General features: G+C 44.8%; 1 protein-coding gene across 3 annotated transcripts; it reads left to right on the top strand.

Moving 5' to 3' along the window:
* The first annotated feature begins 81,441 nt into the window (after positions 1–81,441).
* Positions 81,442–143,080, top strand: SLC7A7 (solute carrier family 7 member 7). 3 transcript variants are annotated; one of them, XM_040416856.1, is made up of 11 exons: positions 81,442–81,477; positions 81,721–81,803; positions 95,302–95,845; positions 118,948–119,073; positions 124,600–124,744; positions 130,323–130,446; positions 130,628–130,731; positions 133,080–133,176; positions 133,789–133,938; positions 137,626–137,809; positions 142,524–143,080. In XM_040416856.1, the coding sequence occupies exons 3-11, from the start codon at positions 95,341–95,343 to the stop codon at positions 142,616–142,618; spliced, it is 1,530 nt and encodes a 509-aa protein (XP_040272790.1). In that variant the 5' UTR covers positions 81,442–81,477; positions 81,721–81,803; positions 95,302–95,340; the 3' UTR covers positions 142,619–143,080. The 3 variants fall into 3 exon arrangements, with proteins under 3 accessions (XP_040272790.1, XP_040272789.1, XP_040272788.1); XM_040416855.1 differs by lacking the exons at positions 81,442–81,477; positions 81,721–81,803 and adding an exon at positions 88,919–89,160; XM_040416854.1 differs by lacking the exons at positions 81,442–81,477; positions 81,721–81,803 and adding an exon at positions 89,652–89,775.
* Positions 143,081–144,179: the final 1,099 nt, after the last annotated feature.

Here is a 144,179-nt window from a genome sequence, read left to right as displayed (position 1 = left end):
GTCATTCCCGTACGGGTGGCAACTCTACTGTATCACCACCACCAAAGGCTCGTCTGGTGACAACAGTGGCTGATGCATAGTGCTCTCCTTTACGTCTCTAACATCATTGGCAGTCATCATTTCTGCTCAGCATGAATTGACTTTCATCAGTTAACAGCACTGAGGCCCACTGGTCCCTCGTCCAGCGTAGATGCTCTCTAGCCCATGCAAGACGATGACGCCTGTGGTCAGGTACCCTTGCAGGTCGTCTAGCACATAGACCACGCTGATGTAAACAGTTTCGATTGGTCTGACGTGACACTTGGGTGCCTCTCACCTCCCTTAAATATGCCTGGAGTTGTGTGGCATTCATCATCCGATTCCACAGGGTATTGTTCACAATGAAGCGGTCATCAGTGTGGGATGTGGCCAAAGGATGTCCACTTCTATCCCTTTGTATGACTCTTCCAGTCTCTCTGTATCTCTGTTGCAACCTGCTGGTGACACTCTGTGACACACTAAGCTAAGTGGCCACTTCCATCTGAGAACAGCCTCATAATGTTGATCAATTGTTAGGCCTCTTTCACACGGGCGTCATGGATTTGGGAAAAATCGGCATGTTTGGTACCCAAACCCGAACCCGGACTTCTTCACGGAAGTGCGGGTTTGGGTTAGGTGTTGTGTAGATTTTATTATTTTCCCTTATAACATGGTTATAAGGGAAAATAATAGCATTCTTAATACAGAATGCTAAGTAAATTAGGGCTGGAGGGGTTATAATAAATAAATAAAATAATTTAACTCACCTCATCCACTTGTTCGCGCAGCCCGGCTTCTCTTTTTTCTTCTTCTTTGAGGAAAAGGACCTGTGGTGACGTCACTGCACTCATCACATGGTCCGTCACATGATCCATCACCAAATTTAACTGTATCGCCATCCTCAGGACGATGATACAATTTGATACTAAGGCAGTATTTTGTGCTGCATTATGGTATTTGGTTCTGCTTCGGCAGTATTTTGTTCTGCACTGTGGTATTTCTGGTCCTGTGTTTCTGTGTTGACCAAGCTTCTCTCAATTTGGACCCACCTACAACATGGGGTCACTTTTAGGTTTGTCCAGGGCCACTTTAAGCTCCCAGTCCATCCCTGACCATTCCCCACAGTATTCTAAGACCAACATTACCAATAACACTATATAAAGGCCAAATAATACAGCTCCACCATGACCATACCCATTTAGGTACCAGTCATTAATAAACCCATTTAGGCTCCCACCCAGTAACTTACAGGTGATGTCTCCTCTGACTGGAGTCATTCTCTTCATATTTTTCTCAGTCCTGCACAGATCACTCTGATGACATTTCCTGACCAAAACTTGTTTATGCATAATTTGACACACAGAACACACCTACTTAGTATTAAAGCCTTCTTTTATGCCCCCATTTGACCCTGTAGTCATAATGCCCACTGTAGTGCCCCCAGTAGATATAATGCCCCTTTGTCGTGCCCTCAGTATATATAATGCCCCAACCATATTGTCCTCTGTACATATAATGCTGCCTAGTAGTGGCCCCTGTACAAATTATGCCTCCCAGTAGTGCCCTCTGTACAAATAATGCACCCTAATAGTGCCACACTTAATACCCCCAGTAGAGTCATCTGTACATATAATGGCCTCCAGTAGTGTCCTCTATACATATAATGTCCCCTAGTAGTGACCTCTGTCATATAATGCCCCTGTAGTGCCCTCTGTTCATATAATGTCCCCATAATACTATCTGTACATATAACGCCCCACTGTAGTGCCCCCATTAGTGACAACAAAGAAAAAAAAAATCTGCGGTTGGGAGATATGCTATGAGGCTGAACAGCGGCGACGGGGACCATCAGCTCCTTTACCCCTCTTTCAACTCCAGCGCTCCCTTGCAAGTGTTTATAAATGAATAGATAGGATTTAGAGATTAGTCTTAGGACAGTCTAGAATGAATCTCTTGGCCATGTGGCTCAGTCTAGTGCTATTCTGTGACAGATGTCAATGCTTAGGTTTGGTAATATAGCTATCAAATTCTGAATGTACATAACAGAACATAACAAAATGTACTAAAAAACATAAGGTTTTACCATGGTGTAGAGTACATACTATTTGGGGTGAAAACTTTCCCATGAATGTGAAGGGTTATGTTAAGCAGCCATTGGCTATTGCCAGGCATAAGACTTTGCACTGTACCTGTATACAAGGGGTAACTCAAGTTACAATATTAACCTTATAATGACCAGGCCTGAATAGGCCTTAATGACCAGTAGTGATGGACGAACATTGGCCGGGGTGGTTTGTGAACGCGATCGCGATCAAATGTTCATGAACCGTAAGTTTGCGGCGGGCCCCATTCACTTTAATGGCAGGCGAACCTGAAAAAACTTCAGCTCATATTTGCAGCCACCAAATAATTACAAGAAGTGCACAGATCGTCCCACAACATGGACAGTGACATACCAGAGGGGGGTCAATGGCAAAAATTCCCACAAAAAATATGTATTTTAATCAGGGTCCATTTTTATGCGTCTTAAATTGAAACTCTCAAAAATGTGCCCTGCTGGAGCCTAGAAAAATTGTATTTTAGGCCATGGGAGTACAGGCCCCAAACATTAGGCATTTACCGGACAGAAAACATCAAGTGATTATGTGGCTGGAGGTATATTAGACGGTCATAAGATATCAATTTTACTGCAAGCCAGTGGAGTACAGGCCCCCAAAATTATTCATTCAATGTACAGAAAAGAACAAGCTTTGTCTTCTTCTCATTGTCTGTCGCTAGTAGAGGCCTAAGCCTGGCAGGCAGGTTCCCCCAGAAGTATCTTACTGGAAGAAGACAAGCCGGGCTGCGCGAACAAGTGGATGAGGTGAGTAAATTTTTTTTTTTTTTATGCGGGGTTTATGCGGGGTTCCCATCCCAATCGGCTCCCCACCCCGATTGTCACCTAGCAACCATGCGTGAAAATCGCTCCGCATCCGCACTTGCTTGTGGATGCTTGCGATTTTCACACAGCCCCATTCACTTCTATGGGGCCTGCGTTGCGTGAAAAACACAATATAGAGCATTTTCCGACAATATAGAGCATGCTGTGATTTTCATGCAACGCACAAGTGATGCGTGAAAATCACCGCTCATGTGCACAGCCCCATAGAAATGAATGGGTTCAGATTCAGTGCGGGTTCAATGCGTTCACCTCACGCATTGCACCCACACGGAAAACTCGCCTGTGTGAAAGGGGCCTTAGAGTTCTGAAATCTATTGTATTACACTAACATAATGACAAGTCAAATGATCCTTCAGACAGTGGCGTAACTAGAGTTCTATGGGTCCCAGGGCAAACTTTGGATTGTGGCCCCCCCACCCCCATTAACCCGCAACCCCATTACCCCACCCCCTTCCCCCGACACTCGCTCTGTATATATTTCACTTGGCCCCCACCCAGACTGTATACAGTATATCTCATTTGGCCCCCACCCAGACTGTATATATTTTATTTGTCCCCCACCCAGACTGTATATATATCATTTGGCCCCCACCCAGACTGTATATATTTTATTTGGCCCCCACTCACTCAAACTGTATATATTTCATTTTGACCCTTGTACATAATTGAATGATTGGCTGCCCCTGCCCCTTCTCACTCTGTATAGATTTTATTTTTTGTGGCCCCCTCTTACAGTACAGACCAAAAGTTTGGACACACCTTCTCATTCAAAGAGTTTTCTTTATTTTCATGACTATGAAAATTGTAGATTCACACTGAAGGCATCAAAACTATGAATTAACACATGTGGAATTATATACATAACAAACAAGTGTGAAACAACTGAAAATATGTCATATTCTAGGTTCTTCAAAGTAGCCACCTTTTGCTTTGATTACTGCTTTGCACACTCTTGGCATTCTCTTGATGAGCTTCAAGAGGTAGTCCCCTGAAATGGTTTTCACTTCACAGGTATGCCCTGTCAGGTTTAATAAGTGGGATTTCTTGCCTTATAAATGGGGTTGGGACCATCAGTGGCGTTGAGGAGAAGTCAGGTGGATACACAGCTGATAGTCCTACTGAATAGACTGTTAGAATTTGTATTATGGCAAGAAAAAAGCAGCTAAGTAAAGAAAAACGAGTGGCCATCATTACTTTAAGAAATGAAGGTCAGTCAGTCAGCCGAAAAATTGGGAAAACCTTGAAAGTAAGGGCTATTTGACCATGAAGGAGAGTGATGGGGTGCTGCGCCAGATGACCTGGCCTCCACAGTCACCGGACCAGAACCCAATTGAGATGGTTTGGGGTGAGCTGGACCGCAGAGTGAAGGCAAAAGGGCCAACAAGTGCTAAGCATCTCTGGGAACTCCTTCAAGACTGTTGGAAAACCATTTGAGGGGATTACCTCTTGAAGCTCATCAAGAGAATGCCAAGAGTGTGCAAAGCAGTAATCAAAGCAAAAGGTGGCTACTTTGAAGAACCTAGAATATGACATATTTTCAGTTGTTTCACACTTGTTTGTTATGTATATAATTCAACATGTGTTAATTCATAGTTTTGATGCCTTCATCATGAAAATAAAGAAAACTCTTTGAATGAGAAGGTGTGTCCAAACTTTTGGTCTGTACTGTATATGGCTGGTGTGTGCCCCCCTTTCTAAATTCAGTTCATAGGGCCACTACCACTGCTTTTTGTGGCCCTTTCTAAATTCAATTAATAGTGCCAGGTCGGTGCCGGATGCCCCCAGTATGACGTGCAGCATGTGCACACCTAAAAAATAAAATAAAGCTCTGCTCGGTTCCGAGTTCAGTCGTCCCGTCTCAATGGCAGCTTTATCATGTCTTCCCGCGAGACCCGTGACCTCCAGCTCTGGGTTTTGCCGACATTGAGCAGAAAGTATGTATGTGGGATGTGCGCAGTGCAGCCACACTAGTCACTTACTTTTTAAATAAGCAAAGCAAAGCGGAGATGGACGGGGCTGGCTAAAAGCACTTGCGGGCTTTCCCTGCCGGGCCTGGTCACGGTCGCACCCTCTGCCTGCAGAGTTGTTTCTGGGTCGTTCATTGCTTCTTTTATAGATCTACGCAAACCAGATTTAAAGAAAGCTGTACAACGAAAACAACTGAAACAAATGGACAGATCTGCCCGTAAGACAGTGGGGGACATTTACTAAGCATGTTGCACCAGAATTATGGTATAAAATGTGCCAATAAGAATTGCATTTTGATGTGCATCACATATATCAACTGTTTTCTCCAGAATTTTCACCATAAAGAATGTATCACGCCAGAAATGATTTATTAATGTCAAAATGGGCTGGGCTATCAAATTGCCGCATATTGCGCCTCATTTATCATCCTCTTATCGGCAAAAATGGCTCAAATTGTTGCTGACAATTAAGCTAGCTTATGTAGTGGTGTTTTGTGTAAAAAATCACATTTATGGAATAAAGATGCAAATTTTTGTCAAAAAGTTGCATTTATGAAAAGAAAATCATCTCGTTGTGGGAACAAGTGACAGGTACGGTAAATATTAAAGGTAGGGTTTGGTCAGAAAATTTACATTCAACAAAACAATAACAAAAACAGCCAAATCTGAGACAAATGTCGCAATTTACCAGTGAAATGTTGCAAATATGCTTCAAAACTTGCAAATATGCTTCAAAAGCTCTAAGTGCGGTCTAGCAGGATTGACTGAAATGGCGCATTTTGGTTTTAAAAAGTCTCATTTTCGTGCTATTGGCATTAAAATGTCACAAATAAAGAGAAATGGTAATCAGGTTTATATTTTAAAAAGTCACATTTCAACAGTGGTGTTCGCCTTTTGATACGAGGTGAAATAAATCACCGCCGTTGATTTGTAATGTTAGTATTTTTGGGCTCAAATTACGCCATTATTGATAAATGTCCCCCAATGTGTCAATTTGATGCGGGATCAAAAACTCTTCTAGAAAGAAATTAAAAAGGAGAACAAAAATCTGGTATCCTGGAAAGATCACAGCACAAACTGGTCCACTTTCTTAGGGATCATGCACACGACCGTGTCCGTTTTACAGTTCGCAAATTTCAGATACGGAAAACACGGTTAGCGGCCATGTGCGTTCCGCATTTTGAGAAGCGGAACATCCGGCCCTCAATAGAGCAGTCCTATCCTTGTCCGTGACACAAACAAGAATAGGATGCTCTATTTTTTTTTGCGGGGCCACGGATGCGGACATAAACACAGTGCACCGTACACATCTTTTGTGGCCCCATTAAAATCAATAGGTCCACATCCAACCTGTAAGAAATACGGCTCGTGTGCATGAGGCCTTACACAGGGGAGGTCTCTCCAGGAATTACAAAGAGATATATTGATCAGCTCAAGGAATTGAACCTAGCCGCTGTGTAAAACATGCCAGGTCCAGTGCCTGCATCACCTAATGTAATGCCCCAGAGGTGCATTACCACCTTCCATACCTCCCCAATGTCTTCTATGGTTAATAAAATGTCATCATATGTATTATTTTCCAGGTCCTGTATAATGTGCATATTCTTTTCCATGTAAATGTTATGTTCAAGTGTAATATACCTGGTTCACCAGCAGATGGCAGCAGTAAAGGCAGAACTACCTTGCCTAGAATGGAACCTTATTTCCATTCTAGCTTGCTCCCTCAAGGGAGGAGTTTAGTTAGTGAAGGGCAGTCTACCATACCCTGTCTTGGGGAGAGGTTGTGTCCAGCTTACCCCCTGTAAGGGGATGGCTGTTTGCTAGCCAGCAGAGCACTGTCTGCTCTGCTAGGCCAAAGAAAGAGAAATAAAGAGCTTCAGAGCCAGGAGGAAAGATTCCCTGGGTAAAGAGAAAGAGAAAGATACAGATCAAGATAAAGATAAAGTCAGACTAAAGGAAGCTAAGTTGCAGCCTCCAGCAGAAGAGAAAAAGTTCTTATTTAATTTTGCTAGCATAGCAGAGCTGAGGAGTTCAGATGTAGCAGACCTGATTGTGTTTGCCAGCCAAAGCCTATATCAAAATCTGCTGATGACCAAGATAAAGTTTGGAAGATTGTTCCTTGATAAAAGTTTATTCAAGTAAAGTTGTGTTCAATGATAATATAAGTCTGGACTCAAGTCATTTCACCCTCACCACCTAACAATTTCAGTTGCACCGCTGTGTTACAGGATATCCAGCTAGGAGCACCGTGACAAGTGATAAAGCCACAACACCTGAGGGAAACTATAGGCAACCCTCTTATCACTCTGGTATTCCTACACTGGGTTCCACCACCACCACCTACTTAGGGTACCTAGTCCCTCATTGCTGAAATGCAACTGGCATCACGACAAAAACTTTTAAACCTTATAACATCTTAAAGGGACCCTTTGGTTGATGTCACGCCCAGTAGTGCTCTGCACTTCCTTTTCTCCTGCCTTGCCTGATACTGTACCTGCCGTGTCAAGTACTAAATTGTCTTCTGATTCTGTTACTGAGACTCTCGCTCCACCAATGGAAGTTTCTGAGTCAATACCCTCAACCTCCGACCAGTGTCCAACTACCTGCATTAAAAGACCTTACCCCACAAGAGAGCGGCATCCACCAGATCACTTGACTTTGTTCCTGAATTTCTCTGGACTTTTATTGTAGTGGTGATGATTGGTTTGTATTAGATATGTATCAGAAAAATGTATTGACATTGCATACCTCCCAACTTTTTGGACAATCAAAGAGGGTCGCTTATGGTTTATTTAGCGAAATTTTTCCTTATACACATAATTTTCTTAGCACACAAAAGTTCAAAAATTATCTGAATATAGAAATTTCTAAAATCCAAATTGCATCAAATAATGATATAATATACAAGGCAGGCTCTAATATACAGATAGGAACCAGACACTTTCTGGATCAATATTGTAAATGTGATAATGCAAATCTCGACTTTGGATCAAAAAAGAGGGACATTTAAGGAGAAAAGAGGGACAGAGGGACTTGGGTCAAAAAGAGGAACTTTCCCTCTAAAATAGAGACTTGGGAGGTCTGACATTGTAATATTAGTGCAGGGATTGGTTTAGTATTGCAGATACACTCACTCTGCTGTTCTTGATTACTTTTGCCGTGGGGTGCTGTTTCAATTTTTGCCTCAGGCAGCAGAAGGATTAGCTGCACCCCTGCCCCTTGCTACATAGCACTGAGGGAAGGGGTCACAAGCTGAACTCCTGCACCAGGGCCCATGAGCCTTCAGCTACTCCCCTGATGGTGGCTCTAGTGTTCCCTTACTCTCTCTCGCTAAGGCTGCATTCACACGACAGTGGCGTAGCCGTACCCGTGTTGTAGATCGTGTGTTTCTAATCCATGCCTATGCACCACAAAAGATAGAACATGTCCTATCTTTTGCAGTATCTTGCAGATTGTGGACTCATTCAAGTCAATTTGTCTGCACCGCAGCACGGATTTCACATGGCTGGTGCCCGTGTTTTGTGTAACCGCGGTTTGTGGTCCTCAACAGAGGCGCGGCTACACCACGGTCATGTGAATGTAGCCTTAACAACCTGTTACAGTCTCTCAGCAGGGGTTATCCAAGAAAAGATATTCATGACTTATCCTCAGGATAGGTAATCAGTAGGGTTAAGCGAATTGGGTTGGGATTGCAATATCCGAACCCTATTTGTTTGTTTAAAAACTTTGTTAATATTATGAGCTCCGTCCTACTGTAAAATGTATGTCTTCCGTGAAGGTCCTTCCGAAGTTTGCGCAAATATCGCAAGACTTTCATGGTCACGCTTCTATAACGTGTCAGTTTGTTTATTCGCATAAATTATTGTATTAAAATACTAAGCGGAACTCGGCTTTGTGCTTCATTAACGAAGCAGAGTTCATCTTCCCGGACTGAGAGGTACAGAAATTTAGATATGAGTGGCTAATCCGTGTCCAAGTATGGGGGATGTTTGAGCAGTATTCCCTCTCCACAGTAGCAAAGTCTTTCTGCCATAGACATGCACTATTCCTTGCTGTTTGAGTCTAATGCACGGCCTTGTGGGTTTGAGATCTTCTAAGATGTCTAGTCTCTTTCCTATAGGGGTTTTCTTGTAGTAGAGTTGCTTCTCTGGCAGATGTAGACTCAGAAACAGAGGCACATGACACTTACTTATGTGGGAACACTAACTTTAGTGAACTCTACAGATGTTGAAGGCAACAAAAATTTCAATAAACTGAACTTGGAACAGGGCTATAACCAGGGGCTGATTGGGAACCTAAAGTGACCCTGGAAAAAAAAAACTAAAAGTGGCCCCATATGAAAGGAGGGTCCAAATTGAAAGGAGGCAGGGCAACAAAAGCAATACCATAGCGCAAAATACCACAAACCACAGTACTGTACAATATATGTGTCCCTCTGAGTTGGCCATCAATAGAGGCCATTTCTCTCATCTTCCTCCAGTTGTCTCTGATTAAGAGATGAAGCAGGGGGATTATATGGAGGTGAGATGGGGGACATAGTTGAGGAGGGCATGTCGCTGGCCGAGTACATGAGTACCTGATTCTTACAGAGTTAATTACCACTGATAGCTCATTATGTATCTGGCCAGCGGCAGAGCGGAGCGCTTGGGCGGCCCCCTGGACATCGGGCCACCGGGACACTGTAAGGTCTATGGCCAATCTACCCCTGGCTATAACACATATCTCTGAATTAGGTCACACAGTCAGTGTTTGATCATTGATTTCCACCTGTGACTGTGAGGTAAAACCAGGTGTGGGTCTCTGTGTAGGCTCCACTTCTGGATTTGGCTCACAATCACTGATAGAAATCACTGATCAAACACTGACCAAACATTGACTTAGGTTGGCCATAGCACCCAATCAGATCCCATCTTTCTTTTTCCAAAAGTAAAAGATGGAATCTGATTGTTTGCTGTGGGCATCTAAGACAGTTTTCCTTTCCACCAGTTCTGATAAAGCTCCCTCATTCTCTTTTGTCTCATGTTTATTTGTGGCGTCCGTACACCAGGTGCCTCCTGCTACTGCATCAAATAGTTTTCCAGCACTGGTCTTATGACCCATGTCACATGAGTTACTTGTTCAACTTCATCTCAGTCTCCTGCCTATCAATTTGCACACTAACATTAAGGTAACCCCACCTTCCACCAGCCTCTATACAGTATGTACAATGCAGGAACAAATAAATATATCACTAAGTAGTCTCTCAGGTAACCGTCCGTTATGCCTCATAGGCTTCAGGCCACTAGGCCTGAAGCCTATGAGGCAGTAGAGCGACGCAGGACTCGGTCACGAATCGATTACCTCACTGTGACCTCCTGCGTCGGATCTCGCGAGCTGACGCGATGGCCCGGCGCGGGAAGGCACAGTGAGGCATTCGTGACCGCCTGCGCCGGGACGCCACAAGCTGTGATGGAGAGAGGTAAGTATTAATTTATTTAGTTTTAATGTACCCTACCCTAATTGCAGAGGCACTAGGGGCACTATGGGGGTGGGGGAGGAGCAGAAAGAGGAGGACCACTGACAGTACTAACTGGACATCATAGTAATAAGAGTGGGGAGGCGGCCATTATATTAATAATATAGAGGGGGACATTATATTAATAATAAAGAGGGGGACATTATATTAACAAAGAGGGGGCCATTATATTAATAATAAAGAGGGGGACATTATATTAATAATAAAGAGGGGGCCATTATATTAATAATAAAGAGGGGGACATTATATTAATAATAAAGAGCGGGCCAATACATTATTATTAATATAATGTCCTCCTCTTTATTATTAATATAATGTCCCCCTCTATATTATTAATATAATGGCCCCCTCTTTATTATTAATATAATGTCCCCCTCTTTATTATTAATATAATGTCCCCCTCTGTATTATTAATATAATGTCCCCCTCTGTATTATTAATATAATGTCCCTCTCTTTATTATTAATATAGAAACATAGAAACATAGAATGTGTCGGCAGATAAGAACCATTTGGCCCATCTAGTCTGCCCAATATATCTGAATCCTATTAATAGTCCCTGGCCCTATCTTATATGAAGGATAGCCTTATGCCTATCCCATGCATGCTTAAACTCCTTCACTGTATTTGCAGCTACCACTTCTGCAGGAAGGCTATTCCATGCATCCACTACTCTCTCAGTAAAGTAATACTTCCTTATATTACTTTTAAACCTTTGCCCCTCTAATTTAAAACTGTGTCCTCTTGTGGTAGTTTTTCTTCTTTTAAATATGCTCTCCTCCTTTACCGAGTTGATTCCCTTTATGTATTGAAAAGTTTCTATCATATCCCCTCTGTCTCTTCTTTCTTCCAAGCTATACATATTAGGGTCCTTTAACCTTTCCTGGTAAGTTTTATCCTGCAATCCATGTACTAGTTTAGTAGCTCTTCTCTGAACTCTCTCTAGAGTATCTATATCCTTCTGGAGATATGGCCTCCAGTACTGCGCACAATACTCCAAGTGAGGTCTCACCAGTGTTCTGTACAGCGGCATAAGCACTTCACTCTTTCTACTGCTTATACCTCTCCCTATACATCCAAGCATTCTGCTGGCATTTCGTGCTGCCCTATTACATTGTCTTCTCACCTTTAAGTCTTCTGAAATAATTACTCCTAAATCCCTTTCCTCAGATACTGAGGTCAGGACTGTGTCAAATATTCTATATTCTGCCCTTGGGTTTTTACGCCCCAGGTGCATTATCTTGCACTTATCCACATTAAATTTCAGTTGCCAGAGTTCTGACCATTCTTCTAGTTTTCCTAAATCCTTTTCCATTTGGCGTTTCCCTCCAGGAACATCAACCCTGTTACATATCTTTGTGTCATCAGCAAAAAGACAACCCTTACCATCGAGGCCTTTTGCAATATCACTTATGAAGATATTAAACAAAATTGGTCCCAGTACAGATCCCTGTGGAACCCCACTGGTAACATGACCTTGTTTTGAATGTTCTCCATTGACTACAACCTTCTGCTGTCTGCCACTGCCTAATCCACTCAACAATATGGGAGTCCATGCTCAATGACTGCAGTTTATTGATAAGTCTTCTATGTGGGACAGTGTCAAAAGCCTTACTAAAATCTATATATACGATGTCTACTGCACCTCCACCGTCTATTATTTTAGTCACCCAGTCAAAAAAATCTATAAGATTTCTTTGACATGATCTCCCTGAAGTAAACCCATGTTGTTTTTCATCTTGCAATCCATGGGATTTTAGATGTTCCACAATCCTATCCTTTAATAGGGTTTCCATTAATTTGCCTACTATTGATGTCAGACTCACTGGTCTATAGTTGCTCGATTCCTCCCTACTACCTTTCTTGTGAATGGGCCAATTTCCAATCTTCCGGGACTCCTGTTACTAATGATTGGTTAAATAAATCTGTTAACGGTTTTGCCAGCTCACCACTAAGCTCTTTTAATAATTTTGTGTGTATCTCATCAGGCCCCTGTGACTTATTTGTCTTCACTTTAGACAGCAAATTTAGAACATCTTCCTCTGTAAAGACACATGCATCAAACGATTTATTAGTCATCCTTTCTAGTGGAGGTCCTTCTCCTTCTTTTTCTTTTGTAAAAACTGAACAGAAGTATTTATTAAGGCAGTCGGCTAGCCCTTTATTCTCTTCTACATACCTTCCGTCCTTTGTTTTTAATTTAGTTATTCCTTGTTTTAATTTCCTTTTTTCATTTATATATCTGAAGAATGTCTTATCCCCTTTTTTCATAGACTGAGCTAGTTTTTCTTCTGCCTGCGCTTTAGAAGTTCTTATAACTTGCTTGGCCTCTTTCTGCCTAATCTTGTAGATTTCCGTATCTTCATTGCTCTGGGTTTTTTTATAATTACAAAATGCTAGCTTTTTATTTTTAATGATTTGGGCCACTTCTGCTGAGTACCACAGTGGTCTCTTCCTTTTTTTTGCTTTTACTGACAAGTCTAATGCAATTTTCTGTTGCCTTCAATAATGCACCTTTTAAGTAGTCCCATTTCTCCTGGACTCCATGTAATCCGTTCCAGTCTGATAAGGACTCATTTATGACTAATTTCATTTTTGAAAAGGCTGTTTTTCTAAAATCTAAAACTTTTGTTTTTGTGTGGTGGGACTCTTTCACAGTTCTTATATTAAACCACACTGACTGGTGATCACTAGATCCCAAGGTTTCGCCTACAATGACATCATATACCGAATCCCCATTTGTGAATACCAAATCCAAAATGGCCTCCCTCCGGGTTGGCTCCTCAACCACTTGTTGTAGAGATAACCCCAGTAGGGAATTTAGAATATCTGTACTCCTGGTAGAACTTGCTATTTTTGTTTTCCAGTTTATATCTGGAAGATTGAAATCTCCCATAATGATAACTTCTCCTTTCATTGTCATTTTAGCTATTTCTTCAACTAGTAGATCATCTAGTTCTTTAACTTGACCAGGTGGTCTATATATCACACCTACACGAGTTACTGCATGGTTAGCAAACTGCAATGTAACCCAAACTGACTCTATGTTGGCCTCACCAACTTGTATTAGGTTAGATTTAATGCTATCTTTCACATACAGGGCGACTCCTCCTCCTTTCTTGCCTTCTCTGTCTCTTCTGTATAAAGAGTACCCTGGTATGGTTATATAATGGCCCCCTCTTTGTTAATATAATGGCCCCCTCTTTGTTATTAATATAATGGCCCTCTCTGTATTATTAATATAATGTCCCCCTCTGTATTATTAATATAATGGCCCTCTCTTTATTATTAATATAATGGCCCCCTCTTTGTTAATATAATGGCCCCCTCTTTGTTATTAAAGAGGGGCCATCACATTAATAATACAGAGGGGGACATTATATTAATAATAAAGAGGGGGCCATTATATTAATAATAAAGAGGGGGACATTATATTAATAATACAGAGAGGGACATTATATTAATAATAAAGAGGGGGCTATTATAATATACAGGGGAATAATATTATGGTGAATGGGGGACTGTCTGGCTCTAACAAATTTGGGGGGGGGGGGGGCAGCAGGATGAGTTGTTGAGACACCAGGAAGGAGGGGATAAGAGTAAAGTGAGGAACCAAATATTTTTTCTGTGAAACTCTGCAGAGACAAGAAGCGGCTGAAAGAAGGTGTCATGGCTGTCTAATCTCTGAATGAAGATGTTGAGGAAAGTCTACATCACAGGAGACGTCACTGGATGTAACAGGTATGGTGGGGTATTCTACTGTAGTAATAATAATGTCCATGCACATATCTGTTTCACGGTAGGGTTGGGGGAGGAGATTGAGAATATGGCCCACCCTGGCCCCAGACTTCAGGTCACACTGTGTGTGTTCTGAATTCTGGGGGCTCACACCCATCTACTACATTATCTGTACTCAGAGTTATCACTGTGTTATCTGTGGTGTTACATAGGACTGCAGGAGATATCTACTACATTATCTGTACTCCGAGAGTTATCACTGTGTTATCTGTGGTGTTACATAGGACTGCAAGTGACATCTGCTACATTATCTGTACTCAGTGAGTTATCACTGTTATCTGTGGTGTTACATTGGACTGCAGGTGACATCTACTACATTATCTGTACTCAGAGAGTTATCACTGTGTTATCTGAGGTGTTACATAGGACTGCAGGGAACATCTATTACATTATCTGTACTCAGAGTTATCACTGTGTTATCTGTGGTGTTACATAGGATGGCTAGTGATCTACTACAGTATCTGTTAAAAGGGGTGTGCCCGGGGTAGGAGGGGTTGGGTGCAATTTTTGGCTTGCCTCGGGTGCTGGCAACCCACGCTATGCCACTGCATGTACCAGTATGTAACTATATGTCATGGGTGCAGTGTAAGCATGTGAAGCGGGCTTACGCGTGAGCCAGGCTGCATATGGAGCCAATGCCAACTGTGTAAAACAACCAGCACCCAGTTGCAATCACCGGGGTCAGAGATAACGGATATCCTAAGCATTTAACTCCTCAGATGCTGCGGACAATAGCGACCGGGGCATCTGAGGCTCTAGAAAGAGATCGGAGCACCTGTGGTGAAGTAGCAGAGATCTGAATGGTTGCTATGACAGCCTGGGGCCTTGTGAGCTGCCTAAAAAGCCACGCCTGAGGCATGGCCTGATAGACAGCCTATGAAAATCACATAGACAGCAATAGTGCACTATTGCAGTCTATGGTACAAGCAATCAGAAGATTACATGTTTAAGTCCCCTAGGATGACCAAAAATTACTGTAAAAATGTTTTTAAAACACACAATTTTACATATAAAAATAAAAAATACAAAATAGATATAACTGGTTTTGCCATGCCCAAAAATGTCTGAGCTATTAAAATATAAAAAATATTTTCCTGTGTGGTGAATACCATAATGGAAAAGTGGCTTAGTTGCCCACAGCAACCAATCAGATGCCACCTTTTGTTTTGCAAAGGAGCTCTGAAAAATGAAAGGTGGAATCTGATTGGTTGCTTTGGGCATCTAAGCCATTTTATTATTATTTTTTTTATAAATCTCCCCATTCTCTTTCATCTCACGTTTATTTGTGGTGTCCGTATACCAGGTGCCTCCTGCTCCTGCATCAATTGAGGAAATAGTTCTCCAGAATTGGTCCTATAAAAAAATCCATATTCATTGAAAACTCATTTAACTTCCAGGAATCTACATCCTAGTAAAAGGAACAACATTTATGCATTTCTGACCCATGTCGGACCAAGACCATTACCCAATGTCTATTTCCTCAATTCATGTAGATACCTATCTGAGAACCAGCCCAGCGTCTCTTCCTCCATGCATTGGAGCAATGCCCTGTGTGTAAAAACTCTGATCACTCCTGGAAATAGATGGTGAGCTGGTTTTTGCTTTGTTTTCTATTACATGCTTCCTGATACTGACCTGATTTCTATGTACCCATGTGTCTCTGACACCCACATTGCTTTATCTCTGCAGTCTCAATATGGGACTGATGGACCTTCAGGTGATATGACCAGCACATGGACTCTGCTATCTCATCCATTCTAATCACTTCAGCCTCTATCTCCACTCCTTTCCTGGTGTCTCCTTGCAGCTCTCCTCAGAATATACACCTAGCTCCAGCTTGCACCTTCTAATCTACACAGTACTCTTCCTGTCCTCCACTCTATTATTCCCCTAGGAATCAGCTCTGTTTGTTCTCTGGCCTCCACTGTAGCTTACAAATACCCACATAGTATAATTAGGTGCATTTGGAGGAAGTAAAAATACTTATCAGAGTATGAATCTCAGGGTAGTCAGTGTCAACCAGTAGTACAGGGATCAGCAACCTTCGCCACTCCAGCTGCTGTGAAACTACAACTCCCAGCGTGCAAACTTTACTCAGTTGTTCTTGTAACTCCAACAGAAGTAAAAGGAGGATTCTGGGAGTTATGTGCAAGTCCATCTCCTGAAGTGCTAAATAATTATGTCACACTGGCGCTTTTATCCTCTATACCTATCGCTGACGCTGCGGTACCGTAGCAGTATCGCAGCTGCTACAAAGAAACAAAAAGGCTAATATCAAAGAATAGGTTCCGCGCGACGCTATCCCACACTCTCTACAACACCTTCAACAGAGGCAAAGACGTGCATATATAGCATCAATACGGTTATACATAAATGTACCTGTTTGAATGTTGCTGTTGTTTATCTGCGCGTACCGTTCCTCCTTTATGTATCGTATTCGTATACTTGAGTGGGGTAAGGAGCCCTATATATTTTTATATTCTATACACACATGAGCTTGCCGCGGCAGGTGGCACTGCTCGATATTAAACTCACTAGTTCGTGCTCGACTTCGAGCGCTGTGTGACGTCACAGAACCAGAGTACGAGTATCTAGGAAGGTCAAAAAGCTCCAACGCGTTTCAGATAACCGTTATCCTTCATCGGGGACATCAACTCCTCCTCCTAGTGTTTCTTATATAGGGTACTGCTCCCCTCCCATTTTTTAACCCTTAGTTCTCAACCATGTTGCTCTCCTTCATTCAAACGCAAACAATTCAATCTCTGAATTCAGTCCCATTGGCACCAATGTATTCATGTTAAAAATCCAACATGTCTCCACTCTAGACATTTCCTGATAAAATCCCCCCTCTTTTATCCTCCTTAACTATTTTCATTCCGCTGAATCGAGTTCCCTCACTTAAACCTCCATGTTTTTGCTTGTAATGTCGGGATAAGGGGTGACCGTCATATTTCCTATGAATATTAATGTGTTCCCCCATTCTCTTATATAATGACCTTTTTTTTACGTCCTATGTAGATCTTATCACATAGACATGTTAGTGAATAGATGACACCTCGGCTATTACATGTAATGTAATCTTTTATGTCATATATAAATGAACCATCTGTATTTTTATCTGTATATTTTTTTCCAGATTTTTTGGTAATTCTTAGTTTTTTACACACCATACAGATTCTACATGGAAATAAAAACCTTTTGGTGGTTGCTTTATTTTTGAATTATTGGCATGCGTACTTATACATTTATTTGTCGGTGCCACCATATTCCCCACATTGCTCGCCTTCCTATATATAAATCTAGGGCATTTTGGGATATAGTCATCTACTACTTTGTCCTCTTTCAGGATATCCCAGTGTTTTTTTTTTGTTTTTGTTTTTTTATTATTTTATTTTCATAATCAATAAAGCAAAGCAATGGGTTACAGAGTATAGTGTAACATGGTATAAGGTACAAAATACCAGCAAGAACAGAATATCTTGTGTTTTTTAATGATATTTCTAAATATCTTCAATTGGCAATTATATTGCATAATAATGGGTGGCATTTCAAATTGTTCCTCTCCATTCTTCTCTCCATTTTCATTCTTAAACCTATTATTCTTAATTAATTCCTGTCTTTCTAATGTAGCTATTATTGTTTTTTGTTCTACCAGCCTGTCCCTATTATAACCTTTTGACTCAAATTTACATTGTAGTTCCTCCACCTCTTTTTGATAATCCTCCCTTTTAGTACAATTTCTTTTTATTTGCATAAATTGGCTCTTGGGTATATTCTCCAACCACTGGGGGAAGGGACAACTGTCCCGTGAAATGAAACTGTTTGCATCAGTGGGTTTATTATATGTCCTTGTGCATATTCTGTCCTTCTCTATATAAATAATTAAATCTAAAAAAAATGACGGTCACCCCTTATCCTGACATTACAAGGAATAACATGGAGGTTTAAGTGAGGGAACTCGATTCAGCGGAATGGAAATAGTTAAGGAGGATAAAAGGGGGGGGGGGGATTTTATCAGAAAAATGTCTAGAGTGGAGACACGTTGGATTGTTAACATGAATCCATTGGTGCCAATGGGACTGTATTCAGAGATTGAATTGTTTGCGTTTGAATGAAGGAGAGCAACATGGTTGAGAACTAAGGGTTAAAAAATGGGAGGGGAGGAGTTCCCTATATAAGAAACATTAGGAGGAGTAGTTGATGTCCCTGATGAAGGATAACGATTATCTGAAACGCGTTGGTGCTTTTTGACACTCCTAGATACTCGTACTCTGGTTCTGTGATGTCACACAGCGCTCGAAGTCGAGCACAAACTAGTGAGTTTAATATCAAGCAGTGCCACGGGCCGGGGCAAGCTCATGTGTGTATAGAATATAAAAATATATAGGGCTCCTTATCCCACTCAAGTATACAAATACAATACATAAAGGAGGAAAGGTACGCGCAGATAAACAATGGCAACTTTCAAACAGGTACATTTATGTATAACTGTATTGATGCTATATATGCACGTCTTTGCCTCTGTTGAAGGTGTTGTAGAGAGTGTGGGATAGCGTCACGCGGAACCTATTCTTTTACAACTACTGACGTGGTCTCACATGCTCTGCCAACTGCCACCAGCTATATCTACAGCTAGAAGCTTTGCCAGTTATCGGGGAGAGCTGCAGCAGAAAGGACATGCTCCCTGAGCTGTTATTATAGAACTAGAGCTGAAGCAGAAAGGACACTGCTTGAGAAAGGACACGCGCCATGAGCTGCCATTGATGAGGATCTAGCATGTGAGGTGCAGGGCTGGTTCTAGGTTTGTTAGAAAGAGATTGTCATGTACCATATGAGGTCTGATTTTCATTTTTTTACATTAATCATTGCGCAGCACTTTTTTCCACATTAGGCCACGCCTCAAACTCCACCTAAAACATAACTATACACCTAATCCCAGCCAGTCCCCTAAATGCCCCACATAGTAAGTATTTCCCCTTTATGCCACCACACAGTATTTATGCCTACATTGTGCCCCTTTAACAAATTATGTCCAGACATGTGCCTCCTTTACAGTAGTTATGACAGACATGTGCCCCCTCACAGTAGTTATGACAGACATGTGCCCCCTCACAGTACTTATGACAGACATGTGCCCCCTCACAGTACTTATGACAGATATGTGCCCCCTCACAGTAGTTATGCCCAGATATATTGCCCCCTCACAGTAGTTATGACAGACATGTGCCCCCTCACAGTAGATATGACAGACATGTGCCCCCTCACAGTACTTATGACAGATATGTGCCCCCTCACAGTAGTTATGCCCAGATATGTGCCTCCTCACAGTAGTTATGCCCAGATATATGCCCCCTCACAGTAGTTATGTCCAGATATGTGCCCCCTCACAGTAATTATGCCCAGATATGTGCCCTCTCACAGTAGTTATAACCTAATATGTGCCCCCTCACAGTAGTTATTCCCATATATGTGCCCCCTCACAGTAGTTATGCCCAGATATGTGCCCCCTCACAGTAGTTATGCCTAGATATGTGCCCCCTCACAGTAGTTATATCCAGATATGTGCCCCTTCACAGTAATTATGTCCAGATTCATGCCCCCTCACGGTAGTTATGCCCAGATATGTGTCCCTTCACAGTAGTTATACGATGATATGTGTCCCCTCACAGTAGTTATGCAAATATATATGCCCCATAACAATAATATGCCCAGGTATGTGCCCCTCCCAGTAATATGCCCAGTTATGTGACCCCTCACAGTAATATGCCCAGATATGTGCCCTCTCACAGTAGTTATAACCTAATATGTGCCCCCTCACAGTAGTTATTCCCATATATGTGCCTCCTTCACAGTAGTTATGACAGACATGTGCCCCCTCACAGTAGTTATGACAGACATGTGCCCCCTCACAGTACTTATGACAGACATGTGCCCCCTCACAGTACTTATGACAGATATGTGCCCCCTCACAGTAGTTATGCCCAGATATATTGCCCCCTCACAGTAGTTATGACAGACATGTGCCCCCTCACAGTAGATATGACAGACATGTGCCCCCTCACAGTACTTATGACAGATATGTGCCCCCTCACAGTAGTTATGCCCAGATATGTGCCTCCTCACAGTAGTTATGCCCAGATATATGCCCCCTCACAGTAGTTATGTCCAGATATGTGCCCCCTCACAGTAATTATGCCCAGATATGTGCCCTCTCACAGTAGTTATAACCTAATATGTGCCCCCTCACAGTAGTTATTCCCATATATGTGCCCCCTCACAGTAGTTATGCCCAGATATGTGCCCCCTCACAGTAGTTATGCCTAGATATGTGCCCCCTCACAGTAGTTATATCCAGATATGTGCCCCTTCACAGTAATTATGTCCAGATTCATGCCCCCTCACGGTAGTTATGCCCAGATATGTGTCCCTTCACAGTAGTTATACGATGATATGTGTCCCCTCACAGTAGTTATGCAAATATATATGCCCCATAACAATAATATGCCCAGGTATGTGCCCCTCCCAGTAATATGCCCAGTTATGTGACCCCTCACAGTAATATGCCCAGATATGTGCCCCCTCACAGTAATATACCATTATATGTGCCCCCTCACAGTATTAATGCCCAGATATACAGTACAGACCAAAAGTTTGGACACACCTTCTCATTCAAAGAGTTTTCTTTATTTTCATGACTATGAAGGCATCAAAACTATGAATTAACACATGTGGAATTATATACATAACAAACAAGTGTGAAACAACTGAAAATATGTCATATTCTAGGTTCTTCAAAGTAGCCACCTTTTGCTTTGATTACTGCTTTGCACACTCTTGGCATTCTCTTGATGAGCTTCAAGAGGTAGTTGTAATGACCGGCGTCACGCAAAGGGAGGGAAATGGGAAGGCCCTGTCCAAGGGAGAGGGAAAGATGGTGACCCCTGACTCACCTTGCGGCTGGCACCTGACTGCCCTGACGTCCCTAGACGGGTTCCTCACCCGTACGCCGATCACGTGCCTAAACCCTGGTTTTCCCTAAGATGAGCCCTATGTAGTGAACGGGGCGGTGGGATCACTAGTCCGCACCACTAACACTAAAGGAAAACACCAAGGAAAGGACAGACAATACAGACAAACATATAATCCCAGGTGGGTGACAACTGCAGACAACAAAAGCCCAACAGGGATCCGGAGGGTAACGCTCTGGAACAACAACCAGGGAACACAGCCACACAGCTCCAGTGGGTCAGTATAGAAGTCCAGGCAGGAAGCTCTATATCTGGCAACCAGAGAAGTGAGAGATGGGAATATAAGGAGGTTGGGATTGCTGGACAAGAAACAGCTGGGGAGGAGAAGCTACGGATCCCTGAGTGAGCCAAAAAGGATTGCAAGGCAAACCCAGAAAGCTACCATTAATAAACAGCACTGTCATTAGACATAGAGCGCGCAGCTACCTGCTGCGACTTCCTGACCCCGGGTATAACGGAGTCAGGCGTGGCTCTTGTCACCCTCGTGACAGTACCCCCCTCTCAACGAGGGGCCTCCGGACACTCAGGACTAGGTCTCTCAGGATGAGAGGCATGAAAAGCCCGAACTAACCTGTCGGCGTTTACCTCAGACGCTGGAACCCACATTCTTTCCTCGGGACCGTAACCCCTCCAATGCACCAGATATTGAAGAGAGCGGCGGACCCGACGAGAATCAACAATTTTGGATATTTGAAACTCTAGATTACCATCCACAACCACAGGAGGAGGTGGCAGCGGTGACGGTTCTAGAGGTGGAACATACTTCTTGAGTAACGACTTATGGAAGACGTTATGGATTTTAAAAGTCTGAGGTAGCTCCAGGCGAAAAGCCACGGGGTTAATGATGGCTACTATTTTGTAAGGGCCAATGAACCTAGGACCCAGTTTCCAAGAGGGAACCTTTAATTTAATATTCCTAGTAGACAACCACACATAGTCATTCACTCCTAGGTCCGGACCTGGCGACCGTCTCTTATCAGCCATGCATTTATATTTACCTCCCACATTTTTCAAATTAGCTTGCACTTTCTGCCATACAGAAGAAAGAGATGACGAAAACCGTTCCTCTTCGGGAACCCCAGAAGACCCCCCTCTTTGAAAGTACAGAATTGGGGATGAAAACCATATGCACCAAGAAATGGTGACTTGCCAGTAGTATTTATGGCAAACTCGGCTAACGGTAAATATGATGACCACACCTCTTGGTTTTCAGACACAAAACATCTTAGATATGTCTCAAGGTTTTGGTTGGTACGCTCAGTCTGTCCATTCGACTGAGGATGGAAAGCTGAGGAAAAGGACAAGTGTACCCCCAAACGGGAACAAAAAGCTTTCCAAAATTTAGAAATAAACTGGGTTCCCCGATCCGAAACAACATCGGAAGGGACCCCGTGAAGCTTCACGATTTCACTGATGAATACCTGAGCAAGAGTCTTAGCATTAGGTAGTGCGGGTAACGCAATGAAGTGTACCATTTTGCTAAACCTGTCCACTACTACCAAGATAACTGTTTTACCCGCAGACAAAGGTAAGTCAGTGATAAAATCCATTGACAGATGTGTCCATGGCCTATTGGGAATGACAAGTGGCAATAAAGACCCTGCAGGACGTGTATGAGAGACTTTCGCGCGCGCACAAGTAGAACAGGAAGACACAAAATCCATTACATCCTGACGCAACCTTGGCCACCAAAAACGACGAGACAATAGCTCCAAGGTTGCTTTACTACCCGGGTGCCCAGCAAGTGCCGAATTATGATGTAATTCGAGACGCAGGTTTAACGGTACAAACAATTTCTCTGAGGGGCAAGAGACCGGGGCGTCCCCCTGGGCCTCTAACACCTTCCCCTCCAGAACAGAGTGTACCGCAGAGACAACCACTCCTCTTTGTAGAATGGGTACCGGATCACTCACATTACCCCCTCCAGGGAAACAACGAGATAGTGCATCTGCCTTGGTATTTTTTGCCCCAGGATGATAGGTAATAACAAAGTTAAATCTGGTAAAAAATAGCGACCACCTAACTTGTCTAGGGGTGAGACACTAAGCTGATTCGAGGTACAGAAGATTTTTGTGGTCCGTAATCACAGTGACGGGGTGGATTGCCAACTCTAAAAAGTGACGCCATTCTTCAAACGCTAGTTTAATAGCTAATAGTTCCCTATTGCCAATATTATAGTTCTTCTCTCCTTCAGATAGTTTTTTAGAAAAGAAAGCACAAGGACGCCATTTCCCAGGAGACGGACCCTGAGACAGCACAGCCCTCACTCCCACTTCTGACGCATCAACTTCAACAATAAAAGGCTGGGAGACATCAGGTTGGATTAGTACAGGTGCCGAGGTAAACCTCTCTTTTAGAGAGGAAAAAGCAATTTTAGCGGCGTCAGACCATTTAGAAAAATCAGTCCCCTTCCTAGTCATGTCAGTAAGGGGTTTTACAATCACCGAATAATTTTTAATGAACTTTCTATAGAAATTTGCGAAGCCCAAGAACCGTTGCAGTGCTTTGAGGTTCTCAGGAAGATCCCAATCTAAAATTGCCTGGACCTTCCTAGGATCCATACGGAAACCTGAAGCAGATCATAAATAACCTAGGAACTGTATTTCCTGAACGGCGAAGACACACTTTTCAATTTTAGCATATAATTTATTCGTCCGTAGGATCTGCAGTACCTGTCTGACATGCACCTCATGTGTTTTCAGATCAGATGAATAAATTAAAATATCATCTAGGTATATCACCACAAACCTGCCGATAAGATGACTAAAAATGTCATTAACGAAATGTTGGAAGACAGCAGGAGCATTGGTCAGACCGAAAGGCATGACTAGATTTTCATAATGCTCCTCAGGGGTGTTAAAAGCTGTCTTCCACTCATCCCCTTCCTTGATACGAATCAGATTGTAGGCCCCCCTAAGATCAAGTTTGGAGAACCACCTAGCACCCGCAATCTGATTAAACAGGTCAGGAATGAGAGGAAGAGGGTATGGGTCTCGGATAGTTATCCGGTTTAGTTCGTGGAAATCTAGGCAAGGACGCAGGCCCCCATCTTTCTTTTTAACGAAGAAAAACCCTGCAGCCACAGGTGAAGAAGAGGGTCTGATGTGTCCCTTAGCCAAGCTCTCGGAGATATAATCTTTCATGGCTTGTCTCTCCGGACCCGAAAGATTATATAACCTGGTCTTGGGTAATTTTGCACCAGGAATCAGGTTAACCGGGCAATCATAAGGACGGTGAGGTGGTAACTTCTGGCAACCCTTTTCAGAAAAAACGTCCTCAAAGTCCGAAACAAATGTAGGTAGGGTAGCTATGGAGGCGACTAAGCAATTGCTATTTAAGCAATTTTCTCTGCAATGCTCACTCCACTCCAATATCTCCCTGGCCTGCCAATCCACCACTGGATTGTGCGCTACCAACCAGGGAAGACCCAACACCACAGGAGTGGGAAGCCCCTCCAGAACATAACATGAAAGCCACTCGTTATGGTGGTCCCCTACCCGAAGGTGTAAGTTATGGACAATGTGAGTGAGGTTTCTCTGAGACAGAGGAGCAGAATCAATAGCGAATATGGGAATAGGTCTCTGTAGCGTACAGAGAGACAAACCCATAGTGTGGGCAAAATGGGCATCTATCAAATTAACTCCTGCTCCACTGTCTAGATAAAAATAAATAGTCTCCGTCTTAACACCAAAAACAACAACCGCTGGCAACACAAATTGCGATGTTCGTATGGAGGAAACGTATACCCCCCGGCTGACATCCTCCACACAGCCTGGGGTTAGTAGTTTTCCGACGGTCTTTTGTTTTTGAGAAAAGAAAGAACAGACATTAATAAAATTACCCCTCTCCCCACAGAAAAAGCAAACCCCACGCCTACGGCGAGCCTCAGGAGGACGGACCTGACGAGTAGTTCCTCCTAGCTGCATAGGCTCGTCTAAGTCCGTACAGACTAACTGCTGCTTGGGAGGGGTTACCAGTTGCTCCGGATTTTTCAATCTGTCCCTAAGACGTCTATCTATCCTGATAGAAAGGGACATAACAGCATCAAGGGAAAAGGGGGTCTCATACAGCGCAAGCGCATCCTTAACCCTTTCGGATAACCCAGAGCAGAACTGACTCCTGAGACCCGGGTCGTTCCACTGGGAATCCGTAGCCCACCTACGAAACTCTGAGCAATACTCCTCTACTGGCCGCTCTCCCTGTAGGAGTCTCCGTAACTTTGATTCAGCCAGTGCGATTCGGTCAGGGTCATCATATATGAGACCCAAGGCCCCAAAAAATTCATCCACTGACCGTAGAGCCTGGGAATCAGTGGGTAAAGAGAACGCCCAGGATTGCGGGTCCCCCTGAAGCAGGGAAATAACAACCCCCACCCGCTTTTCTTCATTACCAGAGGAGTAAGGGCGCAGTTTAAAATATAATTTACAGGCCTCACGGAATGTCACAAATTTGTCCCTTCCCCCAGAAAATCTGTCAGGAAGAGCAACCTTGGGTTCCGCAACAACCTGGTTACCCGTAGCAACCGCTGGGCTTGCGGTCTGTAGCAATTGCTGCTGTTGCTGGAGGACCGACGCCTTCAATCCTGACACCTCCAAAGACAGGCCTTGAAGTTGCTTTGACAAAGCAGCAATTGGATCCATACTGGATTCTAAGTAGGTAGAAAGAAAAAGTTTTTTTTTTTTACCTACACAAAATAAGGGCCAGATATAATGTAATGACCGGCGTCACGCAAAGTGAGGAAAATGGGAAGGCCCTGTCCAAGGGAGGGGGAAAGATGGTGACCCCTGACTCACCTTGCGGCTCGCACCTGACTGCCCTGACGTCCCTAGACGTGTTCCTCACCCGTACGCCGATCACGTGCCTAAACCCTGGCTTTCCCTAAGATGAGCCCTATGTAGTGAACGGGGCGGTGGGATCACTAGTCCGAACCACTAACACTAAAGGAAAACACCAAGGAGAGGACAGACAATACAGACAAACATATAATCCCAGGTGGGTGACAACTGCAGACAACAAAAGCCCAACAGGGATCCGGAGGGTAACGCTCTGGAACAACAACCAGGGAACACAGCCACACAGCTCCAGTGGGTCAGTATAGAAGTCCAGGCAGGAAGCTCTATATCTGGCAACCAGAGAAGTGAGAGATGGGAATATAAGGAGGTTGGGATTGCTGGACAAGAAACAGCTGAGGAGGAGAAGCTACGGATCCCTGAGTGAGCCAAAAAGGATTGCAAGGCAAACCCAGAAAGCTACCATTAATAAACAGCACTGTCATTAGACATAGAGCGCGCAGCTACCCGCTGCGACTTCCTGACCCCGGGTATAACGGAGTCAGGCGTGGCTCTTGACACCCTCGTGACAGTAGTCACCTGAAATGGTCTTCCAACAGTCTTGAAGGAGTTCCCAGAGATGCTTAGCACTTGTTGGCCCTTTTGCCTTCACTCTGCGGTCCAGCTCACCCCAAACCATCTCGATTGGGTTCAGGTCCGGTGACTGTGGAGGCCAGGTCATCTGGCGCAGCACCCCATCACTCTCCTTCATGGTCAAATAGCCCTTACTTTCAAAGTTTTCCCAATTTTTCGGCTGACTGACTGACCTTCATTTCTTAAAGTAATGATGGCCACTCGTTTTTCTTTACTTAGCCGCTTTTTTCTTGCCATAATACAATTTCTAACAGTCTATTCAGTAGGACTATCAGCTGTGTATCCACCTGACTTCTCCTCAATGCAACTGATGGTCCCAACCTCATTTATAAGGCAAGAAATCTCACTTATTAAACCTGACATGGCATACCTGTGAAGTGAAAACCATTTCAGGGGACTACCTCTTGAAGCTCATCAAGAGAAAGCCAAGAGTGTGCAAAGCAGTAATCAAAGCAAAAGATTGCTACTTTGAAGAACCTAGAATATGACATATTTTCAGTTGTTTCACACTTGTTTGTTATGTACAGGGTGGGCCATTTATATGGATACACCTTAATAAAATGGGAATGGTTGGTGATATTAACTTCCTGTTTGTGCTACATTAGTATATGTGAGGAGGGAAACTTTTCAAGATGGGTGGTGACCATGGCAACCATTTTGAAGTCGGCCATTTTGAATCCAACTTTTGTTTTTTCAATAGGAAGAGGGTCATGTGACACATCAAACTTATTGGGAATTTCACAAGAAAAACAATGGTGTGCTGCCCATTGTGTTGGATTGTCAATGCAACCCTCTTCTCCCACTCTTCACACACTGATAGCAACACCGCAGGAGAAATGCTAGCACAGGCTTCCAGTATCCGTAGTTTCAGGTGCTGCACATCTCGTATCATCTGAAGGCAATCGTCTATGCTGTGAAGATACGAGATGTGCAGCACCTGAAACTACGGATACTGGAAGCCTGTGCTAGCATTTCTCCTGCGGTGTTGCTATCAGTGTGTGAAGAGTGGGAGAAGAGGGTTGCATTGACAATCCAACACAATGGGCAGCACATTGAAAACATTTTATAAGTGGTCAGAAACTTGTAAATAACTCATGAAAGAATAAAGTTACGTTAAAACCAAGCACACCATTGTTTTTCGTGTGAAATTCCCAATAAGTTTGATGTGTCACATGACCCTCTTCCTATTGAAAAAACAAAAGTTGGATTCAAAATGGCCGACTTCAAAATGGCTGCCATGGTCACCACCCATCTTGAAAAGTTTCCCCCCTCACATATACTAATGTGCCACAAACAGGAAGTTAATATCACCAACCATTCTCATTTTATTAAGGTGTATCCATATAAATGGCCCACCCTGTATATAATTCCACGTGTTAATTCATAGTTTTGATGCCTTCAGTGTGAATCTACAATTTTCATAGTCATGAAAATAAAGAAAACTCTTTGAATGAGAAGGTGTGTCCAAACTTTTGGTCTGTACTGTATGCCCTCTCACAGTAATCCTTTAAGTACACTATGAGGAGCATTTATTAAACCTTTTGCGCTACTATTGTGGTGTAAAAAAGTTGCACATTATGGAGCATGCCATATGTACACCATAATTTGTGACTTTTTAGGCTTCTTGACACTTCTCCGAAGTGGTGAGAAAAGGGGTGGGGCTTATTGGAAGTGGATGGGGCTTTGCACCTCCCACCGCATTTACTATATATTTTGCCAGAAAGTGGCAGAAGTTATAGCTGAAGTCTACACCAGCCTGTATAGACTTCAGTTTTTGGCACACAGCAGGGCAGAAATGTACCTGATTTGTTACGATGCTTCTGCCTCCTAATAAATTAGGTGCACCACACACCACGGACGGAAGCGCCAGTATTGATATATCTCCCCCTATGTGTTTACTTTTGTTGTTCACAGTGTTTGCTTTACAGTGCAGTTCTACGTCACTGCTTTTAAAGCAGAGCATAGACATTAATCAAGGGTGTTAAAGAGTCAACAATGCTGGCCTATTCAACTCCTAACTGACTAGGGGTCATAGGACAATTAACATCAAGTTTGTCCATTCATCTGGAAATAATTACACACGACAACCGTTATGGATAAATAATTAAATTTATTCAGAACACAACATAATTTATTATTAACCAGCAGTAACAGATCAATAGACTCTGTGCCAACTACAAGCTTACTTTAGCAACTGTACACGACTCAGTGATGTCAAGACTCTCCTGCATTACTGCCGTTAGGCAACCTTAGGGTCAGGCAATGGCAGTGGCGTGCCTAAGGAGTTTGGCACCCGAAGCAGGTCCTTTTTCTGGCAGCCCCCACCCGATACTTTGAAAAATTGTGCCACCTCACAGTAGCATTGCCCTCATTGTTCAACCTTCACAGTAGTTATGTCCAGATATGTGCCCCCTAATAATATCTGATATCGCCATTTGCTCCTTTGTCTCGTTCTCACAACCGAAAACAACCGCCAGAAGTACAATCGGGAAATCCTGGGTGTAGTGTGCATCGATGTGTGCGCAATTCCTCCAAAATAACATCACAGAGACGTTCTCAAGTAGGATCCAATAATGTGCCTGCTTACAACAGCTAGGCGTGGTTTATTTATACCAGAAGATGGGAGGCGGTCTTACAATCATGACCAATAGGGAGACAGGTTATGGTATGAAGTGATTGGCTAGAAGGCGGTCTTACAATCATGACCAATGGGGAGACAGGTTATGGTATGAAGTGATTGGCTGGCGAAGATGTGAATGATCGCGCGAACTTATGTTCGCGCATTCGCACACTTGTTTGCACCCTTTCCGTTGCCGCGCTTATCCTCGTGGATGAAGAAACCTTTGTTCGACGGTCTCCATCCCTCCCGCCTCAGCCGGCGCCATGACACTGGTATCCTGCAGTAATACCAGGCCGGGCACAAATCAGCTACAGGTTGGGACAACCAGACCATCGTGCGAAAGTTTCTGCGCGATGCAAATGTGGATGCGAATGTGAACGCGAACGAATCTGCGCATCTGCATAGGATAGATGGGGACCATATGGCGAACAATAATTTTTCACAACAGTTCCCCCCTTTTTCGCCATATGTCGTCATTTCAGCGGCTCCCTAACACTACAATCACTCAAACCAGACCTCTAAAGGAAATAAACATGTAAAGGGGAACATGCTACACTACAGATGAACTAACAAGAAGAACCTGGCCTATCATTCTTGGGCCTCTTCGGTTGCTTGACCGCGACGTCTGGCAAGGGTGGTGACAGTAAAAAGTCTCTAAAGTGTCTCTAATAAAGAAAGGCCTTCAAAAGGAAGGGTGATTCTCCATGACGGTTCCTTAAAATCCGGTGGTTCTTCTTGGGTTGGTCCTCCTGGAGTAAGAATCCGGTTGCTCCGGGCGATGGTTCTCTGAGATCATAACGTGGTCCTCTGAACGGCTCCTCACGACTCGATTCATCAAGCAGCAGGTCATTCTCACCGCCACATAGAAAAGAAATAGAAAGCACAGCAGTAACAGGACATACACTCCTATTACCTTAAGCCACGATATATAGAAAACTACATATCACCGAAGCCCCCCCAGACCTTTAAAGGGGTTCCAACCTTCATCTGCAATCACACGTGCTTGAATGTATGGTTGAACTCTATGGATAGGTGACGCTCCACAGATTTACCTAAAGGGTTGATTTTCCCTTATGCCCACCCTGATGTCATAAAGGGCATGAACTGCCGCCATGGCCGGGAGGCTCTGACCCGGAGGTGGTTTGGAGCACATCCAGCAGTTGGATCTATTTGCCGTCCTTGCTAACTGCAAATGCATTCTGAATAACAAATTCGGATGTGACTCCTCATAACATTTTCCAAAGTGCATTAGACAGAAAGAATAAAGGAATACGAGGTACCTGATTATTGCGCTTTGTGGTCCAGTAGCTTCTTGCAACGGCTGGCGTGGATACACCCGTCACGTTCCTCGACATTGAGGGAGGTTGGTGTCATCAGCAGCACCTGGAATGGCCCAAGATATCTCGGCTCTAGTCCCGTCCTCGGATGTTTCTTTAGCACGACCCAATCACCTGGTTGACTAGAATGAACACTGGTTATTGAGTCTGGGTCCGGGAGAGACTCCCGAATCCGGTGGTGGACATCGGGTGATAACCCGTGGGGCTGCCTGGGGGCATCCCTGATGGAATAAAGGGTTACAGCGGAACATTCAGGCCATGGATCGGCCATGATTTTTATCTTCTTTGCAAAAATTTGACCCAAGTACCGTCAAAGAAAAGGCAGTCGTGATGGTTCTCAACGTAATTCCCTACTAGGTTAGAAAATTGATTGACAGTTAAGAGGTTAGAATGGTTAGTAAAAAGTTTGAAGATTGTTGTTTTCTGCACCACTTTCCCCCCTTCTCATCGTCCTTAAAACCAGGACGAAGAGAAGCTGGATTCAACATGGTGCATCGTTTGTCCCTGGCTTCTATTGGACTCCGTAGCTTTAGTTGGACAGGAGTACATGACAGTGTTAGTTCGCACTGTCTGGGACTTTTGAATGCCCTATTGCTGGAGATCGATGAATTCGTGCAGCCACAGTTCTGCTTTCTAGGGGGAACCATGGCTTTAGAGTCTAGTGGGGAATTCACGGACAAACTTTTTCCCAAATCCAGACCTCAAAGGTCCCTTCTTTGGGGATGGTCCACTCTGAACCTACAGTCCATTGGTGCCAATCTTTGAGGGGCTTAACAACTCCTCCTCCATAGATGGATTTCATGTGCTGCTTGGCTGTCGTATACTCAGAAGTGGTACCCTTCTGTTCCCTAGATTTCCCTACACCCATGTGTAACATCCTGAAGTATGTCACTAAACTTCTGTCTCCCCGCTGCATCATGTCAGGTGCATATATGTATTGTCATCCTGTGTAATCTAACAATGCATTTTCTATGATATGTATTTTCCAGGCCTGTTTGATATATCATGCTGTGATTTTCATGTACACCAGCAGGTGGCAGCAGTATGTAACAGGATCTTAGCCAGTTAGTATATCTAGCCTGGAATAGTTAATTCCAATCTAGCTCCCCCCTCTTTGAGGAGGAGTAGAATGTTCCCACATCCTACCTCATGTGGAGGAAAGGAAGTTCTAGTTAGTGTGTACCAGCCCCCTCCTTGGGGAAGGCTGTGTTGGTAGGAGCTCCCAGAAACAGGGATCCCAACCTAGGATCCAGCTTCGGCTGAGGCCCAGGATCACTCTTCCCAGCCTGAGTCATCTACCTCAGCTGGTGACAAGCAAGCAGCACGTCCAAGACTACAGATCTCCAGGAAAACAACCATCCCCTGCGAGCAGTCCTGTGAGTACTTATCCAGAGTCCAGGAGAAGCCAAATACCTCCTTCAGCTAGTCAGGCCCAAAGCAAGCAGACCACAGACAGAGCAGAAGATAGAGACCTGCCAGATCCTTTAGGCATATGTCAAGAAGCAGAATATATAGTAATTCCTGCCACATATTGCCAATACCTGCTGGGACCAAAGACTATTGCTGTAACGGTATGGATTCAAGCTGCATTAAGTAAAGACGAGTTGGATTATATTTCCTGTCTAGATTGCATCCATTCCTCAATTACTCCTATTAACCACACTCAATTTATTGCATGTGAGCCAGGATCCAGGAGTCCAGCCGTACAAAGGTAGGAGACACCGTTGACACTACAATACCTACCACACAGAGACATTATCCCCCTCTGGCATTCCTCACCTGGTACGTGAGTTATAACATCTTAAAGGGCCCTGCTACAGTACCTGCGCAAGCTGCAATTGGCGAACTACTACACATATATCCTGACCCACTGCATAGCTGACCCACTGTACCAGTGTCCTGCTCATTGCATTAAAGTGGCGTCCCGAACAGGATCCGGATTGAATTGTGTGCTATCCCCTGACAACAGAACCGGATCCAATTGTGTGTTTAAACGGACCTAATCGCATGTTTCACAGTATTATCAGGGCTGAAGATTGTGCAAAAACAGTGAAAATGGACTTTCTTACTTTTATTGCTGGCCCAGAAAACGCTGCATTGTGCACGTCAGCACTGCAAGGGTTAATTGGCCATGTTTCCCTCATGGCGCAGCAGCTCATCCATGATTTCCAAGATGGCGAAGAAAGCGAATCCACGCCCCCTCAAGAGCGCAAAACTATCGAATACGCCCCCCAGAAGCGGGAAAATTTAGTAACTCCCCCTCAAAGGCGCGAAGATGTCGAATACGCCCGCCTGGGAGCGGGAAAACCAGAGACTGCCCCCAGTGAACTTTCTATTGTGAGCCAAGGGGATAAAGACTCCTCCCTCTGGGCTACACCCCTAGAACTGGCAGTCTGCCGGATGGAAGAGGTCGTCAAGATGGCGTTCCCCCAACCCCGGTGGAACCAGATGTCGTTTGACGATGAACCTGTCTATGAGGAGCACCCACCGGAGATCCATGTATCCCAAGTCCTGAGGAAGAGTGGGCCCTCGATATCTGCTACTATGTTGGAGGCTGTGGATTTCTCCCTGCACAAAAAAGCCATGCCGCCTACCTTATCCAGCATCCCGGAGGTTCCGGAAAAGGCCGCTGCTGAGATCCCGATTCCTGCTTTAAAGAGCCCGGACTTGATGGAGTTCTCGGAGGCCGTGGATCCCTCCGCCTTGTAAAGCACCCCCGCGGAAGACGACTCGCCTATGAAAATGGAGGTGGACGTCAAACCAGTACCCGCGGAGGACGCCGCTGACGCAGCTACTCACGTCATGGATGAGCCAGTGAAACAGATGGCGCCAGAGTCCCATGATGGCAACCAAGAGGCACCGGAACTGGCCACCCGGCCGCAACAACAGGTAGGAGCTGCTGCGCTCCCTGAGGCCCCGGCCCGGTCCGTGTCCAGCCCTGCACCGCGTCCTGAGACCCCACCACCTGCCACCAGGCCCAGGCCTGCACCGCCACAACCACCTACTGGTGCGGCGGAGGCGGCTAGTGTTTCCACTCCGCCACCCAGCTACAATCAGCTTAAGAGCCTGAACCCCGACGTCCCTCACGAGATCACTGCTTTTGCCCAGACGGCCTGGGAGTACAAATCAGCCGTCGAGGAGTGGGTGAAGCAAGTGATTGACGACCCCCAGCCAGGAGACCCCAAGCTAACCAGAAGAACCGGGACTGTGTTATAGTTCTCTGTAGAACGAGGAGTTGGGTTCTTGCAGGACAATTATTCAGGCACCGAGGTCTTTGTAGGCCGGCGCTCCGCTAAGAGGCACTACCTGCCCCAGGCCAGACACAATCTCTATGTGGGTGATCAAATAGAGTATACCCCCATGCGGTCCATGCAAGGACTCTTTGCTGCCGGTGTCACATTACTGGACAAACCACTCACCCCTACCGTCACCCCAGAGACCTGGCAGGAGGATCCAGGCTCTGCAGGGAAGGTGAGATGCCTTCAAGAAGCCCCAAACGGCCGTATGCAGTTCAAGGAGAAGCCCCAACCTGAACCAGCACCGCTCATCCCAGATCTGGCTGTACCACCGACCCTGAGGGTAGGGCAGATCAATAATTCTGTCCTGACCTTTAACCCCAAGGTCCAACCGTATCTCATGCCACCATACCTCCTGCCCTGGAAGAAGCCCCAGTCCGCTGCTCCATCTCTACCTGAGCCCCTACAGCCAGAAGTCCTACCCTCCTCTGTACCGGCTGGAGATCCCGGGTTGCAGCGTGTCACCGCTGCATTTTCAAGGCTCTCCGCTCAACAAGTTCCTGCAGCCACCAGTAGAGGGCAGTGGCGCACCACGATGGCAGCTACCCTGAGCTACCATCAGAGGCAGGAACATCCTCTCATGAGATTCAGCAGCTCCAGCAGTGATGAGGAGCTGGATACCTTCCTGTAAGGTGTCCCACTAAAGAAAGAAAAGAAAAACAGTGACATTTTGGGAGCCACTCCATGGACTGATACCTGATGGGTGAGGACCTGTTGGCCTTTTGTGTGTTTTAATACGTTTTATATTTCAGGTTGCCCTGGTTAGTCCTCACCCTGATGGTCATGTTTTGTTAGGACTCCCCCAATCATCATTTAACCTCCTCACGTCCAAGTTCAGTGTTTTATCCCCTTTCTCAGGTTACCTGATAGCCTGCTGCTATTATATAAACATTTTAACCCTTTGGATTACAATTAACTTTTAACTTTGTGGATTACAAATGGATTTTTATCAGTTTTCAGAGGATTCTACTGCAAGCACTTCCAGGAATAAGGACTCAAGTTATTGTTGAGCCTACCCTTGCACTTATAAAATTGCATTTTATTCTATAAAATGTTTGCAACATAAAAGCTTGCACCTAATTTTCATGCCATTTAATAATTTTGCACTATTGTACCAGTTTACAAGTTTGTAACGTTTAAGATAACCTGCCCATTGTGTGTATTAACCTTCTAGGTGCCACAATGTGAATTTATGCACTGTTTAGAATGATTGCACTTAACCATTGCACTTAACAAAAATGTAGCAACTTACTTAAAGTGTGCCTTAACTTAACAGCTCTTGTTCTCTCCCCCCTTTATACAGACTGTCTTCGTAGGCACGCTGAATACTAATGGCCTACACCCGGTGATGTATACCCATAGGTACTCAGGGTAGGACCAAGTGGTACGCCCGCCCCGCCGCAGTGACAAAATTTTTTTTGTTTTTTGATCACTGCACAATCACTTTACAAGCGCTGCGGCGATAAAAAAAATCAGTTTTGATATTTTTTATCAATCGCAGCGGCCTCCGGTACTTTGCTAGCCTCCCCTTTGTAAGACAGGCTTGCTTTTTTTCTTGGGTAGTCTCAGGGAATACCCCTAAATTTAGTAGTCCAAATGTCAAACAGGGGGTATTCTTCTGAAGAGGCCTACAGGCTTCTGACCCAGTCGGATGAGGAATGGGAACCCTCATCTGACGAATCTAGCGGGTCAGAATATGAACCTGTAGAAAGCAGTGGCAGTCTGACCCAAAGTTCGGACAAGGAGGTTGAGGTCCCTGATAGCACCAGGCGTACCCGGCCCCTTGTTGCTAGACCACAGGTTGCGCAGGATCCGTTTCAAGGGCAGCACAGTGGGGCTGGCGCTGTCGGATTACGTGGTGAGGCATACACCAGCAGCGCAGCCCATCCTGGACCTAGTACCAGCACTGCCGTACAACATGGTGAAGTGGCGAGCACCAGAAGGGCAGTTGAAGCTGGTACGGTGGCACGTGCAATAGTTACCCCGTCGCAGCCACCGCAAAGACAGGCCCGTAGAGCCCCTAAAATCCCTGAGGTGCTGGCAAACCCTGATTGGCAGTCCCCAACTTCAGCCGCACCATTAGTTCCCCCTTTCACCGCCCAGTCTGGAGTTCGGGTTGAAACAGCTCAGATCGGTTCGGCCCTGGGATTTTTTGAGCTGTTCTTGACTGCGGAGCTCTTGGACTTAGTCGTGGCAGAAACAAATCGGTATGCCACTCAATTTAAAGCCGCCAACCCGGGAAGCTCTTATGCCCAGTCTTTCCGGTGGAAACCAGTCCAAGTTTCCGAATTTAAAATTTTTCTGGGCCTTCTCCTGAACATGGGTCTAACCAAAAAGCATGAATTGCGGTCATATTGGTCCACGAACCCGATTCATCACATGCCCATGTTCTCTGCTGCTATGTCCAGGACACGTTTTGAGACCATCCTGTGTTTCCTGCACTTTAGCGACAACACAACCTCCCGTCCCAGATGCCACCCAGCTTTTGACCGGCTCCACAAAATTCGGCCCCTCATAGACCACTTCAACCAGAAATTTTCAGATTTGTATACCCCTGAGAAAAACATCTGCGTAGACGAGTCCCTAATACATTTTACCGGGCGCCTTGGCTTCAAACAATACATCCCAAGCAAGCGCGCCCGGTATGGGGTCAAATTGTATAAGCTCTGTAAAAGGGCCACAGGCTATACCCACAAATTTCGGATCTATGAGGGAAAAGATCAGACCCTGGAGCCGGTCGGTTGCCCTGACTACCTGGGGAGCAGTGGGAAGACAGTCTGGGACTTGGTGTCACCCTTATTTGGCAAGGGGTACCATCTTTATGTGGACACTTTTTACACAAGTGTGCCCCTCTTCAGGCATTTGTTCTTAGAACAGATTGGCTGCTGTGGCACCGTGCGACCTAGTCGCCGGGGCTTCCCCCAACGGCTCGTTACCACCCGTCTTGCAAGGGGGGAGAGGGCTGCCTTGTGTAACGAAGAACTGCTTGCGGTGAAATGGAGAGACAAGCGTGACGTTTACATGCTCTCCTCCATTCACGCAGACACGACAATCCAAATTGAACGGGCAACCAGTGTCATTGAAAAGCCCCTCTGTGTCCACGACTATAATGCGCTCATGGGAGGGGTGGACTTCAATGACCAGATGTTGGCTCCCTATTTCATTTCCCGACGCACCAGACGCTGGTATAAGAAGGTGTCTGTATATTTGATTCAATTGGCTGCATATAATAGTTTTGTTCTCTACAGTAAGGCTGGGAGAACAGGATCCTTCCTCAAATTTCAGGAAGAGATCATTGCGAACCTCCTGTATCCAGGAGGTTCCGTGGCCCCAACCACCAGTGTAGTGAGCCGTCTACACGAGCAACATTTCCCCAGTGTCGTTGCTGGTACCTCAAACCGCCCGCCACCCCGAAAAAAATGTCGTGTCTGTAGCAGGAGTGGAATAAGGCGTGACACCCGCTATTTCTGTCCTGACTGCCCTGACCACCCTGCCCTATGCTTTGGAGAGTGTTTCCGGAAGTACCACACACAGGTACACTTAGCATAGGGATTGCATCTCACAGGACAGGCACACAGGGCTATTAGGGCCCTTTCTCTCACAGCTGCTGCAAACCTCTCCTTTCACCTGGGATAAAGTGCATAATGTACTTCGCCACATCTTTGGGCGATTTGCGCTTTGCACATTGTCCCATGGGGAAGGAGAGGTTTGTCCTATAAAAGGTAAAAAATAAAAATAAAAAAAACACCAGTAAGCAAAAAAGTTAACTTTCAGTTCAAAAAGTTAAAAAAAGTTTATTTGTGGTAGGAGCTAATCGAGGAACAGAGTAGGCATGCCTATGTACTGCCCTGAACCAACTGGCTGGAGTGTGCCCGGTGCCAGTGACGAGGTAAGGCCTAGATAAGTGGGCCACCCAGGAGGAGTGAATGAAAAAGGGGATGGGAGGGAGGGGCAAAGAAAAACGGGCGCCCTCCTGCTTGAACTGGGGGGTTTAAATAGGGGAGGTCGCTCCACCCACAATTTCAGGCTGCATGCAGCCTTAATTATTTGTGGTAGGAGCTAATCGAGGAACAGAGTAGGCATGCCTATGTACTGCCCTGAACCAACTGGCTGGAGTGTGCCCGGTGCCAGTGACGAGGTAAGGCCTAGATAAGTGGGCAAAGAGAACCGGCTCGGAGTAGGGTGCAATGTATTTATTGGAGCATCATGGGACCCAAAAGCCCAAAGAACAAAAGGCTCTGACAATCTCAACTCTACCTCGGTGGGAGGACCAGTCTGATTGGACTTGGTGGCTGAGATGGACCGTATGAAGTGGACTGAATGCCAGGCGAGATGTCGCCTGAGCAGGGTCGCACGGTTGACCGTGCCGCAGGTGAACTCCCCGGGTCTAAGAACCCATGGAACCCTAGGTACATGGCTGCTTTGGTGATGCTGCTTGCTGAGTGCCCGAAAGGGGGACCGTCTAGGGCTACGGACAATCTGCGGAAAGCTCGCCTGACACTGGTTGGCTACGCACCTGGACCGCCGCGCTAACCCTGAGGGTGGCTTTGGTGGCCTGATACAAGAAATGGATTTGGCAGAGGGGTCGCCGCGCATTTGATGGTGTTGAATGCCGGCCAAATACAGCTTGATGGTGTTAATTGACAGGTGACGGTGCGTGTGGCAACAGGCTATGAAAGCCACTGGATATTGCTGGAAAATCCCTGAGCGTTCCAGGCAAATATATCGGATCCTGAGCGATTCAGGCAACGGCGTACAACCTGTGGGACAAAGACCTGAGCGATTCGGGCAAACGCGAACCACCTGTGGGAAAGACCTGAGCGATTCAGGGAATATGTAACCTGAGTGAAACAAGAAAACACCTAACCTGGAAATACCGCCACTCTGAAGACAGGAAACAAAACCTGAGTAATTCCGGAAAATACGTAACCTGGGTGAATCAGGAAAACATACCACCTGAAGATACCGGCAACCTGAAAGACAGGAAAATACAAAACCTGCTTTTCCCTTTTCTTTCCTTCTTTGAGCCAACCAGGTGAATACACGAATCCGAGCGACCCAGGGAAAAGCATGGACCCAAGCGATCCAGGAAACAGCAAAACCCGCGTGACTCCGGGAATTAGACCTGGGTGAATGGGCAAAAAAACGTGCATTCTGAGCTAATCCGGGAAATACCTGAACCTGAGAATCAGAAGGAAACAGAAATGAACATGGTATAGAAAGGATCGCAACCTAACCGAATCAACGGACAGTGCTGCCAACTCTTCGGCGATACTGAAGACCTAGGAATGGTGGCTTGTGATAAATGAAGGAAGGCTCTGAGCTGCGGAGAAGCGTCACGCCGCCACTCGGCTGGAACTTACCTGAAACCCGGCACCGTGGAGTGATCGGGCATGGAGGAGCCCTGCGATATAACGGAGGATGGATCGACATTCCGGTGGCCTGAGGCCCTGCTTACAGGACAAATAAGCTTGCGTCGGTACGAGACCCGGAGAGAGGTGCGATCTGGTGGCACTGGAAAGAGGCGATGGAGAACCGGGATGCAGCCTGGGCGTCATGGCCAACTGCTGGGTGACCCTGGACAGCCAGAATCAGAGCCCGAAGTCGCGCCGTATGCAACAGACCTGTGGAAACAGAAATCCAGACACGCCAGGAACCAGCCGGACGCTGCTGAACAAATCCCCGAGCGTTACAGGCTGATGCATGGAACCCGCGTCCCTCCCGAGCGGTTCAGGCGACATGGAATCCTAAGCAACGCAGGCAATTACATGCACCTTCATGAAGATGACGGACACCTGGGAGGGTCGGGCAGTACCTTGAATCTGGTTGGACCTGGCCACTACTTACTCCCTGGGACCAGGGAAAAACAGAAGCCTGAGCGAATCAGGCCAACCTAGCCTGCGTGAATCAGGGGAATACCTAACCAGACTGTTCAGGAAATATGCAACCTGGGAACAACCGACCTGGAAGAGGAAGGAAAACAAACCCGAATCAGGGAGAACATGGCACCTGAGTGATTTCAGGGAAATACATGACACCTGAGCGATTCAGGGGATACATGACACCTGAGCGAATCAGGGAGCACACCACACCTGAGCGATTCAGGGAACACGCCAGACCCGAGCGATTCAGGGAACACGCAAGACCTGAGCGATTCAGGGAACCTCACCCCTAAGTGACTAAGGGAGGCATAACACCAGAGCGATTCAGGGACCTGACCCCCGAGTCACTTAGGGAAGAAATGACACATGCAATTTTGGGAACATGACACCTGTGAATTGGAGAAAACATAACCCTGAGTGATTCCGGGAAGACATGACACATGCGGTTCTTGGGTAAAATGACACCTGTAATTTGTATAAAAACACGACGCCTGAGCGAATCCGGGAAGACAAAACCTGAATAATTCAGGGAAGACATGACACCTGGCTCCGGGAACATGACCCCTGCGATCTGAGGAAAAACATGACACCTGAGCGATTCAGGGAAGACATTACCCCTGAGCGATTCAGGGAAGACATTACCCCCGAGCGATTCAGGGAAGACATTACCCCCGAGCGATTCAGGGAAGACATTACCCCCGAGCGATTCAGGGAAGACATTACCCCCGAGCGATTCAGGGAAGACATCACCCCCGAGCGATTCAGGAAAGACATCGCCCCCGAGCGATTCAGGGAAGACATCGCCCCCGAGCGGCTCAGGGAAGACATCACCCCCGAGCGATTCAGGAAAGACATCGCCCCCGAGCGATTCAGGGAAGACATCGCCCCCGAGCGGCTCAGGGAAGACATCACCCCCGAGCGGCCCAGGGAAGACATCACCCCCGAGCGATTCAAGGACGACATTACCCCCGAGCGATTCAAGGACGACATTACCCCCGAGCAATTCAGGGAAGACATTTACACTTGAGCGATTCAGGGAGGACATTACCCCTGAGTGACTTTTAGGGGAGACATAACCTGAGTGATTTTTTTTTTTTTGGAAGACATTACCCATGAGCGATTCAGGGATGATATTACACCTGAGCGATTCAGGGAAGACATTACACCTGAGCGATTCAGGGAAGACATTACACTAGCGATTCCGGGAAGACATTACACTAGAGCGATTCAGGGACGACATTTATACTAGAGCGACTCAGGGACGACATTTACACTAGAGCGATTCAGGGAAGACATTACCCCTGAGTGACTTTTAGGGGTGACATAACCTGAGTGATTTTTTTTTTTTTTTTAAGGGAAGACATTACCCCTGAGCGATTCAGGGATGATATTAAACCTGAGCGATTCAGGGAAGACATTACACTGGCGATTCCGGGAAGACATCACACTGGAGCGATTCAGGGACGACATTTACAGTAGGGCGATTCAGAGAAGACATTACACTAGCGATTCAGGGAAGACATTACCCTAGCGATTCAGGGAAGACATTACCCTAGCGATTCAGGGAAGACATTACACTAGCGAATCCGGGAAGACATTACACTAGCGAATCAGGGAAGCCATTACACTAGCGATACCGGGAAGACATTACACTAGCGATTCCGGGAAGATATTACACTAGCGATTCCGGGAAGACATTACACTAGCGATTCCGGGAAGATATTACCCTAGCGATTCCGGGAAGACATTACACTAGCGATTCCGGGAAGACATTACACTAGCGATTCCGGGAAGACATTACCCCCGAGCGATTCCGGGAAGACATTTACACCTGAGCGATTCAGGGAGGACATTACACCTAAGTGACTTTTAGGGAAGACATTACACCTGAGTGACTTTATAAGGAAGACATTACACCTGAGTGACTTTTAGGGCAGACATACACCTGAGCGATTTAGGGATGACATTACACCTGAGCGATTCGGGGAAGACATTACACCTGAGCGATTCAGGGATGACATTATACCTGAGCGATTCAGGGAAGACATTACTTTGAGCAAATCAGGGAAGACATTACTTTGAGCAAATCAGACACCTGAGCGGTATCAGGAAGGACGTAACCTGAGCGATTCAGTGAAGACGGGACCCTGGGTGATTTAAGGGCAGCCGTAACGCCTGAGAGGTTCAGGAACCTGACCCCTGAATACCACAGCCCCCCCAGCCACCCAGGGGGTGAATATTGGCAACGTAATAGCGTGATTCCATTTATTATTATTATTATTTATTTTTTTTCAGCAGTGCTGGGGTTAAAAGAGGCAGCAGGCCAACAGCCAGGCAGCCAATCGGCGACTCGCCCGCACAGAGAAGTGGAGCCCCCCCCGCAGACAGGCGGCTGTGCTGCTGGTCCTGCCGCTCGGACCCCCGCACTGAGCAACATAGGCAGGAAGACGGCATGAATCGCCACAGTGCTAACCTTCCCTTGCAGCCACCACCACCACCCTGGCCAACAGATGACTAACATTACTGTGTTTGCACTCAAGGTCCTGACTTGTTTGCTTGCAGGCGTCTGCAAGGTGTCGCCGGATAGCGCCTAGCACCACAGCCCCACCATTCATACCTGCGGCGCCGTCCCCGCCTGCCCCCCTCTCTCCCAAGCCACGCCGCACCAACTTGCGGCGCGTGCGCCGGAGGGCCCGGAAGCTGGAGGGGGGAGCTGTCTGGGTGACGCATGCTCCGGTAGCAGTCGTGAGGCCGGGAGCCGGCGTGGAGCTTCCGGCCGGGCTGTGAAATAGGGAACACGAGGTGCCCGTGGCAGGCGCGTCCGCCCGGGCTGCAGAGCGGTGAACTCGCGGGAGGCGATGCGGCTGGCTGCACGAACCGAGATGAGGACTGGAGACACGTCTGAAGATGCGACCGGAAGTGACGTCAGGTGATGCTAGGCAAAGAAAAACGGGCGCCCTCCTGCTTGAACTGGGGGGTTTAAATAGGGGAGGTCGCTCCACCCACAATTTCAGGCTGCATGCAGCCTTAATTATATGTTCTGTTCAAAAGTTATTATAAGTTAATAAAATTTATTGCGTTGCAGCCTGGTTTTTTCTTTTTCTTTTTTACCTTCCAGGTGGACCAACCGATCGACTAGCTGCAGCACTGATGTGCATTCTGACAGAAGCATTGCGCTGCTGTCAGATTACACACAAGTCGGTGTATGCGGCGCTGCAAGACGAGATTTCTCCTCTGCAGTAAAAGATACGTTTGCCGAGGCATATGAGCTGAGGAGGCGGCGGTGTTCATATGCTTTGGCAAACACTTTGTATATATATATAAAAAAATAAAAATCGATTGATGTGAATGGAGAAATCTGGTCTGCCAGGGCATACGGGCTAAGTGGTTATGGATGTTGGGCGGAGCTCCTATGTCCTGGCAGACGCCTTTCCCCTCCTTTTTTTTTTTTTGGCAGAGATTTTTTCATCCACATTGATCGATGCGAATGAAGAAATCTGTGCCGTTCATTTTTTCTTTCAGCCCAGAGGCTGAACGGAAAAAAAAAATCTCATTACCCGTATGCTCAATATAAGGAGAATAGCAGAAACTCCTAATGCTGGCCATACATGTAATGATTGTGGAGACCCTCAAATGCCAGGGCAGTACAAACACCCCACAAATGACCCTATTTTGGAAAGAAGACACCCCAAGGTATTCACTGAGGGGCATATTGAGTCCATGAAAGATTGAAATTTTTGTCCCAAGTTAGCGGAAAGGGAGACTTTGTGAGAAAAATAAAATAAAAATCAATTTCCGCTAACTTGTGCCAAAAATAAATAAATCTATGAACTCGCCATGCCCCTCATTGAATACCTTGGGGTGTCTTCTTTCCAAAATGGGGTCACATGTGGGGTATTTATACTGCCCTGGCATTTTAGGGGCCCTAAAGCGTGAGAAGAAGTCTGGGATCCAAATGTCTAAAAATGCCCTCCTAAAAGGAATGTGGGCGCCTTTGCGCATCTAGGCTACAAAAAAGTGTCACACATGTGGTATTGCCGTACTCAGGAGAAGTTGGGCAATGTGTTTTGGGGTGTCATTTTACATATACCCATGCTGGGTGAGATAAATATCTTGGCAAAAGACAACTTTTCCCATTTTTTTATACAAAGTTGGCATTTGACCAAGATATTTATCTCACCCAGCATGGGTATATGTAAAATGACACCCCAAAACACATTGCCCAACTTCTCCTGAGTACGGCAATACCACTTGTATGACACTTTTTTGCAGCCTAGGTGGGCAAAGGGGCCCACATTCCAAAGAGCACCTTTTGGATTTCACCGGCCATTTTTTTTTAGATTTTGATTTCAAAATACTTTGCACGCATTTGGGCCCCTAAAATGCCAGGGCAGTATAGCTACCCCACAAGTGACCCCATTTTGGAAAGAAGACACCCCAAGGTATTTCGTGATGGGCATAGTGAGTTCATGGAAGTTTTTATTTTTTGTCACAAGTTAGTGGAATATGAGACTTTGTAAGAAAAAACAACAAAAAAAAAAAACATCATTTTCCGCTAACTTGTGACAAAAAATAAAAAATTCTAGGAACTCGCCATGCCCCTCACGGTAAACCTTGGGGTGTCTTCTTTCCAAAATGGGGTCACTTGTGGGGTAGTTATACTGCCCTGGCATTCTAGGGGCCCTAATGTGTGGTAAGTAGTTTGAAATCAAAATGTGTAAAAAATTACCTGTGAAATCCTAAAGGTGCTCTTTGGAATGTGGGCCCCTTTGCCCACCTAGGCTGAAAAAAAGTGTCACACATGTGGTATTGCCGTACTCAGGAGAAGTTGGGCAATGTGTTTTGGGGTGTCATTTTACATATACCCATGCTGGGTGAGAGAAATATCTTGGTCAAATGCCAACTTTGCACTTTTTTGCAGCCTAGGTGGGCAAAGGGGCCCACATTCCAAAGAGCACCTTTCGGATTTCACCGGCCATTTTTTACAGATTTTGATTTTAAACTACTTCGCACACATTTGGGCCCCTAAAATGCCAGGGCAGTATAACTTCCCCACAAGTGACCCCATTTTGAAAAGAAGACACCCCAAGGTATTTCGTGATGGGCATAGTGAGTTCATGGAAGTTTTTATTTTTTGTCACAAGTTAGTGGAATATGAGACTTTGTAAGAAAAAAAGAAAAGAAAAAAAATCATCATTTTCCGCTAACTTGTGACAAAAAATAAAAAGTTCTATGAACTCCCTATGCCCATCAGCGAATACCTTAGGGTGTCTACTTTCCGAAATGGGGTCATTTGTGGGGTGTTTGTACTGTCTGGCCATTGTAGAACCTCCGGAAACATGACAGGTGCTCAGAAAGTCAGAGCTGCTTTAAAAAGCGGAAATTCACATTTTTGTACCATAGTTTGTAAACGCTATAACTTTTACCCAAACCATTTTTTTTTTTTACCCAAACATTTTTTTTCAATCAAAGACATGTAGAACAATAAATTTAGAGAAAGATTTATATATGGATGTCGTTTTTTTTGCAAAATTTTACAACTTAAAGTGAAAAATGTCATTTTTTTGCAAAAAAATCGTTAAATTTCGATTAATAACAAAAAAAGTAAAAATGTCAGCAGCAATGAAATACCACCAAATGAAAGCTCTATTAGTGAGAAGAAAAGGAGGTAAAATTCATTTGGGTGGTAAGTTGCATGACCGAGCAATAAACGGTGAAAGTAGTGTAGTGCAGAAGTGTAAAAAGTGGCCTGGTCATTAAGGGTGTTTAAGCTAGGGGGGCTGAGGTGGTTAAGTAAAGACGAGTTGGATTATATTTCCTGTCTGGATTGCATCCATTCCTCAATTACTCCTATTAACCACATTCAATTTATTGCATGTGAGCCAGGATCCAGGAGTCCAGCCGTACCAAGGTAGGAGACACTGTTGACACTACAATACCTACTACACAGAGACATTATCCCCACTCTGGCATTCCTCACCTGGTACGTGAGTTATAACATCTTAAAGGGCCTGCTACAGTACCTGCGCAAGCTGCAATTGGTGTCACAAACTACTACACATATATCCTGACCCACTGCATAGCTGACCCACTGTACCAGTGTCCTGCTCATTGCACATGCTCGAGCCTTCTAAAAGCAGGTGCGTCCACCTACAGTGTCCCGCGACACACGCCTGGACGGCTGCTACTCCCCTTCGTTCGCCTCTGAGTTGCCCTAGGGTTTCTGGCACCAACACACGGACTCCGTTCACCCTAGTTAGACCTCAGGAAAAGGAGTAGCAGCGTGAGGAAAAGGGCTCTCGCCGACAGACAGCGGCCCTCAGAGTCTCCTAATGAGATATACCAGCCTTGGTTTTGGCTCTGAATAGTGACCTGACCACAGGATAGGGCTTCCAATTGACCTGGAGTGGAATGTGCGCACAGGAAACACACAATACTCCTGTGGAAAAAGGGGCACACAGAGAACACACAGTACCTTCTGTGGGGACGGGGTACACACAGAGAACACACAGTACCTTCTGTGGGGACGAGGGGCGCACAGGAAACACACAGTACTCCCGTGGGGGAAGGATCAACAGAGAACACACAGTACCAGCTGTTGGAAAAGGGGGTCATCACAGAGAACACACAGTACCTTCTGTGAGAATGAAGGGCGCACAGGAAACACACAGTACTCCTGTGGGGAAAAGGGGTTACTCACACAGCTATTGGTATGCCCGGGTGATATATATCACCTTGTCTCCTTAAAAAAAAGCTCATCAACTCACTTTCCTTTGCCTATATTATTCTATATAGTCAAGCTGAATAGCACACAAAGCCCTTTTTGCAGTGACTGATCAAAAACCTCTCGCTCAGCAGCAACCCTTGAATTCAGATAGTAGTTCACACACAATATCACGAGACCCCCAGTATTCCCAACCAAATCTACAGAAAAGAGAGAAAGAAAGAGAGAAAATACACGTAAAATATGAAAAAGGAAAAACTGAATAATAGACTAAAAATAAAAATGGGTTAGTAAAAGAAAACGTAGAAAACGTCAGTTACAGGAAATCTTGCTATATACATTGAGATTCAGTAAAAAGTAAAAGTTAACTTAAAACCAAACCTCAAATACAAAAAAACACCCCCCCACCCAAAAAAAATATTAAAAAAATCTTCAATACATTCCATGTATACTAATATGGTGCCATTAAAATAACAGCTCATTCTACAAAAAAAAGTCCTCATACAGCTTGTAAAAAAGTTATGGCTTTTGGAATGAGATAAAAAAACAAACAAAAAATGGGTTGTCCAGGATTTTGATATTTATGGCTTATCCTCAATAGTACCCTGCCTCAAAGCTGAGCGGTTACCCTGTAGTATATCTACAGTATGTATTGTAATACACAGGCTGCATCTTGGTCTGGGCATTCAGGGAACAGTGACATTGGAAGGAGAGGGGAAGGACATTACAGTGTAAATGGTACAGGAGCTGCAATCATCTAGGATGGGTAGGCCTGGGCACTTTGAAAGAAGGATAATGTCCACCTGGACATTTGGTGCCTCATTTGCATATTAAAATGTTCTTTTTCTGGGGAACAGAAACACCAAAAAAGGGAAACAATGTTTTAAATTATGGTTAAGTGTTCTACATCCTATTGTGGATTAGTTTAATAGGCAAAATCAAAGTGACCGACTCCCTTTAAGGTCCCTACATCCTGCAAAATGCCTGTAATTTTCTAAATTTGCATTGATTAAATTATGTCTTTTTTGTTCATGCACAAAGAGTGCTAGCCTCCCTATCATTCTGGCTACAGCAATGATGTCCTGTACATTGCTGCAGCCGGTAACTGGCTTCAGTGTTGTACGGCCATGACTGCTCAGTCCAGTGATTGGCTGCATCGTTGTCACCGCAGCAGCTACAACAGTACATCGCTGGCTGCAACCCAGGGAGTGGAAAGAGTGATGGCACTAGACTGGAGCTGACTGGAAAAGTAAGTGTAAGTTATTATTTTATCAGGATCCAGGCAGTTTCCATAAATAAAATAACGTGGAAAACCCCTTTAAGCGCAAAGGTTTATTAGAGGATTATATCGAACCACGACCAAATTCTTTCTGGTTGTGATATGTAGACTACAGATGTGACTGTGATATTGATAGCCTTGTGGTATTAAAAATTTGTGACTGTCTGTGGTTGCACATTTTACAAAAAGCGGGCAGGGTGGCCATAGACCTTACAGGGTCTATGGCCTGGCTCGGTACACTGGGAGCATCAGGTACTTAGGTATCTGTCCAGCGGATGCAGGTGCCCTCCTGAATTCAACTGTATCACTGTCCTCCCTGCCCTGCTCTTCATCCTAATAGGCCACAGGACACTATATGAGGCATTGTACCAATGGTATAGGAGACGCCTGGGGTGGAGACAGTGACTTGGAAAGGGACTCTTTCTTTCCCTGGCCACTTGAGGAGCATAATACTGCAGGCACTATAGGGGCCATTACTAGGGAAAGTCCAGGCAGTGTGTTGAAGTTAGGGCTGGTAGTGGCTTGATGCTGTGGCTCGGATCTCACCTTTCAAACCTTCTGCTCCATATCTTAATTAGAGACAATTGGAAGAGGGCAGACCATGGCTGCTATTGATGGCAACCACAGAGAGACAGCTTCTGGGGAGGTATTTTGTACTGCACTATGGTGTTTTGTTTTGTTGAGGCAGTATTTTGCGCTGCACTGTGGTATCTGGTTCTGCTGGGACAATATATTGTGCTGCACTATGGTATTGTTGGCCCTGCCTACTTGTATTGCCCTACCTTTTGTCAATTTGGACCCGTCTACAACATGGGACCCTGTAATGAAGGGCCCATAACTGTATATATAAGTCAGGGGAATTTTATTATTGATTTGTGTTTACATGTGATAAAAGTGACTCTGTAAAAGCCCTTTGGACTGCCCAAGGGAATTTTTATTGCAGGCTGGGGAATGTGAGCCAAAGCCCTTGGAAATGGGAGAGTGTAACTTTCGACACCTGCGTCTGGCTCCTACAAGCTACAAAGAATAGGTAAATGGCAATGTGTCAGTCCCAGGTGAGCACCACTCACCACTCCATACAGACAAGGGATTGGAATAATGATTCATAAGGGCAGTTCTGAAACCTGAGACAAGGGCCAAAATTTTAAAACATAGGGTTGACCATATGAACAGGGTTACACATGTGTGGGTCAGCCAAGATCTGAGTGTTTGCCCTTAATTTCTTCCTACCCCCAATGGATCAGAAAGACTATAACATCTTGGTATTTGTTCCCATTAATTTTACAACTGTTTGCTTATGCAGTGTGCCAGCGGACCTCTGCATGATGGGTTAATGCTGCTGAGTAGTGTGTGCTGGTGCCTGGGAGGAGATGAAACGGACAGGGATTCTCCTACCCTGTGAGCTGAGACCAGCCAGAAAGCTACTGTAGAAAGTGCGTAAGTCTGAGAGAAAAGAGCAGTCTGAGAGAAAAGAGCACTGAAGGTAACACATGAACATTAGCTCTGGACTTCACTGCAATTTGGTGGCAGTTTCAAGCTCCTTACCACACAAAAGACAGATTGGTCATCTGTTGAAGAACTTTGGTATTGAATGTGCGAAAGGGGCCAGTATAGTCGAGAAACGCATTGTTCCAACAATAAACAGTTAACCATATTACTATACTGACCTCTATCCTTCATTCACCGATATGAACAGCGCTCCCCACTCTTCCTTCTTTGTTCCTGCATCTGTTAAACGGACTACACACCTCAGCTGGGTATTTTAGTGACACATTTGTGAGCAGAGAATTATTGCGAGAAAGAAACAGCATCCTTAGCTGAATTTGGAAGATTGCATAGCTTGTCTGGAAAGGGACTCAAAGGAAACCATTATACTCTCCAGGGGCGTAGCTATAGGGGAAGCAGGGGAAACGGCTGCTTTGGGGCCTGACCTTAGAAGGGTACCACCCAGGATCAGGACTAAAAGATTTTATTGTCAGGGCCCCCTTAACAGTATTACAATATGACATTATATACAGAGACACAGTAGGAAACAGATGTAGTGGCTGCTGGGCCTTGTTTGAGAGAGCGATTTTGAATAGCCACAGGAGTGAGAGTTACATGGGAGGAGGGGGTTGTGAAGAAGTTTCTTGGGGGGGAACGATCGGAGTCTCAGTATGTAAGAATGCTGAGTGGTGATGCGGCCTTACTAGTTCTATGTGTCACAGGGCTCCTACCTGAATACCGTCGCTCCCCAGGGTTAGGCTCCGTAGCATTCAAAGAAGTTAGTAGTAGTTGATGGAGAATAAGTCGAGTCCAGACTTGATCAAATTCAACGGATTTTACTTGAATAAACTTGCAGAAAGCTTGTGTCATCCAGACAATACTTGATCTTTCACTTGGCTCCTGCAGGATAAACTGGCAGGTTATACTTTGCTTTATCTTTATTCTGCTGTGCTAATCTCTGGCTTCAGTCTAGTTACTGGACTTTCTAGCAGTTCTGGTATAATTGAGAGGGGTGTCTTTGGCTGTTGAACCCCTAGTAATACTCCATCTATCAGCTGCAAGGAGTTGGGGTGCTCTAAAAGCTGCTTTCCCTGGAAGACTCCTCTCACTGCGCCATGTCTTCTCTCTTTCCAATTCTTCTATCAACTCCCTATAGCTTCGTGCAACTCCTCCCTTGGTAGGAAGCAGGACTAGACCACTTCTGCCCAACACAGGGGAGAATGGAATGGTAAGTTCCATTCTATACAAAGATCTCTCTGTCTGTCAGATACTCTGCCACCTGCTGGACAACCAGGCACATTACATGTAATATTCAAAAGAAAATGGCTAGCTCAAAGTCAATTTGCATATAGTATTTACTTAATCCAAAGCAATAAAATACAAATAGTAATACAACAATAAACAATAATACAATAATAAAGCAGTAAATAATAAAATAGTCACGGTCCCTTTTAACTAGCTCTCGCATATAGGCCTAGTAATATAAATATATATTATACGCTAAAAGACGGCTATATTATAGTAATAATTAATAAAAGTTTGCATTGATGTATCCACTAGCAAACTTTGTCTCCAGTTATGTCCTTTTTTGCAGTGGAATAATGTCCAAATGTTGTATATCGATACTAGGTAATAGTCAGTGTACTATCGCTCCTCCGTTTGAGCTGGGACTTGCGGTACTATAGGGATTTAAGGCGAGGGGGCAGACTCTAGTGTGTACTGCTCGCAAGTCTCCCCATTCCGTAATCTGCCTGGTGAACTTGTGGTACTACAAAAATTACAAGTCTTCCCATTCCACAGTCCACCATTCAGCCCGTTGATCTTCAGTGCATCAGCTGCTCTGCTATGTGTTGGCTTGTAAAACTTCACGCATGTGCTCTTGAGATATGGAGATGCCAAAACCGATTCAAATATTGCAGAATCAAAAATCTCCAAGTATTGATCCACACTAGCGATATGGATAAGCCGTCCTACCAGATGCGTTTTGAAACAGGTGTTCTTTCTTCAGTGGTAAAAAATGATATACACTAAAAGGACCAATCTCTCACTATATATACCTGTGGTTGTAAATGACAAACTGTGGACCGGACTGTACTCTAACAATTTTGATCATATAGTCTTAAGTATAGTGCAAATTGCTCTATTATTCGTTAAATATTTATATATATATTTACATATATCAGGAAAATAGCCCCAGAAATAAAACTTAATATCAAGGAAATAATGCACAATAAAAAAACTAAAAATATTCAAATAATTTAAAAAAATACAAAAACATATACTATCACATCTGATATGGCAGGTAACAGACGTGCGGCACAGAGAGGAGGGAAGGAGGGTACCCTTTCACTAGGGAGAGGGAGGAGTGGTGACCCCTAACTCACCTAGCACTGGCACCTGGCTGCCCTAACGTCCCTAGATGGGCTGCTCACCCATACACCGATCACGTGCCTAGTCCCTGGCTTACCCTGAAAGAAGTCCTAGGTAGTGAGTAGGGTGATTGGAGCACTAGTCCTCACCACTGACACCTAGGGTATCAACAGGGAAAGGACAAACAACGCTAACACCACATACAATCTCCGAAGAGAGACAACAAACGGGAGAGAACCAGAGATCCAACAGCTCCACAGCAACTCCAACTCCACCAGAGGTCAGAATAGAAAATCTGGAAGGAAGTTCTATATCTGGCAACAAGAGAAGTAGAAAGGGAGAATATACAGAAGCTGGGAGTGGCTGACAGAGAACAGCTGAAAGGAAAAACTACCAATTCCTAAATGGGACAAAAAGGATCGAAAACCTAAGCAGGAAAACCTGGACCGGAATCCATTCCCACAACTAGGTCATTGAACGACCTGCGACCTTCTGATCCCAGGCACAACAGGGTCAGCAATAGGTCGTGACACCCTTGTGACATATATGATATTCTGCTTATCTCGTTTAATGATAAAAGTGTGGGGGAGGGAGAAGACACAGAAAGTGTCAGAGTGCTGGAAAACAGCCTGGCATCGATACTCTGTGTTTACTGGCCCCACCACCCCATTACAAGAATCCAGCTCTGAATTCAACCCCAAAGGCATCAAGTTTCCAAACTCAAAAAACTTCTTTGATTCACTCCTTGACATTCTAGAAATAGAACCACCTCCCCGCAAGTCTTTCTTGACTGATTCAATTGCCATAAATCTCAACCTCATCAGACTACTGTCATGACATCTTTTGAAATGATTTGATAATGTATGTTTCTCATAACCTTTCTTTATATTATTAATATGTTCTGCTATCCCGGAGACCAGCAGTGACCAACTACCTACACCTGGGACCATCAGTGTGGCTGCTGCAGTAAATGAAGAAACAGAGCATGCTCCAGGAGGAGAGACTCCAACCAGACTACCTCAAAAGCTGCTGCCCAAAAAGGCTGAATCATTGAAGGAGTTAGAAAGACGGGGGTGAGAGAATATTTTTCACAAAAGACTGTTCACAAGAAGGTGAAGTGAACCTGGGTAGAAGGTCCACAGGTGCGGCCAGTACAGCCAATCCTCTCTGTTCTAGTTGAAATATAGGCAGGGCCCATAATAGTTCAACAACAAGCCTTCGGCCTTCCCCTGTTGGAAGACCTCGAGACCTAGCTAGCTCAAGAGAAAGAGCAGGTCTGCCTGGAGGCCCACAGCCTTCTTGCCGCAGTTATAGTAGCCATGGCATCTTAGGTGAGGCTACTATTCAACATGCCAGAGCCTCACAGCCTCTGGCAGCAACCACAGGTCCACCAGGAGGCACCTGCCATAACTGCTTACTGCTTCCGGCCACTGCCCAAGGCCACCGCCAACAGAAGCCTGTAATTTTGTTGCCAAAGGCCCAAATGCTCATCTACTTGCAATTAAGCTCTTTGGAGCTATGACAGCTTCTGGTCAGAAGTGCATTGAAGGAGAAGCTTGCTGGGGATCCAACAACCAAAGGGCTGATCCAGCCTTGACTGCTTATACAAGAAAATGGAGTCACAGAGATGAGAGACTCACCTTTGTTTGTTTGTTGGGTGCTAGTTCCCCAAGTTATCCTTAAGACTCCGCTGAGGACTTAAACATTGTGATGGTCTGTGTGGGATAGACTTGTACTTTTAAGCCCCCAGTATATATTTCAATGCTTGACAGAAACTTTATGGAGTTTGCCTTTAAATAGATTAAATAGATGTAATATTGTGTATGCATGAATGCTCTTCTTCTATCTTGCAGGTTTTCAAAAACTTCATGGGAAGAGGCAACTGGTACGGCTTACCTTAAAGTAGGGGGGTATACTGTGTGCCAGCGGCCCACTTCATAAGCATGCGATGTGTAGCAAAGCCATAGCATCTGGACTGAATCCTGACCCATTCATTTCAATGGGTCTGTTTTTCACGCTTTATTTTTGCTTTCTGGAAAAATTGCAGCATGTTATGTTGTGTGTCTTTCATGTCGCCCTGGCTCCATAGAAGTGAATGGGGCTTGCGCGAAAAATGTAACATATCCGGATGGAATCTGTATGCAATGCGTTTTTCACTGATGGTTACTAGTGATGATCGAGCATGCTCGGCTGAACACCAGTTCGGCTCGAGCATCGCGATGCTCGGCACATCGCGGTGTTCGGCCGAATACCATGTGTGCTCGAGCGCCATGCTCAAGTCTCCTCAACACACGTTTGTTGGCTGCTACGCAGCCAATAAACGTACAGGTAAGTAATGCCACTCACTGTAATTCCGTAGCCATGTTGGTTACTGGCATTACAGTGATTGGCTGGCCGGAACGCTAAAAAGCACCCGATGACACGTGGTTCAGCCAGTTTTAGTCAGGGAGAGCTGTGCTGTAGAAGGGACAGATAGTGTAGGGAATTGAATTTTATTTTTTGGTTAAGCAGGGTTGGTGTTAGAGACCCAAAAATCCTTTTCAGGACTATTGTTGTGTCTGGCAGCAATATATATTTTTAGCGCAACCTGTGTTAAATTGCGTGAGATTAGAGACCCAAAAGTCCTTTTAAGGACTATTGTATCTGGCAGCAATATATATTTTTAGCGCAACCTGCACTAAATAGTTTGCAATTGTTTGGCCTCTGCAAACAGCGACATTATCTGCACTACAGCTTCTGTGTAACGTGTGCGCAGCCTAAAAATATTTGTGACATCCAGTGTACTTTTTCCGTAGATGGCGTCCGCTGCGGACAGTTACATTACCTGCGCTATATCTCCTGTATAACGTGTGCGCATCCTAAAAATATCTGTGACATCCAGTGTACTTATTCCGTAGATGCTGCGGACAGCGACATTATCTGCGCTACGTCTCCTGTTTAAGGTGTGCGCATACTAAAAATATCTGTGACATCCAGTGTACTTTTTACGTAGACGGTGTCCGCTGCGGACAGTTACATTACCTGCGCTACACCTCCTGTATAACGTTTGCGCATCCTAAATATCTGTGACATTCAGTCTAAATTTTTCGCTGCTGGTGGCAGCGACATTACCTGCGCTACATCTCCTGTATAACGTTTGCGCATCATAAATATCAGTGATATTCCCTGTAATTTTTTATTAGCCGCTGGTGGCAGCGACATTACCTGTGCTACATCTCCTGTATAACGTTTGCACATCCTAAATATCAGTGACATTCAGTCAAATTTTTTCGCTGCTGGTGGCAACGACATTACCTGCGCTACATCTCCTGTATAACATTTGCACATCCTAAATATCAGTGACATCCAGTTGGATGGTGCACACAGAGGCCGTGGCCCTGGGTGCGGTGAAACTGTGCCTGCTGCCAGAGCACAAGAAACACACTCATCCATGATACCTAGCTTCATTTCCCAGTTTGCAGGGCGGCGGAGGACACCACTCTCGAAGTCACACCAGTGAGACCAGGTGGTTGGTTGGATTGCAGCAGATAATGCTTCCAGTCAGTAAAGCACCACCCTGTCTTCCACAAAGTCCAGTCTCAGTAGCCAAGAGTCTGGTCAACAGACTCCTCACCCTGATCCTCCTTTTTCCCACCATGGAGAGTCTTGGCAAACAAGTGATCCCACACTCGGATATTCAGAGGAGCTCTTTTCATCGCCATTCCTTGATTTTGGCCTCTCGCCAAGCCCGCTTGAAGAGGGACATGTGGAGATCGTGTGCCCTGATGCCCAAACTCTTAAGCATCCACAGTCACAAGAAGATGACGGTGGGGAACGGCAATTAGTGTTTCACGAGGTGGATGATGATGATGAGACACAGTTGTCAATAAGTGAGGTTGTTGTTAGGTCAATAAGTCAGGAGGATAACCAGAGTGAGGAAATGGAAGAGGAGGTGGTGGACGATGAAGTCAGTGACCCAACCGGGGAAGGTGGCAAGCCGAGCGAGGACAGCAGTACTGAGAGGGAGGGATCCGCAGCACCGCAACTGGCTGGAAGAGGCAGTGGGGTGGCAAAAGGGAGAAGGCGGGCCATATCAAACAGGCCCGGAACTGTTCCACGGAGCACTCCCTTGCGCCAATCTCCCTTGCCAAGGGCTAGGTGTTCCGCAGTCTGCCGCTTTTTTTGAGGAAAGTGCGGACGATGAAAGAATTGTCATTTGCAACCTGTGCCGTACCAAAATGAGCAGGGGCGTGAACACTAGCAACCTCACCACCACCAGCATGATCCGCCACATGGCATCAAAGCACAATAATAGGTAGGCCAAACGCCTGGGTCCACAATCAGTCTCTGCGGGTCACACCACTTTCTCCTTTTCCCCTGTGTTACATGCTGGCCAATACCCTGTCCAAGACGCAGGTCCGGATGCCTCCCGCCCTGCACCTGGACCTTCGCAAGCACCATCAGCTAGCACATCCATTCTGTGTCCCAGCGCAGCGTACAGATGTCCATACCCCAGGCCTTTGAACAAAACCCAGCCACCCACCCACTGGCCATAGCAGAAATTGTTGGCCCTGGCCCTGATGGCGGCGGCGGTCCCTCGTTACTCAGTCCCCAGCCACCACTATTTTTCCTGGTGTGCCATCCCTGCCTTACACCAGCATGTGTCCCGTAACATCACCCGTGCCCTGACCAACGCAGTTACTGGGAAGGTCCACTTAACGACTGACACATTGACAAATGCTTGCGACCAGGGACGCTACATTTCCCTGACGGCACACTGGGTGAACGTTGTGGAGGCCAGGAGAGAGTTGTACCCTGGGATGGCACAGGTGCTACGGATGCCAAGGATTGCGGTCCCTAATTCCATCAGGATTTCCGCCACCACCTACGTTAGTGGCTGCAACCCCCCTTATCCTCCTCCACCTTCTCCTCCACTTCCACCTCTGAATTATCATCTTGCAGCACCAGTCGGCTATCAGTCAGTAGCTGGAAGCAGTGTAGCACTGCAGTAGGGAAGCGGCAACAGGTCGTGCCTAAACTAATATGTTTAGGTGACAAACAGCACACCGCCGCAGAGCTGTGGCAGGGTATAAGGGACTAGACTGAGCTGTGGCTCTTGCCACTCAACCTAGAACCAGGCATGGCTGTGTCTGATAATGGCCGGTAGAGCACCCGAGCATCCTGATGTGTTCTACTAGAGCACCTAAGCACTTTGGTGCTCGATCAACACTAATGGTTACTAGTAGTGTTGATCGAGCACCGTAGTGCTCGGGTGCTCGGGCCGAACCGAGCACCCGAGCACAATGGAAATCAATGGAAGAACCCGAGCATTAAACCAGGCACCCCTTGCTCTGAAGAGGTGAGGGTGTCTGGTTGATACAAAAAGTTCCTAAATTGATGGAAACATCACTAAAATGGCTCAGGAACAGCATGGGGGGGATGTCTGGATGCATCTTGGACTCGCAGGTCGCTGCTGGGAACGATGTTGTCCGAGTAGTACACCACTTTTACAGAAACATTCTTTCCTGTATATTTACTTGTATATAAAGTGCAAGTGCTGCCAAAAATTAAGGAAGAGGCACTCTGATACAACCTGTATATCACATAAAAGAGGGCCTAATTCACATTGTGGTACAATTGTTCAAGCAGTGGGACTCCTACACTAATAAAGCCTATGCACTAAGTGAAAGGGCTGCCAAAAATTACAAGGAGCCAGTGCTCCAATACACCCTTTATTACACATAAAGGAGGGCATCATACACCCTTGAAAAATTATGATTGATGGCCTGCTGGTGAGCTGACCCTGTAAAAGATTTTAGGTGCGGGCCTGCAGGTGAGCTGATCCTGTAAAAGATTGTAGGTGAAGGCCTGCTGGTGAGCTGAACCTCTACAAAATTATATGCGAGGTCCTGCAGGTGAGCTGACCCTGTAAAAGATTGTAGGTGAGGGCCTGCTGGTGAGCTGACCCTGTAAAACATTATATGCGAGGACCTGCAGGTGAGCTGACCCTGTAAAAGATTGTAGGTGAGGGCCTGCTGGTGAGCTGACCCTCTAAAAATTTATATGCGAGGGCCTGCAGCCGAGCTGACCCTGTAAAATATTGTAGGTGAAGGCCTGCTGGTGAGCTGACCCTCTAAAAAATTATATGCAAGGGCCTGGAGGTGAGCTGACCCTGTAAAAGATTTTAGGTGCAGGCCTGCTGGTGAACTGACCCTGTAAAACATTATATGCAAGGGCCTGCAGGTGAGCTGACCCTGTAAAAGATTGTAGGTGATGGCCTGCTGGTCAGCTGACCCTCTAAAAAATTATATGCGAGGGCCTGCAGGTGAACTTACCCTGTAAAAGATTGTAGTTGAGGGTCTGCTGGTGAGCTGACGCTCTAAAAAATGATATGCGAGGGCCTGCAGCTGAGCTGACCCTGTAAAAGATTTTAGGCGCAGGCCTGCTGGTGAGCTGACCATGTAAAACATTATATGCGAGGGCCTGCTGGTGAGCTGACCCTGTAAACAATTGTAGGTGAGAACCTGCTGGTGAGCTGACCCTCTAAAAAATTATATGCGATCGCCTGCAGCTGAGCTGAGCTGACCCTGTAAAACGAAGGGCATATATGCGAGGGCATTATATGCGACGAATAAGCATGTTGTTTTGATGGAAGAGGAGAAGGAGGATGAGAAAAGGAAGATTTAACCATATACCCTTGTTTGTGGTGGAAGGGGTGCATGCAATACATTCACCCCCAGTCTTGCTAGGATCTCACCTTTCACGGTCGGGTAGTCGGCCGCTTGATCATCGGGGAGATCAAAAAACACTTGCTGGGGTCCAGACACCAGGAACGGAGTGAAGACCTCAGCCCACAGGCCAGGAATCTCGGTGACACATACCTTCCATCAATGACGGCCCCTTGCGCCTTCCTAAAATATGTAAATCACTGATTTTCATCAATAGACATTAAACCGTAGGGGTAATTAGCACCAGAGAGTTTAGAGAATATCCTTATCTCAGTAATAAATCTGTAAGGAGACAAGAATGACTCTTCTCAAACTGGTACATCTACAAAAAAAATTATATGAACTGTGTCCTTTCCATGAACCTCTTTTGGTCTACTTTAAAATACATACCGGTACACAATGGTGAATATAACACAATATGGCCTATCATATATCAAATCCACTATAATTAGGATATTTTGATATAAATGTTGTACACCTTTGGAAAAGCACAACACACAGGAGGGTGAGACTATAACTAATATACCCACATTGAAAAGTGACTGCTTGATTATAATGCAGTGATGGACCCAAGTAGAGATAGAATGTCCAAGAGAAGGACAACACAATGTAATACCAATTTGGCTAGGTTGATAACTGAGTTTGGATGGGTGAATGTCTGGGTACTATATAATCCTGAAGAAAAAGTTTTTTTCCTGTTATGCAAAGACACATCAATCATGGTCAAGGATTGACATGATTTTTGGTAACAGGAAGTTGTTAGATAAAAATATAACATGTATGAAGTATGTATCTATGGTTATGACAGATCATTGTGCAGTGGTATTGGAGATGGCGCCTTTGACTAAACAGGCTCCTATGGTATTTAGATTCAATCCTCACTGGTTTAAACTGCTCAAAGGTCAGGAGTATGTTAAGGAAGAATTTATGTTTTTCTTTTCTGTTAATAGAGACTCCGCTAACAAGCATGTGGTTTGGGATGCAGCAAAGGCATTTTTGAGGGGAATATTATATAAGCAAGTGAGTAATTGGAAAAAACAGGTGAATAACAAAATTCAGTCTGCAGAACAGAGGTTAAAAGAAGCTAAAAAACAATCTGTAGAAGACCCCTCATCAGAAAATCTGAGAAAGTGGGAAGAAGAACATAGAAAAGTTAATGAAATATACTGTATATGGAGAGATCCCAAAAATTATTGTTTTTTCAGGGAGTTAGGTATTTTGCCGAGAGTGAAATATAATTAATAACCAACAAAAAAAGATAAATTGGATAGGTGTATTACAGAATACTAGGGTAAATATAGTCAGGACTCCAGAACAGATTAGTAATGCATTTGGGGAAAATTATCGAGAGCTATATAAATCTAAAATTCTGTATAAAAAGGAGGACTTGTGTCCATAATTGGGTGGTATTCCCTTTAGGAGGCTTACTGAAGAGCAGAGAAATCAACTGGAGGAAAATATAAGATTGGAGAAATTGGTGAGAGCTTTGAACTTAACTAGCGATAAAAAGTCCCCGAGGGGGGTGGGTTACCATTTGAAGTATATAAAGAGTTTAGCCATGAGTTACTTCTGGAGTTAATGGAGACCCTGATTGAGGCCAAGACATCAAGAAAATTTCCTGATTCTATGGAGGAGGCCATTATTGTCCTGATTTCTAAAGCTGATTAGGATTTATTAAAGCCAGAGTTATATAGACCTATTTCTTTGTTAAATACTGATATTAAGTTGTTGGCCAGGGTACTGGCAGATAGGTTAACAAAACTAATAGAAACAATAATTAATGAAGACCAGACAGGATTTATTCCCGGGGCGATTGATAGATTCTAATGTTGGGAGACTCTATATGAATATAGAAGGAAATAAAGGCAAAGACACTAAAAACGGATATTGTCGCTGGACGCAACTAAAGCATTTGATTGCATAGAGTGGAAATACCTGTGGGAGGTCCTCAGGCGCTTTGGGTTTGGGGACTCCTTTATAGGTTGGATTAAGCTCATTTATTCACACCCTAAAGCGAGGGTAGTGGTGGATGGAGCTATGTTCCTGCCCTTTGCCCTTTTTAGGGGCACTAGGCAGGAATGTCCCCTATCCCCGTTGCTCTTTGCAATTGCAATAGAACCATTAGCAATTAGTATAAGAGAGAATGAAAATATTAAGGGCTTTCAGTATGGTAATGTAAGGGAGAAAATAATGTTGTATGCAGATGATATTTTATTGTTTTTGGCTAACACGGATTTGGAGTTGGCTAGAGTAATGGACACAATTAAAAAATTTGGGTATCATTCAGGTTTAAAAAATAATTGGGGAAAATCACATTTGATAGTATTGGGAGATAGGGAACAAGATGGGTGTTTGGAGGCACACGTGGTGGATAGGGAAAGTAGTTTTAAGTACCTGGGAATAAATATAGCAAAGAGTTTAGCTGAATATATTAAGTTGAATGTGATTCCTCTTATAGAGGAGTTGAAAAGGAAAATCCATATTTGGAGAAGGTTACTAATGTCAATGATGGGACGGGTTAATCTGATAAAGATTTTTCTCCCGAAGATTCTTTATGTATTTCAGTGTGCTCCAGTGTGGTTGCCAGTTAGGGTTTTTACTACTATTGATAGGATGATGAAGGAATTTATTTGGAAAGGAGGGAGCCCTAGGATAAGGAAAGAAATTTTGCAACTGCCAATTAAAAAAGGGGGAATGGCACTTCCTAATTGGTATTTTTATTTTTTGGCAGCACAGTTTGGGTTTATGAATAGAGATAATATAACACCTACTTTGAGTTGGTATGTGGGGAGTTTGGGTTGGAAAGATAGTCAATGTAAGATGTTGGAGGTTTTAGAGTCTGGAGTATTGGGGATCACAAGTATTAAAAATTTTATTTTTAATTTAATGGATCACGTTTGGAGAGAAATTAAAAGAATTATGGATATTAAGGGATATATAAATGTTACAACCATATGGAGTAATATTAATTTGAGAGAAATTCAGAAAATTAAGCAATATGTGAATTGGGAAAGTAAGGGAGTTTGTTGGTTGTCACAATTGTTTAAAGGGGATGTGTTGAAAGATTTTGAAACATTGAGGCAAGAATTTGGGATTTCGAATAAAGATTTTTTTAAGTACTTGCAGTTGAGGGATGCAATTAATTTATCACAGACAGATATTCAAAAATATAAAAAGGTGCCTATGGAAAACATAAAACAGTTCCTGGATAATAGAAAAGAAAAAGGAAGCATTTCAAGAGATACAAATCACTGTTGAAAATGTAAAAAAAACTGACCAATCAGCAAAAAGAAATGGATAAAATTAAATAAATTCAAATACTCAGCACTGTGCCCAGTTCAGGCCTTGAAAGAATGAGAAACCAATGGGTCATGTAAACCAGGCCCACTATTTATGCACAAAGACAGATCCCCATTAACCAAATGTCAATTCAATTCCATTTTGTGTAAATGTAAAAACCATTACGGCTTACAAATAGAAAAAATTACAGCACATTCTTTCTGCCTTGGTGCGGCAACTTAAGCTTCTAAGAAAGGTTTAAAGGAAAAAACTATAAAGAAAATTGGTAGATGGAATTCTACAAGATATAAATTATACATCAGATCTGAATTATTAATTTAATCTCTTGCAGATTCTATGAAGAATATCTGGATAGTCGGAAATTAATTTATATCTTCCGCCAGAAAACGTTCTTCTTTTAAATTTAATACAGATTATTTAGGTTTCGGTACTAAGGTCAATATTTTCTGGAAAAGTATTTATGGAATTCACATAAAAAATATATTCAAGGAATGTATAGAGTTGTTACAAACTTGTCCAACACCTGACATGCTAATTATTCATGCAGGTTCGTTTGATATGTGCAGATTGCGCACACACTAACTAATAAACGACTTAAAAAATACAATGGAAAATATCCACATTCATTTCCCATTGACTTAGATCATCTTTTCGGAAATACTGCCAAGATAGGCCTGGAATTCAGAGAAAATGAAATTCATGGAAGAAATCTGAATACAAATTAACAAAAATATCGAAACATATATGACTTCAATTCTTGGTTCTTCGTATAGACATAAAGAATTGGAAGGATATGTTAGAGGTCTATATCACAAATCTAAACAAACATTGTCAGATATTGGCCTAGATATATATTTAATGTTGGACTACAAAATTTGATTGACATACGGTATGGGTTAAGTCACTCTTCGATTGGACTATGTTGTTGGTTAAGTTATCATGTTTATTGGATTACATAATGTGATTGAAGTAGGCTTCGGTGCATGTTAGCCATACAGCTTCGCTTTATGGCGGTATGGGTTAAGTCACTCTTGAGTGGACTATGTTGTTGGTTAAGTTATTATGTTTATTGGATATGGATAATTTAATTGGTTAGTTATATTATATAATAGGTAACATTAAGCACCGTGGCCAATATCTTTCCACTAATAAAAGATCTAACAAATTTAAGGTGGTTAATCATTATTTACTGACGGCTAATAAATTATAATCACAATTGGGATCTATAACACCATGGGATATGCTGAAAGCGTTTCTGAGAGGCCCGGGAGAGGAGCTCAATCGTAGGTTGACGGAATCAGAAATGCTTCATGTAGCTGCTCCCTCCCCGACCTCCCTAGCAAACTGGAAAGAGGCGCAGGAGGCTCTTAATGCTCATAGTAAGGAACAAGCATCTAATCGAAGATTCTGTATGAGACAGCGCTATTTTGAGGAAGGGGAGAGAGCGGGACACCTTTTAGCAACAGTGGCTAAAGCACAGCAGGACTCGTCCTATGTACATGTGATGAGAAAAGAATCTCGCCTCTCGGTTAATGAGACCCTTGACATTCTAAAGGTATTTAGCCGGTTTTATGCAGATTTGTAAAGAACAAAGAAGACGCATAGTGATGAGAATGTATTTCAATATCTGAGCCATGTCAATCTGAGGTTACTGTCTGGGGAGGAGAGAAAGACCGACTTGAATCCCCTATTACATTGGAGTAATTGAAGATAGTGGTGGGAGGCATGGCAACTGAAAAGGCATCAGGCCTAGATGGGTTGCCAGCTAAAGTGTTTAAGTCTATGGCGGAGGATTTATTACCTAGGTTATTAGAAGTATTCCAAAGGGCGCGGGAGACGGTTGTCTACCAGATACTCTTTATGAAGCTACTATAGTTGTCCTCCCCAAGCCAGGAAAGGATCCTACCCTACCCGAGTCTTACAGAACGATATCTCTGCTCACAGCAGATGTTAATATTTTAGCGAAGGTTCTAGCCAACAGATTGGTGGGGGTCATTATGTCCGTGATACATCCAGATGAGTCAGGATTTATACCATCCAAGTCCACTGCAATTAACCTGAGACGATTATTTTTGAACCTGCAGGCAGTCCCGGGTGGCCCTCTCGATAAGGCTGTGATGTCACTAGACGCTGCTAAAGCATTTGATAGTGTTGAGTGGGGATACATGTGGGCCGTAATGCGGCGTATGGGGTTCGGCCCTGTATTCCTGTCCTGGGATCAATTACTGTATGCTGCTCCTGTGGCAAAAATGAGAGTGAATAATTAATTATCCGATAGCTTCAAGCTGGAAAGGGGGACCAGGCAGGGGTGCCCACTATCACCCTTGTTATTCGCTATTGCTATTGAACCACTGACTGCTCTCATTAGACAGGAAGCTCGGATCCATGTTTTTAAATACACAACGGTGGAAGAAAAGGTGGCACTGTATGCAGACGATATGCTTCTATTACTAGATGATGTGGGCACCTCTGCGATCAAAGTAATGGACATAATTGAACAATTTGGGATATATTCAGGCCAAACTATTAACTGGTCCAAGTTGGCATTGATGCTGCTGGCACTTCAGGAGGATAGGAGATATGTGTTGAATATTCCAATTCCGTGTGTAGACACGTTTAAATATTTAGGAATATGGATTACTCGCAATGCAGATGCAGTGTCCTACTACATGACTGTGGGCACCGCAAACGTGTTTTAATTATGCTTTAATGTCATGTAATATGCCTGCATTTTGTATTTTATCTCCTGTCATATTCTCCCATGTCACAATGTGATTCTATATGGAAAGATCCTTTACACAGGCCTAGTCAGGGTGCACTACACTTGTTTCTCCACAAGATGGAGCAGTGTCAGTGTGTATAAATAGCTTAGCTCAGACCTAAGTTAGGCAGTTGTTGTTCAGTTGAGCTCAGGTCAATCCAATTGAGAGTTCAGTTCAAAGCAGTTCTCTCATGAGCCTACAAGAAAGCAACAGCCATGTAGCTGAATATCTGGAGGGAGGCATATTCCTAGCCTCTCTACTATGTCCCTGTCGGTTCCATAACCCAGGGTTAAGGCCTGCAAGTATTCTTCCTAGAGGTGAGCAATCCACTACTATAGATCGCTCTTCCAGGGTGACCAATGTCCAAACTGCATGCAGCCGAGTATCTAAGGAATTATCACGTTTTTATGCAAGACAAAGGATTAGCAAGATAGTCATTACCTGAATGCTTATTAGGCACCTTTGTAGTATGTGTAGGAGATAGCAAGAAGCATCCGCACCTCCAGTTCAAATCCTGAGGACAGTCAGGCCAACTGTCAGAACAACATTGGAATAGAAGTTTCAGGATTCAGAAAAGCACCTTTATTTAAGGATTAGGATCAGGCCAGAGTTTTGACCAGTGTAAGACTTTCATATTATTACAAGCCTAGTCTGAGCAGTAGCTTTCTTATGTATTTCAAGAGCCTGTACTTCATTGAGGATTTGCATTTCCCTTTCCCCATATGTATGGGAGATTGTGCTTAATGCCGGATTATATCAAGAGACTGTTTCAATACTTTGGATGTACTGTTATCAGGAGTTATCTTCAGTAAAGTTCTACCCTGGATTTCATCCTTCCTGTCTCAGTCTCAAGTTCCTCTATTAATACCACAGTAAATGGTTATACCTCCATACAAAAGGTTCTGACGTCACGACTACAAGGGACCTTGCCGTAGGCACATTAATACAGACTACCAAGGTAACCTCAAACCACCATCTGGCCAGTGTCCCTTACACCAGAATGTGCCCCAGAGAATCCTTGTGCCGTTCTCCTTATCACTTATGCGAGCCTGCCCAGGGACGACATAACTGTGAGTAACCAGAACTGTATTTACCTCGCCCTCCTATTGCTCACATCGTGACCTCACACATAGTTCCCCTGCAAGGTCTGGCATACCGCACAGATGACTATGGTTCCTCCAAAATCATGCCACTGTTAGAGAAAATGAAGCGGAAAGTAGAAGCGTGGATAAAATTAACCCTTTCAGTCATAGGACGAGCCAACAAAGCTAAAATGATCATAATGACACAATTATTATATATCTTACATAATGCCCCTGTGTAGCTTCCAAAGTATATGTTCCGCAGAATGAAAGGAGTGTTTAGAGATTTGATATGGAAAAGGAAGACTCCCAGAATAGCACTAACTTAGTTCCAGTTGTCTAAAGAAGAAGGAGGGATAGCCCTGCCCAATCCGTGGATGTATTATTTATCAGCGCAGCGGTAGCATATGCAGGGATGGGGGATAGAGGATGGGAGTACTGGTTTTGACTCTAGGAGATTGATTGTACAGTCACTTGTATCAGAGAGATCCCTAGTAGAAGCTCTGGAATCACATAAATGTCGCTTACGAACTCCTAGATTACCTACCCTACTTCTTCTACATAAGACGTGGTGGAGGGTAAGAGAATTATTGGGGATAGATGGATGCACGAAATATACCCCTCTTTGGAGGAACTCCTGGTTATGGGAGATTTTTAAGCTGGAAGGATTTGACAATTGAGAGCGACATGGGGTTAGTAAGATTTCACAACTCTATTTAGAAGGGACTCTTAAGTCATTTCAACAACTACAGACAGAATTCCACCTTCCGGGCAGGGTGTTTTATCAATACCTACAGGTGAGACACTCCCAGGAACGAGAATGGTCACTGACAGTGGCTTCGACATCGGTGATTGATTTGGTGGTGCAGGCCAGGTTTTCACGTACGATGATATCTATGGCGTATACCATCCTGTTGGATAAAGAGCTGAGAAATCCGCTTGCGGGTCTTAAAGGTAAATGGGAGAGAGATGTAGGATCGTGGACAGATGAGCAACGGAATGCTGTTTTGGGGGCAGTACCCACAATATCATTGAGTGTGGCTCAAGGACGCTCGCGGTTGTTTTGTGTATATAAGACACCACAACTCATGTTTATAATGGGCCTGCGTGCAGACTCCAAATGTCCAAGGTGTGCTGCCCCGGAAGCAGACTTAATTCATATGTTCTGGCCCTGTACGGAACTAGAACATTTCTGGATTGCAGTATATAAGCAATTAGAAGAACTATATGAAGTGAACTTACCACAGAGCCCACTAGTTGGGTTTCTTGGATATGTAGAAGACCTGCCAGTATCTACAGAATATAAACTAGCTATTGCTAAACTGTTATATATGGCACGAAAATACATAGCTAAACATTGGATACAGCCGTCCCCTCCAACAGTGATGGAGCGGACAAACATGGGGTGGGAATTAGCTCTGATAGAGGCAGGATTAGCCGGCTGGCGGACAGTCAGAGACAGTGACACACGGTAAGTCAAAACAAAATTCCACTTTCTTGTGGTTTCAACGGCAAAACAAAGGTCCTCTACATTTCAGGCAAAACCACAAAACAAATCCTGCTTGTCTGAGCTCTACCTAGACCAGGGGTCAGCAACCTTCGGCACTCCAGCTGTGGTGAAACTACATCTCCCATCATGCACACTTGCTTGGCTGTTCTCAGAACTCCCCTAGAAGTAAATGGAGCATGCTGGGAGTTGTAGTTTCACCACAGCTGGAGTGCCGGAGGTTGCTGACCCCTGACCTAGACAGTGATTTACTAACTGTTCTAAATACGGTACTGTCAGCACTGAAGTTCACTACAGCAAGCTACTCACATGCACCAGCATCTAAATTCCAATATAATCCAGCTCTCAGGCCCTATACCGGCTTTTCTACAAAGCCACCTCAGGAAAGCTTGGGCTTTCCACTACATACTGGGCATTCCTTGGAGCTTAAGCTGCATATGACAGGATTCTGGGGGAAAAATACCTGCCATCAATCACTCTGCCTGTCACTGTCTCACAATGGTTAATCATATGATTTCCATGGAAAGCAGCATTAAAGAGGACCTTTTACTACAATAAAAAAATCTAAACTAAGTATGCTGACATGGAGAGCGGCGCCCAGGGATCCCCCTGCACTTACTATTATCCCTGGGCGCCGCTCTGTTCTCCCGGTATAGCCTCCGGTATCTTCCCATGTTAGGTTCCACCCAGTGGAACCTGCCGGCGTCTCTTTCTCCCATGCTGTAGCGCTGGCCAATCGCAGCGCTCAGCTCATAGCCTGAGAGAAAAAATAAACTCTCAGGCTATGAGCTGAGTGCTGCGATTGGCCAGCGCTACAGCCTGGGAGAAGGAGACGCCGGCAGGCTCAACTGGGTGGAGCCTAACATGGGAAGATACCGGAGGCCATAACGGAGCGGCGCCCAGGTATAACAGTAAGTGCAGGGAGATCCCTGGGCGCCGCTCTCCATGTCTGTATACTTAGTTTAGATTTTTTATTCTAGTGAAAGGTGGTCTTTAACATTAAGAGGAGCACCCTTGAAGAAATTTGAGAAGCAGTGGAAACCATGGCTGACCGTTCCTGGAATTATATCTCGGAGATTGGTACATATCTGGAACGGTATGGTTCGTAGGGGATTTGGAGGACTGCTATAAGGGAAAGTTGAATTGTGGATGGTGGGAAGGGATGTAGGTGAGATATACTGATCTGGTAACTACATGGAATGTCGGACGACTGATGTATTGAGTTGACAGATTCTCTTTAGGATGTGTAGCCACGCGGAGAGTGGGAGGGAGGGGGGGGGAGGGAATGGTATTGGGATATTATACTGTTTGATGTATGCCATTGTATAATTGCAGTAGTGTCATCCATATTCTGTATATCTCTATGCAACCATGCCTGTGTTATTGCTGCGATTGTCTTTTCTGTTTTTACTTATGTTAAAAAAAACTTCAATAAATAAGATCTGATTAAAAAAAAAAGAACTGGGAGCTTTTACAAGTCTGCTATTTCACTGCCTCCCTGTGTCTAACCTCTCAGATGTCGTGGTCACTATTGGCTACAGCATCAGTTATCACTGATCCCAGTCATTGTGGCTAGGTGTCAGCTGTAATACTCCCAGGTGCTGAAGGAGTTAACTTGTATTATTTGTGGGGGGGGGGGGGGGGGGGGGGGGAATGGACAAAACAGGAATTCTATTATTGTTCCCTTTCCCTTTATTTTTTCCATTGTTCACTGGGAGGTTTAACTCCTTCCCAAAATCCACCATACATTTACACGGGAGTTGGGTCTTTAAAGATTGCACCTGCTCCGAAGCGGAGCGAGCGCCATAGCTGCTGGGTGCCTGCTGTTTCATACCACAGATATGGTGTTAGTGAAGAGGCCAGTGGTTCTTCCTCTTCCCCGGAATAACTGTCAGTCCACAGCATAAGTTTTCACCCTAGGCAGGCACTTTATCTCCCAGTTAGCAGTTATATTGTCAGCTATTCATGACGTCAACACTGTTCTTATCTCCACTATTTATTAGAAGACATAGTACAATAGCTTGGGGCAGGCAGAAATTCTCTTTAACCCCTTTCTGCCATGTTCCTTAAACCTTTGGTGAAGCTCTTACCCTCTTACATCCGGGACACCTCTGATCTATTGCAAAAGCTAGAGGGGATATGTTTGGAGGAAGATACATTTTTAGTCACTTGTGACATGGAATCCTTGTATACTAGTATTACACATCCTGATGGGATACAGGCTGTGGAGTATTTTCCTAATGTGAGGAATGTAGATGGTAAATTAACATCTTTCTTGTTACAATTGCTGAATTTTGTCTTGACTAAGATTTTTTTTTTTACTTTCAATGGATTGTTTTTCCTATAGATACAGGGGACTGCTATGGGGGCGGCTTGTGCGCCTGTGAAGAAAATAGACTTTATTCAGGTTTTACCTTTTTGTGAATTGATCGACCGCACACGCGGAACTCATGGAACTGTTTTGGGCAGGAGCCTCGTGTGTGGTCGGTAACTTGTGACTTCCATGTTTTTTAGGAACCCCTCAACCGATCTGGGTGAAATTTGGTCCCCCAGATCGGGGCTATCAGAGGATATGTAAATTGTGGGGATACCTTGTGGGGAAAAGGGTGTTTCAACGTTTGGGAGAATTGTGTGCTCTCTGCCTGGAGATAATTGGTTTATCCCTTAAAGGGACACTGACAGGCCTTCTGAGCATAATTAGCTCTTTATATGCCCCCCTAGGTCTTATAATAAGTTCCCAATTCATATAAGTATTATCCCTGTGCGCATTATAAAACGTTAAAAATAATCTTTATAATCACCTCTCCTTTCTGCCCAAGGGGCGTTCTTTGTGGCGCATTTGTGCCCAGCCGCGTCCCAACTGCCGGGTCCTTAGACACGCCCATCTCATTAGTATTCACTTGGCGCAATGTGATCCCGGCGAGCGAGGGTGCCGGGCGCATGCGCATGATCTCCGAATGTCGGGGACTGAGAAATACCGCCCAGCGAAGTGAATACTAATGAGATGGGCGTGTCTAAGGACCCGGCAGTTGGGACGCGGCTGGGCACAAATGCGCCGCAAAGAACGCCCCTTGGGCAGAAAGGAGAGGTGATTATAAAGATTATTTTTAACGTTTTATAATGCGCACAGGGATAATACTTATATGAATTGGGAACTTATTATAAGACCTAGGGGGGCATATAAAGAGCTAATTATGCTCAGAAGGCCTGTCAGTGTCCCTTTAACTTATCTCAATAGCTCCCAGGCAGAGAGAGGGTGGGTGTTACTGTAACTCTGTATGTTAATTGGTTATTGTCCTTTGTTTACTGTGGGAGATCCTCTTGCAGGAGGATTTCTCATAAAAGCCAGTGTGCTATCAATAAAAAGTGTTCCTGTTACACCCTTCATGATGTCTAGGCTCATGGTTGGGGAATATTCCATTTGCTGGGGAGAATCATCTTGGAAGCTGCATTCATGGACCCTATCCCCCTATTTCCTATGGGAACCGCCCTCTAGTAAGGTCCAGTGCTACAACACCAGGTCCTGTGACCCACAACCGACCGAACGCGGTACCACCCATGACACAGCCTAATTTTAACCGGAGACCGCCATTGGTATGTCACCAATTCAATCAACCAGGGCACGACAAAATACATTGCCCTCAGCGGAGCAGAGGCAATTGGGAGCGGCCATCACCACCGCCACCGAGGGCAGTCGCTCATCACTATCAACATGAGCCGCTGGAAGACCACAGCCCTGAATCTGAGCAATGGGCCGTACTACATGAGGTGGACCTAGCCCAGGCCGAGGGGGACAACCGGGTGCACCACAGACAATAGGTCACCATAGATGGAAAGGAGGCTGAGGCACTACGAGACTCTGGGGCCAACCTTACTCTGGTGCAGCCTCACACCATATCTGCAAAAGCGCGCACCAACAGGACTGTTACAGTAAGAGTGGCAGGAGGTGCCATCCACAAACTACCCACAGCCCGAGTGCAGTTAAATTGGGGCACCGGAGCCAAGCAGATGAAAGTAGGCATTATGTCTGGGGTGCCTAACTTCACAGCTGCTTACCCCAGATCCCGCTGGTACCTGCCCTGTAAATACCAGGGCGCGAGCCCGCCGAGCTGGACATACACACTCCGAGGAACCACAGGTAGGAACCGAAATCCCCGTAGTATGCCCTAACCCTATTCCCTTCTGGGGCACTCCCCAAGACTTTGGCCAAGCCCAGCAGTCAGACCCCACCTTAGCAGGTTACAAGAAGGCCGTAGGTACCCCTAAGGAAGGTAATGCCCAAGAGAACTTCCACTGGGACAAGGGACTGCTATATAGGGTCACAGGGGGAGTGGGAAGTGGGGCAGCCCAAGTTATAAAAAGGCAGCTAGTCGTACCCCGCAAATACAGAGCAGAGCTTCTAAAGCTCAGCCATGATATCCCACTAGCCGGACATCTGGGTATCAAGAAAACTAAGGACCGCCTTGGCCAGACGTTCTTCTAGCCAGGGATATCAAAAGACTTGCAGACGTACTGCAGGACATGTGACACATGTCAAAGGATAGGGAAACGGGGGGACCACCCCAAGGCCAAGTTACGGTCCCTACCTATAATAGAGGAACCATTCTACAAAGTGGCAGTAGACCTGATAGGGCCCCTCAACAAATCCAGCTCCTCCGGAAAGCGCTACATACTCACGGTGGTGGACTACGCCACCAGGTACCCTGAGGCTGTGGCGCTCTCCAACATTGAGGCGGAGACGGTAGCAGAGGCACCAGTCAGGATCTTTTCCCGAGTAGGATTCCCCCGGGAAATACTCTCCGATCAGGGAACACAGTTCACGGCAACTGTCACTCAACAGTTATGGCAGAGCTGCGGGGTGAAACGGTTATTTAGCTTCCCCTACTACCCCCAGACCAACGACCTCTGTGAACTATTTAACGGCACGCTTAAGCAGATGCTCACAGCGTTCACAGAGTCCTACGGTCAATGGGAGAAATTTCTACCCCATCTCCTGCTTGCCTACCGGGAAGTGCCCCAGGCGTCGACTGGGTTCTCCACCTTCGAACTCCTATACGGGAGAAATGTCCAGGGACCTCATACGGGAGCACTGGGAGGGCAACACAGGAGAGGAAGGGATCCCAGTGTTACCATACGTGCTGGAGTTCCAGGACCACCTGCGGGCACTGACCGAATCAGTTCGGGAGAACCTGCGGGCGGCCCAGAAACGACAGAAACAATGGTATGACCGGGGAGCATGAGATAGGAACCTGGAAGTAGGGCAAAAGGTATTAGCCCTCAGACCATCCAAAAAGGACAAGCTACAGGCAGCATGGCAGGGGCTATTTAAAGTAGCGACACCACCTATATTGTGGCCAAATGTTTGGATGAAAGGATCAGACGAGCCTTTCATGTGAACGTGTTGAAACCGCACTTCGAGCTCTCCGAGGACATGGCCGCTATCTGTGCCCCGTTCACTGATGATAGTGAGGGACTCCCCTTACCCGACCTACTGGCAGCTAACCAAGGTACCCTAGAGCAGGTCGGGTTGGGGGAGAAACTAGATCCCACACAGCAGGCAGACGCAAAACAACTGCTGCGGGAGTATGGTGGGCTGTTCTCGGTCCTACCCGGGTACACCTCCGCCACAGTACACCGGGTGGAGACGCAGGGGAAGACCCCATTACGGCAACAACCATACCGTATCCCGGCAGCCGTACGGACCAGCATGTGGAAAGAAATCCAAGAAATGTTGGAGTTAGGGGTTATTGAGGCTTCCCAAAGTCCCTGGGCATCCACGGTGGTTCTAGTACCGAAGCAAGAGGTATGACTCGTTTCTGTATTGATTACCGGAAACTGAACGACCGGATGATCACTGACGCATACCCCATGCCAAGGATCGACGAATTGCTCGATCGCATGGCCAGCGGGCACTTCCTAACTACCCTGGACCTGTGCAAAGGGTATTGGCTAATTCCGCTAGACTCGGCCGCCATACCTAAGTCGGCATTCATCACCCCATTCGGGCTATACCAATTTCGGGTTATGCCTTTTGGGATAAAGAATGCCCTGGGTACATTTCAACGAATGGCGGACCGACTTCTGGAGGGAATGCAGGACTTCTTATGTGCCTACCTAGATGATATTGCCATCTATAGCGGCACATGGGAGGCGCACCTGACGCACTTGGCTACAGTATTTGTGAGGTTACAAGAAGCCGGTCTCACCCTGAAACCCGAGAAATGCCATGTGGGCATGGCAGAGGTCCAATACCTGGGGCATAGAGTAGGGTCTGGGAAACAGTGCCCCGAACCCGCGAAAGTAGAGGCCATAGCCAATTGGCCCCAGCCCCGCACCAAGACTCAGGTATTGGCGTTCCTAGGCACCGCAGGGTATTAAAGAAAGTTCGTCCCTTTATGTTTGGGCTGGGAGCCGTGCTGAGCCAAGTGGGGGCGATGGCATTGAGCACCCGGTGGCATACCTCAGCCGTAAGTTATTACCTCGGGAGGTCAGCTATGCCACCGTGGAAAAAGAATGCCTGGCTCTTGTATGGGCCTTAGAGAAACTTCAACCGTACCTTTATGGCCGTGCCTTTACCCTACTCACTGACCACAACCCCCTCATTTGGCTCAACCGAGTCTCTGGAGACAATCCCCGGTTGCTGCTCTGGAGTCTAGCGTTGCAGCCCTACAATTTTACACTACAATACCGCCCGGGCAAACAGAACGGCAATGCGGATGGGCTTTCCCGCCAAACCGACTTGGAAGTATAATTTTGGTACCCAGACATCCCCTAGCCAACCCGGCAGGGTCTAGGCGGGAATGCCGACCAATGGAACTAAGGGAGAGTATTGTGAAGAAAATAGACTTTATTCGGGTTTTACCTTTTTGTGAATTGATCGACCGCACACGCGGAATTCATGGAACTGTTTTGGGCAGGAGCCTCGTGTGTGGTCAGTAACTTGTGACTTCCATGTTTTTTAAGAACCCCTGAACCGATCTGTGTGAAATTTGGATATGTTGGTCCCCCAGATCGGGGCTATCAGGGGATATGTAAATTGTGGGGATACCTTGTGGGGAAAAGGGTGTTCCAATGTTTGGGAGAATTGTGTGCTCTCTGCCTGGAGATAATTGGTTTATCCCTTAACTTATCTCAATAGCTCCCAGGCAGAGAGAGGGTGGGTGTTACTGTAACTCTGTATGTTAATTGGTTATTGTCCTTTGTTTACTGTGGGAGATCCTCTTGCAGGAGGATTTCTCATAAAAGCCAGTGTGTTATCAATAAAAAGTGTTCCTGTTACACCCTTCATGATGTCTAGGCTCATGGTTGGGGAATATTCCATTTGCTGGGGAGAATCATCTTGGAAGCTGCATTCATGGACCCTATCCCCCTATTTCCTATGGTAGCTATAATCACATATGCTCAGCTATTGGGGAAGGAATAGAAGGCCGCAGTACCATAACCACTGTAGGACCTAACAGCCCCCTCATATGCAAATCCGTTCCTGGGGCTACGGGAAAGAGATCTGTTCCTGTCAGATTGGCATGTCATCATGGACCACACCATTTTTTGGGCGTGGTACATTGATGACGTGTTTTCAATCTGGCAGGGGATAGAGGTAGAGTAACATCAAATTTAATTATACATGTGATACTAACAAAATAGATTTTCTGGATGTTACTCTTCAAAGGGACACCGGGGGTTATATACAAACGGATTTGTTTCGGAAAAGCACCTCTGTGAAAGCATATTTACATGCGTTTTCTTTACATCCTGACCTAGGAAGACCATTGAGGCGATAACTATTGGCAAGTTCCTTCATATACGTAGGATATGTTCTGATGATGCCACGTTTGAAAAACAAGCCCCTGACCACAAATGTCTTTTTCTGAGGAGGGGCTACAGCCATAGATCCATCAAGAAAGCCTATTATCAGGCAAAATACAGCAAATGACAGGATTTATTATATCCAAAAAATCTGAAAACATCTGATGACAATGTGATATTTATCATCACATACCACTCACGTTGGGAACAAATGAGAGCATCTATCAATAAACACTAGCTGATATTGTTAACAGATCCTGTTGTGTCAAAATATATATTTCCATATCCATCAATCACTGATAGACGAGCTGATACGTTATGAAACAACCTTGTGAGAAGTTATTTGGAACCAACGACACCACAATTATTTTTGGGCCAGATAAACCGAAATGGGGTTTTGTCCCCTGTGGGTCCTGTGTGGCATGTCCGAATGGAGAAATCAAAGGATTTTGTTGATTCATCTGGTACAAAAAGGTTCATTATAACACATCACATAACCTGTAGAGTAGATCGATATGGACACTTAGGACCATATGACTTAATGAGAATTTGGGCTTCAATGCATTCCTCTGACCTTTCTATCCACGACTGTAGATCATTTTAATTTATTTTGAATTGTTTTCTAATGTATATATGTTTCTTTTTTTTTTTTTTTTAGTTTGTCCCACCACCCGGGTTCCCGACTTTATAACTATTTCTTCAAGATATGATTGGAACAAACAACCTAAAGACCAAACACCTGACAATATTTTAATACCCATGTTCCATAAAAATAATTCTGAAAATCATTTAATATCCAAACTTTATAAAATACTCAGAGATGAAGATACCTTACCTGTATACATAACTAAATGGAATAAAGAACTCCAGATTCCACTTAACAATACCCAAGCTGAACAAGCAACAAAAAATATACTTAATGTCTCTAAATCATACACATACCAAGAAATGCAATTCAAGATAACAACTAGATGGTATAAAATTCCCACTCTCATGCACAGAATAAATAGTGAGATTTCAGATAGATGTTGGAGGTGCAAGGAAGAGATAGGAACATATACACATATTTGGTATACATGCTCACGAATGGCCCCCTTCTGGGAATCAATCAGCAAAATAATGAAAGAGATCCTTAAGAAGGAGGTCACACTCACAGAAAAGTTAATACTTTTCAACATTTACGATGTAAATCAAGTAGGTTTCAAATCTGAGTTAACCACACACTTCCTAAACGCCGCTAAGGTTATCGTGCCTAGAAAATGGCTGCAGGACGACGCTCCTACCATCCAAGAAGGGATGTCGGAAATCCATAAAATGTATAACTTTGAGAAGCGTAAATGGACAATAGCTCAGAACATCCAGAAGTTTGAAAACATTTGGACTAAATGGACAGAGTACATAGCATTAAACAATTGTAACCTGTCTTATAATTGATGATATGACGAAACTGTTATCTTTCTCAACTGTACTCTGTGTTGTGCTTATACTTACTGTATTATTTGTCATTATTTGATAATCTGACTGGTATTCCCCCCTCCCTCTCTTCCCCCCCCTCCTCCACTTTCTCTCTCCCCCCTCCCCCACCCTCACATTTGTTTTCCATGTTTAAAACACATTCTTGTACCAAATAATATATATTTCTTTTTGAATACGTAAGAATGTAATGACTTTTTCTAAATTACTTGTGGAGTGATGTAACTCCATTGTCTGTTAATTATACAATATCTCCTTTAAATAAACAAAAAATACAAGATATGATATTAATATTTCAAGTTCATGGTGTTATATTACTGCCTTTTCAGTGACTGATGGACTGACATTTTGTATAATATATGAATGTGGACTTTTTTATCTATTTATTTATTCGTGTAATTATTTTTCATATATATTTTGAGGTTTTACTTATTTTTACGCTCTGAATCATGTAGATCTATTATTGATTACTTATTTCTAATTGCAAATTTTGCACATACTTTTATTTTCACTTCTACACCCCCTTTGCACAATTAGTGTATTTTTTGTCATTTTATGTAAAAAAAGATTTTTTGCTTCTTTTGCCATTTTTGCAGTGTTTCACTATTCATTTGCATTTATGCTTATTTTTTATTGTTTTTATGAAATGCGTCGAGAATATACCGTATTTTTCGCCCTATAAGACGCACCGGCCCATAAGACGCACCTAGGTTTTAGAGGGGGACAATAAGAAAAAAATATTTTTCATTAGAACTCAGATCAGACCACTAATCAGACCCCCAATGTTAATCAGACCCCAACAAGACCTCAGATCAGACCCCCAATCAGACCTCAGATAAGAGCCTCATGCCTCACATCAGCCCCCATTGCCTCTCATATTACCTCCCAGCAGCCCTCATTGCCTCATATCAGCACCCAGCAGCCCCATATTGCCCCACATCAGCCCCATATTGCCTTAGCATCTCCATATCAGCCCCCATATCAACCTCCAGCATCTCAATATTGCACCCAGCATCTCTATATTGCCCCCATATCAGCCTCCAGCATGTCCATATTGCCCCCAGCATGTCCATATTGCCCCCATATTAGCCTCCAGCATGTCCATATTACCCCCATATCAGCCTCCAGCATGTCCATATTGCCCCCCTAATCTCCATATTGCCCCCAGCGCCTCATGTTTTATAAAATAAAAAAAACACTTACCTTGCCTGCTCCGGATGCTGCCTCTCCTCACCGCCCACGCTCGGTCTTCCTCCTCCTCCATCTGCTGTGCTGCGAACTGGCGCGCGCAGCGTGAGGTCACAGTGCGCCCTCACACTGTGCGCAGTCTTCACAGCCGACAGCCGAGGACCAGGAAGCGGTGAGTACAGAGCCTTCACCGCTTCCCGGTCCTCATGAAGCGCTTTCATAATGGAAGCACTTCATTTGTATTCGCCCCCTAAGACGCAGGGGCATTTTCCCCCCACTTTGGGGGGGGGGGGGGGGAATGCGTCTTATGGGGCGAAAAATACGGTATATGAGTACCACAAAGATCACTATATTTGTGATCTTGTTTTATAATCTATACGTAACAGATAGATGGCCCTTATAAGCTATGTACATCTAGTCACGTGATATAGATGTTGGCCAAAAAACTTTTATATTATCATGGATTTAATTAGCTGTGTATTATATTATATATATGTTGATAAAATTTAATATTTTTTTTTATATATATGGCAATCATGAAATAACACTGGTGGATATGACAAATAATATAGATTGACAATTCAGGCTTTATTTAATCTTTGTATTAATTGCAATATCCCATATTCACCAGAGAGGGAGCTGAAGTTCACTTTTCTAAGTAGTTCTTATCTACTGTTTTGTGGCATCTGCCTGAGTGGAGCACATGACTGATGGCGCCCACGTGACACCTTCTGGCCTTGCGTCATCACGCTTTGCTCCACATGTCACGTGACTGCGTGCATGCTGGCATGATGCTCGGCCTGGAAGTGATGTCGGGTGTACAAATCCTACAGAGGCTTGTCCCCATCCCCACCTGCCATTAGCTGCTCCCCCCCCCGACACTGGATGTTTTCATCCACGCAAGGGGGAAGCAGCTGTGTCGGTGCGGGGACCAAGTATATTCAATGTGAGGGGCCCGGCATATGGGGTAGTGGGCATGTTATAGGATTGGATAACCCCTTTAACCCTTTCAGAACAGGGCCAATTTTCATTTTTTCATTTTTGTTTTTTACTCCCTGCCATAACTTTTTTATTTTTCCGTTCACATAGCCGTATAAAGGCAGATTTTTTGCTGGACAAGTTTAGCTTTCTTATGGCACCATTTCATATTGCATGAGATTTGGAAAAAAACTCCAAATAGGTTGGTGAAGCAACAAAAAATGGTGAATTGGCCATTTTGATCATTTTCTCTTTAACAGCATTCACTGTACAGCCCATGCACACCCCCACAGTCTAAGGTCTGGGCTGCTTGGTATTGCAGCCTAGACCGAATCTATTGAATGGGACTCAGCTACAACTAGGCCATGTAACCGATCAATGTGACATCACAAGCCTAAGAAGAGGCTCGAATACTCTATGGAGTGCCATGGCTTCTTCAAGATCGTGGGGGTACGGGGAGTGAGAATCTCACTGATCAGATATTTTTTAACCTATCCTGTGGATAGAACATTAATATTTTACTCCCAGAAAAGTCCTTAAAATCAGACATAATATAGTACATGACAATCTCTTTCTAATGAAGCTTAGTACCACCCCTGCACCTCATGTGTGTTACAGCCGGCAGCTTCTGCTACTCTGCTCACCTGGTCTTCTGTGTCCCAGTGGCATGGACCCACCTGCCACTCCCCCCTTCCTCCTGATAGATCTGGTCCAACATGTGGACCCTAATTCACACCAGCCTATGGCTGGCCACCTTGGGCTACATGGGAGTTTGCCTGGGCAATAGGTTCCTAGTCCACTAGTGCCCTGTTAAAACGTGCGGTATTTAATTTGACTGCCCTGTACGGACTTTTGCTCATTTTGTAGTTATTGACCCTCCCATGCCTGTACTCCATACTGACCCTGTGTGGTCCGCCCTGACTAAGGACTGTTTAACATATAGCTTGTACTCTGCCTGCCCTGACTTTGGCCCATCTCTGACTATGTTTTGCCAGATTTCTTGGTGCCCTGCTCCAGTGTCTCTTGACCCCCGTGGGTCAGATGTCAATCGTAGAAAGACTACTCCAGGATGTAGCGGCCTGGTGGCTCTCCTGCAGCAAAGTCAGGATCCCAGTACAGGGGTTAAAGGGTGAAAAACAGTGGTCCGCCAGTATAATGCCCTTAGGAGTAGCCCCAAGTTAAATATTTTGGTTGACACCCATTACAGTTTGCTTAGGACATGGTTCTGCCTAAGGTATACAAGGAGCTTACTAGTCAGTGGGTCGCCAGGAGGAACTTCTGCAGTACCTGAACACCATCTCAGCCCACCTGTATATTTTGACTACCGTTCTGGTACCGCCACCTCCTGCTGCTATGTCTACAGCACCACCTCTGTCAGTCACAGTCTCTGGTGCTTCCAGTCTACAGCTTCCGCTTCCCCTACACTATGAGGGGGACTCTAAGTCTTGCTGATGGTTCTCGAACCAGTGCACTATTCGCTTTAAGCTACAGGCCCATCATTTTCTACCGACTGGTCCAAGGTAGCATTGCTGTTTTTCCTTCTCTCCAGAGAAGCACTCAACTGGGCCACTGTTCTCTGGGAACGCAGCGAACCCTCTGACCAACAATCTTTAGGAATTCCTTGGCTACCTTTCACAAGGTTTTTGATGAGCCTGGCCATGGTGCTTCTGCAGTCTCATCTCTTCTGCATCTATGCCAGCGCAACTATGGAGACTATGCAGCTCAACAAAGTGTAATTGTCTGGCAAGGAGGGTCAAGATAGGCAAAGCAGAGACTTGTGTGTGTCACCATGTGCGAACCTATCCTCTCAAGGTGGGAAACTCCACAACCTAGGGTCAATTAGAAAGATGACATTGGATGAATTAAAGTTCTCTTCCTGATAGCTTTCGTACAACCTGGGTGGGGCCAACAGGTTCACCAGGATCTACAGGGTCTCTCTTCTACCTATGCTAGCTATGTAGATATATTCGATAAGAAAGAGACTGAGACTCTGCCACCCCATTGTCCTTATGATTGTCTCATCGACTTGGTGTCAAACCTGGCGCCCACGTGGCTGTATCTACTGGTGTCCTACCCGAGACAGAGGCTTGAAAGAGGCTTCTTCCGGAAGTCCTGTTCACCGGAAGATGCTGGTTTCTTATTCGTTTAGAAAAAGGACTGTTTACTTAGGCCATGTATCGATTACCGCAGCCTGAATAAAATTACTGTCAAGAATAAGTATCCGCTGCCATTGATCCCTGAGCTCTTCAATTAACTCTGTGGCTGCCAAATGTTCACAAAGTTGGATCTCCGAGGAGCATATGACTTGATCCGCATAAGAGAGGGTGACGAACCTGTGGAAGACAGCTTTTAAATACCCGTCACAATCATTACGAATATCTTATTATAGAACTCAAAAACAACTGGCTCTCAGTGACCAAGTACTAATAAGATTTAATGATTAAAACATAAATACAAAATTGAAAATGAAATATACATGCATCAATAATGTTAGTGATAATATTGCAGTCACGGTTCCCTAGGTAGCCCTAGTAACTACAGCTCCTTTTTTTTAAAAATAGAATAATGGTGGAATAGGTCCATACTATTGATAGACCAGTTCTAGTTGTCTGAGCCTATATAAAATATCTTGTTTCTCTACTGAGTAAATGCAGAGTCTAAACAAGAGATAAACAGTATATACTATATAGTGCCAACACAAGTATCTCGAGGATCGATGTTAATATTTATAACAGCAATAGCGTTTAGCCCTGTATATACTCAACTGTAATGTGCAAGAAGGAACAGTGCTATATGCCATATATATTTAGTCACTGAAAAAGTAACTGACACAGTTCCGAAATGCATTTGGCGTTTTATAGTTCTCTTCTCTTGTTCTGGAGATTTGTACTATTTTACATAAATTTGTACAGGAAACTTAGAAAGACCTGTGCCACAGAGGATTAAAGAGGACACATGCGTCAAGACAGCTCACCATAGACAGTTGAACCAGGTCAGTTACAAGTTTTGTCAGCCTTCATCTGTTTGCAACCCTAATTCTTTTCATGTTTTTCTTTGCCAAAATGTTCTGTCTGGCTTTCCTTCTAAAACATCAGACTCAAAGCACCCTCATACAAGCTAGCACGCCATTTCATTGGTCCTTTTGAGGTTCTCAGACAGTTGAACCAGGTCAGTTGCAAGTTTTGTCTGCTTTCATCTCATTGCAACCCTAATTCTTTATGTTTCTCTTCTCCAGATGTTTGGTTCCTGCTCCTACTACTGTTGGCTCAGAATATGAGTAGGAGGTCAAGGATATTTTGGATATGAAGAAAGTCATAGGTAAAATCTTCTTCCTGGTGGATTGGCAAATTTATAGCCCAGAGGAGAAATCTTGGCCCAGAGGGGTTGTCTCATCATGGACAATGGGGGCATATCACTAGGGACCCGCACCTATATCGAGAACGGAGCCCCGCAAGGTGGTGGCTGGAGGACTCCGGTCTGGCCACCACCAAGCCGGCTCCCCATAGAACTGAATGGGAGCAGCGCTCGGCTATTTTCGCCATCCTCATAGAAAATGAATGGAGGGCGGCTGCGCATGCGCAGTGCGCCCTCCTTCACTTGCGGGGCTCCGTTCTCGATATAGGTGCGGGTCCCAGTGGTGACAATGGGGGCATATCCTAGCGATATGCCACCATTGTCCATGATGAGACAACCTGTTTAGTGCTCCTGTTTTTCTGAAGAAATGTTTGCAGCAATCTGGACCAAAGAAGAGAGGGTGTAAAAGGGGGGAGGTAGGGAGAATGTAACAGTAGCGGCCTGTGGTCACCGCTGCTTTGTTCACCTACCCTGGTCTTCTGTGTATGAGCATTTCTCTCTCACCTTCTTCCCCTGGGTCCTGCCGCCGGGGTTGCTTTGTCCCTCAACACAGGCTGCCGCCTGCATACTGGTCAAGGCTCTCCTCCACTGCCCATACGGTGCCTATGGCTGGCCACCTTGTGTTACTTTAGGCACATTCCCTTAAGGTAGGGTGCCTGAGCAATAGGTTCCTAGTCTGCTAGTATCCTCCTAAGTTGTGCTGTATTTCGTTTGTCTGCTGTGTACTGACTTCTGCCTATTTTCTGGATATTGAGCCTCCACTGTCTGACCTGACCTGTACTCCATATTAACCCTGTGCTGCTTGCCCTGACTTTGGACTGTTTACCATATAGCTTGCACTCTGTCTGCCGTGACCTCAGCCTGTCCCTGACATAGTTATTTCCTGATCCCTTAGTGTTCTGCCTCTGTGTCTCTTAACCCCCGTGGGTCAGGTCACAATCATACAAAGACTACTCCAGAAGGTAGCGGCATGGTGGTTCCCCTACAGCGAAAACCAGGAGTCTGCCAGGATAACACCCTTAGAAGTAGTCCTAAGTCAAATTTGTTGGTTCCACACCCACTGAGTAACAATGTAGATCCAGATCCTCATTCACTGCTTCAATTGCTCTACTAGACTTGTTTCAAGTTGGCAGCAGGGGGGGCATGTCTTTTATCTGGGGGGGGGGGGGGGGGGGGGGGTGGGGTGTATTCTGCTACAGCTCTCCCTGTAACTGTCTCAGCTTCTAACACAGATGTTATGGCAGGTGGATAGAGAAATAAGGAAAATAACAAATATATTATAATTTTATATATTTTTCATGGTACAAAACCTTTAAAGTATGTTCTTTTTTTGAGGGGTGGGGGGTGTTTGGAATACTAAAGATTAATCTTTGTATTTTCACACAGATGACCGGGCCACTAGCCGAACCTAATGTTTGTGTACGGGGGAGTTGGAATGGAGTCAGGAGTCATGACTGTCGGCTGACAGCTATTGAATGTGTATGGCCAGCTTTTGACTATATTGCATAGTATTCCTGTCTGTATGGAGTAGATTCCCAGAAGAGAAGAAGCTGAACAAGTTCAATTTTTATAGAGATTGCTCATTGTAAAAGGGGTTGTCTCAAATGGACAATCTACCTTCAGCATGCAGTTGCCCCATTGGTCACTTAAAGGGAATTTGTCACCAATATTTGGCGATGCTACAGTGCTGTTCAAACATGATTTCTAACATACCTTTGGTATTCTTTTGTGCATTTTATATTGCCTGAAAATGTTTGTTCTACAAGCCCACTGTTGGTTTCCATTTTTTCTTACCTGATCTGCCACTTTAATGTTGATGGTCAGATCTTTCATGCATACAATCACCTGATACTAATCTTATGTATAGTACAGACCAAAAGTTTGGACACACCTTCTCATTCAAAGAGTTTTCTTTATTTTCATGACTATGAAGGCATCAAAACTATGAATTAACACATGTGGAATTATATACATAACAAACAAGTGTGAAACAACTGAAAATATGTCATATTCTAGGTTCTTCAAAGTAGCCACCTTTTGCTTTGATTACTGCTTTGCACACTCTTGGCATTCTCTTGATGAGCTTCAAGAGGTAGTCCCCTGAAATGGTCTTCCACAGTCTTGAAGGAGTTCCCAGAGATGCTTAGCACTTGTTGGCCCTTTTGCCTTCACTCTGCGGTCCAGCTCACCCCAAACCATCTCGATTGGGTTCAGGTCCGGTGACTGTGGAGGCCAGGTCATCTGGCACAGCACCCCATCACTCTCCTTCATGGTCAAATAGCCCTTACTTTCAAAGTTTTCCCAATTTTTCGGCTGACTGACTAACCTTTATTTCTTAAAGTAATGATGGCCACTTGTTTTTCTTTACTTAGCTGCTTTTTTCTTGCCATAATACAAATTCTAACAGTCTATTCAGTAGGACTATCAGCTGTGTATCCACCTGACTTCTCCTCAACGCCACTGATGGTCCCAACCCAATTTATAAGGCAAGAAATCCCACTTATTAAACCTGACAGGGCACACCTGTGAAGTGAAAACCATTTCAGGGGACTACCTCTTGAAGCTCATCAAGAGAATGCCAAGAGTGTGCAAAGCAGTAATCAAAGCAAAAGGTGGCTACTTTGAAGAACCTAGAATATGACATATTTTCAGTTGTTTCACACTTGTTTGTTATGAATATAATTCCACATGTGTTAATTCATAGTTTTGATGCCTTCAGTGTGAATCTACAATTTTCATAGTCATGAAAATAAAGAAAACTCTTTGAATGAGAAGGTGTGTCCAAACTTTTGGTCTGCACTGTATATGGTCAGCTTAAAGGGAATCTGTCACCAATATTTGGCCTATATAAGTAATGCTACCATGTTGCTGTGCACTTGCTATCACCAGAAAATGATGGCCGGAGAGGCCAAATGATCAGTCATATTTGTCCTATCATGCCATACATGTGTAGTTTCAGTTGACAACATTTTTAGATGTGTGCAATGCAAATGATTGTTCACATATGACTTTCCAACAGTTGAAATAGTCCAGAACCCCTTGGAGTTTGGTTGTTATGGCCACAGGAATATGCAGGCAGCAACACATGTCTCGTGCAGCAGCCTTTGCAGTGGAAGTGTGGTATTAATGACACCCATCCATCTGATGATGCAATACTTGGCCACCCAACTCTTTACAGCTGCTCTTCACTCTGGCTAATAGAGGGTGGATGTAGGCTGTCCAGGCATGCTGGGAGTTGTAGTTTTGCAAAAGCTGGAGGGCCGCGGGTTGAGCATTCCTGCTTTATTTGAATATCTTAAAAAACAGACCTTCTGTCATTTTGTTTGACTGTGCACACTGACGTGCAAGCGTACAGCGTCTATCCAACTGGTGGACCCCAGCTTATATATACAGGCTGGATCAGAAGCTCTTACTTCTAAACCGACTAAGTTTGAACATGAGTAGGATTCTGTGCGTGGCGTTAATTTACTATGTTGGGTTTTTATCAAGGGAGTGAAACATCTATCTACGTATGAGGAATAACAGCTCTGGAGGACAGTATTGTCACTGCAAAGAGAAATACGTATTTACGACCCCTAAATCTATTTTGAAATGACATGGATGTAAGTATAAAAGGTCGGGCCACCCCACAAAGAGTTGGAATACTCTAATTACCATACTGAAGGCTCAGATTTGGATGTCTCATCACAATGAACCTTCCTATTATTAAAAAAAAATTGAACTCAAAGCCTAGAAAGGACCTTTCTAAAAAGGACCTAGGCGCAAAGAAGAGGTAGAAAACACAAATCACGGAATGAGCACTCCCAAACCAAAGAAATAATAAGTACTACTTCTTCTCTGGATGTTCTCCGTATCTCATCCGGTGACACCATCACAGTCTTGGTCGCAGTTTTGCTCCTACAAATCATTTTGCCCTTGTTCTCACAGTCTGAATGTACGGACAAACATGTTTATAAAGTTAGAATTTTCTGAACAAAGTCCGTTATTTTGTCTCAATGATTTACAGTCTACTTCTGTCCATACTGAATCGTGTATAAATCTAGCTGTGGAGTTTAAGGCTCCATTCACACGTCCGCATCCGTTCCGCAATTGTGCGGACCCATTCATTCTCTACGGGGCCGGAAGAGATGCGGGGAGCACACTATGTGCTCTCCGCATCCGAATTTCCGGAGCGCGGCCCCGATCTTCCAGACCGCAGCTCCGCAAGAAAATAGAGCATGTCCTAATTCTTGTCCGCAGCTGCAGACAAGAATAGGACTTCTCTATTTAGTGCCGGCCATGTGCGGCCCGGTGTATTGCGGATCCGCAATACACCACGGACGTGTGAATGGACCCTAACACCTCTAATCTAGGGTGGAGGCTATGGACATGCTTCATCTGTCTCTGGTAACCTCTCGTCTTCCCTCCGCCCTGCATTAAATGAGCTCAATTCTGCCAATGATATTACTATTAAAATGGTGGATAAGGGTCGGTGGTTGCAATGGACAGAGAGCTATACCGTACGCAAATATCAACAAGACATATCTTATCTACTGATCCTACTGACAACCTCACTAATTAGGTGTCTTAACCCAAAAACAAGCTGATTACTTGTTTGTTCCAACTCCCATGATTCCTACAATCTATGGAGTGCTTACAATCCCCAAGCAGACCCATCCCCCACCTATGAGACTGCACGCAGTTCAGATTCTGCAGCATAATACAGCACCAGCAAAGTGTGTGAGATTGGACAAGTCTTATTTATACTTCGCTTTTTTCCTTCGGTGCAGAAATTGAAAATGTTAAAATCGGCAACATGTCAATTGCTTGTGTGATTCCGCACCTTATGTGGAGTGGTTTTCCCCAATGGGGTTGCTAACAACAAATAGTACGGATTTACGTGCAGTTTTTGGTGTGGTTTTGGTGCAGATTTCATGTCGATTTTCTGCACTGTGTGCAGGCACCCTTATAGTTTTAGGAATTGGGTCTGCTTGTGAGATATTAAGGAGGTTATCTGAGATCTCAGGATGGGTCATCAGTATCTGATCGGTGGGGGTCCGACACCCAGGACCCCCACCAATCAGCTGTTTGAGAAGGCAGTAGCATCAAGGCCTTCTCACGGCTTTCCCTATGCTAGTGACACATTACCTAGGAACAGCTGAAAACCCCCTTGATCAATAGATTGACGATCTACTTTAGAGGGTGGTCCGCAGAATTGCGGGGTATCTCCAGGATGCTGCAGATGTATTTACTTGGCTCTCATATGATGTGGAGAGTCTGTATCCCTCTAGACCACACCAGATCATCACTTGCATACTTATAGCCATTATTCTTAGGATTTGAAAAGTTACATTATGGACATTACATATTTTTAATGACTATTTTAGTTTTGAAGGACAGTTTTACCTCCAGAAAAGAGGCATATCTATGGGAGCAAAGACACCCCCTCATTGACCAATCCAACAATGCCATTTTCATTTTCTTCTACGATAATTCATGTCTTCTATACAATGGTATGACAGATACATTGACGATTAGCTACTCATATGGTGCTGCAATGTGTTTCCCATAGCCTCCTTGATTCAATATTAGTGTTGAGTGATAGAGAGAGCTTTGGATGCTTCATCCGAAGTCGCTTCGTTCAAAACTTCGGAATAACACTGTACGGAGATCCGTCTCCGTACAGTATTAGAATGTACGGGCTCCGATGAGCTGAAGTCAGTTATTCGCAAAGTTGTACGTGACTTCATTGAATAACTTCGGTAGTTGATTTTTAAAGTGGAACTGAATATAGGAGCAGATCCCAGAGGTGAGGCTCGTACCTGACACCCATGCCATATCCTAGCTACATGCCATCAATGTCCCAGATGGGAATATCCCTTTAACTCCTTTCGGACTTCTGCCGTACATGTGTGGTGGAACTTGGGTCTCTAAACATGTTTCGTGTTTCCAGACACCTAGAGCAAATGTCTATGATTGGCAATAATTATCAGGGGAGCCGTTTGTTTCTTGTGGTAGCCTCTGGTCCGGCAACCACAGAAGAGCCTTGCCACAGTAATGTAGTATCGTATTGAATGTCCCAAAGGCTGCAATGGTAATGCATTGCAGTCTATGGGACAAGCGATCTAAAGATGCACGTCCAAGTACCCTAACGGAACTTAATATTGTAAAAAAAAAAGTCAAAAAAGTTTTTTAAAATTCTAATCACTCCTCTTTCCCCAAGATAAAAATAAACAATATATTTTTTAAATAATTTACTTATCCTGTACAGTAAATGGCCTAACGGGGGGTGGTGGAATGGCTGATTTGAGGTTTTTTTTTTGTGGGATCGCGCAAGTCTCGCGAGTGCCCGGTGCGCTCCATGCGTGATCACTGACTTCAGGCGCAGGAGAACGCAAGCCAGTGATCATGCTGACGCTGCGGACAATAAATGCCGGGCACGCGCGCACAATTGAAATGGCCGGCGCATGCACAGTGAGAACAAAGCTGCTGGCTGACTGTGGGAGTCGGGATCGCGCATGGAGCAGGATGTCAATCAAAGTGAAGAGGATGGGTAAGGGACGGGCTTATTTCTACTTGAAGCAAGGAGGCCGTTGCCTCATTGACTTCAAGCTGACTCTGAAGATAGCGAGAAGGGTGATTGTCCATATTGCCTCCTTTGCTGGCTGGATTCATTTTTCAATCACATTATACACTGCTCTGGTGGCCGGGACTGCGGAAGCGCACATAGGCTGGTGCTTTTTCCTATAGTGTGCAAGCACGACCACCACTGATAGATTGCAGGGTGGTCATAACTATGGAAACGAGCAGTGTATAATGTGATGGAAAAATGAATCCAGCCAGCAAAGGAGGCAATATGGACAATCGCAATACATTAGTAAGTGCCTTGTATTAACTTGCTATTTGCTGCAGTGACACAACCCCAGGTGAAAAAGAGGGACTGTCCCTCCAAAAGAGAGACATTTGGGAGGCTGGCAAAAACAAAACACAAACCCTCATTCAGCTACGAAAAATAAAAAAGTTATGGTTCCAGCAAGGCAGGAAGTGAAAAAGGAAAACTCCAAAACGGAAGATGCCAGCAGGGTGTGTGAAGGGTTAAGCCGATGCGAGCTGGCCACCCTGGCAGAGGACGATGCTGCAGGCAAGGTGAAGCGGTTGCTAGGACAGCCCTGTTTACTCGGCACATCTACACTGCACCGACCGGCCAGACACAATGGCTCGCGCCTCACATCCTCCCTTTGTAGGGCAGCAATGGCTTGTTTTTCAGCCAGCTCAGGACTGCCCACATGAAGATGACAGATCCCAGACAAGGAAGTGTGTAGAGGCTGCGGACAGCTGGCAGGTAAGCGCTGCTCCTGGGATGGGGGCATTAGACTGTCAGCTCTGTGGGCTAGGCACCTTGGTCAGCCCAGACTAGGTCAGCTTTACACCCACCTACCTGCCAGACCTGTAGACACCTGGACATACAGAGTGGCTTTCATGCAGATTTTAACAGAAATATTAGTTTGAGCTATTGTGCATTTAAAGGGGAAGTACAGAGAACAGCAGGTCTCCCTGTGAGCAGCCTGTGTGGACACGGGGAGTTTCCACCTATATCTGTGGCGGAGGCGGCGGGGATTATGGTGCCGCATTCCCTAGAAGATTTGCCAGCAGTATGGTGCACTAAGAGGCTTTCTGAGGGCATTACACAGGCTGGGGGTCCCCACCCCCCCGCTGCCACTTTCTCCATGGTCCGTGTCCCTCACCTTCCTCCTGGGTGCTCTCTGCCCCTCCCCCCACTGATAAGAAATGCTTTCTCCACAACTCTCAGAATTCGCTGAGTGATCTTGTCTTCTTCTTTCGAAATCCTGTTGTTTCTGTACCTTGCCCTCCCTCCCCGGAGCGGCTGCTGTACACGGGCTGTCCTCCTTCCCTCAGTCCCTGGAGCAGCCGAGGACAGCAGAAGGCGCCTGGAGCCGTGAGTGACCCCCACACCCTAACTTCTCCCCCTGACTCGTGACATCACCACCAGTGCATGTGCCCCCACAATGCCACCTCTACCATCACTAAACCTGCCCCTTGTCCCACCATTTTGTCCACACAGTGCATGTGCCCCTCACGTACACTCACTATGGTGCCCCCACAATCCTAAACTTGTCCCCTGTCCCACCATTTTCTCCACACAGTGCATGTACCCCTCACATACACTTACTATGGTGCCCCCACAATCCTAAACCTGCCCCCTGCCCCACCATTATTCCCACACAGTGCATGTACCCCTCACATACACTCACTATGGTGCCCCCACAATCCTAAACCTGCCCCCTGCCCCACCATTATCTCCACACAGTGCATGTACCCCTCACATACACTTACTATGGTGCCCCTACAATCCTCAACCTGCCCCCTGCCCCACCATTATCTCCACACAATGCATGTACCCCTCACATACACTCACTATGGTGTCCCCACAATGCCACCTCTATACCCCTGCCATCACTAAACCTGCCCCTTGTCCCACCATTTTGTCCACACAGTGCATGTGCCCCTCACGTACACTCACTATGGTGCCCCTACAATCCTAAACCTGTCCCCTGTCCCACCATTTTCTCCACACAGTGCATGTGCCCCTCACGTACACTCACTATGGTGCCCCCACAATGCCACCTCTACCCCTGCCATCACTAAACCTGCCCCCTGTCCCACCATTATCTCCACATAATGCATGTACCCCTCACATACACTATGGTGCCCCCACAATCACTAAACCTGCCCCCTGTCCCACCATTATCTCCACACAGTGCATGTGCCCCTCACATACACTCACTATGGTGCCCCCACAATCCTAAACCTGCCCCCTGCCCCACCATTATCTCCACACAGTGTATGTACCCCTCACATACACTCACTATGGTGCCCCCACAATGCCACCTCTATACCCCTGCCATCACTAAACCTGCCCCTTGTCCCACCATTTTGTCCACACAGTGCATGTACCCCTCACATACACTCACTATGGTGCCCCCACAATGCCAGCTCTACCCCTGCCATCACTAAACCTGCCCCCTGTCACACCATTATCTCCACACAATGCATGTACCCCTCACATACACTCACTATGGTGCCCCCACAATGCCACCTCTACCCCTGCCATCACTAAACCTGTCCCCTGTTCCACCATTTTCTCCACACAATGCATGTACCCCTCACATACACTCACTATGGCGCCCCCACAATGCCACCTTTACCCCTGCCATCACTAAACCTGCCCCCTGCCCCACCATTATCTCCACACAGTGCATGTACCCCTCACATACACTCACTATGGCGCCCCCACAATGCCACCTTTACCCCTGCCATCACTAAACCTGCCCCCTGTCCCACCATTATCTCCACACAATGCATGTGCCCCTCACATACACTCACTGTGGTGCCCCCACAATGCCCCTTCTATACCCCTCCTATCACTAAACCTGTCCCACCATTATCTGCACACACAGTGCATGTACTCCTCATATTACACATGCTCTCCCTAATGTAGCCCACAATTCCCTATCTGACTCCCTGTCAGCGTCACCCACCATACATTCATGTACCCACAGCCCCCCCACCTACCTATCATAGTCAGTGGCGTAGCGTGTGTTGCCATTACCCAGGGCATACCTAATATTGCGCCCCCTAACTTTTGGACACGCGCCTTTTTATAGAACGACGCCCCAAAGCATACCAAGACCAATATTACCAATAATACTATGCAAGAGACAAATACTGCAAAGATCATAACATGTATTACCAGTTCTTAACCCCTCAAACCCCTTTCAAAATTGCATTCCAAGGGCTAGAACTTTAGTTTTCTCAACAATATACAGTACAGACCAAAAGTTTGGACACACCTTCTCATTCAAAGAGTTTTCTTTATTTTCATGACTATGAAGGCATCAAAACTATGAATTATATACATAACAAACAAGTGTGAAACAACTGAAAATATGTCATATTCTAGGTTCTTCAAAGTAGCCACCTTTTGCTTTGATTACTGCTTTGCACACTCTTGGCATTCTCTTGATGAGATTCAAGAGGTAGTCCCCTGAAATGGGAACTAATACTAAGGTGGTTATATAGGCCAGTAATCATTATTGCTAAAACCAAGTTGACCGAGCATTAGCCATGACAAGATGAAAAATAAAAAAATTAGGGAGGGAGGGGCATTGATTTTCAGGACTCTTCTCAACTGGCTGTCTGCTGTCTATTAAAGGAGAATTCTTCCTGTCAGGGTCCATTTACATGTCCGCAAAATGGGTCCAGATCCGTTCCGCAACGTCGTGGAACGGATCCGAACCTATTCATTTTCAATAGGGCCTCAAAAGATGCGGTCAGCACACAGTGTGCTGTCCACATCCGCACTTCCGTTCCGCATCCGCACTTCCTTTCGCCAAAAAATAGAACATGTCCTATTCTTGTCTGCAGACACGGACAAGAAAAGGCATTTCTATTTGAAGTGCCTGCCATGTGCGGTCAGCAAAATGCGGAACGCACATGGCCGGTGTCCGTGTGTGAATGGATCCTCACTGGAACTTCTGGACCAATGAGCTAGGCATCAGAAGATTCGGGAACCTGCTTGAGCACCACACAGCTAACCTATAGATGACCTTAACTGAGTCCAACGGAAACAAAAATAGGGCTTGGGTGGAGAATAGGCAGGACCAACCCAACTAATATAATGAATACATAAGCCCCCACAACTCCTTCAAATTACCAATTATAAAAGATGAGGTAAAAACTGGAGGCTGTGCCACCATGTGTCCCTAGTGGTGAAACCTACAACATCCCAAATTCTAAAAGGCATTTACCGCCTCAACATTTCCTTTAAATGCGCTCTTGCTGATAAAGACCTTTTGCACAACAGGATCCTTATTTCGGACCTCATCTGGTATGAGTTAGGCCAGCTGACACTCACTGTCAGTGTCATGTCCCTCACACACAGGCTGCTGAAGCGGCAGCCATCTTCTTGCTCCGCAGTGTGTGGAAGTGGGCGGAGCCTATATCAATGTGTACTGCCATGCTTCATCAGGGCGCCCGCTCCTTCGGCTGAAAGTTTACCACTCCTTGCTCAGTCAGTGATTTTGCGCCAGCGCCCCCCTGCAGTCTGGCGCCCGGGGCAACGGCCCCCCGGCCCTTACCACGCTACGCCACTGATCATAGCTAGACATCTCCTACTGCCTCCGCCAGTGTCACCCCACCATAGTCTCTATGTACTTACAAGCCCCTACCTCCCTACGATAACCATACCCCTCCTGCCTGCCCAACATCACCGCAAACAGTCTGTGTCCCCCTGTCCCCTTAACCCCGTCGCCCCCTCATCACTGTGTACCGCCATATTACACCGCACACAGTGGACATCTCTAGTGATCGTGTGTGTCTCTGATGCTACTCTCCCAGAGGCTGCAGAGTGCCTCCAGAATAGGATTTACAGCAGAGTTACTAGGAGTAAATGTGATTCTCACTGGATCTATGGGATCCATCCTTATGATCATAGCCGTGAAGGTTGGTTGGATCCCAACCCTTCTGGGGTGTTCCAGATTTTGGATTTGTTAAAACTAGAATATGGTAAAATAATCCTTTGTGTACCCCGGCGGACATTGAAATAACTGCTGGGGTGACTGGGTCAGAGTCTGACCGTGTGACTCAGTGGGGTGAGCGATCATTTACATAATGATTGACAGGAGTTTTATTATGGCCAGGCATGTGTCCAGGATGAGGGGCTGGTGCTTGCTGGCATCGCTCTGTACCAGGGGCAGCGCCAGGCTGGTGGATGTGCTGTTTATCGCTCTGGGAACACTTATCAGGACATTAATGACTAACTCTGGAGAGTGCCACTTCCAGCTCTTATCTCAGAGATGAAGCTGCTGGATCAGGCTTCTTTTATCTAGAAAGCTCCAAACACATTAAGGAAGCCTTGGCATCATTAACCGGCAGGATCCCTGATAGCTAAATGATAGTGCCCGGGCGACTAGCTTCTTTACCCAAACTGTGTTTTTCTGCCGTTCCTCTGTTTCATTTTAATTGTCATGCGAAAAAGCTGAACCTCTGATGCCCCCGGATATGTCCGATCAGTCACTGCTGGACCATTGATTTATAGGAAAGCTGCCTTCAGATGTTCAGCCTTCTTTTCTTTTTGGATACCTTTTTCCCAGAGGAGCATTGCCTGACCTATGACACCAACAGATTATTATTGGTCAGATGACCATTTACACACACAGGACCCCCCTAATTGTAACTGTTAGGGTTGCTTTGGATCCCATTCATTATATGATAGCCTTTGTGAAAAGGGTTGTCCGGGTTCAGGATCAACAATCTTTCTGGGAATGACGGTTTATGGACTGGAGACAATTGGATGTAAAAGTTGAACATGGCCGACTTCTTAGAGTGTCGCCAGTCGGCAATTGTTAAAGGGAACTCATCATCAGCTTAATACTGCAGGAAGGGCAGATGCTATGGAGCGTTGGCTTCTCCTTCCAAGAGTTTCCTTTACTTACTACACTACACAGTGTATAAAGGGTAGAGTTAAAGGGTCCAAAGGCTATGAAAAGTAAACCTCCCTTATACTGCGTCAACCATTACAGGGGTTCTTCAGTTCTTTAAAATGGATGACCTATCCTCATTGATACTAGATCACTGGGGGTTCGATCAGCTGACTGGTGGGCCCCTCATTGTTTATCAGGCATATCTCTATGATTTTAGTAGAAGCTGTCCCTGGTATTCCGGGTCAGCCCTTTACTTGGGACTATTTGATTTAAGGCAGGGGGTAGCGATAGTAAGTCGTGTGACCAAAAACCTCTGTGTGATTTGTCTGCTATAAAAACCCTGTCCAACCTCATTGACAATCACTAGATGTGATGTTACAGTGCACCGTCACCGTGCAGCCGTTCCGGCCAATAATCGGGTGCTCCATTCCTTCCCGATGCTCGGTCTGAACATCTACTCATATAAATGGGCTCTAAGAATAGCTCAAGAATTTGAAACAACCGCCTGACTCCTTTAAGCATCGTGGCATTTTATATTGTTGCGTTGGTTACATGTTATTGCATAGGTTACAACTTGAGCTTGACGATGGGTCCAACCATGTTTCTGGTGGCATTCATATCACTTAGTCCATAGCACTTCTTTATACTATGTCAGCAGAATACCTAGGTAACACTAAGGGTACAGCCACATTGGGTCTTCCACTGCTTTCATCCTATGACTGAAACGCGTGGGTGGAACCCGCTGCATCATTTGGCATGATGTGGATTGAGAATCCGTGACAGATATGTGAGGTGTATGGCCAGCTTGAGGACTGTGAAGGTCCTGTCCTGCTGTGCCTGTTTCTTTCATGCTGTTGAGGTTTTACAACTTGGAAAACCAACACTTTCCAGTCCAGATCCTGCAGGATTACAAAGAGTTAACATTTTGATGTGTATAGCTTTTTCACTCACCCTCTGACCTCTCTCTCCTATTCTCCTAGCTGGACATGCTGTTGTGCTGCTGACGCTCTCATTCCAACATGGACACCTCCACTAAATACACACTAGCTTCCACAGAGGAGCCGACTCCTAATGGACAACATGGAACTCCAGCCGACTCCGGCTCCCAGGAATCCATGAAACTCAAGAAGGAAATCTCATTGCTAAATGGGGTTTGTCTGATTGTGGGCAATATGATCGGCTCAGGCATCTTTGTGTCACCGAAGGGGGTCTTGATGTACAGTGCTTCATACGGTCTTTCACTGGTGATCTGGGCCGTTGGAGGAGTGTTTTCCATATTTGGTGCCTTATGTTATGCAGAATTAGGCACAACCATTACCAAGTCAGGAGCAAGCTATGCCTATATCCTGGAAGCTTTTGGTGGCTTTATAGCCTTCATTAGGCTGTGGACTTCTCTATTAATTATTGAGCCCACCAGCCAAGCGGTAATTGCCATTACCTTCTCCAACTACATGATGCAACCCATCTTCCCATCGTGCGAGTCTCCCTACTCTGCCAACAGACTGCTGGCAGCAGCGTGCATAGGTATGTAGACAATAACGTCAGGTTGACTGCATGTCATTAATAGGAGCACACCTTTGACTCACAGAATGGCTGCCTTCACTGTGTATATGTGACAAACCTGTCCGCCACTGAACATGATTTTATATATAACTAATACCTGTGTAGAAAGATGTGTAACTTTGTCATTACATTGTATTCCGTGTATTATCGTGTACTGACAATCATATAAATACTGGCCTGACACTCAACAAAAGCACCAAAACAACACGAGGACATACTGTATCTAGATGCAATTTTATATGGCAGCGTAAAGGTTAAAAATGTATAATACTGTAAAAGCAAATAAAAAATATACATGCAAGAGGCAGTTACACTCATACCTAAATGTATGAGGCTAGTTTCACACTAGCGACATGTCGTACTTTCATTCCGACGGCCTCTTGGCATGTGCTGCCACGCCGCCGCCGGAACTCCGCCCCGACCCCATTATAGTCAATCTTGTACCGATCCTTAAGGTCCCTTGGACTGCACGATGTTTGGGCAGATTGTTGTTAACAAATGTTAATACGAACACTCATTAGCGATTCTCTGCCGGTGTAAAGGTGCTGCCGATTACCCGATGAACGAGTGAAACCCTTGTTCATGGGGTAATAGAATCGTTTGTACAGATACCTAAATCATTGTTTGCCGGCAGCAGATGGTGCCACCTAAACACACTTTGCTGCTGGCAAACAGTAATTCTATATAGGGATAAGCGATGGCATTAGTGAACACTCCTCCCCATACTGTGGAGGAGATCGCTGCATGTAAATGTATCCTCCACTGACGAGCAGGCGATTGTCAGAAAGGAACGCTTCGTTCCTGACAATTGTCCGCTCTGTTGAGTAGTTTAACCTCTTCACGACCACAATCCGTATATATACGTGATAGCTGCACATACCCCGTGCAGCTACCACGTGTATAGACGTCATGGCAGTTTTTTAATCCAAGCGCTGCAAAGGGCTTGGATTAAAGCTTCTGCCCCTGTCCTGCTGCTGTCACGGACAGCATACAGTTCAGTAATGCCGGCAAGGGACCAATCAGAGTGGCCCCTTGCCGGCAATCGATCCGATTGGTTAGTCTGTGCAGAGCAGTGAAAAAATGCCGGTTTCAGGCTCTGATCTGCGCTCTGCAGATCAGAGCTTGAAATCGGGTAGTGTCCTCATGCCGCCCCCCCTCCCCGATCTCTGCCCCTCCAAGCCCCCCCTTGTGTCTGCCTGCCCCTGAAGCTCTCTCCACATTCAAGCAGCCTGCCCAGTGCCCTGATGCGGTTCGCCCCCTCCCCGCCCCATACATTCCTCCTGCCCCCATTTCGTGCTGCCTCACCTCCCTCAATGTTGGCCGTGACGCCCCCCCCCCTTCCAGCGCTGCCCCCGATGCAGTTCAGTCCCCCTGCTGTGTGTGATGGCGGCCGCTCCATTCCTGAGCCGCCGCCATCAGCAGAGAGTGTCAGCTCTATGCTGACACTCTGCTGTAACCCCATAGATGCCACGGCAGCGGCATCCATGGGGTTAATAGAGGGAGGGGGCTCCCTCTCTCCACCATCGGGGCTGCCGCGCTGCGATGGCAGCGCCCGATGGTTGCCACCTACAGGGCATCTGATTGTATTATACTTTGCAATGCAAGAGCATTGCAAAGTATAGTACAGCCATCAGCCCCACTGGATCTTCAAAATCCAAGAGGGACTTGATAAAAATAAAATTAAAATAATAAAAGTAAAAATAAATAAATAAAAATTTAAAATTTAAAAAATAAATTGCCTTTTCCTATAAAAAATGAAAAATAAATAAATAAATATACACATATTAGGTATCACATATTAGGTATCACATGATAGACCCCGTCCGATAAACACCATAAAAAATAAATTAAAGAATTGCTTCTAAACTTCTAAGCCTTCTAACGTCCTAAAAAAATAAAATGACATTTCCAAAATGATGCCAACATAAAGTAGACATATGGGGAATGTCAAGTAATAAATATTTTATTAGGTATGACTTTCTGTTTTAGAAGCAGAGAAATAGAAATTTAGAAAATTGTGAATTCTTCCAATTTTATTATAAATTTGGGATTTTTTCATAAATAAAGGTGAAATATATTGACTCAAATTTATGATTATCAAGAAGTACAATATGTCACGAGAAAACAATCTCAGAATGGCTTGGATAAGTAAAAGTGTTCCAAAGCAATTACTACATAAAGTGACGCATGTCAGATTTGTAAATTTTGACCTGGACACTAGGGCATCAATGACCCTTGGTCATGAAAGGGTTAAAGGTGGATTTATTCGGCTCGATTGTTGTGCAGATTATCAGGAATGAACGTTCCTGCGAACGCTTGTTCCTGACGATCTGCCCATCTAAATGTGCCGCCAATCACCGGATGACCAAGGGAACGCTCGTTCATCACATGATCCTGTCATTCGTGCAGGCACATCAATCATCATTTCTGGGCAGCAGATTGTGATGTCTGAACAGTGATCTGCTGCCCAGAGACAGTGCAGCTCTATGGGGATGAGAGATCCTTGTCCTCATACTGTGGAGGTGATCGCTGCATGTAAATACAGCAGTCTCCTTCACTGAACGAGCAGCCGCCTGTCGGGAAGCAACACTTCCTTCCTGACAATCGGCTTTCTGGTTGGCCTGTGTAAACCCGCCTTAAGTTTTAGCCTCCTATATCTGAAAGATGCAGTAAATTCTGCTAAAAAGTCAACAAGGTGTGGAGAATACACTTACCAGAACACTGAAGAAGCAGGGAATGCTGGATGATTTCAGCTCTGAAGCCAGCAGAAATTGGAATGAAGCACTAGTCTAAAATTGAGAATCAGACAAGACAGTAATCATAATAAATATGTTCAAAGTTGGACATTTTCTTAAGGCTACTTTCACACTGGCGTTTTGATTTCCGTTTCTGAGATCCGTTCAGGGCTCTCACAAGCGGTCCAAAACGGATCAGTTTTGCCCTAATGCATTCTGAATTGAAAAGGATCTGCTCAGAATGCATCAGTTTGCCTCCGTTAAGTCTCCATTCTGCTTTGGTGGCGGACACCAAACGGATCTGTCATGGCACACAATGGGGACAGATCCGTTTTCTCTGACACAATCTGGCACAATAGAAAACGGATCCGTCCTCCATTGACTTTCAGTGGTGTTCAAGACGGATCCATCTTGGCTATGTTATAGATAATACAAACGGATCCGTTCTGAACGGATTCAGACGGTTGTATTATCTGAACGGATCCGTCCATGACGGATCCGCACAAAACGCGAGTGTGAAAGTAGCCTAAAAGAACTTGTGGTGAGCTAAGACCTCATGCACACGGCTGTATTGTGACCTCCGATTTCATATGGCAGTATAGGAAGGATCTCCATATGAAATCAAATTCTCTATGTACATCTTTTCTCCCCTAAAACGCTGTATATACTCACCCAACGTTCCACCTGGGGCTCTGTGGGCCTCTATACAAGCTCTCTCTTCAGCTAATTGTTTGGTGGTGCGGATGAAGAGGGGAGGGATCAATGTCTATGAATGCACACAGGGAAGTGCCATAATTATGGCATTAATGTCAGATAGTGGGCTTCACTCCTATCTCCAGAACGGTGCCCCCGAACAGAAGGGAGAGCAGCCACTGATGCGCGTCCTCCCACCATTCACCTCTAAGGGAGTTCTGAAAATAGCCAAGCAGTGGCTATTATTTCCAGCAGTCCCATAGCAGAGAGGTGGCCACGCTTACGTGGCTTGCTCTCCATCCACTGTTATGGGACTCTCAAAAGTTTATGAAAGTCCCATAGCAGTGATGGAGAGGACGCAGAGAGTACACAGACTGTGCGTGGTGTGCTCTTCTGGAGATAGGAGTGACATTTATGGCATAGCCTTGTGATATGCCATAAATGTTGAGATGAGAGAACCCCTTTTAACCTGTTAGCGCAGAACGCCGTGCATGTGCAGCCGGGAAAACTGTGCCAAAACGCAGAACGCCGTACATGCACGGCGTTCATTTAAATGCTCCCCGGCCGAGATCGCGCACCTGAAGCGCAAATTACCTGACTGTGTCGGGGACCGATCAGCAGTGGTCCCGGCCGTAGATCACACACCACACATTATTTCTTACCCACAAGTGATTGCGCGTGTGCGCGCATGCGCGCACACATTTCCTCCTCTTCTGGCATCCGTCTCTCACTGAAATGAGAGGATCGGAGATGAGAAATAGCTTTCTGTACATAATTCATTGTGATTGGTCCGTTCCTGACTGTGGACCAATCATAATGAGTTATGTACAGAACGCTATCTCTCACCTTCGATCCTCTCATTTCAGTGAGAGAAGTGATTGGAGCCAGATCCAGTGAAACAGACCTGTGGAAAAAAAACACACACACTCCAAAAGTGCCCCTCATTTGTCCCCTGTGACCCTCATCACCCCTCATTTGTCCCCTGTACCTGTCACTGTGTGCTGTCTGCCAATAGTGACAGTACATCAGCACACCAGTCCCTGTCATCCATACTGTCAGTAACCTGTTTTTGGCAATTCTTTAGGGTAAGGCCTCATGCACACGACAGTGTTTTTTCACTGTCAGTGATTTGGCTTCAGTGGTCCGTGTCCGATTTTGCTTCAGTTCTGTTTCCTTGTGTCTTCCTTTTTTTTTGTCTGACAGGGGAAAAAAAAGGAAGGTTAATGAAAAGTGTAATTTTATTGCACCAAGGTTTTGTAGAAAAAAAATGGACACGGACGCGGACACGGATGACATACCGTTTGTGCATCCGTTTTTTTTGACGGACCCATTGACTTGAATGGGTCCGTCCTCCGTTTTCCACTGACAAGACAGGTTATATTTTTTTGACGGACTGGAATCACGGATCACAGACGCGGAGAAAAAACTATCAGTTTTTTTTCACAGCTCCATAGAAATGAATGGGACCTCCGCTAAACTGTGAAAAATGACGGAACGGACGCGGATGCACACAACGGTCGTGTGCATGAGGCCTTAGTTAGGGAGTTATCAGGGTTAGAGCTCTAGTTTTAGGTGTAAGTTAGGCCCCTTTCACACGGGCGAGTATTCCGCGCGGATGCGATGCGTGAGTTGAACGCATTGCACCCGCACTGAATCCTGACCCATTCATTTCTATTGGGCTGTGCACACGAGCGGTGATTTTCACGCATCACTTGTGCGGTGCGTGAAAATCGCTGCATGCTCCTCTTTGTGCGTTTTTCACGTAACGCAGGCCCCATAGAAATGAATGGGGTTGCGTGAAAATCGCAAGCAAGTGCGGATGCGGTGCGATTTTCAGGCATGGTTGCTAGGTGACGATCGGGATGGGGAACCGATCATTATTATTTCCCCTTATAACATGGTTATAAGGGAAAATAATAGCATTCTGAATACAGAATGCATAGTACAATAGGGCTGGAGGGGTTAAAAAAAATAAAAATAAAATTTAACTCACCTTAATCCACTTGTTCGCGCAGCCGGCATCTCTTCTGTCTTTAACTGTGAGCAATAGGACCTTTGATGACGTCACTACGCTCATCACATGGTCCATCACCATGGTGATGGATCATGTGATGGACCATGTGATGAACGCAGTGACGTCATCAAAGGTCCTATTGCTCACAGTTAAAGACAGAAGAGATGCCGGCTGCGCGAACAAGTGGATTAAATATATATTTTTATTATTTATTTATTTTTTTAACCCCTCCAGCCCTATTGTACTATGCATTCTGTATTCAGAATGCTATTATTTTCCCTTATAACCATGTTATAAGGGGAAATAATACAATCTACACTACAACTAACCCAAACCTGAACTTCAGTGAAGAAGTTCGGGTCTGGGTACCACAGTCGGTTTTTTATCACGCGTGTGCAAAACACCTTGCACCCACGCGATAAAAACTGAACATCGGAACGCAATCGCAGTCAAAACTGATTGCAATTGCGTTCCTACTCGCGCGGGGCGTTTGCCGCAATGCACCGGGACGCATCCGGACCTAATCCCAACACGCCCGTGTGAAAGAGGCCTTAGACTTTATTGTAAAAAAAATAAATTAAATAATGGGGATGTCCGTACTTGTCCCCGATTATAAATACTCCGTTTCAAACCCCCCCATACCTCCGAACCTCTCTCTTCTATCTGTGACCAGCCCTTGTCACTGAATTTGCCAGCAGTGACAAATTTCTGTCACCAGTGACATAAAGCTCCGCTGCTTTTGGAGCACTTTTCTTTTTCTATTTTTTTCAGAATAAAATAAAAAAATAAATATATATATATATAAATTTCACAAAATGTCTCAACGGGTGTACAGCGCCGAGGAGGCTTATGCCATACTAGCCTCAGAGTCTGACTGACAGTGAAGAAGAAGAAGAATCTTTTCTTGTGTATAGCTCTTCTTCTGATTCATCAGTTGACGAACCCTCTCACAGACGCAGTAGAATTAGCAGCGCATCAGCTTCTACAAATGACCCCAGCTGGACTTCTGCTACTAACTTTGTACCTCAGGTGCCAGACTTTTCATGTGAACACTGCAGGGTTCACGGAAGCTGATTTTTTCCACCTTTTTTTTTTTCCTGATGAATTGATAGACATAATGGTGGAGCAAACTAATCTTTATGCCAATCCATTTTTAGCCGCCCACCCCAACTCATACTATGCAAAACCCCTTCAGTGGACTCCCACGACCCCTTTGGAAATGAAAAAATTCTGGGGTCTAATACTTAATATGGGGATAATTAAAAAACCATCACTACGGTCATATTGGAGTAATGACCTTTTACATCAAACGCCAATATACCGCACCATTATGTCCAGGACCCGATTCGAAAGTCTCCTGAAATTTCTACATTGTAACAATAATGCAGATTGTCCACCCCCTAATGATCCTAGATACGATCGTTTATACAAAATTCGGCCCATTATAGATCATTATAATCTCAAGTTTGCCAGGTCTACACCCCCCAAAAGCATCTGTCCATTGATGAATCCCTTGTGCACTTCAAGGGCAGACTGCATTTTCGCCAATACCTACCCAACAAACGGGCCAGATATGGCATCAAACTCTACAAACTATGTGAAAGCCAAAGTGGCTATACACATAAATTTAGAGTTTACGAGGGAAAAGATTCAAACATTGAACCCCCAGAGTGCCCCCCTCTCCTTGGAATAGCAGGAAAAATAGTATGGGACTTGATTCACCCCCTGCTCGGTCAAGGGTACAACTTGTACCTTGACAACTTCTACACAAGTGTCCCACTATTGAAATGCCTGTTTTCCAGAGACACTGTTGCATGCGGAACTATCAGACGAAACCAAAAACATCTGCCTAAAATTTTTATAGACCAAAGGATAAGAGTGAGGGAAAGCAGGGCAGTTTGCAATGATAACATGCTTGTTAAATACAAAGACAAGAGTGATGTCTTTGTACTTACTACCATACATGATGACAGATCCACCCCTGTTCCAGTTCGTGGATCCACAGAATCAGTCCCCAAACCTGTGTGCATCCAGGACTATAATAAGTTTATGGGAGGGGTGGATCTGTCAGACCAGGTACTGCAACCATACACTGCCCTCCGCAAAACTCGGGCATGGTATAAAAAATTGGCATAGCACCTGTCGCAAATTGCCCTCTATAATGCTTTTGTAATATACAGAAGTGCAGGAAACAGAGGAAAATTCCTGCACTTTCAAGAAAAAGTAATAAAGAACTTTTTATTTGGGGAACAGCAAGGGGAAGGGAGCAGGGCCACAGGAAGTGAGAGCAGAATAATACGAGGACAGCATTTCCCTGGGGTAGTTCCCCCCACAGAGACACGGAGAAGGCCACATAAAAGGTGCCGGGTATGCTCCAGAAATGGAATCAGGAAAGACACAATTCATCATTGTGAGACGTGCCCCTCAAAGCCGGGTCTTTGCATAAAAGATTGTTTTAGAATCTACCACACCTCTGTTGACTTTTAACTAAACACCCTTTGATCATTTTATAAAACACCCCCTTGAAACTGTATGCTGGTAAAAATTCTAATTTCCCGTTTCTCCACATTTCAATTGGCATTCTAATAAAAACCCATAACAAAGCTAAAAATTCTCATTACACCCCTAGATGAATACTTTGATGCGTGTTGTTTTATAAAAGGGGACTAGAACTTTGTATGTTCTGGTAGCTCAGTGCCTCTGCAATCTGATAACATATAATTTGAGACACTTGTTTCTTTTAGCTGCTATATTTGGTGACTATGTCCTACCATATAATAAAGCTTATATATATATAAAATTTGTAGGATACCGAATACATCAGCTGTTGCTTATCAGTACACTGAACTTTACAGTGTGCCCATACAGCAGTTTACGGCCACATATGAAGTGTTGCCATATTCAGGAGAGAATGGGTAACAAATTGTGGGTGTAATTTACTCTGTTACTCCTTGTGAAAATAAATAATGTGGGCCTAAAGAGACATTTTCCACTGTGGAGGTACCTCAGGGTGTCTTCAAATTATTCCAGCGAAATCTGCCCTCCAAAAGCCATATAGCAGTCCTTTCCTTCTGCGCCCTGCCGTGTGCCCATACAGCAGTTTACGGCAACATATGGGGTGTTTCTGTAAACTACAGAATCAGGGCAATAAATATTGAGTTTGGTTAGGCTGTTAACCCTTGCTTTGTTACTGGAAAAAATGGAAAATCTGCCAAAAAAGTGAAATTCTGAAATTTCATCTCCATTTTCCATGAATTCTTGTGGAACACCTAAAGGGTTAACAACATTTGTAAAATCAGTTTGGATACCTTGAGGGGTGTAGTTTCTAAAATGGGGTCATTTTTGGGTGGTTTCTATTATGTAAGCCTCACAAAAGTGACTTCAGACCTGAACAGGTCCTTAAAAAGTGGGTTTTGGAAATTTTCTGAAAAATTTCAAGATTTTCTTCTAAACTTCTAAGCCTTGTAACATCCCCAAAAAATAACATGGCATTCCCAAAATGATCCAAACATGAAATAGACATATGGGGAATGTAAGGTAATAACTATTTTTGGAGGTATTACTATGTATTATAGAAGTAGAGAAATTAAAACTTGGAAATTTGCAAATTTTTTAAAATTTTTGGTAAATTTTGGATTTTTTATAAATAAAAATGAATCTTTTTGACTCCATTTTACCAGTGTCATGTAGTACAATATGTGACGAGAAAACAATCTCAGAATGGCCTGGATAAGTAAAAGCGTTTTAAAGTTATTACCACACAAAGTGACACTGGTCAGATTTGCAAAAATCAGTCTGGTGAAAAATGGCCCGGTCCTTAACCCCTTAAGGACATAGGACGTACCGGTACGCCCTATTTCCCGAGTCCTTAAGGACTCAGGACGTACCGGTACGTCCTAACTTTAAATCGTGATTGCGGCGCGACGGGGGTTAATCGCAACAGGATGTCCGCTGAAATCATTCAGCGGGCATCCTGTCCCCCCCGCATCGGCGATCGCAGCAAACCGCAGGTCAATTCAGACCTGTGGTTTGCTGCGTTTTCGGTCCATTCCGATGAACCGGAAAAGGACTGTGATCAGTGGTGTGATTACACACCACCAATCACAGTCCGAGCATTTGGGAGAGGCTGTGCTGGCCGTGGTGCTGAATGCCGCTGTCCAGGGTGCTGATTGGTGCGGGGAGAGAGGCGCGAGATTCAAACTTCCAGCGCTCCTCTCTCCCCTCCTCTTCCTGTTCAGCACCTGCACCGTCCAGCACCGTCCTGACCAGGCTCCTGCGATCCCCCCATCGGCACCCATCACCCTCCAGGTAGGTTAGGGTCAGTAAGGGAGAGGCACGATTAGGCAGGGATAGAAGGGAAAAGTTAGTTAGGAAAAAAAAAAAAACACTTTATCTAAATTTATTGTTTTCTAGCTTTCAGAATCCAGACCCCCCCCCTGCCACTTTACAGTATGGCCATGACACGTCCCCGGTTTGAGGCCATCCGGAAATGTCTGCATTATTATTTAGATAATGCAGCATGTCCCCCCCCAAGGTGATCCTGCCTATGACCGGCTGTATAAGATACGGCCGGTCATCGATCACTTCGGGGCCAAATTTGCGCAGGCCTACGTACCTGGAAGGGAGGTCGCGGTTGATGAGTCTCTCGTTGCGTTCAAGGGGAGACTCAGTTTCTGCCAATACATTCCCTCTAAGCGGGCGAGGTATGGCATGAAAATGTACAAAATTAGTGAGAGTACCTCAGGGTACACTTACAAATTTTGTGTGTACGAGGGGCGAGATTCCCGTATTGAACCCCCAGAATGTCCCCCCACTATGGGTGTTAGTGGGAAACTCGTGTGGGACCTTATGTACCCACTGCTAGATAAGGGTTACCACTTGTACGTGGATAACTTTTATACCAGTATCCCCTTGTTCCAGTCCCTTGCTTCCAGATCCATGTTCGCTTGTGGGACCGTGTGGAAAAATCAACGCGGCCTCCCTAGCTACCCCCTCCAGGTACCTATCCCCAGGGGTGAGACCCGTGCCCTTACCAGTGGAAACCTGTTGCTGGTCAGGTATAAGGACAAGAGGGATGTCCTTGTACTGTCCACAATTCATGGTAACGGCACCACCCCTGTCCCTGTGCGAGGTACCGCGGCAACGGTCCTCAAGCCCGATTGTATTGTTGACTACAATCGGTATATGGGAGGAGTTGATCTCTCTGATCAAGTCCTCAAGCCATATAACGCCATGCGCAAAACCCGGGCATGGTACAAAAAAGTTGCGGTCTACTTGGTACAGGTTGCCTTGTACAACGCTTTTGTACTATCCCGAAGCGCTGGCAGCACAGGGACATTCCTCCAATTCTATGAGGCAGTCCTCAAAGACCTGATCTTTTCGGACCGGGAAAGAGCAGGCCGGAGTACCTCGGGAACTGGAGGCGCCCGGATCGTCCCTGGCCAACACTTTCCAGGTGTGGTCCCCCATACTGGAAAGAAGGGACAAACCCAAAAAAAGTGCAGAGTGTGTCGCAAGAGGGGGATACGGAAGGACACGACTACTCAGTGCGACACGTGCCCCGATCATCCGGGCCTCTGCGTTATCGATTGCTTCAGGGAGTATCACACTTCCATGGAGTACTACATTTTTATAATCCCCAACAGTCCCCCTAGACTAGAGAACATAAAAAACTATGGCTCTCAGACTTTGGAGACACGGAAACAATTTTTTTTCCCCCAAAAAATATTAGTTTTAGTGCAGGCATCCTCAAACTGCGGCCCTCCAGATTTTGTAAAACTATAACTCCCAGCATGCCCAGACAACCTACAGCTATCAGCAGGGCATGGTGGGAATTGTAGTTTTACATCTGGAGGGCCGCAGTTTTAGGATGCCTGCTCAGTGTCTCCAAAGTCTGAGAGCCATACATATTGGGCATCGTCGCGTCCGTAAAAATCATCTCTATAAAAATAACATTTAACCCAACCCCCCCGGATGAACAGCGTTAAAAAATAAAATAAAAAAATGTGTAAAAAAAGCCATTTTTTGTCACCTAACATCACAAAAAGTGTAGTAGCGAGCGATCAAAATGTCATATGCACCCCCAATTACTGCCAATAAAACCGCCATCTCATTCCGCAAAAAATTAGCCCCTACATTAGATAGTCGCCCAACAAAAAAAAAAAAAACTTTAGCTCCCAGGCTATGGAGATACTAAAATAATTTTTTTTGGTTCCTAAAATGACAATATAGTGTAAAATCTAGGGCTGCACGATATGGGAATTTTGTGCGATTGCTATTAGGGCCCTAAAAATTGAGATAACGATATGCGATACAATATTTTAGGGAAATGTGCTAGAGGTCTATTTGCTTGGATTTTCAAGGCAAAAGCACACACAAATTACTGATAATGCTGAAATGTAGTTATGCTCAACTCCAGAACTGAAATGCACAGTGTTTTTCAAAATAAAACATCTTTTACTAAATTAAATAACATATTTGCATTACTGAGTCTGCAAAAGTACAAAATACAAAACTTGCCATTTTCTTAATAGCACTGCACAGAACAGATAAATAAAATAGAATAAATAGAAGAACATTTGTTCATTAAAATAACGACTTGCCTCCAGCCCCTCCTCCCTCCCCGCGCTGTGCAGCATAGCGGCCAGCGATACATCCGTGTCAGCCACGTAAAAAGTCAACCATCGCTTTTTGGGGGAAAAAGTTTGTCTTGTAAAGCGAAAAATATGGTAATACAATTGCAGCATTTTTGGGTCGGCCAATTGGCGATTGCGATTTATTGCGATTGCGATTGCTTTGGCGATATATTGTGCAGGCCTAGTAAAATCTAAATAAATTTTTAAATTTTGACATATTAGGTATCGCCGCGTCCGTAAGAATCTGCCCTATAAAAATAACATTTTACCAAACCCCTCGGATGAACAGCGTTAAAAATATAAAATAAAAACGGTGCCAAAACACAAATTTTTTGGCAAAAAATTTCCATTTGAATCCTTTTTTTCCGGTAATAAAGCAAGGTTTAACAGCCAAACAAAACTTAATATTTATTGCCCTGATTCTGTAGTTTGCAGAAACACCCCATATGTGGTCGTAAATGGCTATATAGCCACACGGCAGGGCATAGAACGAAGGGAACGCCATATGGTTTCTGGTAGGCAGATTTTGATGGACTGGTTTATTTACACCATGTCCCATTAGAAGCCCCCCCCTGATGTAGCCTAGACTAGAAACTCCAAAAAAGTGACCCCATCTAAGAAACTACACCCCTCAATGTATTCAAAAGTTACTTTACAAACTTTGTTAACCCTTTAGGTGTTCCACAAAACTAAATAGCGAATGTAGAAACAATTTTAGAATTAAAATTTTTTGTTACCTTGCCTCAAAAAAGTGTAATATAGAGCAATCAAAAATCATATTTACTAGGGATCGACCGATATTGATTTTTTAGGGCCGATACCGATAATTTGTGAACTTTCAGGCCGATAGCCGATAATTTATACCGATATTCTGGGAATTTTCATTTTTGAAAAAAATCTATTTCCTACACAAATCTGCTGAAAATTAATATGTTTATTGTTAACGTATATATATATATATTTTTTGTAAATCTTTCTTTTTCATTTATACTTAATATTTATTATTATTATTATTATTTTTTTTACTAACTATTAGCCCCCTTAGGGACTAGAACCCTTGTCCTATTCACCCTGATAGATCTCTATCAGGGTGAATAGGATCTCACACTGTCCCTGCTGCTCTGTGCTTTGTGCACACAACAGCAGGGAGCTGAACATGGCAGCCAGGGCTTCAGTAGCATACTGGCTGCCATGGTAACCGATCGGAGCCCCAGGCTTACACTGCTGGGGCTCCGATCGGAGGAGCAGGGGAGAGGGGATCCTGTGGCCACTGCCACCAATGATTAATACTGGGGGGGCACACTGTGCCACCAACGTTTTTAATACTGGGATGGCGGTGGGGGGCGCACTGCGCCACCAATGATTAATACTGGGGGGCTTGGGGGGGGGCGCACTGCGCCCCCAATGAAGAGAAATCTCTCATTAATTCATATACAGGAGGCGGGAGCTGGCTGCAGAATCACATAGCCGGCTCCCGACCTCTATGAGCGGTAGCTGTGATCCGCGGCACCTAAGGGGTTAATTACCGCAGATCGCAGCTACCGCTCATAGAGGTCTGGAGCCGGCTATGTGATTCTGCAGCCAGCTCCCGCCTCCTCTTGTCCTCCTTCCTCTCATTGGCGGCAGCGGCAGCACAGGGGGAGGAGACACTGCTTCCTTCTCCCCTGTGCTGCTGAGGGAACACAGAGAGCGCTGAGAGCAGCGGGTTCTGTGTTCCCAATACGTTATCGGAATATCGGCAAAATAGATGCCGATACCGATGACTGTCAAAATCCTGAATATCGGCCGATAATATCGGTAAAACCGATAATCGGTCGATCCCTAATATTTACCCTAAAATAGCCCCAAAACATCAACCACCTTATCCCGTAGTTTCCTAGATGGGGTAACTTTTATGGAATTTCTATTCTAGGGGTGCATCAGGGGGCTTGAAAGGGTACATGGTGTAAATAAACCAGTCCAGCAAAATCTGCCTTCCAAAACCCATATGGCGTTCCCCTCCTTCTATGTGCTCCCGTTTGGCCAAACAGTAGTTTAGGACCACATATGGGGTGTTTTTGCAAACTACAGAATCAGGGCAACCCATATTGAGTTTTGTTTGGCAGTTAACCCTTACTTTATTACTGGAAAAAATGGGTTAAAATGGAAAATTAAAAAAAAAATAGAAATTCCAAAATTGTTTCTCCATCTGCCATTAACTCTTGTGGAACACCTAAAGGGTTAACAACGTTTGTAAACCCAGTTTTGAATACCTTGAGGGGTGTATTTCTAAGGCTACTTTCACACCTGCGTTCAGGTGTCCGCTCGTGAGCTCCGTTTGAAGGGGCTCACAAGCGGCCCTGAACGCAGCCGTCCAGCCCTAATGCATTCTCAGTGGAGGCGGATCCGCTCAGAATGCATCCGCCTGCCAGCGTTCAGCCTCCGCTCCGCTTGCAGCGTTCGGGTGTCCGCCTGGCCGTGCGGAGGCGAGCGGATCCGTCCAGACTTACAATGTAAGTCAACGGGGACGGATCCGTTTGAAGATGACACCATATGGCTCAATCTTCAAACGGATCCGTCCCCCATTGACTTTCAATGTAAAGTCTGAACGGATCCGCTCAGGCAACTTTCACACTTAGAAAATTCTCTAAGTTATAATGCAGACGGAAACATCAGACGGACCCGCTCCGAACGCTAGTGTGAAAGTAGCCTTAGATGGAGTCACTTTTTTGGAATTTCTATTCTAGGGGTGCAGCGGGGGGCTTGAAATGGGACATGGTATAAACAAAACCAGTCCTGCAAAATCTGCCTCGCAAAACCCATATGGTGTTCCCCTCCTTCTATGTCCTCCCGTTTAGCCAAACAGTAGTTTAGGACCACATATGAGGTGTTTCTGCAAACTACAGAATCAGGGCAACCCATATTGAGTTTTGTTTAGCAGTTAACCCTTGCTTTGTTCCCGGAAAAAATGGATTATATTGGAAAATTTTCCCAAAAATTGAAATTCTTACATTTTATGTCCATTTGCCATGAAGTCTTGTGGAAGACCTAAAGGGTTAACAAAGTTTGTAAAATCAGTTTTGAATACCTTTTGGGTGGTTTCTATTACGTAAGCCTCACAAAGTGACTTCAGACCTGAACTGGTCCATAGAAAGTGGGATTTGGAAAATTTCGGAAAAATTTCAAAATTTGCTTCTAAACTTCTAAGCCATGTAACATCCCCAAAAAATAAAATGACATTCCCAAAATAATACAAACATGAAGTAGACATATGGGGAATGTAAAGTCATCAAAATTTTTGGGGGTATTACTATGTATTACAGAAGTAGAGAAACTGAAACTTTGAAATTTGCACATTTTTCCAAATTTTTGGTAAATTTGGTATTTTTTTTGTGCAAAAAAAATAACTTTTTTGACCCAATTTTAGCAGTGTCATGAAGTACAATATGTGACGAAAAAACAGTCTCAGAATGGCCTGGATAAGTCAATGCGTTTTAAAGTTATCAGCACTTAAAGTGACACTGGTCAGATTTGCAAAAAATGGCCTGGTCCTTAACCCCTTCACGCAACATCACGTACATGTACGTGGGGGAATGTGGTGCCTCACCGCATCCCCACGTGCATGTACGTGATCGGGTTTCACTGTCAGCGCAGGGAGCGAAGCGCTGAAGCTTCAGTGAAGCCGGCGTGCTGGGGTTGCTAGGCAACCAGAGAAGCCGGCAGGAGCTGTATTGGAGCTCTGACCCGCCCGCGATCGCTGTGATTGGTCCATTAGTGCAGAGGGACCAATCACAGCACATCGGGGCAGGTAAGGGGGGGTTAGGGAGGGACTATGTGCTTCTCCTTCTCTGATCGCCCCAATTCCTGTCAGGGAAGCGATCAGAGAAGGAGAAAGTGTGAAAATATTCCCCACCTATGACGAGTATACTCGTCATGGCGCACTGCTACTTAGCGCGCCATGATGAGTATACACGTCATGGCATAAACTGTCACCATGTCTGCAGACATGGTGACAGCGCTGAGATCCCGGCTGTCACACACAGCCGGGCACCTTAGGTCAATGCCCAGGGGGGTCCTGTGACCCCCCCATGTCGGCGATCGCTGCAAACCGCAGGTCAATTCAGACCTGCGGTTTGTAGCGCTTTCTGCGCTTTCTGATCCCCGCGGTCCCTGACCGCGGGGATCAGAAACTTTAGTATGCCCAAAATAAAGATGTTTCACCCCCCCTGCACCCCTGAATGATGTTATGTGGGCAGGTGGTGCAGGGGGGTGTCGCAGGCGGTGCCGGAGGTGCGGTAAGGTGCGGGAGGCGGGCGGTGCGGCAGGCGGGATCGCGATCCCCCGCCCGCCTCCCCTTTAATGATCGTTGGTGTCTAGTGGGGATACCAGGGTGCCAGCACATTGCTGGCACCCTGGTATAAACGGCTGACATCTGCGATGCGATGTCAGCCGTTTAACCCTTTCCATACAGCGGTCCGTACGGACCGCTGTATGGAAAAGGTTAACAGCGCAGGGAGCTCCCTCCCTCTCCCATCGGGGGGCTGCTGTGCCTTTGCAGCCCCCCGATGGGAGAGGGAGAGAGCTCCCAGAGAGCCCCCCTCAGCCCTGTACTTACCCTTCCCCGTCTGCGCAGTTCTGACCAGTACTGAGCAGACAGGGAAGGTTCCCATGGCAACAGGACGCCTCTCAGGCGTCCTGCTGTCCATGGTGCTGAACAGATCTATGCTAAAAGGCATAGATCTGTTCAGACAAGTGTAAAATACAGTACAGAACAATATATATTGTTCTGTACTGTATTATACAGACATCAGACCCACTGGATCTTCAAGAACCAAGTGGGTCTGGGTCAAAAAAAAAGTAAAAAAGTAAAATAGTGTAAAAAAGAAATACACTACACATATTAGGTATCGCCGCGTCCGTAACGACCTGATCTATAAAACGGTCATGTTACTTTCCCCGCACGGTGAACGCCATAAAAATAAAAAAATAAAAACTATGAGGAAATTGAAATTTTGCCCACCTTACTTCCCAAAAAAGGTAATAAAAGTGATCAAAAAAGTCGCATGTACGCCAAAAAAGTACCAATCAAACCGTCACCTCATCCCGCAAAAAATGAGCCCTTACATAAGACAATGGCCCAAAAAATAAAAAAACTATGGGTCTCAGACTATGGAGATACTAAAACATGATTTTTTTTTGTTTCAAAAATATTATTGTGTAAAACCCTGATAAATTATAAAAAGGTAGACATATTAGGTATTGCCATGTCCGTAAGAACCTGATCTATAAAAATACCACATGACCTAACCCCTCAGGTGAACACTGTAAAAAAAATTAAATAAAAACGGTGTCAAAAAAGCTATTTTTTTGTTACCTTACATCACAAAAAGTGTAATAGCAAGCGATCAAAAAGTCATGTGCACCCCAAAATAGTGCCAATCTAACCGTCATCTCATCCCGCAAAAATGATACCCAACCTGAGACAATCGCCAAAAAACTGAAAAAACTATGGCTCTCAGACTATGGAGACACTAAAACATGTTTTTTTTTTGTGTCAAAAATGATATTATTGTGTAAAACCTAAATAAATAAAAAAGTATACATATTAGGTATCGTCATGTCCGTAAGAACCTGCTCTATAAAAATAGCACATGATCTAACCTGTCAGATGAACGTTTTAAATAATAAAAAATAAAAACAGTGCCAAAACAGCTATTTTTTGGCAAATTTTCCATTTTAATTCATTTTTTCCCATAACAAAGCAAGGGTTAACAGCCAAACAAAACTCAATATTTATTGCCCTGATTCTTTAGTTTATAGAAATGCCCCATATATGGTCGTAAACTGCTGTATGGCCACACGGCAGGGCGCAGAAGGAAAGGAGCGCCATATGGTTTTTGGAAGGCAGTTTTTGCTGGACTGGTTTTTTGACACCATGTCCCATTTGAAGCCCCCCCGATGCACCCCTAGAGTATAAACTCCAAAAAATTACCCCATTTTGGAAACTACACCCCTCAAGGTATTCAAAACTGATTTTACAAACTTTGTTAACCCTTTAAGTGTTCCACAAGAGTTAATGGCAAATGGAGATGAAATTTCTGAATTTCTATTTTTTGTTACTTTGCCTCACAAAAAGTGTAATATAGAGCAACCAAAAATCATATGTACCCTAAAATAGTACCAACAAAACTGCCACCTTATCCCGTAGTTTCCAAAATGGGGCCACTTTTTTGGAGTTTCTAACCTAGGGGTGCATCAGGGGGCTTTAAATGGGACATGGTGTCTAAAAACAATCCAGCAAAATCTGCCTTCCAGAAACCATATGGTGTTCCTTTCCTTCTGCGCCCTGCCGTGTGGCCATACAGCAGTTTACGACCACATATGGGGTGTTTCTGTAAACTACAGAATCAGGGCCATAAATAAAGAGTTTTGTTTGGCTGTTAACCCTTGCTTTGTTACTGGAAAAAAAATATTAAAATGGAAAATCTGCCGAAAAAGTGAAATTTTGAAATTTAATCTCTATTTTCCATTTATTCTTGTGGAACACCTAAAGGGTTGACAACGTTTGTAAAATCAGTTTTGAATACCTTGAGGGGTGTAGTTTCTTAGATGGCGTCACTTTTATGAAGTTTCTACTCTAGGGGTGCATCAGGGGGGCTTCAAATGGGACATGGTGTCAAAAAAAACAGTCCAGCAAAACCTGCCTTCCAAAAACCGTATGGCATTCCTTTCCTTCTGCGCCCTGCCGTGTGCCCGTACAGCGGTTTACGACCACATATGGGGTGCTTCTGTAAACTACAGAATCAGGGCCATAAATAATGAGTTTTGTTTGGCTGTTAACCCTTGCTTTGTAACTGGAAAAAAAATATTAAAATGGAAAATCTGCCAAAAATGTGAAATTTTGAAATTGTGTCTCTATTTTCCATTAAATCTTGTGCAACACCTAAAGGGTTAACAAAGTTTGTAAAATCAGTTTTGAATACCTTGAGGGGTGTAGTTTCTTAGATGGGGTCACTTTTATGGAGTTTCTACTCTAGGGGTGCATCAGGGGGGCTTCAAATGGGACATGGTGTAAAAAAAACAGTCCAGCAAAATTAGCCCTCCAGAAACCAAACGGCGCACCTTTCACTCTACGCCCCGCTGTGTGGCCATACAGTAGTTTACGGCCACATATGGGGTGTTTCTGTGAACATCAGAGTCAGGGCAATAAAGATACAGTCTTGTTTGGCTGTTAACCCTTGCTTTGTTAGTGGAAAAAATGGGTTAAAATTGAAAATTAGGCAAAAAAATGAAATTCTCAAATTTCATCTCCATTTGCCAATAACTCTTGTGCAACACCTAAAGGGTTAATGACGTATGTAAAATCAGTTTTGAATACCTTGAGGGGTGTAGTTTCTTAGATGGGGTCACTTTTAGGGAGTTTCTACTCTAGGGGTGCATCAGGGGGCTTCAAATGGGACATTGTGTAAATAAACCAGTCCATAAAAATCAGCCTTCCAAAAACCAAACGGCGCACCTTTCACTCTACGCCCCGCTGTGTGGCCGTACAGTAGTTTACGGCCACATATTGGGTGTTTCTGTAAACGGCAGAGTCAGGGCAATAAAGATACAGTCTTGTTTGGCTGTTAACCCTTGCTTTGTTAGTGGAAAAAATGGGTTAAAATGAAAAATTAGACAAAAAAATGAAATTCTCAAATTTCCTCCCCATTTGCCAATAACTCTTGTGCAACACCTAAAGGGTTAACAATGTATGCAAAATCAGTTTTGAATACCTTGAGGGGTGTAGTTTCTTAGATGGGGTCATTTTTGGGTGGTTTCTTTTATGTAAGCCTCGCAAAGTGACTTCAGACCTGAACTGGTCCCTAAAAATTGAGTTTTTGTAAATTTCGGAAAAATTTCAAGATTTGCTTCTAAACTTCTAAGCCTTGTAACATCCCCAAAAAATAAAATATCATTCCCAAAACAATTCAAGCATGAAGTAGACATATGGGGAATGTAAAGTCATCACAATTTTTTGGGGTATTACTATGTATTACAGAAGTAGAGAAACTGAAACTTTGAAATTTGCTAATTTTCTCAAATTTTGGGTAAATTAGGTATTTTTTTGTGCAAAAAAAATAATTTTTTTGACTTCATTTTACCAGTGTCATGAAGTACAATATGTGACGAAAAAACAATCTCAGAATGGCCTGGATAAGTCAAAGCGTTTTAAAGTTATTAGCACTTAAAGTGACACTGGTCAGATTTCCAAAAAATGGCCTGGTCCTTAAGGTGAAAATGAGCCCGGTCCTGAAGGGGTTAAAGGGCTTCTGTCACCCCACTAAACATTTTTTATTTTTTTGGGTTACTTATAATCCCTATAATGCGATTTATCCATACATACTGTAATTAATCATTTTCGTTCAGCAGATTCTGTTAAAAACTTACTTTTAAAATAAGCAAATTACCTTGCTACCAGCAAGTAGGGTGGCTACTTACTGGTAGCAGCCGCATCCTCCTATCATAAAGACGCCCCCTCCGCATGTTGATTGACAGGGCCAGCGGACGGGATCTCTCTCTGGCTGGTCCTGTCTGCTATCAAGATCTCGCGCCGTAACGGTATTCAGTCGGTGCAGGCGCACTGAGAGGCGGGCGCTCCTTCGGCCGCTCCATCCTCAGTGCGCCTGCGCCGATGACGTCACATCTACACCCGGCGCAGGCGCATTGAGGAAGGAGCGGCCGAGCGAGCGTCCTCCTCTCAGTGCGCCTGCGCCGACTGAAGACAGGTACGGCGCAGGCGCCAGATTTTGAATGCAAACAGGGCCAGCAGAGAGAAATCCCGTCCGTTGGCCCTGTCAATCAACATGAAGAGTGGGCTTCATTATGATAGGAGGATGCGGCTGCTACTTGCTGGTAGACAGGTAATTAGCATATTTTAAAAGTACGTTTTTAACAGAATCTGCTGAACGAAAATGATTAATTACAGTATGTATGGATAAATCGCAGTATAGGGATTATAAGTAACCAAAAAAATAAAAAAAAGTTTAGTGGGGTGACAGAATCCCTTTAAGGTGAAATAGGGCTGAGTCCTTAAGGGGTTAAGGGGTTAATAGAACCTTCCCATTAAAGAACCTGATACAGCTGATAACAGAGTCATTGACTTCAATCAGCTGCACGGAAAGGGGACAGCCCCAAAATGTTCAGGTTTCCTGATGCAGTTTTCGAAGTCAAAATCAGGAGTAGATCATAAAAAGCAGACAAAGTATAAAGGACAGGTCCAGCTTCTATTCACTTCATCAAGAAACCTGATCACGTGGCCGCACCCTAAGTACATTTCAGAAAGTCTTTAGTTGCATATGACGCTCATCATGTGATGTGATAAAGATGCCGGAGCCATATGGAAGTGAAACTGCTTCTCTGTTGGATGGGAGTTTCTCCATACTTCTGTCTAACAGGATGTGGGTGGAAAGTGGAGCACAAGGAAGTGGGTCTTCTGCTGACAGCAGCAGGACGGTCTCATGACCAGCGTGTACAACACATCCTCACTGATGTCAGCCTGCCAAATGTCTGTCTACAAAGAGAGAAGTTCAGGCCACCCGGAGCATGACTAATGTCCACAATAGCTGCCTGGACACTTCTGATGAGATTGCAGGACGGGTGCCTTTTATTAGGATTAACCAGGACCCATGTTCTTTCAGGAATCAAAATGCTGATAACCTATCCTCAGGGTAAAAGTCATCAGTATCAGATAGGTGGGGGTCCGACTCCTAACACCCCCGCTGATCAGGTGTTTGAAGGGACACATCAGATCACAATTGGAAGCTGTGGGTGACTTTTATGTTTACCACAGAAACGTGCTGTGCCACGCAGTGTTGCATAAATTCCGTACACCGCGGTAGGAGTTACGGATGCTCATACGTTTCTATACCTCCAGCCAACGTAGACGTTGCTTAGTCCCGTCTCGTCATGGAAATGGTGAGAAGACACTACCTCTTTAATGCTTACTTCATACACAGATTGGGCTTGGCTTTCTTTTTATTTTGCCACTGCATTTTTTTAATTTCGCATGTGTTTTTGGTGGTGTTCTTTTCCTACACAGGAGGGTTTTGGGAAAATGGCTGAAAAAAGCTCAAGGCACAGATGTAGTTTTGTTATAAGCAAATGAGCCTAGAGTTCCCATTACACCTAGAGGCTCCGCTCTGTCTGCCACCTCTGCACCCTCTCCACTTTGACAGGGTCAGGCATGATGATGTTTTCACACTTTGGCCCTGTCAATCAAAGCACAGAGGGCTCGGCAGTTACAGAGAGAGCAGAGTCTCTAGGAGTAATGGCCACGCCCCCATTGCTCCTAGAGGCTTATTTGCATATATCAAAATATCATTTTTCTCACCAGTACGGGCACATAGTAAATGGGACCAACACAGATGCCTTCAGCTGCCAAGTGCACATGGAACAGGTCAGCCAGTGTCATAGGTACAAATCTGCTGACAGAGGCCCTTTAATTACAGAAAAAACACCAATAAACACATGTGGTTTCCGAGTGGACACCGCCAGAATTCACAGTGGCTGTCTGCTTGTAGAGGAAAGCATTGAGAAGATCTGCAGCGTGCAAACTGCAAAACAGCGGCAGAAACCCTTACTCAACAGGAGATATTGCCTTAGATAAAATCAGGGTAGGGGTTGGAGGAAGGGCCTCACTACACACTGCACTGCTCTACAATAGATGGTAATGATGTGATCCTGCCTGTGATATGCCATCATGGATGAGCAGCCTGACAGGAAAACTCACTAATGTGCAGTATATGCAAGTGTGTAGTGAGACCCTGGCCCCTCACCCCCGTAGGCAGCTCTGCAAGTGGAGACAACTAGTCCTGCTCTCATTCCGCCATTTTAAACTATATGAAATACATTATAAAACAATTGTCCTCTGTATTTCTTACCATCCGTGAGCTATATGTTTTGCACCATTAATGTTTCATTGCTCCATATGGAAGACTATATAACTCACTTTATTTTTTATCTGCCTAGCGCTCCTCACCTTCGTGAACTGTGCATACGTGAAATGGGGCACACGGGTCCAGGATCTCTTCACTTATGCCAAAGTACTGGCTCTCATTGCTGTCATCATTGCTGGAATTGTGAAACTCTGTCAGGGTAAGCTACTGGGACAACTGACTAAATGTCATTGAGGTATAAATGCAGCAAAGGTAGCAGACTGGTACTTTGGGTGATTTTGTGCAACTTGCCTATCTTGTAACAGGCAATCTTGACGCACACAGGTTGAAGGTCAGAAGATTTTACTGTAATAACAGCTGATATGGTCGGAGTGTCCCTGAGACAATATCAGCTTTACATTATATTAATTACACCACCTCTGAATCCTGCTGTTTGTGTGAACTATGACCCAATACAATCAGCAGTTTTACAGCTGACACATACACTGACTACATACAGCAGTGCTGCCTACAAATCACACTTAGGCTCCATTCAGACGTCCGTAGAATGAGTCCGCATCCGTTCCGCAATTATCCGGAACGGGTGCGGACCCATTCATTCTCTATGGGGTCGGAAGAAATGCGGAGAGCACACTATGTGCTCTCCACACCCGCATTTCCAGAGCGCGGCCCCAATCTTCCGGTCCGCGGCTCCGCAAGAAATCAGAGAATGTCCTAATTCTTGTCCGCAATTGCGGACAAGAATAGGCATTGCTATGGGGGTGCCGGTCGGGTGTATTTCGGATCCGCAATGCACTACGGACGTCTGAATGGTCCCTTAACAATATAATATTACTACATAGAGGGTACTATGTGTTACTATAGGCCCATCTGGAACAATAAGAAGGACTGCCTTCATGCATTACTTGCTGTTCCTTTCATAATATATTAAAAGCTTATATATGTATCTTGCAGGACATTGGAAGGTGGGTTAATGCTATACACAGTATCACAACTGGCTCATATAAAAATCGCCTTGTGGCATAATGCTATCAGTCAGAGTCCATGACACTTTTCTCACTTTGGGACCAGTGCTTATACTTGAGATGCTATAAGCATGAAGAGGAGGGGAGTGAGATCCAGACTTGTACATGTTTACATAAGTATTAAAGGGGTTGTGCAGTGTCATGATATCGATGACCAATATCAGAGCAGCAGGGGTCCGACTCTTGGTATCAGTGGCAATCAGATGTTAACGACGACGTGGTGCTAAAGTGAGCGCCACATTCTCTTCAATGTTTACCTGTACGCTGTAATTACAGCGTCCTCTCTCTTTCACTTAAATGGGAGAGGAAGCTGTAATTACACTGCCCCTCTGCTACAATGCTTTTCACCACATTTTTTGTACAGGACTTTTACATATTGTAAGGGATCGCTCTCTTACAGGGGGTCACAATAACAGACTTGTCCTCTGACAAAATGGTGCTTTATTTTGGCTCTTCAGCACCCGCACAAAACAAAAACATAAACAAAATAAATACCTGCCCGTCCAGGCCCTAGCTAAGGCCATTTTCACACTAGCGGCAGGACGGATCCGACAGGCAGTTCACCCTGTCAAATCTGTCCTGCCGCTATTTCGCCGTGCCGCCGGACCGCCGCTCCGTCCCCATTGACTATAATGGGGATGGGGACAGAGCTCCGGTGCAGCACGGCAGTTCGCGGTGAGAGGGACTAAAAAGTCGGACATGCAGTACTTTTAAATAAATAAATGAGATGTCGCACTAGGAGAAATGGACACCAAACCGGTGCACCTGTAAATTGAGACCACTCACTCAATAAAGAGAATAAATAATTAATATTATAACAGGGCACTCAAGAAACCGTGACCATGTGGTTGAAACAATTAGGTGCTTTTATTTAATGGTAAAATAGATAAATTAATAATTGGCACAAAATGTAGTAAAATGCTGTTTGACAATATTCAATAAATACAATCTAGAACAATAAACAGTCAATGCCTATCAGGGATTGTTGGGGGGAAAGCGCTTCTTCCCCAGTTATGGTCTCCTTTTGGTTAACAGAAAGGGAAGGCTGACGCCCAACCCTATTATCAATGTTCTACTTGTCTCGAATTGGCGTAAAGTCATTGCCGTCTTTAATATTGATTGGACCCTGGGCAAGAATTTACTTGGGCCCCCTGGATCCCCCCTTCCCACACCCTAGGATGCAATAACGCCCTCTACCACAACACACACACACTGCTCTGCAGTTCAGGAAGGAGACCGGGGCTTGTCTCACCCTAGCGTTACAGTGCCTCCCTTGACGTCACAGTGGGCGGCGTACGCAAAAGGCAGGGGAGGTCAGGAGGAGGAGCAAGAAAGTACCGTATTTTTCACCCTATAAGACGCACCGGCCCATAAAATGCACCTAGGTTTCAGAGGAGGACAATAAGAAAAAAATATTTTCCATTACACCTCAGGTCAGACCACCAATCAGACCCCTAATGTTAATCAGACCTCAGCTGACAGCCCCAATCAGACCCCCAATGTTAATAAGACCCTCAGTCAGACCTCATATCAGAAGAAGAAGAAGAAGAAAATCCCTTTATTGCCCCTCAGTGGGGAAATTTTGGCATAACAGCAGCAATCACATTCACAACAGGAGCAAAAATAAGAGTAATTAGAAATCAAAGAGTAAAATACAAGAAAAACAGAACACAGAATTTACTTAAAAAATTCACTACTGGGTTTCTAGGAACAGTGCTGGTTACAAATCCTAACCGCTGCTGGGAGGAAGGACCTCCGATAACGTTCCTTTGTACATGAGGCTGGAGAGCTGTCACTGAAGGAGCTCTCCATCTCCACAACAGCTTCGTGCATGGGGTGGGAGACATTGTCTAACAGTGATGTTAATTTTGCTAGAGTTCTTCTGTCATCCACCTCCTGCACTGGATCAAGGGGACAACCTAGGACAGAGCTGGCCTTCTTAATGAGCTTATCTAATCTCTGTCTCTCAGCCACAGATAAGCTGCTCCCCCAACAAACCACACCATAGAATATGGCTGATGCCACCACTGAGTCAAAGAAGGTCTTTCGGAGCGTCTCCTGCACCCCAATCAATCCAGTATCATTCCCCCAATGCCATATATCATTCCCGCAATGCCATATATCAGCCCCCCAATGCCATATATCAGCCCCCCAGACTCGCGTATCAGCCCCCCAGCCTCATGTATCAGCCCCCCAGCCTCATGTATCAGCCCCCCAGCCTCATGTATCAGCCCCCAGCCTCATGTATCAGCCCCCCCAGCCTCATGTATCAGCTCCCCCAGCCTCATGTATCAGCCCCCCCAGCCTCATGTATCAGCCCCCCCAGCCTCATGTATCAGCCCCCCCAAGCCTCATGTATCAGCCCCCCAGCCTCATATATCAGCCCCCCAGCCTCATATATCAGCCCCCCAGCCTCATATATCAGCCCCCCAGCCTCATATATCAGCCCCCCAGCCTCATATATCAGCCCCCCAATGCCATATATCAGCCCCCCAGCCTCATGTATCAGCCCCCCAGCCTCATGTATCAGCCCCCCAGCCTCATGTATCAGCCCCGCAGCCTCATGTATCAGCCACCCAGCCTCATATATCAGCCCCAGCCTCATGTATCAGCCCCCCAGCCTCATTTATTAGCCCGCCAGCCTCATGTATCAGCCCCCAGCCTCATATCAGCCCCCAGCCTCATGTATCAGCCCCTAGCCTCATGTATCAGGCCCCCAGCCTCATGTATCAGCCCCCAGCCTCATGTTTCAGCCCCCCAGCCTCATGTTTCAGCCATTAGCGCAAATAAAATAAATACCTCTCCTGCTCCTGGACGCCGCCGCTCCTCACCACTAGCCCTCTCTCTTTTCTTCCTGGTCCTCGGCTGTCGGCTGTGAAGGATGCGCACAGCGAGAGGTCACGCTGTGCGCAGCCACTGCACAGCCGACAGGAAGCAGTGAGTACAGAGCTTTCACCGCTTCCCGGTCCTCCGGTACTAGTCAGCGCTTCCATAATGGAAGCGCTGATAAGTATTCACCCCATAAGACGCAGGGGTATTTCCCCCCCACTTTTGGGGGAGAAAATGCGTCTTATGGGACGAAAAATAATTTGTGGGCAGTGGCCGGCGGGGCTCAAGAGGCAGCTGCCTTGGGCCCCCCAAGAGCAACTGGGCCAGGGGCAGCTTCCCCTTTTGCCCCGCGTTAAAGACGGCCCTGGGTAAAGTGGACGAGCCTCTGTTGTATAATCCCATGGAACCTACAAAGAAAACTGTAATGGAAAGATTTGTGCCTCTTCTGTGTTTCTGGAATTGGCTTACAAATACTGATGAAAAATACTGAGCTTGTGAAAGTGGCCATAGGCAGGCGAGGTACAGGGGGGCAGAATGTCTGTGTAATGCCTATATTTTCCTATTGAACTTACTTTTGTCAGTTATTCACGGTTGTAGACATTGGAAGCAAAATCACGTTCCATACTACTTTGAACAATTGTTTTTCAAACCCTCAAAAGTGAACCCCACAGATTTTTGCCCTCACTGCCATAGCCTTGTCACCTTATTTTTCCATTAGATGTAAAGGTTTGAATATATTATAGGAGTGGATTTCTATATAATTGGTGGTGTTCATACAGAGCTTAACATTTCTGAAGTTTAAGCTGGAATATGATACCCCTATCTGAATGGGGAAATGTGGTGGAAGGTGGTCTGTGAGCATTGTCGGACTGAATCCCTTGGGCCTACCAGAGAAAATGATTCTGATGGCACACCCTTTTGTGTATATAGGACTACAGGGGCCCTGTTTTACTAGAGGTCCTTTATTGTCAGAGCTTGGGCCCACCAGAGACTCTTCTGGTACTCTGGTGGGCCACTCCAACCCTGTCTATGAGGGGCAGAAGACAAAAATGGGACATGGATTTCTGATTTCTTGCACCTCACCTTCTGTTCTTCCATCCATTGTCATCCATGACCATCTGCTAAAGGTTAGAAATAGGCACTTTACCTACATTTACATGATGTAACAATGGTGCAGCTGTTCTATTATCCTGTGATGAAAAGCCAGGCTCCTTTCTTGTGCTCACTCTGCTGTCACCCATCTGTGCTACAGAAGACAGCAGTGGTACGTGTCAGGAAAAGGTGGCATCAAAGCCAGCCTAGGTTCTCCTTCACACACACATTCTGTTTCAGCGTTTTAAGTGCTTGTAGTAAATGCATGCGTTTCATTTTTTAAAATAATTTTTACAAGGGCATTATTTTACTGTCTCTATAACAGTCGGACACATTACAGTTAGACTTTACTAAAATGTCGCACTGTCTATTTAGTACAGACAATAGTTCATTAAACGTACAAAGTCTTTTGCGCATTCTTACTGCGCCTGTTTTTTTATTGCAACAGGAATGTAGCTATATCTTATCAGCATGCCCCATATATACCACATACACTGTGTTAGACACACAACACAATACTGCTATAGCATGGACTGGGCTTTTTCGTCAGCAAAGTTAAATTCTGACGTATGCATGGTATGTGCATTATTTTCTCAACCAGGATGTTTATTATAGGAAAGAATTCACCTCCATGAACTGGGATAGGGAATCCTTATTATTTTTTGTTTATTTACTACTGTGGTTGGCAGTGGTATATGAAATGTTTGCCATTTTTCTATATATACTACTTAACTCCTACTACTGGTTGCTCAATTAACCTTACTTTCTGTCTCTATTAGGTCAGACAGAGAATTTCGATGATGCTTTTGGTGGTTCCTCCCGTGATGTAGGGGACATTGCTCTTGCCTTGTATTCTGCTCTCTTTTCTTACTCTGGATGGGATACTCTCAACTTTGTTACAGAAGAAATTAAGGACCCAGAAAGGTAAGAATTGAAAAATTAAGATAACAGCATACAATTTCAATCAGCTGCTTCTAAGGCTAGCTGGATATTTAAGCGAGGCTTGGACTTGCGAGACACTTTACAAAGCTTTGGTGCGGCCACAACTAAAAAATGCAGTTCAGTTCTGGACACCAGTCCACAGAAAGGACGCACTGCAGCTGGAAAAAGTACAAAGGAGAGCAACTAAAATAATTACATTTATTTAGTCTTGAGAAGAGACGTCTAAGGGGGGATATGATTAACTATACAAATACACTATTCACAAAAAGTTTGGGATATTTGGCTTGTGGGTAAAATTTTAGGATGAACCTAAAATGCACTCTAACCTTTACAGGTGAACTTAATGTGACCTTCTCTAAACTTTTAAATGCACAAGTCCAACTGTTCAATGTTTCTGTACTTTTTTCACAACTTGCTGTTCTCTAACAAGGAGCTTAACGGCAAAATTCACAAGAGGTGTTTGATCCATGAACCGGCCAATAAATTTCCTGGTTCAATTACAATTGGTATTTAAACAGTCCTCCTCATCATGCTGTTCACATTTTGACATCATGAGACCAAGACGTCACCTAACCATTGATCAAGACTACCTCGCCATTGCGAGGCTGCAAGCAAGATGTTCTCAGACGGAAGGGACCACTGAGCTTAGATTGTCACAGAGTGTCATCAGCAGGTTGCAACAGAAATACAGAAAGACTGGAAGAGTCACAGAAAGACATAGAAGTGGACGTCCTTTGGCCACATCCCACACTGATGACCGCTTCATTGTGAACAATGCCCTGTGGAACCAGATGATGAATGCCACACAACTCCAGGCACATTAAAGGAGGTGAGAGGCACCCAAGTGTCACATCAGACCATTCAAAAGCGTTTACATCTGCGTGGTCTGCGTGCTAGACGACCTGACCACACCACCAGGCACAGGTGTCATCATCTTGCATGGGCCAGGGAGGATCTACGCTGGACGAGAGCTGTTCACTGATGAAAGTTGATTCACATTAAGCAGAAATGATGGCCGCCAACAATGTTGGAGACGTCAAGGGGAGCTCTATGCATCAGACACTGTTGTCACCAGACGAGCCTTTGGCAGTGGTAGTGAAACAGTGTGGGCAGGTGTGTCTAGTCAATACAGAACTGCCTTGCACTTTGTGAATGGTACAGTGACAAGTCCATACTACTTGTATAACATTATTAATTCAGTCATTGTGCCTCTGCATGAACAACACAGGCCTAATTTCATCTTCTTGGACATCAATGCGCCAGCTCATCGAGGTTGCATCATTAGGGAACGGCTGCTGGAGACTGGGGTACCTCGAATGGAGTGGCCTGCACTTTCTCCAGACCTGAATACCACTGAAAACCTATGGGATCAGCTGAGTCGCCATGTAGAGGCTTGTAACTCTGTACCCCAGAACCTCAATGACCTGAGGGCCGCCCTTCAAGAAGAGTGGGATGCCATGCCTCAGCAGACAATAAGTCGACTTGTGAATAGAATGAGACATCGTTGTCAAGCTGTAATTGATGCTCAAGGCCACATGACAAGTTTTTGAGGCATTGACATTTTTTGTGGGGGTATACCCACCACTGTTGTTGGCTTTTGTTTCAATAAATTGTTTGAGATGAGGAAATCACCATTACATGCTTCTACTTAAATTCCCTACATTCATTATATAATATCACTGTAGCGTGAACCTTTTAACATTTTCCATAAATTTCTCCTGAATGCCAAATATCCAACTTTTTCTGAGTAGTGTATATACATAAATGGGCCGTACAAAAAATGTGGCGAAAAGATGTTCCATGTAAAATGCACACAAAAGACAAGGGGGCACTGCCTCCGACTGGGTAAGAAATAGTTCAGTCTCCAGAAGCATCAAGAGTTCTTTACTGTAAGAATGGTGAAGCTGTGGAATAGACTTCCTCAGGACGTGGTCACAGCAGGAACACTGGACAGTTTCAAAAAAGGGTTTAGATGAATTCTTAAAAGTAAATGACATTAATGCTTATGAAAATGTGTAGAAGTCTGGATCTCACTCCCTTTTCTAAAATTTGTGTTCCCTCCCATCCTTTAGTTGAACTTGATGGACTTTTTTCAACCGTGTTAAGTATGTAACTAAGATGATGCAGAAATTCAAGGAGTTGTGTGAGATTTTGAATTTGATGGACTATCCTCAGGATTTCATCAATATTTGATTGGTGGGGGTCCATGTCCCCACCTATCAGCTTTTTAAAGAGGACATGGCACATGGAACACAGCGGCATCTTTCTAGTCCAGTTACATCACTTAAATTGTTCACATGGCATAGGCGCTATACAATGTACGCTGCTTTGCCTGGTACGCTATAAGGAGGCCTCTTCAAGCAGCTGACCAGCAGGGGCGTAAGCAGTCGGCCCCCCACTGATCAGATATTGATGTCCTATCCTGAGAATAAATATCCTCAACAAATATATAAATGTGTACGTCCCTGAATATACAACTGAAGAACTGCCTGATTGGAACGTTAAAAATAAAATAGTAAATCTTTATTATATCATTAATTGATAAAGACAGGAATCAAAGACTGGCCCTCATGTAACAGGCTAGAGTGTAGCCCCACAGTATGGGAGAGAAGTATAGGTCATATAGCTTGTACTTCCTAACCCCATAGTTATTAGTGGAGTGTCGGAGGACGTATTATATATACACTCTACAAAAATAGTAGCACTAAAAGTATTGGTAATAACCCCAGTGCTACTATACGACATGGACTAAGATGCCTCCTGTAATAACAGGAAGACACCTTCTCCACTATCCACAAACTGCCAGAACAGGGCTAAAAGGCCAGGGCAGCCAAGGAGTATGTCTATCCAAGGTATACTGCAGCTTACTATGGACAGAGCTAATTAGCCAATTGAGGCATACTTCCTAGATTGTATTCTCCCAGCCTATGCACCCTCTCTCATCACTGCCCCCGTTCGACGCATTTCCGTGCGGTGGTGAACCCTCACTTCATCAGGAGCAGAGCAGATAGCGAGGTAAGTGGTTGTTACATAATAGACTCGCCGCACAGAGTAGAGTGCAGCATCGACGCTATGATGGCCGTGCCGGCTGCCCGACCACCTGCTCTAAATGGCTGAGACTCCTCCCCTCAGTAGGCACGGTCTCTGAAGGCAGCCAATCGCAAAGGAGGTATGTCTCACCTCTCCTCCCGCTGTGCGGTGTCCTCATAGGTCAGATATAGATGTGGATAGTGGACAAGGTGTTAGAGTTGTTGCGATACCAAATTTTTGATTCAATTTCGATACCATAAAAAAGTATTGCGATACTCGATACCATTCGATACCACGCAAAAAAAATAAACCAAAAAAGCCACGTGCATTCCGCATTTAGGAAAATGCAAATCGCGCAGTATTTATTTATTTTTTCTGTTCCGGCGTTCACCGCATGGATTTTTTAAATATTTTAATAGTTTGGACTTTTCGGACGTGGCGATATGTTTATTTATTTATTGTTTATATATTTTATATGTGAAATTGGGAAAGGGGGTGATTTATACTTAATATTTTGGTGTTTGTTTTTTTTTTACACTTTTTATTTAATAACTATTTCCCCCCTTAGGGGCCAGAACCTGGGATCTTTTCATCCCTTGTCCTATTCACCCTAATAGAGCTCTATCAGAGTGAATAGGATCTCGCACACTCCCTGCTGCTCTGTGCTTTGTGCACACAGCAGCAGGGAGCTGAGTATGGCAGCCAGGGCTTCAGTAGTGTCCTGGCTGCCATGGTAACCGATTGGAGCCCCAGGATTACACTGCTGGGGCTCTGATCAGAAGCTGCCACTGCCACCAATGAAGAGGAGGTGAGGGGCTGTGGCCACTGCCACCAATGATTTTAATACTGGCAGGTGGGGGGGAGGGTGCACTGCGCCATCAATGATTTTAATGGTGTGTGTGTGGGGGGGGGGGGCGCACTGCGCCACCAATGATAATTAACCCTTAATACAGGAGGCGGGTACTGGCAGCAGATCAGCAGCAGTTAACCCCTTAGGTGCCGCACCTGAGGGGTTAACTGCCGCTGATCGCAGCTCTCTGTCAGAAGCAGGGTGCCGGCTATGTGATTCTGCTGCCAGCACTCGCCTCCTGTATTAAAAGTTAAAGAGGAGCTTTCATGAGCAGGCTACATAGAGCGGCGCCGAGAGATGTCCCAGCATTTACTATTATTCCTGGGCGCCGCTCTGTTCGCCCCGCTGTGCCCCATTACTGTCTCCTGCTCCATATGCTAATTACTATCGGAGCAATGGGAAGGAGACAGCAGCTTCTCTAGTGGGTGTTCCTTCTCCCTGGCTGTAGCGCTGTCCAATCGCAGCGCAGGGAGAAGTAACGCCCAGGAGAGAAGCTAAAGTCACCTCCCCATTGCTCTGATAGTAATTAGTATATGGGGCAGGAGACAGTAACGGGGCCACAGCGGGCGAACAGAGCGGCGCCCAGGAATAATAGTAAATGCTGGAACATCTCTGGGCGCCGCTCTGTGTAGCCTAATACTTAATGTCTGGACCCAGTAAAAGTCCTATCATTGGTGGCGCAGTGCGCCTGCCCCTCCCTCCGTCCATTGGTGGCAGCGGCAGCACAGGGGGGAGGGAGAGACTGCTTTCTTCTCCCATGTGCTGCTGAGGAAACATGACCTCGCTGACAGCAGCGCGCTCATGTTCTGTGATACTAGACTGCGCAGCCCAGTATCGAAAAAATGGAAATCCCGGTATCGAAACAACCCTACAAGGTGTCTTCCTGTTATTACAGGAGGCATCTTGGTCCATGTCTTATAGTAGCACTGGGGTTATTACCAATACTTTTAGTGCTACTATTTTTGTAGAGTGTATATATAATACGTCCTCCGACACTCCACTAATAACTGTGGGGTTAGGAAGTACAAGCTATATGACCTATACTTCTCCCCCATACTGTGGGGTTACACTCGTTACATGAGTGCCAGTATTTGATTTCTGTTTTTTATCAATTAATGATATAATAAAGATTTATTATTTTATTTTTAATGTTCCAATCACGTTCCTGACTGTTTTCCGCAATTTTTGGAGCAATTTTCTATTATCTCCATGTTGTGCTTTTCCTCTGTTATGGATTTAAGAAATTTCCAATTGGGATTGTCTCTGTATACAATTTAACGTTGGAACAAGACAGTGCAGAGTTCTAAGAAGAGATGCTCCACAAAAATCATTTTATAGAGAATGTAATGCTTTTCTAAAACAGACATGTCAGGAGAGCTGACAATGTAGGAGTAAAGATGGAGGGAAGAAAATGATCAAATAATTTGGGTATTTTGTAGAAGCAGGATGTGGGATATAACCTGACTCTCCTGACTGGCAGGCTACATCATGGCCACAGAATCTACAGGCAGAATATCATATATCCACCTATGTGGTGAAGTGCTTGTTATCATGTACGTCTGTCTAATCCTTGTGTAGTAACTCAGGGAGGTATTATAATCCAAGAGATGGAGATTAGAAGCGGATTACTAATGTATCATGAAAGATGACCTTTCTCCTGTCATTTTATGTTTTCCACAGGAATCTGCCCCTTGCCATTGGAATCTCCATGCCAATTGTGACTGTCATATATCTACTCACTAACGTAGCATACTACACCATTCTGGACATGCGCTCCATACTGGGAAGTGATGCCGTGGCCGTGGTAAATGCACAGTACATACCTTATAGAAATGTTTACATCAAGTTAGTCACAAGCCAGTTAGTCTCTGCATTTTATAATGAATAAGGTATAGAACGATGAAAGGGAAGTAAATGAGAAGTCTCAGCTTGCTACTGTATGTAGGCTATGTATGTTAACTGATCCCGGATTGGTCTTTTCCCAGACATTTGCTGATCAGATATTCGGAATATTTAACTGGACGATCCCCCTGGCTGTAGCGCTTTCATGCTTTGGAGGCCTGAATGCTTCAATCCTAGCTGCATCGAGGTAAAAAAAGATGTCTACATGATTTAGACAGAAAATGTCTTCCAAACTCTATGTAAATCTAGAAATAATGTCATCACTCATATTCTCTGTGGAACTGAGTAATGTAAGGGTACCTTCACACTTGCATTGTTTCCGGCAGGCAGTTCCGTTGCAAACTGTATGCAAACGCATTTCATTTTTTCAGGCATTTTTCCGACTTATCAGGATCCTGATCAGTCAGAAAAATGCCTGATCAGTCAGAAAAATGCATTGCAATACCGGATCCGTTTTTCCGGTATCATCCGGCAAAACGGATTCGGTATTTATTTTTTTCACATTTTTAAAGGTCTGCGCATGTGCAGACCGGAATACCGGATCCGTAAATTACTGCAATTTGAATGCCGGATCCGGCACTAATACATTCCTATAGAAAAAAATGCTGGCATTCAGGCAAGTGCACCGTTTTTTTGCTGCGGTATTATCTCCGTCCTGAACAGTCAAAAAGACTGAACTGGAGACATCCTGATGCATCCTGAACGGATTACTGTCCATTCAGAATGCATGGGGATAAAACTGATCAGTTCTTTTCTGGTATTGAGCCTCTAGGACAGAACTCTATGCCGGAAAAGAAAAACGCTAGTGTGAAAGTACCCTAACGTGGTATAAATGCTGTGGAATTGCCACAGTGAAATCAGTACAAAGCATGGCATGAATTGTAAATCTGCACCAAGTTAAATTATGCAGACTGCCCAGGATTTCACCCTTTGTAAATCTGCAGCAAATCCACAGCATGTATGCAGAGAAATCTGTAGCAGAGTCTGCACAATCTGATTTTCCCACTGTGGTTTTCAGCCAAATAAAATGCCTACTTTCCAATATGGAAAATCCACAGCAGGGTATGTGGCCATACCCTTAAGTCTAGTTTCATACTAGCGCTAGGGATCCGGCAGGCGGATCCCTCTTCTTTCCAGCATTGCCGTCCAGCCCCATTCACTATAATAGGGACCAGCAGAGATCCGCCCGCAACCCAACAAATATGCCGATAATCGTCCAGAAGAAAACGGCCGCGCTATAGCTAGTGTGAAACTAGCCTTAGGGTGAATTCACATAAATCTAAATTCCTGTGATTTCCCATTCACATTGAATGGGGTTTGCAGAAATCCATGTGCTTGCTGCAGAAACAACTCCATTCACATGACTGGAACGGATTTTCAGTCACATACATTTCTGCGACAAGCCTGCCGAGTGTGAATGCACACATGCTATTCCATCTATTTAAATCCTTTCTCGGGCTCAAAGTGGAACTCTTCTATCCAACAGCAGAGCGGAGTGGATAGACGGATGCTGTTTAATGATGCCGAATATTGTGCCAGCACAGTTTATGGCGCTAGTTTCCCCCTATGTCATAAAGCCTGAAGGTATACTGCGTTCTGTCGCATAACAGCCACTGTAGCTGCCGTATCTGCTATTTGTTGACGCAGAGGTTTTTGCAGAAATAAAATGTCAGGTTCAAATACAGCTATTCAGTTACTGACTTTTTATGAAAAGTGGCCTTCAGACTGGAGAACGCCTTTAAGGCTCTTCACTTTTAGTTAAGGCTACTTTCACACTAGCGTTCAGAGCGGATCTGTCTGCTGTCTGCCCAGACGGATCCGCTCCTATAATGCAGACGTTTGGATCCGTTCAGAACGGATCCGTCTGCATTATAGCTTAGAAAAAATTCTAAGTGTGAAAGTAGTTCAGACGGATCCGTCCAGACTTTACATTGAAAGTCAATGGGGGACGGATCCGTTTGAAGATTGAGCCATATAGTGTCAACTTCAAACGGATCCGTCCCCATTGACTTACATTGTAAGTCTGGACGGATCCGTTTGCCTCCGCACGGCCAGGCGGACACCCGAACGCTGCAAGCAGCGTTCGGGTGTCCGCTTGCTGAGCGGAGCGGAGGACAAACGGTGCCAGACTGATGCATTCTGAGCGGATCCGCGTCCACTCAGAATGCATTAGGGCTGGACGGATCCTTTCGGGGCCGGTCGTGAGAGCCTTCAAACGGAGCTCACAAGCGGAGCCCCGAACGCTAGTGTGAAAGTAGCCTAAGCTGTTGAATTGGTGAAGGTGCCTTTGGTTATACATTTAAAAGCTACAGACCAGCCTCTTAAGAATTGCACTCTGAGGCTTTTTTTTAGAAGTTTTTTTTAAGCAATGCCCCAATTGGGTTAAAAATAGGCAAGTATAACAAAAAAAATGGCACAATTTGTAATGTGAGTAGAGCAACGTTTGGACTTGTCAGTTTTACGTGTCCTTCTAAAATCTGTTCACATTGATTCATTTACTTAGCCGTTTCTTTTGGCTGTTGTCCCCAATTTTAGACTTTTCTTTGTTGGGTCTCGAGAGGGTCACCTTCCTGATGCTCTTAGTATGATCCATGTGGAGCGATTCACCCCGATACCAGCCCTGCTGTTTAATGTAAGTGTGCCAATGGGCAGAAGATCTCGGCTTTGTATACATGTATTAAGATGTTTAGTAGTATGGTTTGTAGGACCACTAGTGGTGGCAATATACATAAAATATCAGAAGAGATGATGAGTGCTATGTCTGTTACTGACATGAATGGTAGAACTTTGTTTCATCTGTAGAAGCAGATAAAGGACTTAAAGGGGGATGTCTGAGTCTTAAAAAAGAGGAGCTGCAAATGCAATAAAATAACCAAAAAAAAACAAGTATTTTCTATTTCAAACCCCCCCTTTCCACAGATATCGTTCCCCCTCCCCCCCATAGTCTGCCAGCCATGAATTGCGATACCGGTGCTTACATGTTTCAGATTTGACAGTCCTTAATTACAGCAGATAGATGTAAGAGAGATTTAAAATCTGCTCTAAATGTATAGGACATCAGGACAGCCATTTTTCTTCTGATTCTTCTGATTACATAAACTGTGGCCAGATTCCTGACTTTACTCCACATTTAGGTAAAATATGGTTCTCTGTATAAGTGTCGGCTAGAATTTCAGTGATTGTTGAGCAGTAAACGTCTGCATGAACTTTACGTGATGTGCTGCTGCCTCCTATCCATTTACAGGGTGCCATGGCTCTGGTGTACCTCTGTGTAGAAGATATCTTCCAGCTCATTAATTACTATAGCTTCAGCTATTGGTTATTTGTGGGCCTGTCTATTGCGGGTCAACTTTATTTGCGCTGGAAGGAGCCAGACAGACCACGACCCCTCAAGGTCAGTGCAAGGGCTTGTATATAGTGTCTACTTTTGTGTTTTTTCTGTACAATCACATTGTCTCCTTCGGTCACATTATTATTTTTTTGTCTTTATAGATTCAATGGTGTCAGTAGCCCTGAAAGCACATAATTAACTACTTAAGGTCTTTTTTGCCAGTCTAAATGAACCTTAGAGGTGTTGTCCATGCTACTTGAATATTTTTTTCCAGCAGCAACAAATGTGATAAAATTTCAGAGTGATAGATTTTTGTCCCCTGCTGCTTCTCTTCTGACCTGCAACGTTGACATCATCTTCCTGGCTGCAAAAGTGACCTTTCATACACACCTCGTCACTATGCAGCCAGTTGGGTGCAGTGATTGCCTTTAGTGGTGACATGGTAAGCATGGGCCGTCACTGCTGCAGTCAGGAAAACAAACACCGGTAGAATAGACCGAAGTATAAAAACATCACAAGTGTACAAAGTAAGCATGGGCATGAATTATGACTGATTGTACGTATAAATCATATAACACCAGTTTCAATAAACATATCTTGCCTGATTTTGGTCCCACATATATATACATACTTCTTTAGAACCTGATGCAGACAGTAGGGAAAGGGTAGGAGATTGGGGGTGGGGGGCAGGGGCAGACATTAAAGGGAGTCTGTCACCACCATATGGCCATATACAGTGCTTACATTGCCCTATAGCACACCTATACATGAATGTAATGGTACCTTTGTCTTTGTCTTTACACTTGCAGAAGCTGGAAAAACAAACTTTGATTGATATGCAAATGAGCACTCGTAAGTGCCCAGGGGCGGCGTTCACTGTGTTTGTGCCCAGGCTGCCCTGCCTTTTTTCATTGTTCCCCAGCCTCTGCATATGCCCGCCCTCCTCTTCCCTTACATCATCCTAAGGTCCGGCCGAGGTCCCGCGACTGTCCACTGCCTCTCCGGGCCGGAGCATGCACACTGCGATGCCCATTGTTGGCACAGCATCGTTTTAACTACTGCGCATTCTCCGGTGAACGGCTGGTTTTGCCCTGGGAAAAATACTGAGGCTGGGTTCACACTTGAGCGTTTTACAGCGCGTTCAAACGCGCTGTAAAACGCTCAACACATGAAAACCAATGCTTCCCTATGGCCCTGGTTCTCACTTGAGCGTTTTACAGCGCGTTTGAACGCGCTGAAAAACGCCCTACGCTCAAACAAGTTCTTGAGCTTCTTTGGGGCGTTTTGAGTTTGTGGCCATAGGACACTGCAGTCAATCACACAAACGCGCGTTTACTATTGCAAAAAAACGCGCATAAAAACGTGCGTTAAACGCGCATATAAAATGCGCTCAAGTGTGAACCCAGCCTAAAAGTGGCCCCATTTTGTAGTCAGGTCCAAATTGATGGAAGGGCCAGCAATACCATATTGTGGCACATTATACCTGCCCAACATAGCCAAATACCACAGCCCATCACAAAATACATCCCCAGAAACTTTCACTGGCTGGCCATGAAGAGGGCCCAGGCAGCCCGAGGGCATCGGCTCACCGGGAAATTTCCCTGTAAGGTTCATGGCCAATCTGCCCCTGGTGGGGCGGACTAGAATAAAGAAATACCAGAAAAGGAAAACATGAGCAGAAAAGATTTAAGCGGTAGCACAAATGCTTCCATATGGATCCATTATTTAAGACAAACCCTACAGCTCGTAACAGACCAATAAAGCGCTAGAAGGTCCTAACCTGCTCTACGTAGGTTCTCCATAGCTGGAAAGTTAGGTGCTGAGGGGAGAGGTAGCATATGGGGAGGTAAGTGCGAGGCGGCACTGCCTTCACTGAAACAGCCTGAAGTAATGAGAAACCTTAGATGTGGTGCGATGTACTCTGCTGCGTGGTGCTCAGCGACACAGAAGTTGAGGCAGTATAGCGCAATGAGGAGAGAAGAAGTAAAGTAATCGCGGCACTCACCGGGGTAGACAAAATGTTGCTGCTTTATTAGAACTTCCTTAGAAGAGAATGCATATTGGATCCAGGGGCGGACACACTGTTGCAAGCGGCGACGGCCGTTTTGCGCGTGGGATCGCGCTTCCTCGGGCCGCTGTGTGGGGAGAGGTAGTCACATTACTGTAATAAGACTGCCACTAAGCCCAGTGTTTTTTTTTAATCACATTTACTGCTCCCTTTATGGTTCATTTAGACTGACAAAAAGATCTCAAATTGTTAAAGGAGTTTTCCAGGATTTATATATTGAGGAACTATCCTCAGGACATTGTATAGTTTGGTATGGCAGCTCAGGCCCATTCATTTGAATGGGACTAAGCTTCAACTAGGTCACTGACCTACGAAGAGGCCGAAGCACTCACTGGAGTGCCATGGCCTCTTCAAACAGCTGTTTGAAAGTCTGACCCCCACTGATCAGATTTTTATGACCTATCCTGAGGAAAGGTCATTATAGGAGTCCCAGAAAACCCCTTTAAGGCTACACTAAGGCCTAGTTCACACGAACGTGTGTGTGATCCGTGGCCATATTGCGGCCCGAAAATTGCGGGCCGCAATACACGGCGACAGTTCCGTGTGCATCCCGCATCACGGATGCGGACCCATTCACTTCAATGGGTCCGCAAATCCGGAATTGCAGAACGGCCGCACGGAACGGGACCCCTCGGAAGCACTACGGAGTGCTTCCGTGGGGTTGCGTCCCGTACTTCCGTTCCGCAAAAAGATAGAACATGTCCTATCTTTTTGCGGAACGGGCGGATCACAGACCCATTAAAGTGAATGGGTCCGCGATCCGATGCGGCTGACCTACGGCCGGCGATCGTGCATTGCGGCCCGCAATTTGTGGGCCGCAGCACGGGTCACACACGTTCGTGTGAACTCGGCCTAAGGCCTCTTTCACACGACCGTTTTTTCCCCCCCGTTTACGGGCCGTTTTTTGCGTTCCGTATACGGTCCGTATACGGAACCATTGATTTCAATGGTTCCGAAAAAAAAACGGAATGTACTCCGTATGCATTCCGTTTCCGTTTTTCCGTTCCGTTAAAAGATAGAACATGTCCTATTATTGCCCGCAAATCACGTTCCGTGGCTCCATTCAAGTCAATGGGTCTGCAAAAAAACTGAACACATACGGAAATGCATCCGTATGTCTTCTGTATCCGTTCCGTTTTTTGCAGAACCATCTATTGAAAATGTTATGCCCAGCCCAATTTTTTCTATGAAATTACTGTATACTGTATATGCCATACGGAAAAACGGAACGGAAAAACGGAACGGAAACGGAAACACAACGGAAGCAAAAAACGGAACAACGGATCCGTTTAAAACAGACCGCAAAACACTGAAAAAGCCATACGGTCGTGTGAAAGAGGCCTAAATCTGACACCAGTGGTATAGTTAACAAAGGTTGGGAAAATATAAATTTCGCTCGTTCAACCAATGTTTGTGTGAAAGTTTATCAGGAGCACATCCCTATGTGTAAACCATCAGAAATGGAAACTGTATGGGTACAAACCATGATTGTTCTTCTGAACATACTGACGATGATATGACCATGTAATGGAAGAAACTGAGCACCTTGCTCTGTCGTCGATCATCACTCATTATGGGCAGACTTTTGAAATGGGCCACATGAAATATATATCAAATTTAATTTTGTATTCTTAAAATGCTGCAGTGTGGTGTCAGTGACCTCTGTTTCCTGCTCATTACAGCTCAGCCTGGTGTTTCCAGTAGTATTCTGCCTATGCACTGTGTTCCTTGTGGCTGTGCCACTGTACAGTGACCTGATCAACTCACTGATTGGAATCGCCATAGCACTGTCCGGAGTTCCCGTCTATTTCCTTCTTGTACGTGTTCCAGAGCAAAAGAAACCACAGTGGCTCCGTCGCGTAGCAGGTATGAATTTTCAGATGCTAGATCTTTTAAGCATCACTCCACACCTTTATAAGTTATACAATTTTCTTCATCAATTCCTGGTTGGTGCAGGTCCTCAGCGTACAGTGACATCTTTTGCTGTCGTTTCAGTAGAGCAACTCCTGGAGCGCGTCTGCAATAAGAACCAACTGTAACAGTTTTGCTTCTTAGTGCAGGCTCCTACAGCCAGGGTCACGGGAGGAAGCTCGGACCCTGGCTGTTAACCCTTTGATTACCGTCTGCGGTCATCCCTGGGAACCTACAAAGTTCTGTCCCGTAATCCTGCTGTTAGGGCACACTAGTGCATAATGACACAGAATACAATGTTTAAACTTTTAAAAGAAAGTCATAAAATAGTGACCACTTAATGGGATTTAAATTTTCATTTAATAAATAATGTCATAAATTACACCAAAAAATTAAAAGTCAGTGAAAATAAAATTAAAATAAACACCATTATTTAGCATAAAATACATTGGCCTAGATTTACCATTAGTTTCACAGGGTAAACATGTAGACAGGAGTCTTTAAAGGGACACTTGGGGTATCAAACTGGTGTAAAGTAGAACTGGATTAGTTGCCCATAGCGACCAATCAGATTCTACCTTTCATTTTTGACAGCTCCTTTGGAAAATGAAAAGTAGAATATGATTGGTTGCTATGGGCAACTAAGCCAGTTCTACTTTACACCAGTTTGATAAATGACCCCAAATATTCATAGTAAATTTTCATTTTGGTAGTTCTGTTCCATTGAAAATTAAATACAAAATATTGTCCTCGTATAAAAGTCAGCACAGAGATAAATCTCCTATATAGATAGGTAACCCATTATTTAGTTTACTACTTCTGTGAGGGGAAGACATTATTTGTAACAGTCTCTTTACACGAGATGACAGACCAGCAAATTGTCGGGAGGGAAGCGTTCCTTCTCTACAATCTGCTGCTCGCTGGTGGAGGAGACTGCTGCATTTACATGCTGCAATCTCCTTCAGAGAATGCGGAAGAGCGATCGCTAATGGGATCGCTCTTCCCCATACTGATCTGCTGCCGGAAAACGACGATTTTTGTGTAAGCACAAACGATTGGATTATCGATTCATCGGGTAATCGGCGGTACATTTACACCACCAGATGATTGCTAACTTCTAGACTGTCTATCTAAAAGTTTAGGACAACTGTTAGACAGAAATGCTGGCACATTTTGGTGCAAAAAGTCAAATTTTACGCCATGCCACCTTCTCAGCAAAGCCACACTCCGTCATTGAGCATGTAAATAAAAAATATAAGATTAGACAAATTGCACCAAAATGTAGTAATATCCAGTGGCACAGTTTAAAGTAAATCTGGGCCATTTTTCACAGAGCAGTGATAGGAAACGTATATTGTACTTTCTCAGTTATTGAGTTGCTTTTACATACAGCAATCATCCCCTCTCTGTGGGGGATGAATGATCATAACTGTGAACATTCCTACTCATACAGATTAATCAATTTATCATTCCCCCCATGCCAGTTTTCATGTTTGCGAAATTTTAAACAGCATTGCATCTAAATTTAGTTGCAAGTGGTACTTTTACGCGTGCCCTCACCACTTTCCCGAAAGAAGCGGGGTCGAAGTCAGTGGACACGGCATATTAACCTTCTTTTATTCCAGTTTTCTGGTGCAAAAGAAGACTGAAATCACTTTAGGCACATGGACTACCGGGGCATCCTCCGGCCGCACAGGGGATATTATAGACCAGGGTAAAATGCTCACCTATAATAAATACTTCCCCACCCCCAATTGTTTGTAGGCAGAAATTCATGTTCACACAGGGCAATGTGCTGCCCACACACAAACATATTGGATGCCGCATGAAACACTGATGATTGAGGTTTTGCTCATTCATCGGGTGATCGGCAGCACTTTTATACTGGACAATTATTGGGAATGGACAAACTTTCGTCCTAGATAATTGTCCCAATCCTCAGCCCTTGTAAATGGGCTCTTAGTCAGTGTAAACTTAAGGCGGCTGCTCGTTTAGTGAAGGAGACCACTGTATTTACATGCAGCGATCACCTCCACAGTATAAGAATGAGGAATCGTTATTGTGATCGCTCATACTCATAGAGCTGCACTGTTTCTGGGCAGCAGATCAGTTTAAACCGCGCAATCTGCTGCCCAGAAACGATAATTTATCACCCCATGAACAAGCCGTTCTGCTCGTTCATCATGTGATCGGCGGCACATTTAGATGGGAAGATTGTTGGGAACGAGCGTTTGCAGTAACGTTCCTTCCCGATAATCTGCCTGAATATTATTTTGGAGAGTTATCTAAACTCCCGAGTTAGTTCCATGCACCAGCCCATAGAAGGAAAAGATTTCAGAAGATCCAGGCCACCATAACCAAAGACAGAAAGGCCACCTGTCAGGCGATAGTATTTCTAGAGAGGATACAGAAGTATATGACTATAGTACAGCAGAGATAGTACATCCCTCCAGCCTGGAGAAAAAAGGGGTTTCCACGAACAGGATTGTAGCCTGTTCGTGACACCAATTTATTGCAGCGCCCGGGCTGCAGGGGCAATATGTGAGTTACGGTGGGTTGATAGGGGTAGTAGTAGTTTTACTCACAGTTCTGCAGAGCTCCCTGGGCTAGAGTGCAGTGAATGGAAGGACAACACCAGTTCCTTCGGGGCACACTCTGTTGTCCAGGGACTCCCGCCAGATGGTGGTTGAGGTGCCCTAGGTGGTGTGGTTTTTAAGGTGCCGTGGAGGCAGGGTCCCTGGTGTTCTGGTGCCAGCACCGTAAGGTGCAATGAGAGATAGGAGTTAAACAAACTGGAACTTTACTTGAATAATTGCCTTGAGGTAGTTATAATCCATTAGTAGTGCTTTGTTATACAATAAGATGGCAAAGCTGCAAATCCCAAAAACAGGCTTGGTAGGGTTGGTCAATACAGGCTTAGGTTTGGCTGGTGTGGGAAAGGTACTTTTTTTAGCTGTGTCTTCCCTCCAATAACCCAGACTTCCGGTATTTGGATCTCTGATCAGAACTTGGCAACCAACAGGGCGGTCTCCCTAGCAGCAGGCATCAGTCTTCTGCTCCATTCTTTGAACATGTTGCTTTAATACACAAAAGTCCACTTCGTCTCTGGCTGGACAGTGGTACTACAAAAAGGGATCCAGTAACCCTTGGGCTTGGTTTCCTACTTATATTGCCCTACTGGAGAGTCCCCAGGGGGCACACATCAGCGGCTACATACTCTCCTCTCCTTCACTAACCTCTTATCTCTAACTTTTATATATATATATATATATATAGATGAAAAACGGACAGCACTCCAGGTAAAAGTTGATGGTGTTTATTCACCATCAACTTTTACCTGGAGTGCTGTCCGTTTTTCATCTATATTTGACGGGGTAAGCTGCTACATCCCTGGACATAGCACCCTTCCTGTGTTGTTTCTCCGGTGCCGCCATTGTTTTTCTTTTTTTTTATATATATATATATATATATATATAGAAGATGAAAAAAGGGCAGCACTCCAATGGATAAAAATAAAATAAACTTTATTTACCCATAAGGCTGTAGCGACGTTTCGGCTCCTACACAGGAGCCTTCCTCAAGCAGTGTGTATAAATCAAAACTCTGGATATATATAGTGTTACAACCAATCATAGCCAATTACATATCAAGTGGACATAATTAATAAAAAATCGTAATACATGATACATTATAAATATATGAATCAATAAAACCAACCATACAGAATCATTGAATCGTGATGCATACAATTGTACAATAGTTCAGTGAATATATATAGTACAGTACATTTGTTTACACAGATCATATAATAAGTGCCAGCTGTGAACAATTACATAAAGTGCTAAGTGCTTACTGGTACAGGTGATACACGTAATAGATGCAGGAAGGAGGGCGGCTGTCATCCATGTTGACATGTGCGATCCGGCGTACCTGAATCGCCACTGCGCATGCCCCTATGACGCATAATGTGTGCTTCCGTCTAACATTAACCTCGTCACATGACGCATGCGCTCTTGGGCTGCAACACTGAGACGGCCATTTTGGGTAAGGGCAGAAAGCCCACTAGATTACGCTACTGCTCAAAACAACCAATATTGCCGGTACACTGCAGGCTCAGGGTGACAATGGCATATAAAAATGCCTGAGTGTCGCAGTGGCCAAGTGGACTCGGGAGAGGGCCACACCTACACATTGAAGTGGAGCACTCTGCCGTGATCATAGAACGGCTGCGCTTCCGCATGTGAATGCAGAGTCGCACCGCTGTTGACCGTTGTAGTTCTATATGCTATGGCACTTAATGCTATGGCCTGTTGTGAGAAATTTGCAGCTTAATACATAGGGAATAGACAATGGCATAAGATGACATGCATAAGGTTTAGGGACCCACTTCTTGCACAGAGTGGGACACTGCATATGCAAGAATTTTGGACTGTGTATTTTAGTAAATCTCCCCCACTGAGCGTTATAAAGATGACCAGGACAAATTTTTATCTGCCGGTAAATGATATAAAGTATAGTTGATGGACCAACCTACTCCGTGTTTGGTGCTGCAGGCTAAGTAATTAGTTTTCTGCGTGCAGGAGTAGTTGGAGGTTGGGTTTGTAAAATAGCTCCCCAGGACTTCATGGTCACAGAGTTGACATTAACACTTGTTTGTCTTTTCCTGTAGCGATAATCACTCGATATACCCAGATCCTATGCTATTCTGTCATCACTGAGATGGATTTAGAAGAGAAAGAAAAATTAGATCCAAAATCCGACTGAGGATCATAGGATCACATCTGGAAGCTGCTGGATCTCCGGAAAACTTCATTAGTCACATAATTTATTTCTTACACTGGATGGACGTCTTTTTTTCATCATTAAAGGCTTCAATGCCGGGTGACTGCAGGGCAGTGCTCTGACATGAAGTTAGGTGAACAAGTTCTCTCTGGCAGGGGAAGTGTTAATTGTTTTCTCTTTTTCACATATTTTTTCCTCTGAAATGGGATGTTAATTGTTAAGGCCCTGGATGGGGGCAGCACTCCAGAAGGGCTGGCCCATGGTAATTTTGTGTAAAATCAGGCAGCACTATATGGACCATTCATCGGACTCCCGTGAATGGGCAACGTGCCTTACATGACAGATGCACTCTCCGAACCTTTTGCACTGACTGGAAAGATATGGCAATTGTCTCTTTGCACAGGATTGGTGGAAACATACTGGAATAAAAATGTTAGAACAAATCTCAAATTGTGGTGTTGTTGATTAGAAATCAGAAATCAAATCTCTGCTTGGAGTCATTGAATGGGAACCCTTATTGCTTACCTCCAGAGGATGAAAATCCACAACCTGGTCCTGTAATGGGCATATAGGTTCCCGGCTTGTTACATAGCTCTCTACTGTAACTTAAAGCATGTGTCCGTATTATGACCGGGAGAGATTTCTATCCACTGGAAGTAAACAGTGTCCACATTCAATGACTACAAGCAGATATCTTGAAAACTGTATTTAAATAATACAGAAAATGATAAAATAATAAAAAATACTGAAATTATAAAACAATTACAGGATGTAGTGTTCTGTGTATTGAGTAGAAGTTTTAATTTGACACATCCTTCACATAGCAGCACAATTATATATGCTGTGGAGTGATTGATATGCTGAGAGCCAAGGACTACACATATGTATGAGCCAAACTGTGACGTGTTGATATCCGGGATACTATTGAGAGGCCACAGACATTAAATAGTGATGAAATTACCCATATGTATGGTCAGCTGTAAGGATGGATCCATATTTTCTTCTGTTTCCTTCTCCAGTGAAACTCTTTGGAAGGGCTTTAAGTGTAACTGTTGTTGATTCGAATTTAAAGAGTCTTCTATCAAAACTGATTCAGACCGCCACTCGGCATGTTTGCTGGAATGCGGTCGGATCTCCGCTGGTCCCCATTATAATGAGTGGGGTTGGACGGAAGCTTACAAACCTTCGGCAATGCCGGAGTGCACAGAGGTGGAACAGTCTGCTGGATCTCTGACACTTGTGTGCAACTAGCCTGTCTTCAGTCTAAAGATGCCTGTGTGTAAGAAGTCAGGTAGGCAGGGTGATGAGTAGTGATAGTAAGGCCACATGTCCGTGGTCAGAGACTGGGGTAGTGACAAGACGTGGCTGGAAGCCTCAGCATGTTACACACAGATGTCTTCTGCTGACTGACGACAGATTCTCCTTAGCAATGCTGTTAGAGCTTTGCTGAGAAGACTCTTTACACCCTATTTTGTAGTAGAAAGAAACATATTTCCCTAATAAAGTATATTACAAATATGTTTGTGTCCTTACACAATATAAA

The sequence above is a fragment of the Bufo bufo genome, chromosome 2 (genome assembly GCF_905171765.1).
Source record: "Bufo bufo chromosome 2, aBufBuf1.1, whole genome shotgun sequence".
Lineage (NCBI taxonomy): Eukaryota > Metazoa > Chordata > Amphibia > Anura > Bufonidae > Bufo > Bufo bufo.
Note: the sequence above shows the minus strand (reverse complement) of the source record. Positions and strands in the feature narration are given on the sequence as shown.

Excerpts from the sequence above, each read along its gene's own strand:
- SLC7A7 (XM_040416856.1), top strand. The coding sequence starts at position 95,341 with ATGGACACCTCCACTAAATACACACTAGCTTCCACAGAGGAGCCGACT. Across the intron at positions 133,177-133,788 it reads TACCAGCCCTGCTGTTTAAT|GGTGCCATGGCTCTGGTGTA; the intron begins GTAAGTGTGCCA and ends ATCCATTTACAG. Across the intron at positions 137,810-142,523 it reads GTGGCTCCGTCGCGTAGCAG|CGATAATCACTCGATATACC; the intron begins GTATGAATTTTC and ends CTTTTCCTGTAG.